This window comes from Sphaeramia orbicularis, chromosome 6, assembly GCF_902148855.1.
Source record: "Sphaeramia orbicularis chromosome 6, fSphaOr1.1, whole genome shotgun sequence".
NCBI classification, from domain to species: Eukaryota; Metazoa; Chordata; class Actinopteri; order Kurtiformes; family Apogonidae; genus Sphaeramia; species Sphaeramia orbicularis.
In genome coordinates, this window is record NC_043962.1 from 15,813,572 (window position 1) to 15,932,347 (window position 118,776).

Genomic DNA, 118,776 nt, shown 5'->3' on the forward strand with positions numbered 1-118,776 from the left:
GTCAGTGCAGTGTGAGAAACGAATATCAACATTTTTTTGACAGAATAAGGGTAGAAACACATTAAACTCAGTCAATTATGTGACAAATGCCACAAATTACATCCATCTCAGTCAGCGCTGTTCCTCTACAATCAGAACAGTGTTTCAAAAAAAACAGAAAGATCATAACGGCGCCAAGTGCTGGAATAGTCAAAGAAAGATGAAACAATGATGCTGCAAAACCGTGTCCCCATATTTGGAGTAGGGATGTAACGATATGAAAATTTCAAGTCACAGTTATTGTGACCAAAATTATCACGGTTATCATTATTATCGCGGTATTGTTGAAATTGTGCTCAAAATGTTCAAAAAGTACTTTTAAACACACTGAAATAATTTAACCAAATTGTATTTTGGAAAAAAAAACAACAACAACAAAAAAACAAATAAAATAATAGGCAGAATGCACTTTCTCTTGGCAGAAACATTCAAATATTAACCTTTAGGGGTCTGAGCCTATTTTGTCCGTTTTTCAGTCCTTTTGATTTTGCCTTTTTTTTCAGCACAGTTTTATTTGTATCATCCGCCTATTATTTTTTCACTTTAACCCTTTCATGCATGAATTATGAGAACCTTAATGGGTCAAAACACAGTGATGTCCCATCAGAGAGTGAACTTTGATTACCATTCCAACATTTATTTCAATATTCCTTGTTTTGGATAATCCCTTATGGTCCAACGAAAGCAAAAATGAATTTAAAAGTAAAAATGTGGGTCAAATTGTCTCTAAAATGTCCCATCAGAGAGATTTTGAATACCGTGTTTTGACCCTAATCAAGTTATTTTTCCTGAGTGTTTTTATTCCTCTTTAGGCATGAAAAAAAAATTCCATTGAAAATGTTTTTATGAACCTATTTTTCATGGACTTGCAAAAATATCCACTCAGCTATACACCGTGCATTTAATTTTTGAAGCAAAGAAACATGCATTTACTGATGTACTGAATGAAAACTATGAAATATATTTTTTAATGCTGCTAATCTGATGTTTTGTCACATTTTAACATATTTTAATAATAGCTATTATTCACTTTATGGGGATAATATGCAAAAAAAAAAACAAAACATTTTTTGTTTAAGAAAATGGTTAATTACAGTCTAATAACAATAACAAGCAATTGATTTACACTCAAATGTGTTACTGCAGCTCAGATTTATCAAGAACAGCAAAGTTACAGTAACGGTATGAGTTGCAATGTATGGGATAATGCATAGGCGTCCACTGTGTTGACTGATATGGAACTGAAACAATAAAATCCATGAATATACAAGCGAACAGCTGGAGAATAGATGTCTACTGTAGCGACCACTATGCATGAAAGGGTTAACCTACTATATCAACATAAAAGGTCAGAAAACTCAAAAAAAATATAAAATACGATTTGAAAAATGTATATACTTTATTGCATAAACAACACAAAGATGCTTAACGAACCTCATCAAAGACTTTAAAAGTGAATACTGGTTCCAAATATTAGGTATATAAAATTCAAATTGTAATAAATTAAAACTATACTCAAATATTTGACATAAAAGCAGATCTTTACATAGGCGTTTTCTCCGGAAAAGTGTGGTAATCAAACACGGTTATCATGATAATTAGAATTTAAACGGTAATATTAACTGACCGTTGGCAATTTCACCGCGGTTTATTATTATACCGGTAATCGTTACATCCCTAATTTGAAGACACTCATGCTGTCTCACCTTTCTTTGTCAGCCTGCTGGTATTTGATGATGACAGAAACGGATAAAATATTTTGTAAATCTTATCCAGATCCATCTACGACCAATGCTACTGTATTGCTATTAATGCAGAATACATAATTGTGCTTGGACAGTACTGCATACTATATGAAGGAAGCATGTCGGTACAAGTAAATATGGACGATAAAGGACACGTGTACCATGATTATTTCTATTTCTTTCTTTTTCTTTTTTTTTTGGCTATGTCAGTGTTGTACTACAAAAACTGAGGATGACTGTTTTTTGAGGGGAGGTTGTGACTGATGCAATGAAAGATTATACAGAGAAGACAATTTTTTCCGGTGACGGTAACTCAAAAACAGGCGCAACTTTGTGGATTTTTTTTCACAGGTAATGTTAAAAATAAGGAGGTCAGTTCACTTCATGGTCACGTAAACCTGTGCAAATCAAAAGGCAAAAACCCAGGCCAGCAACAGCCCTAGTCCTGATCTCAAACCTCTCATCTAGTCCTGTCTCTGAGTTAGGGCATCCCATTTTTGGGACTTCTTTTCCGATCAAGCTCTTAATTTGACCTGTTAATCTCTTATATATTAGTAATTCCCCCAAAAATTTTGGCCCAATCTGTAGAAAAGGGAAGGTTACCAGATGGGTAATCTAGGATCAGATGTTCTCCAGTGAAAGGCCTGAGTGCAGATCTTTGAAATAAGACTAGACAATAAAGAACTCAGCAAAAATGTGATTTTACCCATTTTTCAGTGTAAAATGACCTTAACTTTGTCTAAAATCATGTGACCTTGACCTGACCTTTACTTTTTTACACCAAAAAACACAAAGAGAAAATTGGTGTTGTCATTATTTATAGGTTATTGTGATAATATTTTACTGGTCTGACCCACTTGAAATCTAATTAGACTGTATGTGTCTGTATGTGGAACCTGAATTAAAATGATTTTAACACCATTGATTGTTAATATCTTCAGTGTAATTTTTGCACTTCACAGATTCACCCAGCGGGCCGGATTGGACCCCTTGGCGGGCCGGATTTGGCCCCCGGGCCGCATGTTTGACACCTGTGACCTAAAGAGTCACTTTTCAGTGAGATATAAGAACTTATTTTTAGACAATAGATCTTAAAAATCTTATTTCAAGAAATCTTATCAAGATCATTTTCACTTTTTTTGCTTGATTCAAGATTTTCAAGCAAAAAAATCTGCCAATGGAACGAGTGAAAATTATGTGATTTATGTGACCTTGACCTGAACATGATTTGAGACCTTCATAAACGACAGTAGCATCCCCCAAAACCTCTAATATGACATTTGCATGTGTAAATATGACATAACTAACCGACAAATCCATGATTTTCCATTGACAAATGGGTTTTCTGCACTCGGCTGACGGGCACCCTAAAGATTTTTGGGAGTTACTAATATATAAGAGATTAACTAGTCAAATTAAAAGCTTGATCGGAAAAGAAGTCCCAAAAATGAGACGCCCTACTCTGAGTAATGTGAGCTTTGTAACAGAAACAACCACATCCACCAGCTGTAAAAAAAAAAAAAAAAATAATAATAATAATAATAATAGAAGGTATAAAATAGTCTTAATGCACATGGTTTGCAAAAAAAGTATTAAAAAACACAAGCGTTTCAAGAAGGACTAGTGACGTTAGAAAGGTAGTTCAAACCCATCAATCACCACCACAAGAAACACCATTTTCTTGTCTTGAAATTTCTTATTTTCATTAGTTTGTTTGCAAGTCAAACCCAATGTAGTCCCAAGAAATCTATGTAAAAATGGCATGTACAGATTTTTTTTTTTTTTTTTATCATACTGACAAATTCTAACATTTTAAATGCTGTAGAGTATGGTTACACTGGAAAAAATCCAAATCTTACCAAGTGTATTTTTCTCATTTCTAGTCAAAATATCTCATCATAATTAAAATAAGACATAATCACCTGAAGCAGGGGTGTCAAACTCATTTTAGTTCAGGGGCCACATTCTACCCAATTTGATCTCAAGTGGGCCGAACCAGTAAGATGATAACAGTGAAAAAAGTAGAATTACATTATGATCAGGTTTACATCTACAAAGTTTCCTTAAAAATCTGAATAACATGAACAACTTGAATGGTCTTAAGAAAAACAAGTGCAATTTTAACAATATTATGCCTTGGTTTATCAGTTTATCATTTAAACATGTGCATTACAATCGCACAAAACATTTAGTAACAGGCAGAATGTTGGTAAAATTGCATTTACTTTTCTTAAGACATTTCTGTTTGTTCATATTTGTTCAGATTATTCACATTTTTTGTAAAAGTATAGTTTGGTAATGTAAACATTTTCATGAAATTTTACTTTAAAACAGAAAATTTGGAGTTGTCATTATTTATAGGTTATTATGATAATATTTTACTGGTCTGACCCACTTAAAATCTAATTGGACTGTATGTGTCTGTATGTGGAACTTGAATTAAAATCATTTTCAAACCATTGATTGTTAATATCTTCAGTGTAATTTTTGCACTTCACAAATTCATCCCGCAGGCCGGACTGGACCCTTTGACACCTATGACCTAAAGAGCAACTTTTCAGTGAGATATAAAACTTCTTTTTAGACTATAGATCTTGACAATCTTATTTCATGAAATCTTATCAAGATAATTTTCACTTTTTTGCTTGATTCAAGATTTTCAAGCAAAAAAAAATCTGCCAATGGAACAAGTGAAAATTATGTGATTTTCAAGATCTATTGTCTAAAAATAAGTTCTTATAATTCACTGAAAAGCCACTCTTTAGATCACAGGTGTCAAACATGGGGCCAGGGGCCAAATCCGGCCCGCCAAAGTGTTCATTCCGGCCCCTGGAATGAATTTGTGAAAAGCAAAAATCACACTGAAGATATTAACAATCAAGGATGTTAAAAGCATTTTAGGTCAATTCAATCTAAAAATGATCAAACCAGTAAAATACTATCATAATAACCTATAAATAATGAAAACTATAAATTTTTCTCTGTGTTTTAGTGTAAAAAAAAAAGTAAAATTACACAAATGTTTACATTTACAGACTAGCCTTTTATATAAAAAAAAATGTGAATAATCTGAAATCTCTTAAGAGAAGTATGTGGAATTTTAATAATATTCCTTCTGTTATTTAATGTTTTGTGTATTTTTAGATCCAGTTGTGATGCATATGGATAAATAATATACTAAGGTGTAATATTGTTAATATTGCACTTATTTTCCTTAAGAATTTTCAGGTAGATGTAAACATTTTCATCATGAAATTTTACTTTTTTCACTCAAAAGTTCTTACCCTATTATTTATATTATTTTACTGGTCCAGCCCACTTAAATTCATATTAGGCTGAATGTGGTCCCTGAACTAAAATGAGTTTGACACCCCTGCTTTAGGTGATTATGTCTTATTTTAAGTATGATGAGATATTTTGACTAGAAATGAGAAAAATACACTTGGTAAGCTTTAGATTTTTTTCCAGTTTAGGCAAGATTTAACTAGAGCAATAAGGAAGTTCAGCTTTACTCCAGTTTGTGTTGGTTTCTTTTTTTTTTTTTTAACAACAAAATTGTCCATGTACAATAGTGAAAGTTGTTTGTAATCAAGTCTTCACCACAGCAGTAAATCAATTCTTGATTTCCATCCTGAAAAAAAATGACCAACAAACACAGAAAAAAACATTCCGGTAATAAATATCTGAGAAATCTGTCACAAATCAATGCTCAAATAAATAATCAAGAGAGTAGATAAATTATAAATAATATTATTAGAAGTAAGGGAGGAATCCTTATGGCGTTTTCAGCCTCAGTTCAATCATCCATTTTCTGTTTTTAAGGACACGATGTCACTTTCAGAGAAGAAAACAGTGTCCGGCTCCTCTTCTGCGACCCACGTAACGAGGCACGGAGCGCTCGGAGGTCACGGAATCCACCAAGCCGGTCTGTTTAGGCTGGGAAGAGGGGGGGTGGGAGAGTCGGGTCGGGTTGGGTCAGGTCAGGGGAGGTTAAAGTGAAAGAACCCCAGCTTAGAGTGTTTGTGTCTCTGCACCTAAAAGACTGGACCCAGAGCGGTGAGGTGAGGTTAGGTACCGAAGGGCTGGGGGTGGTGGGCCAGGCAGTTACGAGGGTCACAGGGAGAGAGAGGACTACTGCTGCTGGATAAGACTGCCACTGCGACTGCTTGGTGGTCCTGGAGGTCTGCCGCAAATTTAGGACTGAAACGAGGAGAAGATTAGAAATAACAATGAGTGAAAAAAAGCCAGTATTTATGGGTGAAAGGAGTGAAGAAACTATGATCTATGATGTGAATAATGATGTGATAGAAGAGGGGAGAAAAAAGAAAGCCTGATTTGGTCTCATTAAACCACCAGAGAGACAAAGGAAGAATTATTCATGCTTCAGGACAAAGTATTCAGTGAGAACAACAACAGAAGAAAACAGGATTAGAGAGGAAGGCTAACCAGCACAACACTGGAACCAAACACTGACTCAGATCTGTCAGCAGCTTCGGTGGATGATGTCTCAGTCTTTTGGGGCTCGCTTCACGTATTCTACAACCACAACCCTGTGCATAGTGACTAAATGAAATAGAGTATTATGACACTGAAACCCAACAGAGTCATTTTCAGGAAGGATCAGATCTGGAACACATGGCAGCAGTCTTTATGAAGGTGTTGCAGCTGACATTTTAATATAAAACGTGTATAAGAAGATGCAGAAGTGGTTCAGATGTTTAACCCTTTCATGCATAGTGGTCACTCCAGTGGACAGCTATTCTACAGCTGTGCTCTTGTATATTCATGGATTTTTTTTTTTTTTTTACACATATCTTTATTAAAGTTTTAAGACACTACATATCTTTTCTGGCATGAATTGGTAACATTATGTAGATCTCTCCTGAGCATAAACGCCCACAATCACAAGCCCTCCACATTGTTTTCACACAATTTATCAGTAAATACATGTTTCTGTACGTCAAAAATTAAACGTGTGATGTCCAGCTGGGTGGACATTTTTGCAACTTCATGAAAAATACGCTCATAAGAATTTTTTTTCATTATTATTATTTTATTATTATTATTATTATTGTTATTTTTATTTTATTTATTTTATTTTTTAAATTTATTTTTCAGAGGAAAACTTTCAATCACATTGTTTTTTTTCATGCCTAAAGAAGAATAAAAACACTCAGGAAAAAAATTTGGTTAAGGTTCTCATAATTCGTGTTTTGTGTGTTTATAGATCCACTGTGATCTGTAAGTTGTAATGCACATGTGTAAATGATAAACTGAGGCATAAAATTGCACTTATTTTCTTAGTAAATTTCAATTTGTTCATGTTATTCGCATTTTATTTTCACATTTTATCTAATTTGTAGATGCAAACATTTTCATTTTGTAATTTTACTTTTTTCATTCTAAAACATAGAAAAAAGTTTGGAGTTGACATTATTTATATATTATTATGTTATTTTACTTTTTTTTTTAAACAACCTTTATTTAACTGAAGGAGATTTTGCAAAGCATTACAAAACCCCAAAAAACATACCTGTATATACTTAATAACCATATATTATTATTATTTTTTTTTTTTTTTTTTTTTTTTTTTTTTTTTTTTTAATTTATTTTTCAGCGGAAAATTTTCAATCACATTGTTTTTTTCATGCCTAAAGAGGAATAAAAACACTCAGGAAAAAAATTTGGTTAAGGTTCTCATAACTCGTGTTTTGTGTGTTTATAGATCCATTGTGATCTGTAAGTTGTAATGCACATGTGTAAATGATAAACTGAGGCATAAAATTACACTTATTTTCTTAGTAAATTTCAATTTGTTCATGTTATTCGCATATTATTTTCACATTTTATCTAATTTGTAGATGCAAACATTTTCATTTTGTAATTTTACTTTTTTCATTCTAAAACATAGAAAAAAGTTTGGAGTTGACATTATTTATATATTATTATGTTATTATTTTACTTTTTTTTTTTTTTAAACAACCTTTATTTAACTGAAGGAGATTTTGCAAAGCATTACAAAACCCCAAAAAACATACCCGTATATACTTAATAACCATATATTATTATTTTTTATTTATTTTTTTCTTATTTTTTTAAATTTATTTTATTAATTAAATTTATTTTTCAGAGGAAAATTTTCAATCACATTGTTTTTTTCATGCCTAAAGAGGAATAAAAACACTCAGGAAAAAAATTTGGTTAAGGTTCTCATAATTCGTGTTTTGTGTGTTTATAGATCCACTGTGATCTGTAAGTTGTAATGCACATGTGTAAATGATAAACTGAGGCATAAAATTGCACTTATTTTCTTAGTAAATTTCGATTTGTTCATATTATTCGCATTTTATTTTCACATTTTATCTAATTTGTAGATGCAAACATTTTCATTTTGTAATTTTACTTTTTTCATTCTAAAACGTAGAAAAAAGTTTGGAGTTGACATTATTTATATATTATTATGTTATTATTTTACTTTTTTTTTTAAACAACCTTTATTTAACTGAAGGAGATTTTGCAAAGCATTACAAAACCCCAAAAAACATACCTGTATATACTTAATAACCATATATTATTATTTTTTTTATTATTTTTTTTATTTATTTTATTTTTTAAATTTATTTTTCAGAGGAAAATTTTCAATCACATTGTTTTTTTCATGCCTAAAGAGGAATAAAAACACTCAGGAATAAAATTTGGTTAAGGTTCTCATAACTCGTGTTTTGTGTGTTTATAGATCCACTGTGATCTGTAAGTTGTAATGCACATGTGCAAAAAATTTGATTCAGGTTCTCACAATTCGTGCATGAAAGGGTTAAAATGCTCACCTTCAGCTGTAGGAAGCGCTCTTAATATTACCTACATCTCACCAATGCTATTTGTTGAAGCATAAAAACTGTTACATATCTATTAGAAGTGCTCAAATGCTATATTCTGATGTATGGAGGTAAAGTTGTCCTGTAAATACTCTAAGGCACAGGTGGGATAAATTTGTAAAATGCAAAAATTACACTAAAAATATCAACAATCATTTTAGTTCAGGTTCCACATACAGACCAAACTGATCTCAAGTGAGTCCGACCATTAAAATACGATCATAATTACCTATAAATAATGACAACTCCCAATTTTTCTGTTTTAGTGTAAAAAAATGTATTACATGAAAATGTTTTACATTTACAAACTATCCTTCCATAAAAAATGTGAACAGACATGAACAACCTGAAATGTCTTACGAGAACTTAGTGTAATTTTAATAATATTCTGCTTGTTATTAAATGTTTTGTGTGTCTGTAGATCCATTGTGATCTGTAAGTTGTACTGCACATGTGTAAATGATAAACTGAGGCATAAAATTGCATTTATTTTCTTAGTAAATTTCAATTTGTTCATGTTATTCACATTTTATTTTCACATTTTATCTAATTTGTAGATGCAAACATTTTCACTTTGTAATTTTACTTTTCATTCTAAAACATAGAAAAAAGTTTGGAGTTGACATTTTTTATATATTATGTTATTATTTTACTTTTTTTTTTTTTTTTTTTTTTTAAACAACCTTTATTTAATTGAAGGAGATTTTGCAAAGCATTACAAAACCCAAAAAACATACCCATATATACTTAATAACCATATATTATTATTTTCATTATTATTATTATTATTATTATTATTATTATTATTATTATTATTATTATTATTATTATTGTTGTTGTTGTGATTATTATTATTATTATTACTTTACTGGTCTGGCCCACTTCAGGTTATGTTGGGATGTATGTGGCCCCTGAACTAAAATGAGTTTGACACCTGTGCTCTAACGGAAGCACCAGCTGATGTATTCATTGGGGGAAAATGAAAGTGCACATTGAAAACTTAATTTTCTATTCATAAAATGTTTTATACTTTTTTTTTGTGTTTTTAAAATTCAAGGTGAAATTATGAAAGGACAGATTAGAATAAGAGAAACTACTCTACCATGCAAAACTGTACATGCAAAGTAGAAAAGAAAGCCTCATTATATCACTTTTTTTTTTTTTTTTTTTTTTTTTTTTACATTTTTAACTGAGCTGTTAGTAGTTATTGTGCAGCAAAGTGTACATACTACGTGCATGCAGGAACAAGTATTTGTACAGATACAGGTGTCATCTACTGTGTACTTTAATTAACTGACTGCAACTTAGTGATTAGATAGATAGATAGATAGATAGATAGATAGATAGATAGATAGATAGATAGATAGATAGATAGATAGATAGATAGATAGATAGATAGATAGATAGATAGATAGATAGATAGGCCTACTACTAGCAGGTTCTACATCTTGTTACCTGCGGGCTAGGGAGGCTCTCCCTCGCCTTAGTTGTGGGGAGAGTGACGGTACTGAGGCAGCAGGCTGCTGACAATCTACAAGAAACTGATAAATTAGACAGATATACAGAGTGGTGACATTCAGGGTTAGACATTAGGAGACAGAATACAAGGGAGGACACAACAGGGGAAGGCCTTGTGAGACAGATAGAGACCGACTGCTGGTTGCTAATGTGGTAACTGTGGTATTTATTAGATAGCACCAGTGTGACATCAATATCTAGTTCTTGTGGCTATTGAAGGTGAAATGAAGTGTGATGATTAGCCTGCATGGTTTTATTTTCATTTATCTTGCATACAATTATGAAATCTGTTGGTGTCTTGGAAATCCATAATGTCTAAATTAACCCTTTCATGCATAGTGGTCACTACAGTGGACAGTTATTCAAAGCAGTTCTCTTGTATATTCATGGATTTTGTTGTTTTAGTTCCATATCAGCCAACACAGTGGACGCTTATGCATCATCCCATAATACACTGCAATTCGTACCATTACTGTAACTTTGCTGTTCTAGATAAACCTGATCAGCAGTAACATGTTTGAGTGTAAATCAATTGCTTGTTATTGTTATTAGACTGTAAAAATAATAATGTAAATAGTGTAAAAATAATGTAAATAATGTAAAAGTTTTTTTTTTTTTTTTTTGCATATTATTTCCATGAAGTGAGTAATGACTAGTATTAGTTTATCTTAAAATGTGAGAAAACAGATGAGCAGCATTAAAAATGTTTTTATTTCACAGATTTCACACAGTATATCAGTAAATGCATGTTTCTTTGCTTCAGAAACTCAACGCATAGTGTCCAGCTGAATGGACATTTTTGCAACTCCATGAAAAATAGGTTCATTAAAAAAAAATTTCAATTGCCTTTTTTTTTTTTTTTTTCCTTGCCTAAAGAGGAATAAAAACAGTTGGGGGAAAAAAAATCTAGATTAAGGCTCTCATAATTCATGCATGAAAGGGTTAAATGAGCATCATGGAATACAATGAACAAAAAAAGAAATAATGAGCAGATGAAGTAGAAGAGAAACCTTAAATCCACACAAGGTATCTACCTGTATCTAAGATTTGTGTAAATGTAACTAACACTGGAAATCAGTCTCACTTATGTGCCTGCACAACTAGAAAAAAAAAACACTGAAATCTGAAAACACAAAGCACCCTGAGACAGACAGACACAGATACATTTACAGACACAAACTTGCAAATCCAATATTGTATTGATTCAAGTCATACAGAAAGGAGAAAGACAGACACAGCGGGATTAATGATAAACAATCCACTTCCTGTCAACTCCAGAACACCTGCCGCTCAAGGCCAGGACATTTCCAAACTTCCTTATATGACTAGCTGAGCTTAAAACTTTATTAAAGTGTTTTATTTAACACATTGTGTATTCATATGATTATCTGAGGTGGGATGATGAGAGAGACGTCAAAACAGCATTTGACAGGAAAGACTCAATAGAGTTTAAATACAATCAGACTCTGCCATCTAGTGGTGAAAGCTGGTAATACCCTGAGGGGTTAGCAAGGCATTAGTTTTGTAGTGTACACATAGATGGTTTTTAGTTTGTCTTTTTTTTTTTGCTTCTCAAAGGATAAAAGTGAAGAGAAGAGGAGGTGGAGGCACAGAGAGGAGGTCTGGCTGGTTTCCATACTACTACGCTTTATGCCTGTCAAATGCTTTTTGAGAGAAAAATTAAGCATGCACTTGTAAAATGGGGCTTATACAGTTGAGTTTTTATACATAGAGCACAGGTGTCAAACATGCGGCCCGGGGGTCAAAGGGTCCAGTCCGGCCCTTGGGATGAATTTGTGAAATGCAAAAATTACACTAAAATATGAACGATCCTTTTAGTTCAGGTTCCACATTCAGACCAATTCAATCTCCAGTGGGCAGGATTCAGTCCAAAACTATCATAATAATAACATAAATAATGACAACTCCAAATTTTTCTCTTTGTAAATGTAAATATTTTCATGTATTTACACTAAAACAAAGTATAATATTGCAAAAATATCTGAATAACCTGAACAAATATGAACAACCTGAAATGTCTTAAGACAGACCTGGGCAAAGTAAGGCCTGCGGGCCACATGAGGTCCGATAGCACTGGTCTACAAGGAAAATGCTTCCAGAATAAAAGTAATGAAATTTTACCACATGAGAGTCACTGATGAAGAAAAATCAAGTCAAAAATGCTGGTTGGCTGAACTTTCCAAGATACAGCCTTGGGTCAAAATGTGAAATTCAAGAATTAACGAGAGAATGGGTTTGACTCAAAAGGAATATTTGTCTCAGAGCTACAAGATCTACTTCAAAACACTGTCTGCACATTAGAATACATTCACTTTACAGGTTCTATTTAGTGGAAGATTTATAAAACTATTATATAAATGTACATAAACCAATATATATGTGTAATAACACTTAATCATATACCTTGAAAACATCAGCAAATCGGCACTTTTGTCATTTATTTTCCAATTAATCTTATTAAAATACGTAACATTTAGCACATTTAATCTCTGAAGCAAATCATTTCTAAAAAATTGTAGACCAGTGTAGCTAACCCTGACTGGCCCGCATGAGGTCACTGGCAAATTAAAAGTCAATGCAAATTTATATCATAGTAATAGATGCAACCAATGCAACGGCACAGCTTTTACTTAGTAGGATCTGCTAAATTAGTGCGTTTTCGCACATACTTTCCATTCTCAGCATAAAGCTTATGGTTATAATAAAGCTTATTGGTTTATTGGTCAGTTTCAGCCCATTAAGATGTCAGCTAATGCCAAAAAACAAGAAAGAAAGATTGATTAAGAATGCAGAGATTTTTAACAAGACATGGACTTCTAAGTATTTCTTCACTGAAGTCCGAAAAAGAACTGAGATATGCAAACAAACAAAGCAGCATTTATGGTTTTTCATGTAAAGTTAACATGGAGCTGGTGTTGCACATTTTTGAAAAGGTTTTTGTGAATATTCGTTAAATAGTTGTATTCTGTGCTCCACATTTTCATTGTATCATTGTACTGTTTCATTTACTGTTTTATACAGATATATATTGAGCAGTGCTGCAAGTGAATTGATCCGGCCCTTAATAACTGTCCAAGTTTCTCATGTGGCCCCATAGGAAAATTAATTGCCCACCCCTGTCTTAAGAGAAGTAAGTAGAATTTTAACAATATTCTGCCTGTTATTAAATGTTTTGTATATTTGTAGATCCACTGTGATCTGTCAGTTGTAATGTACATGTGGAAATGATAAACAGAGGCAGGATAGTGTTAAAATTACGCTTACAGGGTGGGGAAGCAACATTTACAATGAACATTTCGTTGTTTTTCTCAGCAGGCACTACGTCAATTGTTTTGAAACCAAACATATATTGATGTCATAATCATACCTAACACTATTATCCATACCTTTCCAGAAACTTTTGTCCATATGAGTAATCAGGAAAGCAAACATCAAAGAGTGTGTGATTTGCTGAATGCACTCGTCACACCAAAGGAGATTTCAAAAATAGTTGGAGTGTCCATAAAGACTGTTTATAATGGAAAGAAGAGAATGACTATGAGCAAAACTATTACGAGAAAGTCTGGAAGTGGAGGAAGCAACAAAAAAACGTACCAAAGCTTTTATTAAGCTCTCAAATCCAAAATCCTAAAGGATCCAACCAAATCCATGAGAAAAATGGCAATTGAACTTGAGGTAGACAACAAGACCGTTAGAAATGCAGTAAAATATGATTCGAAGATTTAAATTGTCATGACTTTCAATAAACTAATTGGTCATACACTGTCTTTCAATCCTTGCCTCAAAATATTGTAAATTTTGCTTCCCCACCCTGTGTTTTTTTTCAGTTTGTCCATGTTATTCACATCTTTTGAAAGGATAGTTTGCAGATGTAAACCTTTTCATAATGTAAATCTACTTTTTTCCACTCTAAAACATAGAGAAAAGTTTGGAGTTGACATTATTTCTATATTATTATCTTATTATTTTACTGGTTCGGCCCACTGCAGATCAAATTTAACTGAATGTGACCCCTGAACTTAAATGAGTTTGACACCCCTGATATAGAGCATACTAAAATACTGAAAAGAATATCCCATACTGTTAGACATGGATTGCATGCTGCATACAGAACAAATGGTCTGTTGTACATCACTGAGTCTGCCACAGGGAGCTGCTGTAAGTCTGTGAACGCTGCAGGAGATAGATGCTGCAGCCATTATTTGCTTGGTTTTCACTTTGCAAAACCAGTTCAGAGGCTGGAAGGTTCTTGTTTTTAAATTAATCTGTCTTTTCATTCTTACAAAATGATAGGCAGTCCAGCTTTCAGTCAACCTTAATAAAAGATAGTGAGCTGTTGAGTGTTTTAGGGTGGAGCAGGCCTCCTCCTTTCTGAGTGTTGCTGCATGTTCAAACCACAGACGCATGAAACCAGTTTTTCCTCCTCTCTGTATCCCACCTAATCCTGAGGTTTCTGGGTACTGTGTACGCAGTGCATATTGGTGCTGGGCAGGGGAAATACCCAGGAGGAAGCTCAGATCAATTGTCTTAAAGTGAATCATCATCGTCTCCTCCGAAGGTGAGGAGACACTGAGGCAGAGCTACTACTGGGGCTGCATTTTTTTTGCGTTGGAGACTGTTGACCTATATCCTGTCTTGAATAAATGAGTCGTCTGAACTCTAAGGTAAGCCAGTCTGGGTCCGCCATCATGGGCTGAGAGCCCAGACACAAGCTGGAGAGACCCGATTTGGGCAGAGCTGAGGCTGACGTCTGGATTGTTTCAGACAGTGGGTTTGAGGTCCAAGCAGACATGGACGGACAGGGGGTTAACTCAACAGAGGGGGGGCTACTGAGGGTCAGGGAGGTGTTCAGGGTGTGGGTGGTGATGATAGAGAGGCTGTGGAGCCTGGTGGGGCTGGATGGAGCTGTGCGGGCAGCTCTGCGACTTACTTTGGGAGGGCTGCTCTTTATCTTGGGCACTTTAGCGCCGCGGCCTCGGTGGGTCTGCTCGTGGTCAAACTCTAGATCTTCCAAGCGTTGGGTCAAGGCCAGTTTCTGCTGAATAGCCATACGAAGCAGAGAATTCAGAGTCTTCTTCTCATCTTCTGCTGCTGCCAGCTGCCTCTGCATCTCATCCAGCTGGGTGACGTACTCATCACATCTACAGAGAAAAACAGGACAGAGAAAAGAACATTTAGTAGGATGTTTGTGATATTTGTGTTTTTCTTGTTTCTTGATTACATTTAAACCCGGGGTGTCAAACTCATTTTAGTTCAGGGGCCACATTCAGTTAAATTTGATCTGCAGTGGACCGAACCAGTAAAATAATAACATAATATATAAATAATGTCAACTCCAAACTTTTCTCTATGTTTTAGAGCGAAAAAAGTAAATTTACATTATGAAAAGGTTTACATTTACAAACTATCCTTTCAAAAGATGTGAATAACAATTCAAACAATGCAAAAATAAACGCAGGAATAAAAATTAAAGAAGGAAAAATATAAGGACTAAATAAATGGTACAGAAAATGAAATGTTAAAGTAAATATAGGTCTTTTAATGTTTTTTGTACCATTTATTGCAGGGGTGTCAAACTCATTTTAGTTCAGGGGCCACATTCAGCTAAATTTGATCTGCAGTGGGCTGAACAAGTAAAATAATAACATAATATATAAATAATGTCAACTCCAAACTTTTCTCTATGTTTTAGAGCAAAAAAAGGTAAATTTACATTATGAACAGGTTTACATTTACAAACTATCCTTTCAAAAGATGTGAATAACAATTCAAAGGCATTTATTTACTTTAACATTTTATTTTCTGTGCCATTTTTAAAAAATTTTTGTCCTTATTTATATTTTTCCTTCTTTAATTTTTATCCCTGCATTTATTTTTGCATTGTTTTCTATTTACATTTTCTTTATCTCTTTTAGTATTTATTTCTGTATTTTATTTACATCTGGCATTTTTTTTTTTTTTTTTTAAATTCAGTCATGTTTACCGCCCCAGTGTTCCCCCTCTTGCATTTTTTTCCTCTTTTTATTTCTCCAAGCATATTTATTCCTGCGTCTCTATTTTACATTTCTGTGTGTAAAAATAAACGCAGGAATAAAAATTAAAGAAGGAAAAATATAAATAAGGACTAAATAAATAAATAAATGGTACAGAAAATGAAATGCTAAAGTAAATATTGGTCTTTTAATGTTTTTTTGTACCATTTACTGCAGGGGTGTCAAACTCATTTTAGTTCAGGGGCCACATTCAGTTAAATTTGATCTGCAGTGGACCGAACCAGTAAAATAATAACATAATAATATATAAATAATGTCAACTCCAAACTTTTCTCTATGTTTTAGAGCGAAAAAAGTAAATTTACATTATGAAAAGGCTTACATTTACAAACTATCCTTTCAAAAGATGTGAATAACATGAACAAACTGAAAAAAATAAGTGTAATTTTAACTATGTTCTGCCTCAGTTTATCATTTACACATTTACATTATAACTGACAGATCACAGTGGATCTATAAACACACAAAACATTTAATAACAGGCAGAATCTTGTTAAAATTCTACTTACTTCTCATAAGACATTTCAGGTTGTTCATATTTGTTCAGGTTATTCAGATATTTTTGCAATATTATACTTTGTTTTAGTGTAAATACATGAAAATATTTACATTTACAAAGAGAAAAATTTGGAGTTGTCATTATTTATGTTATTATGATAGTATTTTATTGAATCCTACCCAGTGGAGATTGAATTAGTCTGAATGTGGAACCTGAAATAAAAGGACTGTTCAATGTTTTAGTGTAATTTTTGCATTTCACAAATTCATCCCAAGGGCCGGACTGGACCCTTTGGCGGGCCAGATTTGGCCCCCCGGCCGCATGTTTGACACCTGTGATTTAAACAGTTTCGTATTAACAGGATCCTTCTGACCTTGTTGCAAACATCGCCCTGAGAGACGAGAAGGTGGCAGCGTCTTCTTTCAAAGCCTTTAGTTCGTTCCTTAGCTTCATCATGGTCTCAGTTACCATCGCCTTTTCATTCTCATATTTGCTTTTCAAATTCGCCAACGCAACCTCTGCAGTCTGCAATAAAGATAATGGTGTTTAGCATTTAATTACAAAATACAAACTTATTCCTCACTGGATTGCATTTCTCACACAAGAACTGATGATGTTTGAATGTATGTTTGCATAAGATGTTACACAATTTCCTCCGGTTTCCATGAAGATTAGGCAAGGCAAGACAGATTTATTTGTATGGCACAATTCATACACAGGGAAATTCAGTGCTTTACAAAAATGGGAAAAGAGACAGGTTAAAAACACACAATTACAATTAAAACATAATCAATAAAACATAAATACTAATCAATTAAGAGAAGAGTGCAGATAGAACCCTTTCAGTTGTTCTATGCACAGCTGAACAGCTGTTTTCAGCCTGGACTTAAACATAGTCACAGTAGAGGTCTGACTCACATCATCAGGAAGACTGTTCCAGAGTTTAGCTGCATAGAACTGAAACGCAGCTTCACCCTGTTTAGTCCTGACTCTGGGCACCAGCAGAAGGCCAGTCCCTGAGGTTCTCAGGGTCCCAGATGGTTCATATGGGACCAACGTGTCACAGATGTACTTTGGTGCTAGACCATGGACAGACTTATAAACGAGCAGAGCTGTTGTAAAGTCTATTCTCTGAGCCACAGGAAGCCAGTGCACAGATCTGAGCACAGGACTGATATGGTCGTACTTCCTGGTTCTAGTCAGGACTCGAGCAGCAGCGTTCTGGATGTACTGCAGCTGTCTTACAGCTTTAGAGAGTCCAGTGAGAAGGCTGTTAAAGTAGTCTAACCTGCTAGAGATAAATGCATGGATAAGTCTGGGTTAGACAGTACACCTTTGATTCTGATTACACTGATGAATTGAGAGCAAAGAAAAAAGTACTTTTCACCTGTTTATTGGCCTTGAGCACCAGCCTGAGCGTGGCTATCTGCTCTCTCTTGGTGCTCAGCAGAGACTTCAACTTGAGGATCTCCTCCATGCAGGACTCTTTGTCCTTGTCAAGCATCGGTGCCAGTTCCCTGGCTGCAGCCCTCTGCCTCGACAGCTGCAGAGAGCGATCCACAGCCCTCTGGAGGTGTTTGATCTGGTCTCTGATGATGGCGTTCAGGTTGTAGATGTTCATGGGCTCCTTTCGTAGGTCGCCACCTGCCTCTGAGGGCACCGGAGATGGGGAGGGAGAGATGCTGATGACTGGGGAGCCAGTGGGGTTGCGGGTGGGGCTGCCGTGACAACTAGGAGAGTCACCGCTGTTGGTTGTTGTCTCGCTGTGATTGGTGTCTTTGGATGGAGAGTCCATGGGGCTGCGTGGGGACTCGTTGGAGCACGCCGCAGAGGCTGCAGCGAGGCGTCGCGCCAGGCGAGGTGAGAGTAAAGCCCGGGGGTCGTCTGAGCCTTTTAGGCTCCCGCTTCGTGTGACACGGCTCTGCCGGTAGTAGTCTAGCATGACTCGATTTGGTGTCTCATTGTTGCACAGGCAGACGTGGTGGTAAAGCTGTGCCAGCTCCTCACTGAAGGTTACCAGCTCATCCTGCGCTGTGTTCAACATGCCCTGGCTCTCTGTGGCTGTGCTCGAGGATGCTCGGAGCTCTGCCTCCAAGCTTGCGATCCTCTCCCGGCCCTCACGACAGCTGCGGTCCAAATGAGTCACCTGTTTGGGAAAGTATGTTAGAGAATGTCCCTCAAAGCAACAGTAGCTACCACACAAAAATAAAAGCATAAAATCATGCATGTATTAAGAAGACTGTGTGATATGAAGATGAATCTGTGACAAGTGTATATTTCATGTTATGCTGTACTTCTCAGTGTTGTAGATACATTTTCATTTGTAAACAGGATATTTTTATTGCAATCTTTGAACATGAAACAGAAATGTATAATTCTGAACAGGAGAAAGATCAGAACCAAGAAGAAAAAAAAAAGCTACTTCTGGTTGTGGTGGTTTGGAAAGTCTGACATCTGACTGTAGATGCTTCAACCCAATCTCCACAACAGATCAAAATGAATGCTTAATCCAGTGTTTTTCAGCTCACATGGGGCCACCTGGAATTAAAATGGGGTCGCCTGAAATTTCTAGTAATTGATTAAAAAAAAATGAAAAACTTACTACTAAAAAATATGAGTTGCGAGAGACAATCCCAATCCATAAAAGACATGACAAACTGTGAAGATGAAACTGAAGCACTGTGGTTCTGTTTATCTGTCAAATGTTCATTGTGGTCAGTTTCAGATGCTGCAGCTCTTTCATAATTCATAGTTTGAGTTCTTGTTTGTTCAGTATTAATTGTCAGCCTTGTAAATCCAAGCTGGACTGACTGTACATATCCTGACCAAGCAAAATAAAATTCTCACTTTGTGCAATAATCTACACCTGGCTTTTCTGCCTCCGTCCAAAATAATATACATTATATAGACTAAATGTCACCTGAAATTAATGTTTATTTGCAACATAGTATAGCAAACTATTACATGATCAAAAACAAAATAATTTTAGCTAAAAAAAAACCCAAAATGTCTCCATTTTGAATGTCTGGGGACGCCACAAATTTGTGATGTTAAAATGGGGTCATGAGCCAAAAAAGGTTGGGAACCACTGGCTTAATCTGATAAAATGAGAAAGTTTCTAGATGTAGGTCAAAAAATAGTAACTGCTAATTTTTTTAGTGTAAATTCAAAACGCAAAAATTAATGTCTTTAAATGTAGCAACTTTGTGTAAACTATTTTCTATGTAAATGTATGTGCCATAATCTGAATATTAAGTATATTAATAAATGTTGGTGGTATCGTCCAACCCTGTGTAGAAATGACAGACCTGTTCACTGAGTGCTTGGAGCCTGTCGTCACTGTGGTTGTCTGCCTGTCCCTCCACTGTCTGGTTGTACTTCTCCTTCAGGGCCTTCAGCTCTGCTTTCAGGTCAATCACCTCGGTCACCGCCACTTTATATTTACACTCCAAGATCTCAAAACCATGGATATCAGGATCATGATGGCCATTGGCGGGCGGTGACATCAAACCACCATCAGGCTTCTCACTTTCTTGCGGGTCTTCGAGCTCTTTGTCTCCATTGAGATGCTTCATGGCGTTGACGTGCTCCGTGAGGCGATGGACGCGCTCACTCTGCTCGGTCAGCGCGCCCTGCGTGTGCTGCAGCTGGGTCTGTGACTCCTGAAGGTTCAACAGGAGGGACGCCTTCTCACGCTCCACCTGCAACATCGGAGGAAATAGGACTTTATGAGAATCAAGCAAGTCATAGTGGTTCATGGTTTACATCGGGGGTGTCGAACTCATTTTCTTCTAGAAGCCACATTCAGTCCAATTTGATCTCAACTGGGCCGTACCAGTAAAATAATAGCATAACCTGTAAACAAGTGGTGCCAGGCACAACAAACCCCGCCCCTCACAAGTATTGAGGCTTATTTGGCCTTTGGCATGACAAGTTGTAAATAACACTGTGTTAGTTCAAAAAAATCATGGGAAGGAATGCTTCTCGGACAAAAAAAGAGTTTGTTCGAGGTGCTCTTTGGAAAAAGGGATTCAAAAAGTAAATATCAACTGAAAGAAAAATCCAAGGCGCTCTCTTTAAACATTAAAATGCCTTTATTGACATGGCACGGTCATATCTAGACCCAAAAACACTTCAATGTGTTTCAGCTTCGACTTCCTGATGAAGGCTTGAAGTGAGTTGTGGGAAATTGTGGTGCTTTGTTTTTATGTTGTTAATGACCTCAGGAAGAGTAGCTGCTGTGGTGTGCAGCAGCTAATGGGGCTCAAACTAGCTAATAAACTAATAATAATAACAAATGTCACCATAGTGTTTAGTGTAGTTCTGTAATTTCTTTGTATTTCTGTAAATGCACCAAACCGTTGATTTATTCTTGACGTATTCCGTACAAACTAATCCTAAAGGGCATCTTAAACAGTCACCACTTTCAGGTAAAACATATTAGGATATCTTTTGGCTCCAGACGGCTTTGTTTGTCTATTTCTGTCCTAAAATGGCTCTTTAGATAGAAAAGTTTGCCGATCCGTGGACTAGAGTAAGCAGTGGCGGCTGCTTGTCTTTCAGACAGGGGAAGCTCATTGTCGGCTTACATAAAAAAATGGTCAAGTGATTTAAACATAAATTTGGCCCTCCGTTCCTTTTTAAGAAAATGGCCTTATCGTACCAACTAAACAAGAAAACATTGAAATTATGTTAAATTGAAACAAGGAAGTACAATGAGTGTGTTTTATTTACAGTGCAAGAAATGAACAAGTCATTTCGTAGTGGTTTCTCTTGATTTCACAGCAGAATGCGCGACAGTATTAAACTGAACTGTGTCAGTGAAGGAGTAGATCTCAAAATAGCTGTCAATCAAACGGGATTCAGCCTTTGGACCGATCCTCCAATCAGCACGTGGAATCCTGGCGTCCAGCCCAGCCGAGCTCCGCCCACAGCTCCATTCACCCTCAGAGACGCTGAGCGTCCGGGGGCGGGACAACATCGTGGCATTTATCCAATTACCATCCAGTTTTGAGGCAATGAAAAAAACTGTTCCACTCAGTCCCATTGAAGTGCATGGACGCTGAGCGTCTACGGGCAAATGCACTGAGCAGAGATCGAATGAGAAAACAGCGCAACAGGAATGTATGAGAAGTGAACAACATGGAGTCTGTTGATTTGTGATAAAGCTGATTCTGAACGAACTCATCTGTGAGATGAACGTGTTCTAACACATTTGTAGTCAATGAAATGTCAACACAACCGTACATATTTAACCATTTAATTTTCATAATTTTAGGGGAAGCCGAGCTTCCCTTGCAGTCTGTGAGAAATCGCCTCTGAAATTAAGCCTGTTGGTAAAAACAATAGCATAGAAATTCAATACTGTTTAACTGCTTCACCCCATTAAAGCAGTGAGTCGTGCAATCTGTGCTTCCTCAGCACTGGTTACTGATCCGGTTCTGACAGCCGCAGTGGGCGATTATTAAATAAGAAAAAAAAACATTCTCAAATGACTTACACCTAACTAATTACACCTAAAATTCCTTATATTCTCATATGCAAACCTGATTACTGTTAAATGTAACCAGTAGGAATGTGGTGCTGCTGGCGTTAACATCTTTCATAGAATAATCAACTCTAAAGAGAAAATTGATTAGTGAGTAATTGTATATAGAGTAAAGGACACAGCTAAATAGAGTGGCCACTAATCCAATTTACCATTTCCCAGTGGAGCTCAGCTAAGGCAAAAACCCACAGTAGTACCTTGATTAGATTTCTGCACAAATCTAATTTACCTATATTTTTGTAATATTCAACATACATGTATTTGTCATGTATCATTTGTCAGTTTGTGCATATGTGATGTAACTAAATGCTAAATAAAGATGGAGAGTAGTGGTCAGGCCCCTTCACTGTGTCTTATATAAGCTCCATACGTACAGTACACTCTGTTCAATGTTGTAAATATTCTATAATACTTTTGCCTCTGTGACATCTTTTCTCCTTGTTAGGACTTCTATTTTAATCTCATCTCTAAAGTAAATGCAGGAATAGACATTTTCTCTCTCCAGGGTTCCTATTGGTTTCTACAGGATAAATCTGAGACTTTTTAAGACCTTTTTAAGACTAAGGGCAAACACATGAGGGGCCACCATGGAAACTGTGGACAAACCCACATGGGACCCTTGTATGTAGCCCAATTGTAACCCTTCTAGGGCCCACATGGACATGCTGGCTGGGCCTTACCCCTACCCCTTGGGCCTTGCACTTGGCACTACCCCTTGAAACAGAATTGCAAAGGGGCAGCGGTTGAAATATTCTCCTATGAAATGACACAACCCTTCCAGACCTGTTACATCATCAGCAGTCATCGATGCCGCTATAAACAGATGAGACAACTTTGTTTCTGAAAGAATTCACCATGCCTTCAGCAGCTGTAACCATCTCTGTTCCATGGGCTTTTTTTGATTAAGTTAACGAAGAAAATACGCACATTTGTGTGTTTCTTTCGTCACACAGCTGCACTTTTTTGCTGTGTTTACCTCCATCTTGCCGATGATTCAAACAGAATTATGGGGGATTTTTCTACTCCATTTGTAGTGTGGTCCTGAAAAATCTCCATTTCAAGGGCCAAACAGCCCTCCCCCCTAGCCCTTCCTCTCTGACTCATTGAGAATCGGGACACCCCTACCCCTTCATGTGAACGTGCAAAATGAAGGGGGAGGGGTAAGGGTAAGGTTATAATAGGTTTTGATTTTTCATTATAGTTTAGTTTTATTTAGTTTTGACTTTTTTTTCTCTAATTCAGTTAGTTTTAACTAGTTTTTGGAGCAGGTTGACTAGTTTTCATTAGTTTTCGTTATTTTCTAAATGCTTAGTTTTAGTTTAGTTTTAGTTTTTTTTACATCTTTTATCTTCTTCGCCATCGTATTCACATAAATCCAGACAAGACTCTGCTGCTTTCTCCCAACTTTAGTCTCCATGTTTCCAGGTAGAGTGGGGATGAGTAGACGATTCTAAACGACAAGTGATGAGAAGTGACGGAACGTTAAATATCATATGGTGCCAGCAGCTAAAATTGCTTGAGGGAAATAAATTGATTTTATATCATTCCGATACTAACAAAGACGAAAACGAAGGGAATTTTATCCATAATTTTTATATGTTTTAGTTAGTTTTGTAAACACACAATACAGCTTCAGTTAGTTATCGTTTTTTTATTTTAATTATAATTTTTATTTATTTTAGTTAATGAAAATGTTTTTACAATTCTAGTTTTATTTTGTTAGTTTTTGTTAACGATAGTAACCTTGGTCAAGAGGTGAATTGGGATTGAGCCTATGTGTCTCAGTCTCACCTCTGCATCTGCTCTGTTTCTTTATGAAATGCAAATAGCCATGTCAGAGCTCCCTATAGTGCAAGTAAATATACTGCTTTATATTTATACCTTTAAAAAAGAGCCTTTTGTTTTGCTCTGATTTAGTTTCATTCTCCATCCTTAATGATGGCAAATCAACGTATAAATTCAGTAGCTACTGATTAAAATGATGACCATTATGGGTTTCAAATAATGCTGCACAAATGGAACAAGCGGATAAACACCCTACAAAGCCTGCTCTGTTTGGAAAATGTCATCGTCTTATCATTTCCCTGCAGTCGCCCTTGGCAAAACTCTAAACACTGCTTTCATCACAATACAATAATGTGAAAATGTGAAATTTACTTAGAGGAAGTGGTTGAATATAGCGGTTGACTTATGAGCTGAGCAGCAGGTTTCATCCTGTCAGCATCTTCAAAGAGAATTAAATCCTTTCTGACGGTGAATATAGGAGTAAAGCAGTAAGCATTCACATTAACCCATAAAGACCCAAACGTCAGCCAAAACCACCTACTGATCTAAACTCTTTAATACCTGTTGATCCTTTAATCCTATCAATACATGTAAATAATTCAGGTAAAACACATTTTTTCAGCTTTTCATGGTCATCAGATATGACCCATTTGGACGTTCAGAGGCTCCATAGTTACCATGGAAACACCGTCATCTTCTACAGCATTGATTTACCAGTAAAACCCATGGAGTTGGATCAATGACAGCGCATGGAGACACTTGTTTTATGCTCAGTTTATGCTATATTTTGCTGAAAAAGTCACTTTTTCTTCAGTTTTCTCTGTTTTTGATCAAATATAACCTTGGAATTTACTTTGAGATTTTATGAGTATCTACATGATTAGTAAATTAATCCATAAAGACCCAAACATCCACTGACAACCAAAACCATCTACTGATATAACCTGTTTAATACCTGTTGGTCCACTAACCCTATCAATACATGTAAATAATTGTTTCATGGTCATCAGATATGACCCATTTGGATGTTCAGAGGCTCTGTAGTTACCGTGGAAACACCTTCATCTTCTACAACATTAATTCACCAGTAAAACCTATGGAGTTTGATAAATGACAGTGGATGAAGACAGTTGTTTTCTGTTCAGTTAATGAGAGATTGGACTGGAAAAAACACTTTTTCTTCAGTTTTCTCTGTTTTTGATATAATAACCTTTGACTTTACTATGAGCTTTAATGAACATCTACACGATCAATCAATTAAACATAGGAAAATTTATGATTTTCATAGGAAAAATGCAAAATTTAGAGGATAATGTTATAATAAATGGTGATAAATCACTTAAGAAAGGTTAAATATAGAGAAAAAAATCCATTTGGGAACTGACACAAAAGTCACATGGGTCCTTATGGGTTAAATATAGGAAAATAAATGATTTACACTTAAAATATGCAAAATACAGAAGAAAATATTGTAATAAATGGTGATAAATCACTTAAAAAAGGTTAAATGGAGAGAAAAAAATCCATTTGGGAACTGACACAAAAGTAGCACTGGGTCTTTATGGGTTAATATGCATGATTTCAGTGACTGTCTCTGTAACTCACCTGTAGCAGCTGCTGTTTGAGCTTCTGCATCTCCGACAGGTTGAGTTCACTGAATAGATCCGGCACCGGGTGAAGCCCATCTCCTTTACGCCCCGGCCGGTAGTCTCCGTTCATCTTAGCCAGCCCCGTACCTCCGTGGAGGTGGCCGTTGCGTCGGTTGCTGTCCTCTGTGTTTCCATTGGCAGGTGGGATTGCGGTGCCGTTGGTGCCATTGGTTCCGTTGGCTTCGTCTGGGAACTTGAGGCCCTCGACACCAGTGACGGTGAGCGCCAGATGGGCCCCTGCTCCGTAGACACTGTCACTGAGGCTGAGGTGGTGGGCCAGCTCCTTCCTCAGATTGTTCTTCTGTTCACGTTCACTCTTCAGGGCATCCAGGGCCTCTTCCAGTTGACCCTCAGAGATTTCCTTCAAGCGTAAAGCGTCTTCCAGCTGGCTGTTTAGAAGGACTGTCTCCTCCTCCAGTACTTTAATTTCATGTTTCAGCCCCTCATACTCCACCTGTGCATGACAAGAAAGTAATAATTGCAAAAGAACAGGAGTAGATAAAATGAGAAGAAATGAACATCAGATTTTAGACTGTGCTTGATCGATAACTGTCGAAAAATCCATTTAAAATGTAATATTTTCCAAACAGCTGATCTGCCTTGGCGGAGGTCTGCGCTCTATGAGTGCTTTTCTAGAAAAGACAGCGCAGACCTCCGCCAAGGCAGATCAGTGCCCCCCCACCGCCCACCTCACCCCCGATCACCACCAAAATTTAATCATTTCAATCAATTTTAATCAATTCATCCAAATCCGGAGCACTGATCTGCCTTGGCGGAGGTCTGCGTTCTCCGAATGCTTGTAGTTTAGTTGTTTTTTTTTTGTTTTTTTTTTTACATACATGGAATATCCTACATACATATATACAGGGTGGGGAGTTAAAATTTACAATATTTTGAGACAGGGATTGAAAGACAGTGTATGACCAATTAGTTTATTGAAAGTCATGAGAATTTATTTGCCACAAGAAAATGTACATAATAGAAAATGTTTTTATTCTATGTGTCCTCCTTCTTTCTCAATAACTGCCTTCACACGCTTCCTGAAACTTGTGCAAGTGTTCCTCAAATATTCGGGTGACAACTTCTCCCATTCTACTTTAATAGTATCTTCCAGACTTTCTCGTAATAGTTTTGCTCATAGTCATTCTCTTCTTTCCATTATAAACAGTCTTTATGGACACTCCAACTATTTTTGAAATCTCCTTTGGTGTGACGAGTGCATTCAACAAATCACACACTCTTTGACGTTTGCTTTCCTGATTACTCATATGGGCAAGAGTTTCTGAAAAGGTATGGATAATAGTGTTAGGTATGATTATGACATCAATATATGTTTGGTTTCAAAACAACTGACGTAGTGCCTGCTGAGAAAAAACAACTAAATGTTCATTGTAAAGTTAGCTTCCCCACCCTGTAATACATTTGCATATGGGAGACTTTCACAATATTTTACTGAATTGGTAAAATTATAATTAAGGCATTTGTTTTTATTAACCCAAACTAAACCCAAACTAACCCAAACTTTAACAGGTTTAAATATTTAACTGTAAAACCATATTGTAAATAATGCTACACCACTTTTAGAAATTGTGATTCAGGATGATATATGTAATTATTTAGCCTTAATTTAGAGTGATTGCGTAATGAGTAATGACACTTCCTACAGGAATTAGAAAGTGCGATGAGCCACTGCTGAATAGATGACAGCAGTGTGTGATCCAACACTTGCAGAAACATAAATAAAACCACATCTGAGGCGGTGAAACACTGAGTGAGTCACTCATTTTCTAACAGAAGGGAGTGTTGATTTGTTGCCATTAACAGCAGTGACACATCTGTGGTGTAATTCAGCTTTTACTGAACGTGATGCATGAGCTGAACAAGGAGATGAGTAAGGGAGACTTTACAGTGAAAATGTGCCATTTATCTGTGTACTGACACAGTAAATGTCTTCACACTGACCTGGCTCTGCTTGAGCGTCGACACCAGTTTCTGCAGAGTGATGTTCTCCTCCTCTAGTTCGGTGTAATCCTGAAGCAGCCTGGTCTCTCTGAACTTGTACTCTTTGATTTCTTCCCTCATCCTGCTCCTCTGCAGCTCCAGCATCTCATTGCTCTGGATCCGAGAAAAGGTGGAAAAGAAGAAGAAGAGCAAAATTCAGTGCTTGTTCATGACTAAATTTAACCCTTTCATGCATACTGGTCACTACAGTGGACAGTTATTCTCCAGCTGTTCTCTTGTATATTCATGGATTTTGTTGTTTTACTTGCATATCAACCAACACAGTGGATACTTATGCACCATCCCATAATACACTGCTTACTGTAACATTCCTGTTCTTGATAAACCTGATCTGCAGTAACATATCTGAGTGTAAATCAATTGCTAATTGTTATTAGACTCTAATTAACAGTTGGGGTTTTTTTTTTTAAGTTGTTGTGTTTTGTTGTTTTTTGCATATTATTTGAGTGAGTAAAAACTGCTGTTATAGTATGTTAAAATGTTAGAAAACATGAGATTAGCAACATTAAAAAAACATTTATTTCATAGTTTTCACACAGTATGGCAGTAAATGCATGTTTCTTTGCTTCAAAAATTAAACGCATGGTGTCCAGCTGAGTGGAAATTTTTGTAACTCCATGAAAAATAGGTTCATAAAAAAAATAAAAAAAAAATCACATTGTTTTTTTCATGCCTAAAGAGGAATAAAAACACTCAGGAAAAAAATCTTGATTAAGGTTCTAATAACTCATGAATGAAAGGGTTAATTATAACACAATACTTTAGATCAGGGGTGTCAAATTCATTTCAATTCAGGAGCCACATACAGCCTAATATTTTATAAAGTGGGCCAGACCAGTAAAATAATATAAATAATAGGATAATTTATAAATAATGTCAACTCCAAAGTTTGTTCAATGTTTTTGAGAGAAAAAACAAGTCAAATTCCATAATGAAAATGTTTACATCTACAAAGTGTACTTGAACACAACATGAACAAATACGAACCTAAAAATTCTTTAAAAAAAAAAAAAAGCACAATTTTAACAATATCGTGCCTTAGTTTATAATTTATACATGTGTATTATAACTTACAGATCACAGTGGATCTACAAATGCACAAAACATTTAGCAACAGGCATAATATTAGTAAAATTCGAATACTGTTAAGACATTTCAGGTTATTCACATTTTTTGTAAAAGGCTAGTCTGTAAATGTAAACATTTTTGTGTAATTTTAACTTTTTTTAAAACTGAAATGAGGAGAAAAATTTGCTGTTTTCATTATTTGTAGGTTATTATGATTGTATTGACCCACTGTATTGACCCACTGACCCACTTTAGATTGAACTGACCTAAAATTATTTTAATATTTTTTGATTGTTAATATCTTCAGTGTAATTTTTGCATTTCACAAATTCATCCCACGGGCCAGATTTGGCCCCCGGGCCGCATGTTTGACACTTGTGCTTTAGATAAATAAGCACCATGATTTTTCAGACAGGAAAAAACAAACATCATAGTAACAAAAATGCTTTTCAAACACACAGAAACTACAAAGAAAACAATTAAAATTTCAGCTTCTGTAAATTATGGCTTTACTAATAACAATGGTCAAGAACAAATTTATTGTTTAAGTTTTTTGAGCTGATTTAGGATAATTTTGGTGTGCTGAATCCAAAAATAATATTAATTTTGCTCAATCAGGTCAACTTTCTGAACTATGCTACATATTGGCTTTTTAACATTTTTGCTTACATTTATGTGCATTTTCACATCATATGATACAAAATTCTTTCATATTTCTTGCGATAAACGAGTTCTGAAGATTTTACTTTTGCCAATTTATGATTAATGTTTTTTTTAATATTACAGGTGAATGAAATGGCTTCGACTAGAAGATCTTGCAAAAATAAGCCTGACGTATTCTGCTACATCTGCGGTGAATACACCATTGTACCTAACAGGAATCAAGTCACAAGTTTCATAAAGTGTGCTTACCAATCTTACTTTGGTATTAAACTTGGTGACCAAGATAAAGTTTGGGCGCAGATTGTGAGAAGATCAAATTTTTCAAAATCAAATTAGCAAAAAAACCTGACCTGATTGAGAAAAACAGATGTCATTTTTGGATTTAGCGGTGCAAAATGGTCCTAATTCAGTTCAAAAAACCTAGACAACTTGCAAAAAACATTTTTTTGTAACCCAGTGTAATATATGAAAAACACAATCTAACACTAAAACGAAATCAAAACTAGACAACAATGAGTAATTTCCTCAAAATAAAGCTACTTACTTTGAAAACTTTTACACTAACCCAAAGTCGACACATAAAAATCTACTACATGTCTTTTCTCTGATGACAAAAAGATGAGGAAAAACTTCGCAAGTTGCAAGTCAGCATCCTCCTGCTCCTCCAAAGATCATTTTTTCATGTCACCTGCTGTGAAAGCACAGAAACCTGTGCACATGCCGGAGCAGATAAACCGCCAGTGGGGGGAAAGGCACCGAACACTGAAGTCATTAATCCTCGCAGCTATTACTTGGCCGCAGCGGCAGCGCACTGAGATGTCAGCAAAATCATCTGTGCACACACAACTATTAATGTCTATGTTTTGGTTTAAAAATAGTAACATAGTGAAATTCACACTTTCCCGCTCTGCTGATTTGAGTTCCCATGAGCTTGTGGGTGTTTGCTGATAGACAGTTAATTAAATTACATCAACAAGCAAATAAATTAAAATGAAAGGCATGAAACAATTCCTTTACATCTGAAGTTTATTTCTAGTTTGTAAGTAAAAGGTACAGTCTTTCCAAATCTTACAGTGTTATTCTAAATCAGAGTTCTGCAACCTATGGCTCCTGGGCCAAATGTGGCTCTTTAGCCTCTCTCTAAGGCTCCCCTTGTCAAAAAGCATAAGGAGCATTTGAAATAAACTGCATGAACCATTACTTTTTTAACATTGTTATAGGCCTAAATCAATTCTAACACTGTCCATCTGCAAAAATGTGCAGGCTATACACAGAATCAAATAATTTTTTGACAGAATATAAACTGAAATGTATGTCACACTACATTATTTTCTTGCCAAATTTAATACAAGATACTCAATCTGCATTTGTTCATAGTTTGGCTGTTTAAAAGTCAGCCCACATACATGAAAGTTGACCTTTTTATCTATTACACAATGTAATTTTGTTTAGAAATAGTGTTTATCATTAAAAAATTGTACAAATCTTGAATGTTTTCTTTATTGCAGCTGTACAATTTCATAAATGCACCAAACATTGCATTATTGTAGTGGAAATACAAAGTTAGATTAACTAACAAACTAATGACAAATAGGTTACAGAAGAGCAGCCGCCTCATGGTAAAATGTAGATGAGTTTAAATATTTTCTTATGGCTCCGGTCAAATTTTTCCTTCTTTTTTCAGTCTTAAATGGCTCTTTAGATTGTTAAGCTCGCAGATCCCTGTTCTAAATGAAGTAAGAGGAATAGAAATGATTTTTCTGTTTTTATGTGACAGAATATGAGAACTATACCTTACACTAAACTAGGGCTGTCACAATTAACACGTTAACACACATTAATCCAACATTATGATTAATATGGCTAAAAATTTTAATGCAATTAACCCATCTGCAGCGGAGAATGACTCTGAACATCTTTGCCAACACATTTGGGTCAGTTTGTCCAAGTAGAGTTAGCGTCGCACATGTGCAAATGGGCAGTTGATCCAGTAGTGACAGGCAGCAGAACCAACCCATAAAGATGGAAGACGCTAAGCAGTATGTTGACCCTCTGGATGGAAATATGAGGACAAAAAAACCAAGACGAAACAGTTGACTGATATAAAGTATTATATACAATCTGCGGGAAGGAGTTTTCTTTTCACCAAAGCACTTCCATCTTAAAAATCACATAAACATGAAGCATATGTCATATATCAGGTCTGTGCATACTCATTGTGAGGTTTGTACAGTAGTGATGCGCGAGTCAGGTTTTTTTCAACTCCAAGGGCTTTTGTGGAATTATTTGGCCCGACCCAAACCGACTCGCAAATAAACTGACATTCTTTTGACCTGCCCCAACCCGACCCGTGAGTAACCCGCTGTTCCGTGCATCACTAACGTACAGCATGGAACCCACCCCCATATAATACCTAGACAGACCTGTCCTTAGACGTGCTACCACAGCGGCAAACATGCGACCCGCAGACCAAAACCAGCCTGCCAGAGGTTCTAATTTATCCCACAGTATGAATTTGGAAAGTCCAAAAATTACACTAAAGTCATTAAGAGTCAAAGGTGTCATAGTTGTTTTAGTTCAGGTCCCACATTCAGCCCAATTGTGATCTCAAGTAAAATAACTGCATAATAACCTATAAATAATGAAATCCGTGTATCATTTGTTCATTCAAAATCAAAAAAACAAAAAACGACTCTTTTTTTTGTTTTTTTGATTTTTGGTTTTAAATTGAAAAACGAATGAACGAATGATACACAGATTGAATGACTCCAAACTAAAATCAAAATTTCATTGTAAAAACTCAGTATCAGACCAGTATCAGATTGGTATCGGCAAAACTAATCCTAACAAAAATCGGATTGGATCAGAAACAAAAAAAAATCCAGATCGGGACATCACTATTAATTTGATTACAAATTTTAATTGTTTTACACCACTACACTGCAAAAATCTAAATCTTACTAAGTGTATTTTTCTCATTTCTAGTCAAAATATCTCATCACATTTAAAATAAGACATAATCACCTAAAGAGTAACTTTTCAGTGAGATATAAGAACTTATTTTTAGATAATAGATCTTGAAAATCTTATTTCAAGAAATCTTATCAAGATAATTTTTCTTGTTCCATTGGCCGATTTTTTTGCTTGAATTAAGCAAAAATAAATAAATAAATAAATCTTGAATTAAGCCAAAAAAAATCTTGAATAAAGCAAAAAAATCCTGAAAAAATTCTTGAATTAAACAAAAAAAATCTTGAATTAAAGAAAAAACAAATCTTGAATTAAGCCAAAAAAATCTTGAATTATGAAAAAAAAATCTGCCAATGGAACAAGTGAAAATTATCTTGCTAAGATTTCTTGAAATAAGATTTTCAAGATCTATTGTCTAAAAATAAGTTCTTATATCTCACTTACAAGTTACTCTTTAGGTGATTATGTTTTATTTTAAGTGTGATGAAATATTTTGACTAGAAATGAGAAAAACACACTTGGTAAGATTTAAATTTTTGCAGCGTACACTAAAAATGAAACACAAAAGAAATCCAGTTTACAGTGTGTGTGCGCATGTGTGCACTCGTTCCTCTGCAGAGCTGCCTGCAGCCTCCCTGCAGCTCTTCGTACATATGGCAGAAGTGCTGACCCAGAGACAGTGTCAGGAGTAGGTGGGTTTACACCCAGGAGGAACAAATCCACAGGCCAGAGACACATATGGTCTGCTCTGAAACTGAAACCTCCATAACCTCTATATTTCTGCGTGTGAGAGATTCAGAGGGATGACGCTGGTGCTTTTAAAACTGGCGAATGGGCTGAGACTAAAGACCGTTATGATACAGTGAATCTTTTGATTTGTACAGTGGCTGACAGTGGCTCCTATACTCTTGAAGCTAATGAAGCCTAAACTACAAAGTCCATAGAAGTAAAGCAAGACTTCTACTTCCTCACGAAAAATGGTTTTGTGTATTATCAAGAGAAAAGATACTAAAACAGACATTTTCACAACATACATTATGGCTCAAACAGTTCAATATTACATTTTTGGATGCAGTAGTAATGTTAGAAATACCGCATCCTGCTACATGTTATCCAAATACGTATTTATGACAACACAGGGAAGTAATTCAGAGCTGAGTATGAAATGCACAGGGTCAGAGGACAGGTATGAGTCAGTGATGCTCTGCAGAGGTATATGTGATCTGGAGGTAAAGTGGCTGGGGGGGGGGGGGGGGGGGGGGGGGGGGGGTCAGGGGTAGTGTGGGACACAACACTGGAACAGTCTGCCAGAGGGCGGAGTTGACCTGCAGATCACAGTGTAGATCCTCAATGTGACAGATTTAACAGATTCTAGTCATTGTTAGTACCAGAGTAGCTGTGATCAAAAAGACAAGAAGCTGCATTTATATCATGTATTACAAAATACAGCCACAGAAAAAATTATTAGACCATCAAAAGTCATCAAAAACAGTGGTTATGCAATCTAGTCCTAACTCCTGTGTGTATCATGTGACTAAAACAGACAGAAAAGAAAACATGGAATGCCTAAAAGCACTGTTTTTGTCAGTACAATGCCATAGATATTGATGTAAGAACTGAAGTGATTTTGGTTATTATCAAGAAAACATGGAAAATGTCTAGATATCAGCTCTGAAATTAAACTCTTATGAGCTATTTTTGTTGTTATTATTATATTTGTCAAAACAAATGTACCTTTAGTTGTGCCAGGCATTAAAACGAACAAGAAATTGAAGAAAACAAGGGTAGTCTAAACATTTTTTACGTGACTGCATATCGTTAGCCTCATGGCATAATTGCCGAAGTCATATTTTATTTAGGTCACAGCCAATGATGAAAAATTAATAAACAGTGTTAGAAGAGTAAAGATACACAGATATCACAATTTGGCCTGAAATATAACTAAGGTTATTATGTGATGAGGCTAATGAAATGCTTTTAACAGATCATTTAAGATGAGATGTTGATGATGTATTGATGGGAGAACTGGACCATCGTGTAAAGTGTTATCCAGCAGAAATGTGCTGATATTGATTATGACAAATAAAAAGGAGACGGTTTTGTAGTACTACATGCAAATAAACAGCATTACTCAATGAAAAACCACTGTTGAAAATGTACAGTAGCGGAAAAAATTATTAGACCATCAGAAGTCATCAAAAGCAATGGTTATGCAATCAAGTACTAACTCCTGTGTGTATCATGTGACTAAAACAGACAGAAAAGAAAACATGGAATGCCTAAAAGCACTGTTTTTGGCAGTACAATGCCATAGATATTGATGTGAGAACTGAAGTGATTTTGGTTATTATCAAGAAAACATGGAAAATGGATAGATATCAGCTCTGAAATTAAACTCTTATGAGCTATTTTTGTTATCATTATATTTGTCCAAACAAATGTACCTTCAGTTGTACCAGGCATTAAAATGAACAAGAAATTAAAGAAAAGGGGTGGTCTAATCATTTTTTCCTTGACTGTATAGTATATATAGTTACTGTTATTGCAATATGTCCTTATGCTGTAAAAAGGTGATATATGGTTGTGTTTTTTTAGTTTATTTTAAAAACACACACTCTCCTTTTGTTTTACTTTACACAGAAAAAACATACATGGGGCAAAAAGCTAATGAAGTCCTACTATGATTTTATCTCAAAAAGTCTGTGTTTCTTACAGTTTTTCCTTGATAATTCTAACTTAATTTGTGTTCAAACCTGCAAAAAACCTTTGGCTCCAGATGTTGGGTATGGTAAATGAACTCCTCAGAGTACTGCAGCTCTGACACCTGTTTCAACACATAAAAAGATGACTCCTGCTCATTAACAGGCATCGTGAATGCAAACGAGTATTTCAAAGAAAATCAAACGGAATGTGAAAAACGGACGACAAGTGTGCACGAAAACAATAAATCAGGAACACACACTGCTTACCGTGCTTATTAAGTTATTAGCTTTCCAATCGAAAGTATAGATTTTGCCACTTTATGTTGAATATCATGTCTAATGAACCTGTCTGACATTACCCCCTTTGTTGCCCCAAAGATGTGGAACCCTTAGATGTTAGACAGGCTCAGTCTCTGCCTATCTTTAAATCACATCTAAAAACATTCTTTTTCTCATTGGCTTTTAATCAATAAGTGACATGTTTCTTTTTTTATATTATTACCTCCACCAAGGAGGTTATGTTTTTGCCGGCGCTGGTTTGTCTGTCTGTCTGTCTGTCTGTACGTGGGCAAGATAACTCAAAAAGTTGTAGACGGATTTGAATGAAAATTTCAGGAAATGTTGATACTGGCACAAGGAACAAATGATTACATTGATCACTGGGCACTGATCTGCCTTGGTAGAGGTCTGTGCTCTCCGAGTGCTTTATTTTATTGTTCTTAGCCCGCTTTGCACCCTGTGTTATCACTGTTAAATTTGTTAAATTTCACTGTTAAAGTATGTGTTAAATTTGACGATCCTAGTGGTTTTTTTAATCCAGACATGTAGGTTTTTCATGAATCTCAGTCTCATTCCAGGTTTTGTGTGTAACCCATCGTGTCCACTTGTGTTACATGCAGAACCTGCCCAGTTAAACACAAATAAATCGTGAGTGATTTTGCAACAGCGGTCATTTTTGTGAAACACTCTGCCTTACATAATTAGTTCAATTCCCAAAATGTACCTGAGAGAGAATGAAAAGATATTCGAAAAAATAGTAGCACGTAATTTTCATGTCCTTTTTACAGTGTTACATGCAGATTTTTGTATAAAAATAATATAAAAATGTGTTTTATCTGAAAAATACTTTCTCTTTTATCTCAGTAAATATTTATTTTTAAATTAGACCCAGAGTGCTTCCAAACTTGCTCCATAACATTAGTTTACATCTGGTTTGAATTTTTAGCCCCTCGGTCCTGTTTTTAGGGACCAGTTTCATAGAAACATCAATTTGTAAATTCTGAATATAAGTGATTTTTGTCAGTTTATGACCTTATAACAGTTGTTACCTCCACCAAGGAGGTTATGTTTTTGCCGGCGTTGGTTTGTCTGTCTGTGTGCAAGATAACTCAAAAAGTTATGGATGGATTTGGATGAAAATTTCAGGAAATGTTGATACTGGCACAAGGAACAAATGATTAAATTTTGGTGGTGATCGGGGGGGGGGGGGGGGGGGGGGGGGGCACTGATCTGCCTTGGCGGAGATCTGCATTCTCCGAGTGTTTTTCTAGTTTATAATGCACTTCAAGAACTTTACAGCTGGCCAAAGTGCCGTACACGAAACATAAAACAAGGGATTACATAAGTAAACAAGTGTTCAGAGAACGCAAACCTCTGCCAAGCACCCCGAACAGTGTCCATGTGTGGATCGACTATTTCTTTTTAAATTAAACAGTTTCCAGGTTGTTCCATACAGCAGAAGAAGTTGAAGCTTGGCACCAGTCATGTGTATGTCCAATTATATTAAATTCCAATCAATATTTGTTGAGTTATAATGAAAAATGTGTGGTAAATGGGATTTTCAGTGTTAAATGTAAATGTACACAGAGTCCACATTCCACATTGGATGTGGACAATTTTGTGCCAGATACAAGATATTGTCATAAGCTACGGGTGGATCAAACTGGAGGCTAATCGGAGTTGTTTTGAATTTTTTATGAATTTTCGAAAATTGCACAATGATGAGAGATAGGAAAATTGTAGAATTTGTGACCTTGCTGTGACTTTGAACTTTGGCCTACTTGGCCCAAAATTTAATGGGTTGGTCCCAGGGCCTAGGCCTATCTGTGGGTACAATTTGGTAAAGATGGTTTGAATAGTTTTCCCATAAAGTTGCTAACTAACAAACAAACAAACACACAAAGCAAAGTGATCACAATAAATCCAGGCGGAGATAATAAATAAGTAAAAACAGTGATAACACAGGGTGCAAAGCAGGCTAAGGACCCCCCCCCCACCCCGATCACCACCAAAATTGAATCATTTGTTCCTTGTGCCAGTATCAACATTTCCTGAAATTTTCATCCAAATCCGTCCATAACTTTTTGAGTTATCTTGCACACGGACAGACAGACAAACAAACAAACAAACCAACACTGGCAAAAACATAACCTCTTTGGCAGAGGTAATAAAGTTGGTATGGTATGGTGTAGTATTACCGTGGATACAATGTTTCTTTGCTGTGATGTATGTTCTTTCTTGTACATTTATATATATATAGGTGTGTGTTTTCTGTAGAGTCATAATTCAGCCTGACAACACTCCCAGATGAAGATAGTGAATGAGTGTGTGTGTCCTGTCAGTGTAGCGCTGGCTGTGTGTGTGATGATAGCAGCCTGGCTCACTCTGTCCCTACACATGTGCCGAGCTCAGGGCATTTCACTGAGACCCCAGCTTAGCACCGGATTTGGCCCCCACAATGGGGTCGTGGCCGCAGCGTCTGACCCCGGCTCGAACTCCCGTGCCGCCCGCCACAGTGGCTGCGGACATGTATGCACGTATTACCGCACGCTTTCTGCACGTACACACATACATACTGTTTTCACTACCGGGGGGTTTTGACCTCTTTCTGCCCATCATTATTTTAACTTGATTTATTTATTTGATTTTATTGTTTCTTAATGTTTTTATTTTTTTTATTGTGCTTTTAGTCTTCTGTACAGCACTTTGGTTCACTGTGGTTGTTTTAAAGTGCTTTATAAATAAAATTGGTTAGACTGGAAAAGTTGTCATCATAGCAACTCACTGGCCTGTACGTTAATGCACTGTAAAGATAACTTGGTCGGTCTGTATGTATGTATGTATGTATGTAATGTATGTATGTATGTATGTATGTATGTATCTAAAAAAAAAAGAAAAAAGATAACTTTTCTGAAATGAGAGGCATTTACTTGAACCCATTTTGAAGGAATTTTTAAGTTTTCTAAACTTTTGTTGTAATTTTAATATTCATGGATGCTGGTATTTTACATCTTACCCAAGGACAGCAATTGAAAAATAGCTTTTTTGCTGATACTGGCACATTTACAGAAATGTTCATTAATGTGTGCTGTCCAAACTAAATAAACAAACAAACAAACAAACAAATAAATAAATAAATAAATAAATAAATAAATAAAATAAATAAATGGATGCAGAGATAAGATAAGATAAGATAAGATAAGATAAGATAAGATAAGATAAGATAAGGGAAATTTCACAGTTAACAGCTGCAACATACAACAAGCAAGGACAGGTAGAAAAACCACAAATGAGTGAAAAATGAAATATAAAGACAAAAATAAGAAAATTCGTGTTTACATAAATATTTATATGAATATAGTATTAGAATTAAAGTTAAATTATAAACATCAGATTCAACTTTATAATACTACAAAATCTTTAGAGACAAATTTGCAAGCTTAATAAACCACCAACAAAGTTCTGCTAATACCTGGCTAATCTTCTATGTAATGTTTAGAGATAAAAAAAAATATACTAAATAGTTTCAAATGTTAATGTAACTATTAACTAAAGTATCAGTTAAACTATCAATTTACTATTAATAATGATTACTATTGCTTTACAACTGAATATCTTATGTTCTAGCTAAAAATGTTCAATCTTCACCATACAAATGTTATTAACAGATATAAATCATCATGTTAGTTCTAGTAAAACCAGTGTTAACCACATCCATCACACCTACATATGTCAATACAGTGATAAGAATATTTTCTTTTTAACCTATAAAGACCCAAACACCTACTGGTGATGAAAATCATTTACTGATATAAAAAGTTAAATAACTGTTGATCCATTGATTAAATAAATGATTGTTGTCCATGAAGCACACACATGCAAAAAAAGGAGTAACATAAATAAAGTAAATGGACACTACTCCTACTACTACTACCACTACCACTACTACTACTACTACTACTACTACTAACAAGGTTGTATATATAGCCAACCACACTTCTAGGAGATAAGCCAAGGACAATTATATATAAATACATATATATGTATACCCACATAGTAATATTAACCCATCAAGGCCCAAAAATCCACCGGTGACCAAAACCATCTACTGATCTAAAATGTTTAAGAACTTCTGATCCACTAATCCTATCAATACATGTAAATAATTGGTGTAAAATACAGTTTATCTTCTTTTCATGGTCATCAGATATGACCCATTTGGATGTTCAGAGGCTCTGTAGTTACCGTGGAAACACTGTCATCTTCTACAACATTGATTCACCAGTAAAAACCCATGGAGTTGGATCAGTGACAGTGGATGGAGAAGCATTTTCACACATTCAGTTCATAATATATTTTACTGAAAAAGCAACTTTTATTTCCATTTTTTCTCTTTTTGATGTAATAACCCTCAACTTTCATTTGAGCTTTTATGAACATCAATCATGATCAGTAAAATGTAGGAAAATACCTAATTTTCCCTTAAGAATGCAAAATATTGACGATAATAGTATAATAAATGGTGATGTATCACTTAAGAAAAGTTAAAAATTGAGGAAAAACCATTCAGAAACTGCCACAAAACTAACACTGGGTCTTAAATCTCTTACCTCTCGTAACTCCTGTACCAGTCCACTGAGTCGTTCGCTCTCCGACTGGGAGTTGGAAGCCACCGACCGGCTTAGTGTCAGCTCCGTCTGCAGGTCCAGCAGGCGGCCCATGTAGTAGGCCTCCTTCGAAGCCGATTCCTGCAGCAGCGACTCCTCATTGGACTCCCCATCCTCTGCCACCTTACGCTGGTTAGTGTAAGCCTGGCCAAACGCCTGGGGACACAAAACAAGTGGGAAGATCAGACAGGGTTTTTCTTAGCTCTAAATATGCAGAGGTGGTAGCTTAAAGCGTAAGAGCCTCCGTTCTAAATCAGTGAATCAGCTTTTTCTTTTCCTCTTTGGCAGTTTTGGTAGCACATCTATTAGTGCACAGTGTTAAATATGACACAGCCCACGAGATTAGTACCGTAATTGCAGTTAGGAATGACAGAAATTGTGCTACACTTGTAATAAAATTGTGTTTTCCATGAAGACAGCCATCATATCTTTGTTAAGAGATCCACGTAGCACAGGGGTGTCAAACATTTTAGTTCAGGGGCCACATTGAGCCTAATATGATCTAAAGTGGGCCGGACCAGTAAAATAATATAAATAATAGGTTAAGAATTTATAAATAATGTCAACTCTAAAGTTTTTTCTATGTTTTTGAGTGAAAGTAAAATTCCGTAATGAAAATGTTTACATCTACGAACTGTACTTGAACATAACTTGAACAAATATGAACAACCTGAAAATTCTGAAGAAAAATCAGTGCAATTTTAACAATATTACGCCTTAGTTGATCATTTATACGTGTGCATCACAACTTACAGATCACAGTGGATTTACATATACACAAAATATTTGGTAACAGGCAGAATATTGGTAAAATTCTGCAAACGTCTCTTAAGTCATTTCATAATGTTCATATTTGTTAAGGTTATTCACATTTTTTTGTAAAAGGATAGTCTGTAAATATAAATATTTTTGTGTAATTTTCCTTTTTTTTTTTTTTTACACTAAAACAAAGACAAAAATTAGTGTTTTTCATTATTTACAGGTTGATATGATCGTATTTTACTGGTCTGACCCACTTCAGATTGAACTGACCTAAAATGATTTTCACATCCTTGATTGTTAATATCTTCATTATAATATTTGCATTTCACCAGTTCATCCCAGGGGCCAGATTGGACCCTTTGATGGGCCGGTTTTGGCCCCCGGGCTTCATGTTTGACACCTGTGACGTAGCAGGACAATGAAAGCAAAAGAAACCAATAAAACTGTCATAATTACATGACATTACTCTAAATCTAGTCATAAAACATTATTATCCGAATCCACGTGAGGAATTTCCACCCACTGGCACAACAAGACCACTAGGTGTTCTCCGACTATACTTTTACCCACCGACAGCAGACTTACAGAAGCTACCCCTCAAGGATACCTGCGTCCCGTTTATATGTAGGGTGAGGTTTCATTGTGATCGATAAAAACACTGTTCCCGTTTTCCTGACACAGGTTTTCACAGCACTTAAAGCTGACTTGTCCTGATAATGAAGCCAAGGCTTTGATTGAGAAAATCAACCAAACAGCACAACAGGCCTAGCATTACTGCACCAAGCAGACCAACCTAGTCCAACATAGAAACAACTGCACATGTTTAAGACGGTGCAAAAGCATTCTTACATTATTCATAAATTTGGATGAATGTCTCTGATTTGGGTATTCTTCTGTGTTTGCATATATGCTGATGATATCCAGCTCTGAGTGTAAGTTAATGCTACTGAGTGCTGCACATTTGCTTCTTTAGTGGAGCAGAAAACAGGCTTAGCAAGTCTCAGGAGCAGGCATGAGGATTTTTGTGGAAAAAACAATGCATGTCCTCTCTGTAGAAAAAACTAAGTACGTGACATAGTTATGGATGCTGGAAATAGAGAGGCACTGTCTTAGAAATGGCAAAGAGAGCCCCCCCCCTCCACTTTGCCCTATAGGATTTATACCACCATTTACACATATGATATTTAACAATTTATGACATTTTACTAGTTAAGAAAGTTGTGTTTTGTTGTTAAAAAAAAAATAGTGCAGTAATATCTAGTTTGGTGTGAAATGGCTCTGTGGACTGCATTTTGCCACCAACACCAAACCTGGTTAAAGCCTGTCGACAATAAACTGTCATAAAACTACACTTTAGTTAAAACTGTATCTGCAGTTGGACATGGGCATTAAATTTGTTTAAAGTGGCATAAAAAGGGCATTAAAAAGTATTTAATTAGATTTGCTGATACCTGTGGAGACCCTGTATTAAAAGAGATGAAAATCATTACATATCTAGCCACGTTGAAGCTGCAGAGACATCTTCAGAGCCTTTGGACAGGTTGTGTACAGATTAAAGTTAATATGACATAATTTCCACAACTTTCAGGTGTCTAGTCTCACTATTTGTATGTTTTCAGTCTGCTACCGTAACGCTTTTGCAAGATGGTGCTAATACCCAGACTTACCACAGTTGGAAAGTTACAAGAAAAGCACTCGGAGAGCACAGACCTCCACCAAGACAGATGCCCCCCCCCCCACCGATCACCACCAAAATTTAAACATTTGTTCCTTGTGCCAGTATCAACATTTCCTGAAAATTTCATGAAAATCCATCCATAACTTTTTGAGCTATCTTGCTAACAAACAAACAAACACACGAAGCAAAGTGATCACAATACCTCCTGGTGACGGTAACAAGGTTAAAGTATCTCTATCTAAGGGGTCATATTTTGCTAAACCCACTTTTATTAGTCTTTGGTTCATTTATTTGTGTATTTGGACCCTAATAGTTCATAAAGGTTGAATTTGAACCCTCCAGGTGCTGCAAAACTATCTTTATATTCATTTTGGCAAAAATCGAGTGGATTTCTACAACCTGTTTTAATTCCTGCTTAATTTGTTACATTTTATAACTAGTTACATCATGACATTTGCACATATAAGGTCAAGACTTCTGACGAACATTTCTCAGAGTACAACATAATTGTTTGTCAGCAGCAGCGGTTGTAGTAAAAACTGAAAATGTGTCCAAACTTCGAGCCAATTACCTAAAACGTTCAGTTGTTGGTTGTATTAACGAACTCAAGTGGCTGAACGAGACAGAACCTTGAGGGGGTGGGGTGTGAAGTGGCTCATTTGCATTTAAAGGGCCAGCGCTCAAAACCACCTTTCTGGTGTCATTACTCAGAAATAGGGTTGAAGATGGACCTGTGGAGTTGAATTAATGAAGAATTCAGACCCGAGCATAGCATTTACAGTATGTCAGTGTTTCTCAACCTTGTGGGGTCACCTGGAATTCAAATGGGTTTGCCTGAAATTTCTAGAAATTGATAAAAATAAAAAATAACTAATAAAAATATCTTTTAATGATAAATATACAACATTATTGTTTGTCAGCAGCAGTGGTTGTAGTCCATACTGAAAATATGTCCAACTTCGAGCCAATTACCTAAAATGTTCAGTTGTTGGTTGAACAGAACAAAGCAGCTGAAGGGGCTCATTTGCATTTAAAGGGCCAGCGCACAAAACAACCTTTCTGGTGTCATTACTCAGAAATAGGGTTGAAGATGGACCTGTGGAGTTGAATTAATGAAGAATTCAGACCCAAGCAGAGCATTTACAGTTTATGTAGACCACAGGGAAATGTTTTAAAATGCATAATTCCATTTTTTTAAAAAAGAAGCAAAATATCACTCCTTTATATTTGGGGTCCAACTCTATTTTTCTATGGACCAAAATTTTCTTCTTGAAAGTCCAGTTCCACTTCTGCTTTAGCGGATCGATACATACTATGAACAACCCTTCACTAGCTTTGCAGATCAGCAGGAAAAATGAGCATGGTGGTGCCCGCAGTGGCCTCTGCAGGAGACAGAGGATCAATACTGTCTTCTCTCCGGCATATTTTATGGTTTACAATAGCCATATGAAACTGTAAACAATACATTCATGCATAGACGGTATCGATGGCATCGTCTTCTAAACCAAATTGACCGTGCAGCTTAAATCATAAGAGAGCCATATATTTGGGACCAGAGAATGAATAATTCACCAGAGCCTTTCCATCTCAACATAATAAAAACATTCCCCCTATTTGAGATGAATCATTTATAAGCTACAAGCCTCCATTATTTGGACACATGAGCTCAATGTGCAGTTATTGTTGCTTTTCACCCAAAACATTTTTCATTTTTGTCTTTACTTCTGAATCATGAGCTAACAGGTTAAGTAAGGACTGTGCAGTACGCTGAAGTTCTATTATCAGACAGGAACGATTTGTTATAGTCAAAAATCTATTTTTGTACACATTCAATAGTACAAAGAGATCTGGCAGAGAGAGGAAGGTGAAATAAAATGTCTAAAGCAGGGATGTCAAACTCATTGTAGTTCAGGGGCCACATTCAGGCCAATTTAACCTCAAGTGGGCCGGACCAAAAAAAATAATAGCATAATAACTTATAAATAATGACAACTCCTGTTTTTTCTCTTTGTTTTAGTGTAAAAGAAACAAAACAAAAAAAAAATCAAAAGCATTAACCCTTTCATGCATGAATGATGAGAACATTAATCCAGATTTTTTTTTTTGCTTTATTCCTTTTTGAGCGTTAAAAAAAAACAGTGATTAATTTTTTTTTTTTTTTTTTTTTTTTTTTTTTTTATGAAGCTACTTTTCATGGAGTTACAAAAATATCCACTCAGCTGGACACCATGTGTTCGATTTTTGAAGCAAAGAAACATGTATTTACTGATATACTGAGTGAAAACTATGAAATAAAAACATTTAATGCTGCTACTTTGATGTTTTCTCACATTTTAACATACACTACAAACCTAAAGTTATGGATATTTTTAATTTTTGGGATTTTTTTTTTTTTTTTTTTTTTTCAGTTTGGATTCTTGCACAACACTTTTTACTTTTTTGTGTGTGACTTGAATTGAAACACTTTTTTTCTTTTTTTTAAATGACCAGACGTAGTTTTATTTACAAATGGCAAAAATGACCCAAAAAAAAAAGAAATTTCCTTAACTTTTTGTTTGTAGTGCACTCTAATACTAGTCATTACTCATTTCATGGACATAATATGCCAAAAAAAAAAGAAAAAAACTTTTGTTGTTAATTACAGTCTAATAACAACAACAAGGAACTGATTTACACTCGAACATGTTAGATCAGGTTTATCTAGAACAGCAAAGTTACAGTAATGTTTTCAATTGCAGTGTTTGGGATGAAGCATTAGTGTCCACTGTGTTGGCTGATATGGAATTAACACAATAAAACCCATGAATATACAAGAGAACAGCTGGAGAATAACTGTCCACTGTAGTGACCACTATGCATGAAAGGGTTAAATTATGAAAATATTTACATTTACAACCTATCCAACAAAAAAGATGTAAATTTCGTGAAAAAAATGAAATTTCTTAAGAAAATTAAGTGCAATTTTAACAATATTATGCCTTAACTTATACATGTGTATTATGGATCAGTTCTACAAAGGCACAAAACACTTAGTAACAGCTAGAATATTGTTAAAATTGCACTTAATTTTCTTGAGACATTTCAGGTTATTCTCATTTCATTGTTAAAGGATAATTTGTGCATGTAAATATTTTCATAATTTTTTTTAATGTTATTTATTATTATTATTTATTATTAAGGAAAACATTTTGAAGTTGTCATTATTCATTGGCATAAAATGATATTTTTTCCACATTAAACCAAGAAGAAAATTTGGAGTCATTATTTATAGGTTATTATGTTATTATTTTACTTGAGATCACAATGATCTGTATATGGAACCTGATCTAAAACTAGTTCAACACTTAGTTGATTATGTCTTCAGTGTAATTTTTACACTATCCAAGTTCATCCCATGGGCCGGATTGGACCCTTTAGCAGGCCGGATTTGGCCCACTCTTATTATTATAATGTTTAAAGCCCTTGACCATATGCTCCCCTACAGTCTACAGGAGATGTTTGAGCCCAGGCAAAGGAATTATAATTTAAGGGGAACTGAAATCTACAAGAAAATTAAGTGTAGAACAAACATAAAAAGCCAGTGTATCTGTGTAATAATCTGGAGCAAAACTTAAAAATGTCTTCTTCAGTTTGTGCATTTAAAAGGATGTACAAATCCACTATAATAACAAAATATAGAACATTATAGAAGTACGCATAAAATATTATAGTAGTTAATTAGTTACCATGATTAGAAGATACTATCACATTTATTGATCATTGTATTTGGAGTAAATATTTTAACTGCATATAAATACTATAGTCTATATTTAAAACGGTTGATTACGCAAATCTGATTGTGTGAGGTGACTAAAAAAGTGTCTATGAATGGTTTGTACAGATGTTCTGTGTTATTGTAAAAATATACAGAGGAAAATGTGTATTAACAAAGCAAAGGAAGCGGATCTAGTTTGATTATTAGTTTGTAAAAAGGGGGTGGGAGTCAATAAGTTATACTTCTTCCCACTCCTTTTCGAGTACAGAAATTATTTTGACCATGTCGTATGATTCTTTGTTATCTGATGATTCTATGTGCTCGAAATAAAACAACTACTACTACTACTACTACTACTACTAAAGTAGCTAATAATTTATGGATTTTGACTGTTTTTTGGCAGAATGTATGCGAGCAAAAGATCAGAACACATCTCACGTTAATTAACTTGAATTTATTAGCTCCCTTTGTCACATTTGAGTTGTTGTTTGCACCTTCATGACCAGCCAGAGAAACAATGTTAATAATGTCGACAATCAATCTGCACAGATCAGTGAAAAGGTCGATAGTAGCTTAGTGTTTATGTATAAGCAATCATTCGCAGCGGTGTTGATTCCCCTGTTGGACGTATTAATTCTAACTGAATAGGGCCCCTTTTGTTTTCCCACTGAATTACAAATGTTACTGTTAGCATATGAATCAGAGCCAACAGGAATCACTTCAGGAAAACATGCACAAATAGAACAAACACTGAGCCATTCAACTGTGAAAACTGTCCTAACACTGTATTATTATTCCATTTCATTTTCCCTGCAGTACTTTATTATCATTTCACTCTCTTTCATGCCCTGTTACTCGCTCGTCCTCCCTCCCTCTCTCTCTCTCTCTCTCTCTGTAGAGACACAGTGTGATGGTAGTGAATGATTAGGGGGTGGGGGTGGGGTGGGGGGCTCTGGAACAAAAACAGATGATTAATTGTAAGCACACAGCGGGACTGAATGAGCCCCCATTCTTGCTTTAGATGAGAGGCTGTCGGTGTCCGAGCCTCAAAACAACAGCTACAGCTGAGGCCTACAGGAGGATGAGGAAGGAGGATGAGGATGAGGAAGATGTGACCGCACTGTTGAACTTCTACCAACACAAAGCTGGAGAAATAAAAGATGTAGGTCAAGATCAAGTTTATTTATATAGCACATTTACAATAGAGCCCAACCGATTAATCATACTGATTATAGCGTATAACCAATTAATCAACATCGTTCAATATGTCACTTTTTTGCAATTTTGAGATCCTCGCTCTGCTCTTTTGTGTCTGTGCTGCCCAGAGACTTAGAAGAATAGTAATGTGTGTTCAGTTTCACTTTCACTTTGACAGTCACGAACCGCTATCCTCTCTGTCTTACGAACTATTTCAAAGTTGTGTAAATTATCTTTGTGGAATAAACAAAGATGCAACTGTTAGACAGAGGGGTGAGAGCTAATAAGCCATGCTTCTTCTCACTCCTTTTTGAATATGACTTTTTTTTTCTTTTGCGTGTATCATTATTTTATGCTTCCTTGAATTTTCATTTCTATATTATGTTGTGCAAAGAAGTCGGTTAGTAGCAATCAGGAAGCCTGTATCCTTTCCATATTCGAAATAAATCAATAAAAAAAATAAAAATAATAAAAAATTCACGTCCAGCATTTTCTAATATCCTCCTGAGACCCAGGAGAGTAAAAGTTTTGGGTCTTTTTCCCTTTTTTTTCTACATTAAATAAATGCCTTGATTGGAAATGGTATACTGCAACAGTTTTTCAGATGCATTTTTTTTTTTTTTTTTTTTAGAATATCCTTTGCAGTGCACAACTTTTTTTTTTCTAAGTAAAACTGTGAAACTCTTGTCCCCTATAGAGGACAAAAATGCACTGCCGGGTCTCAGGAGGATATAAGACTATTATATCCTGTGTATATCAATGTTCTTATTTCATATATTGGCAGATATATCGGTTATTTGCCAATATATAGGATATTTAGTTTAGTTTACTAGTTTATTGTAATGTGGACAATCCCAATTAACTATAGTAAAAACAGTAAAAAGGGCCACTTTAGCCAACATTAAAAAGAGAGAGTTAAGACAGCTAAGAGACAAGATAAACCAATAAAGGCCAATATATCAAACATCGGCTTTTTTTAGCCTCCAATATTGGTATCGGCGTCGGCCCCAAAAATCCCATATCAGTCAGGCTTTAATTTACAACAACATAAAGTTTCCAAAGTGCTGTACAAAGATATAGGTAAAAATACAAGATATGGTAAAACTAGTGAAATATATAGAAATATAAAATAAAAATAATAGGATAAATAGTATCTAAAAACACAACCAGACTATAAAACAAATAAAAGTCACACACTTGTATTAAAAGCCAAATAGGTGTGTCTTTAAAAGAGATTTAAAGTGGTGGATGGACTGTGCACATGTGATATGTTGGGGAAGAAAGTTCCAGAGCCTTGGACTTGTATACAGACAAAACAAAAGTGTGCCAACAGATAAAACTGGAGATAGATCGCAACGACTTTGACTTTCACCTTCACTGTTCACTGTGTCCTCTGACTTGAAGCAAAAAGGGCTGGTCATTGTTCTAACATTTGTCATGATTTGTCATTTTAGAGAAGACGAAAACACGACCCTGGCCACTGCATCTCCTCAACTACACTTCATGGACTCAAAATTGTCCTCTAATTCTGTGGATTTCATACTCATTTCTGAATTAATACCCTACATTGTCATAAAACGCCTGCATTCTCTTCTTTAAAAATGAATGTCTCTGATTCGGGTATTCTTCTGTGTTTGCATATATGCTGATGATATCTGAGTGTAACTTAATGCTACTGAGCGCTGCACACGTGCTTCTTTAGTGGAGCAGAAAACAGGCTTAGTGAATCTCAGGAGCATGCATGAGGATTTTTGTGGGTAAAAACGATGCATGTCCTCTCTGTAGAAAAAAAACTAAGTACATGACATAGTTATGGATGCTGGAAATAGAGAGGCCCTGTCTTAGAAATGGCAAAGAGAGGTCCCACTCCCTCTACGTTGCCCTATAGGAATTATACCACCATTTACACAGATGATATTTAACAATTTATAATACTTTATTAGTCAAGAAAGTTGTGCTTTGTTGTAAAGATAGTGCAGTAATATCTAGTTTGGTGTGAAATGGGTCAGTGAACTGCAGCTACAGCTTGTCACCAACACCAAAACAACTGTTACCTGTATATTTCACCTCCTTCTACAGGAGTGAAAAACTATTAAAAGAGATAAAAATCATCACAAGTCTGGCCATGTTGAAGCTGCAGAGACATCTTCAGAGACTTCAGACAGATTGTGGACTGATTAAAGTTAATAATTTCCACAATTAGTTTCACTATTTGTGTGTTTCCAGTCTGATACCTGAAAAGCTCTGTAAGAAAGCTCAACTTTCCTGACTTGAGAAATAATCTTTTAAACTGACATGCATTATATATGTAAACAAGTGGTACCAGGCACAGCAAACCCCACCCCTCGCACATATTTTGCCCATTATAAGTAAATGGTAAGATTTTAAAAATTCATTACAAATTTGAACTTTGATCTACTGTTCCCAAAATGTAATGAGCGCCATTCTGGGTCACTGGCAATCTATAAAGTCTATTTGGTCTGAACTTAGCCAATAGTTTTGCTGCTACAGACATTTGAAATTTTGCCCATTGTAAGTAAATGGTGGAGAAAAAAAAGATTTAAAAAATTCATAAAAATTTAAATTTTTACCTACTTTTCCCAAAATGTAATGACATCTACTCTGGGTCACATCTATTAATCCAATTTGGTATGAATTTGCCCCAAAATTTTTCTGCTACAGACTTTTGTAATTTCACCCATTATAAGTAAATGGGAAAAAAATATATTAAAAATTCATATAAAAAATTTAAGTTTGATCTATTTTTCCCAAAATGTAATAAAATCTATTATGGGTCACTGGCAATCTATAAACCAAATTAGGTATGAATTTACCCGAAGGTTTCGTTGCTACAGACATTTGAAATTTTGCCCATTATAAGTAAATGGGGGAAGAAAGATTTTAAAAATTCAGAATTTTTTTTTTTTTTTTTCTTTTTAACTAAACCCAATTTGGTATGAATTCAACCAATCATTTTTCTGCTAGAGTGTTAACAAACAAACAAACAAACTGAACCAAAAACAATACCCCTTGCTTCCCTGGGGTAATAATGGCAAAATTCAAAAGGGGCTAAAAAAAAACAATTTTTTTTCCATTGACTGCAATACAGTTTTTTTCACCCTAAGATAGGTCCCATGCGACACAACCAAATGTTTAACTCCCAGCACAAACCAGACCAATACAAACTTCATTAAAGCAAGAAAGTATGAATTTTACAAACTGAACCTTCAAGTAAATAAGCAATTTAAACAAAGCTGTAACGTAGAGAAGATTGAAAACGTGACCAAACCCTAGGTGCCAACATTCATTACTCATAAAACTAACTAAACTGCAGACACATTTCCATCGGCTCCAACAAAGTTCTGCGGCATCGTACCCCTCCCAACACACGACAAACAGAAGGATCTGCAGGAACAGAACCAAACCGGCAGCTTCTGTCCCATTTGCGGGCTGTGATTCAGGAACAGCTCATAGACTGGGAAACAGTGGGTCTTGGGAGCGTAACGAGAGGCAGATGGTTTCATAACATCCCTCCTCCGTGTTCCTCAACGTGCGTTTTCTCCATCTGCCTCCTGCTCCGTTAAAAAGAAATAAGGGGAAGTGACACTGATGACTGTGGTTTAGTGTGTACAAATAAAGGAGCACATGACGGCGTGGCCCTCCTGTTGCTGCTTCATCGTGGTGGGCTTCTGGTGGGCTAAAAATAACACGGTGTTGGCTGTGTATTTTCTGTTCTAATTGCATAAACAGCATCGACTGTGCTGCACGCTGTATCATTATGGTGATAAATCTACAGCGGGGCATACATAATACAGTTATTTAAGCTGATTAACACATGAAAAACAGAGTGGGAGATTAAAGTTTAATACTATTTCCTAAGGAATAAGATAATTTGGAGACACTGATTGGCAATCCTTTTGGTTTTGTGTACTCGAAAGTCCATAATGCATTCAGCCTTGAGGCTCTGAGGCCTTCTGTGCAGCAGTGGATAAAGTCCAGACAATGGAGTCCCCTCTATAGATATTCATCCCTGGGGCCAAGGAAAGAGGAGCCGACAGAGGGAACAAACCAACCGCTGCACCAGTGGAAGGGGAGGAGCTGGTGGAACGCTGAAGTCCTTCCCTTCTGTTGCAGTCTCTAATGAGGAGTCAGGGGAGGGTCTGTGGGTTTGTGATCTCGTATACAGCACGGATCTATTTTTTTTCACCCGGGAGGCAGAAGTGTGAACTACTTCTACCACAGCAATTAATCACAACCAAATTTTCATGATTAAGGGTGTCTACCAGGTCTAACCCACATCATACTCTGTAAAAAGAGGCTTATTTTAGGATTGCGGAGCTGGCAAGAGCTGGAGAATTGATTAAATTGTCAATGTCAGAGCAGAGGTTAGAGCTAAACACGTACATGCTACAGGCAAAGAGCATGGTTGAGATATAAAAACAGACAAGAACACCATGGATCTGCCAGGCTTTATTCACGTGTCTCTGGGAATTTCAGTTCTATAATTAACTTATTCAAATAAACTGATGAAATGACTCAGAATATGATTAATTAATTGTGTGTACAGTGTGAAATTATTAATCGGCTAAAATTTACTTAGGGGGTCAAATGAGTGGCCATTTTTGTCCCAAAAGAAAAAGTTGTAAAAAATGCATAGAACTGTGTTGAAATAATGCTAATCCATTTGTGCACAGACTACTGATATTATTTGACAGTGGAAGCTCTATTTTCAGAAATATTGGATTTTGAATAGCACGTGTATGTGAAAACTTTTGCTGGTGGACAGACGTGACATTACCCATGATGCTCTGGTCAGTACCAGTACTTTATTAGGAATAAACTTATATACTTACTATTGCTAATTCTCCTCTTATTCATAAATGTTAGTATTGTGGATCTAAAACAATAACAGCTGACACAAAAACACTAAATGTGGCAGTGGACGGATGTGACATGGTTGTTACGGATCCCATCATACTGATGCTCGGCAGCCATGTCACCGTTTCCACAAATGATCCCTGTGCAAAAACTAGTATCAGAATTATTTATTGTATAGTTTATTATCATACTAAAGAGTAAATAACAATACAGAATTGTTATTTCTTTAGAAAAATGCTTATTATTAGAAAACTGTTGATTTAAAAAGTGACGTGTGACATTCTTAATGTATGTATTGGCGTAACATAAGCAGGATGGATCAGCACCATACTCCATATTGAACCTGTAAAAATAAAACATGTGATATGTAGGATAGAATCTTGTATGAAAAACTGGGGAATCTAAAAGAATAGAATATTTGTTTTTCAGGTAAATTCAGTTCAAATATAACTTGGCCATTTGTGACATGAAAATATAGCATTAATTGTGATGAACTTGGACATTTTTGAGCTGAAAACATAGTTCATATGATCATCAACATGTTGCAACAGAACTGAAATCCTGTACATTTGCATAACTTACATTTACCAACACAAAGTTCCTCTGGGGATTCACTTCTATTGATTTCTTATGCACAAAGACATAAGACCTCTAAGCAAATTTAGTTTTAATATATTTAAATCTCCCTGATACAGAGGTTAAAATCAATTCCCTTCTCCAAACCAATTATGTTTTATGGATGTACAACATAAAAAAATCAAGGGGTGGCATTAAATTTGAATCACGAGACAGACTTAAATGTCAACCAAAATGACAGATTGACACAGTCTAATCTCTGGCAGTGCGATGATTTGATAAGTTACTGTACGTGAAAGCATGAAATCAGGGTATTAGTCAACTCGTGACAAGATAAATTCTTATAATTCACACACATACACACACACACGTACAGTCCTATCCAGATGGTTGGCCCAGTGGACCACATCAAGGATTTCAGTACCATGGAGAGAGACAAGCTGGACTGCTGCGGAGAATCTGTACAGCTGTCTGCATCATGACAGGACCACAGTGTGTGTGAATGTGTGTGTAAAAGTCACATCTGAAGATAAAAAGGCAGAAAAGAGAAATGTAGAGTATACTTCCTGAATAATAAATTGATAGATGTGTGTCTGATTCATTCATTCTCATGTTTGAGACTGAGCCAAATAATCCAAAAAAAGGCTTTGAGTCTCTTCCAGCAGCATTAAAAAAACACACAAATAATCACAAAAGAACAGCAGAAAAAAAAACTAAATAAATAGGACAGACATAAATCAGAGGGCGGTGAATAAAATGTGTCATCCTCCAATCTCAACAAGAAAACAAGCAGTGCATAAAAAGTGAATAAAACTAAAACTGAGTCAGTGGATGAATACATGTTTGGCTGTAGCACAGATAAAGGTGAACAGAACAATGACAAACAGACAAACACAAAGTTCACTGCATATGCATGGACTTCATTTGATTATACACCACTGCCCATGAAGTTGGACTGAAATATTTTTACCTCTAATGATGAAATGATTGTAACAGTAGTCGCTTTTCCATTGGACATATGCACAAAACTTTACCGATATTTACTAAATGTTGAAAAAACAGAAGTGTGTAATGTTGGTTTTTCCATTAAATCACAAATGCGATGATTTCTTTATTATCGCGAGATGACACGAGAAGTCATTCCATAAACATGGTGTGAATGTACAAAAGCAGTAATAAAAGCAAAATGTGGCTATTTTGAAGAATCTAAAATATGAAACACGCTTTGAGTTATGTCACACTTTTTTAACTACATAATTCCATATGTATTCATTCATAGTTCTGATGCCTTCAGTGAAAATCTACAATGTAAATAGACATGAAAATAAAGAAAAAATAAGTCCAAACTTTTGACAGGTAGTGTAATCGTTATTATTATATATTACCCCTCTATCTCGTACTAAATTAAAAAATGATAAGGTTTCCTGGTGTGTCCACACATACCGCAACATGTTTCTTCTTCTACTTTGCTTGTTGTAACGTCCATCAATGTCTGTTTTTTTTAACTCACCTGACTAGTTGCGAAAAAAGGTCTTTCCATGGCAGTTTTGTGCGATATACCATTTGCGCTACGTCTGAAAAACCACCTCTTGCCAGCGCAAAAACTTTTAATCAAAAAATGAGACTTTTGGTGAAATTGTCGCTTTTCCATTAGGTAAATTTTTATGCGCAAGTTATATTTGCGCAATTTGAGGGTCAATGGAAAAGCGACTAGTGTGATTTATTAAAGAATTTGAATAGGAATAAAAATTGGAATGCGTCGGAAAACAAAATATATTCCAACTTCATGGATGATGGTGTACTTTAAAGGAGTGATATTTTGCTTTTTTAGATGGAAATATGCATTTTAAAACATTTCCCTGTGCTCTACATAAACTGTAAATGCTATACTCAGATCTGAATTCTTCATTAATTCAACTCCACAGGTCCATCTTCAACCCTATTTCTGAGTAATGACACCAGAAAGGTGGTTTTGAGCGCTGGCCCTTTAAATGCACATGACCCCGCCCTCTCCAGGTTGTTGGCTGTGATGTTCTGTCCCGTTCAGGCAACAACACTTAATTTTTGCTGGAATGACTATAAATACTTATATTTATATTCTGACTAGAAAAATAGACTTGGCAAGATTTTGATTTTTTCCGGTGTGTACTCGAAGAAATGTTCGTCGTTCGAAGTTTTGACCTTATTTGTGCAAATGTTGTGATGCAACTAGTTATAGACGTAACAAATTAAGAAGGAATTGAAATGGGTTGTAGAAGTCCACTCGATATTTGCCAAAATGAATATAAAGATAGCTTTGCAGCACCTGGAGGGTTCAAATTCAAACATTTTTGAACTATTAGGGTCCAAATACTCAAATAAATGTACCAAAGACTAATAAAAGTGAGTTTAGCAAAATATGAGCCCTTTAAAACAATTGTTTTATTCATTTTCCATGACTCTGCATTTCTATTTCTATATTCTGCAAATGAGCAATTTCCAAAATGACTGCACAATAGTGAGCTTGCAAAAATATTATATTGTTACAGCAGCATGCACAACTTTGTAATGTATTCCAGACAACTGTCAAGTTCATATTCAAGGTAAATGCAGCGCGCTAAATACATGCTAAATAAATTCAGACATATACAGTATAAAGGCTATAAATACTATGAGCCGTGTTAAAAGGTTTAGGGGAAACAATGGCCTGGCATATTTCGTCCTTCTGCAAGGACACAAAAGTGTCCTCATGTGCTTCGCAGCTGCAGGGAAAAGTGCCAAGTCAAGAGATCTGTCATCTACAAAAAAAAACCACACAAGCACATTTTAACAAGCGAGGGGAAGCTGGGTAATCACAGCCCAGCAAGAACAGAGGTCAGACGTACAAACAAAATTAACACATTTGTTTATTGATTTTGAATACTGCAATAAAATCAAACAACAAAAGAATTATATAAAAAGAAAGTAAACCATTCGAAAAGGAGTGGGATGAAGTTTAATTTATAATATCAATCCTTCACCTATCCTAAATTCCTATGTCAGATTCCCTAAGTAACTCAAAAATCCTCACATATCAGACTAAATTCTGACTATGCATAAAACACAAAATTGCTGTACATATCAAGGATAGACTGTCCATTTTGCAGCAGCATTTCACATCAAAATAAACTCTGTCCTTTCCATAACAATAATGTCGCACGTATCAAAACACAAATAAACTCTGTCCATTTCATAAGAAAAATACACATATTAAAAAACTAAACTAAACTCTGTCCATTTCATAACAAAAATACACATATCATAAAACTAAAATAAACTCTGTCCTTTCCATTACGGTAATGGTGCACATATCAAAACAAAAATAAATTCAGTCCTTTTCATTACAATAACACACATATCAAAAACAAAAGTACACTATCCTTTTCATAACAATAATGCACAAAAATTAATTCAAAAAGTCATTTCTTAGTGATAATGTACTTATCGAAAAATAAACTATATCCAATTCTTAACCATACCCGTATAAAAAACAAAAAATGTACTCTGTCCATTTTGTGTCATTAATAACCCATGTAAAAAAAATACTCTGTCCATTTCATGTCAATAGTACCCACATAAAAAACAAAAAATAAACTATGTCCATTTCATCTCAATAATACCCATATAAAAAACAAACAAACAAACAAAAAATACTCTGTCCATTTCATGTCAATAATACCCATATAAAAAATAAAAAACTCTGTCCATTTCATATCAAGAATACACATATTAAAAAACAAAATAAACGCTGTCCATTTCATGTCAATAATACCCATATAAAAAAAAAACTCTGTCCATTGCATAAGAATAATACCCATATAAAAAACAAAAAATATACTATGCCCATAATACCCATATAAAAAAAATTTAAAAATCTGTCCATTTCATGTCAATAATACCCATATAAAAAGTAAAAAATAATCTCTGTCCATTGCATAACAATAACACCTCTATAAGAAAACACAAATAAACATTAAAACATGTTAAATATAATTACACTCCTAAATACTGAAAAGCAAATCAGCAAAGACATATTGACATGTTACAACAACTGTTTCCTTGCTGACGCCTAAAGCCACGACAGGAATGTTTGTAGTTTATTATTTTAACGCTGAGGACTCAGGCATGCTCTACTGCACCATGTAAATCCCCAGGCTTAATTTCCTCTATTGGTAGACATCACTTTCATTCATGAATTACTGTCTACATAAACACTGAGCTCGTGCATTATGAATGTTTTATAGATAGCATGGAGAAGAAATGAATTACCCTGCTTCCTGGTCCTCCAAATGCTATTTAGTACAGGAGGCCTATTATTCCTCTGATAACAATACACTATTATGCTGACACTCAAGGAAAAAAAAAATCTATAATACAGGATAACAGCAGGAAAAACCTGTTAATATGCTTCATAGAGGGAAATCCATGCCAGTTACAGCGACTCCACAATAGCGTCACATCTGCCACTTTGTCAACAACACAATGTGGGCGATACACTCAAAGGTCTGCCGAAGGACAGGCTGCGCTTAGTTACAAAGACGCTTCTTGTTAGAGCGATTCAATTTGGCTCAAGTCTGCTCATGATAAGAAAGATGTCTGGATTATTTCCCAGAAGGTCTGTCAACTTATAGGCGCTCTGACTGGGACCGAATGGACGCTGAATTCATAAAGAGACAGCTGGGAGGAAGATATGCTCGTTACATCCCAAATGTCTTTATTTCATCTTTTTCTTTTCAGATATGATTCGTCCTTGCATCGTCCTCTAGTCTTGGTCTCTGTAAATTCTGTAAATGTTGCTTGTTTTATTCCCTAATATGAGTTTAGCAGATCAGCTTCTGCCTTTATGGATGCAAGTTAACCCTGTAAACCCGGAACCATTAAATCTTTGACAGAAAATTCCAGTTCTTTGAAACTGGAGCCTTTATTGGTCCTTCTGAACAACTACAATACTTTTTTCGAATATCAATTTCCATGTATGAGTTTCAATTTTGTATCATATTTGATACATCGGGTGTCAATGCTCAAATGTTATTTTTGAACAAACAAAAACATAATATAACATAAACATGCCTGACAAATTGGTAATTCCTTTTCAAAATTGGCAAAGTTCTGCCTCCTTCCTCATTAAAGGTGCGGGAGACTTTCGTGACCAATTTTTCATCAAATCTGTCAAACTTCAGTCATAGCCTAAGTATCGTGAATTTGTAAGTCTTCTGTGATTACTCACCTGAATCTCTTGCATTACGGTGAACAATTTTGAAGTGTCATCCACCATAAACAAAGCATGTGTTTACAAACAGAGCCGGGAGGTAACTCGGGCATCTTCGGAATTTTGTTGCAACGTGCATTGTGGGAAAGGGAGGTTCACGCAGCCGCCTGCAGCGGAAACAGCTGGAGGAATATGCATAGAGGAAAGGGAGCTCCTGCCGTTTCTGCGTCGTGTCTGTTCCAGTGGCTACGCGATTCTCCGTTTCCCACAATGCATGTTGTGACAAAATTCCGAAGATAACCAAGTTACCTCCCGGCTCTGACACATGGTTTGTTTCTGGTGGATGGCACTAAGAAACAGTTCACCGTAATGCAAGAGATTCAGGTGAGTAATCACAGAAAGACTTACAGATTTGTGATACTTAGGCTATGACTGACGTTTTACAGATTTGATGAAAAATTGGTCACAAAAGTTTCTCGCATGTTTAATGTCAATCTTGTAGCATCACTGGAAAAGCCTCTGGTGAATGAATTCCTCCCCCTGGTGGATTATCTGTGTATTACATGTATCTAATTGTATACATCAGGTTTTTCAAGAAAAAAAATATCACACTGATCATGTAGAGGGCTTCAAAACTTATGTATCAAATATGATACATTCGGTGTTATAGGATTAAATAGGTTTTCAAATAATACAACAAAAAAAGAAGAGTTGAAGTTTATGTCCAGACAGCAGGAAAAAAAGGCCCAAATCTGATCTTTTTTCAATCAGATCTTTAACAACATGATCTCAAATCGTATGTCTTATCCACACTAAAGAGGATATTTAGCAAAAAGTGGCATTTTCTCTATATTTTGGCTTCTTGTCTACATTGAAAATGCTTTTCCAAGTGAAGATTCTTTTTTACTTTGTATGTATCCCTGTGGGAAAATGAAAAGATTTGAAAATGATGGCATCACACCCTATTTTATGCTATTTATGAATGTTTTGTGTAAAAAAGCTGCAACTGAAACATCAAATCCAGGTATATAAATCAGTGTATGACCTACAGGTGATCAAGTACAGGGTGGACACCTTGTGTAAATGGACTGGACTGGACTGGACTTATCTATTAGCCTGGCCAGCCATCTGTCTTTCTCAATGAGACAAATACACTGGTCTGATTTACTTGAGATCATATTGTTCTGTATGTGGAACCTGAACTAAAATGATTTTGACATCCTTAATTGTAAATATCTTCAGTGTAATTTTAGTATTTCTCAAATTCATCCTGCGACTCGGATTGGACCCTTTGGTACGGTGACCGACAAGGGCCAAACACATTGCAACGGCCCAATGCGTCTCAGTTAAAGAAAAAACAGCTGCAAGTACAGAAACAATGCAAATTCACAAACTCAAACACAAGCCTAATAAGAGGAACGTGGTACAAATGAATATGGGCAAACAAATGTGGGGTCACCATGGAAACTGTGAACAAACCCAAATGGGACCCTTATATGCAGCCCGCATGCAACCCTTCTGGGGTCCACATGGACATGCTGGCTGGGTTGGTGGGCCAGTTTTGTCCCACCGGCCATATGTTTGACACCAGTGCTCTAGATTAAAATACATAAAAATTTAATTAATACTGTAAAAAAAGTAGCCAAAATTAGCTCAACCATAAAAAAATACCCAAACACATCAAAAATGTATGGAAAAAAGCCACACAAAAAAGTCAAATATAAACAACACATTGGAACTGAACACTTATTGTTAGCAGTGTGAACATGGTGCAAATGTGCAGGATTTAGTACTTTTTCTGCGATCAGAGTGAGAAAACTGAAAGAAAACCCATTAGAGCACTACCAAACTGCAGGGACTAGACCAGCTGTAAGTGTGTCACAGTGGCCTTCTCTGTGCTTAGTAATGTGCCTAACAGGACATCATGAGCCAGTCAACCACAGAAACACATGGCCTACCCTTCAGGTTTATCCAGCGCACAAAAGCCGATTTAAAAATACACATGGCTACGGGCACGCTCTTAACATGTACTGCACTGGTATTCAGCGCTGACTCCTGCCATTCAGGCTGAGATGGAAAGGAAAGAGGCTCTAAGTAAGATATAAAATGCCTTCTGAGAGTCCTGAGACACACTTATAGAATGGAAGAGAAGAAAAAACTATTTGTTTCATGGCTTTGGAGATGGTTGAAGAGCTGTAATGCAGTATAGTCTGTTTAACAATGTATTAAAATAGTTTACCTGTTTTTTGGGTTTTTTTTTTTTTCATTTTCATTTCATTTTATTCATTCATTCCAATCTAAATGATTGGAAAGGAGCAGGATGAAGAAAACTTATAATACCTGCCCCTTTCTTGAAACATCTGCTTATATCAGATACGTTGCCATTTCAGTTATTACAGTCAACAGTTTACATGATAGTCAGTGCAAATAAAATAAATCTAACATCCATAAGTTGAATTATGTCATTACATGCTTTTATAAAGCTTCTCTATTCTTTCCTTATACAAACTCTTAAACTGAAAAATATTTGTACAGCTCTTCTCTTCCACTGCCAAATAATTCCACATCCTGACACCCACAACAGAAATACACATTTTCTTCACGTTAGTCCGCACCCTTTGCTGTTTAAAATTAAACCTCCTTCTATGTTCTTCATCCTGTGATACTAAAACAAATAATCTCTGCAAGTTTGCAGGCAAAAGTCCATTTCTTGCTCTAAACACAATCAGCAGTGTCCTTAATTCAACCAACTCTTTAAACTTAAACAATCCTGATTTAATAAACAAGTCATTTGTATATTCCCTGAAATTAACATTATAAATGATTCTCAACTATAACTATATAACTATAATGATTCTCTCTATAACTCAAATACAGCAGAATAAGTGAACAATATAAATTCTCATTGCTTTATAATGCAACACATATTTTGCTTTACTCAATACAGAAATATTTTTAGACACCTTTTTTTTTTTAACATAAGCAATATGTGACCTCCATGCTAATTTATTATCCACTATTACACCCAAAAAACGAATTTCTGAAACCTTCTCAATCGTAACCCCATTAATAGACAATGCAACATGTTCTTCCTTTTTTCTATTTGTGAACACCATAAACTTAGTTTTATTCCATTTCACAGATAATTTGTTTATATCAAACCATTTTTTGAGTTGAACCATCTCATTCTCTATTTTCTGTACTAACGTTTTTTAAATCATCTCCTGAACAAAGAAAGCTTGTATCATCCGCGAACAAAATAAACTGCATTATCTTTGATACATCACATATGTCATTAATATATAAAATAAACAATTTTGGCCCCAGAACAGAGCCTTGTGGAACTCCACATTCAATTTTTAAACAATTAGACACTTTCCCAGTAAACTGTACATACTGTTGTCTATTGTGTAAATAACTTATTAACCAATCTAAAACAACTCCTCTTATACCATATGAAAATAATTTTGAAATTAAAATGTTGTGATCTAATGTATCAAATGCTTTCTTTAAATCAATAAATACTCCTGTTGTATATTTCTTATTATCTATTGCATTTGTGATTTCTTCTATTACGTTCATTAATGCTAGAGCTGTGGAACGACTACCTTGAAAGCCATATTGACTATCATTTAACAAATTATTTTTCTCAATAAAAGAATCTAATTTTTTCACAAATAATTTTTCGAGTATTTTTTTGTCATATTATTATAATCATTGACCCATAAAGACCCAGTGCTACTTTTGTGTCAGTTCCCAAATTAATTTTTCTCTCTATTTAACCTTTCTTAAGTGATTTATCACCATTTATCATAATATTATCCTTAGTAAAAATCAAGTATTTTCCTATATTTCATTTACTGATCATGTGCGTTAATCAACATGCTGAGATTACATTTGAGGTTTATTATATCCTTGGTCAGGACATGTACAGCCAGTCCAGCTTGGATTTACAAGGCTGACAATTAATACTGAAATAAACAAGAACTCAAACTATGAATTATGAAAGAGCTGCAGCATCTGAAACTGACCACAATGAACATTTGAAAGATAAACAGAACCACAGTGCTTCGGTTTCAGCTTCACAGTTTGTCATGTCTTTTATGTATTGGGATTGTCTCTCTCAATTGTCAACACTATATATTTTTTTTATTAGTAAGCTTTTTTTTTTTTTAATTTTTATCACGTACTAGAAATTCCAGGCGACCCCATGTGGGATCCCGATCCTAAGGCTGAAAAACACAGGCTTAGGGGTTCACACAAACTGAAGTAGCAGAACAAGATTAATTGTAAGAACGTTCTTGGTAAGTAATTGTATAAATGACCACTTTCACTATTATCATTTAATTGCGTTTTTAACCAATGTTCATGCTTTACTAATTCTTTCTTTGTGCTTTTAATTGCTTGCAGGAGAAATAATTTGAAGAATTTAATCTATTAAGTGGTTCCTTTCTCTGTCACTGTGTTAAATGACAACAATAAATCAGAATGATCCCTAAGTACTGAGCCTCCTGAGTCATTTGAGTGATCAGGAATTTGCCTGGGGTGAAGAAGAACTGGAGCGCTAATGTAGGGAGTGTGGACATCGACCCATTCTGTCTTCTCCTTCCAACACACTACCCCCACCCCCCTTTTTTTCTTCCTTTGACCTCTCTTCCATTTGTGGTAGAAATATTCAGCAGGGTGAGGATTAAAGAGGAGGTGAAGTGAGATCCAGAGGGTGGCCTGAATGTAATGAGAGGAACTTTTAGAAATGCAGCTTATCAGAACCCAGCCGGGTCTAGTGTCAGTGCCAGCAGACACACCCACACAGCCATCGGAGACAGACAGATCAGGAGGCAGATTAAAAGTATAATGTGGCCTCCTCCCTCTGCAGTGGGTCTCTGCAAGAGCCTGACCAATATAACAATGAGAAGGTCAAATATATGGATGCAAATGAGTATTTTGGCTATAATCCAACACATTTACATCGAATGTTATTCAATACAAATGTTCATTAATCCATTAAGACCCAGTCAGTTCCCAAATAATTTTTTCTCTCTATTTAACCTTTCTTAAGTGATTTATCATCTAATATCATCACATCACATAATATTATCCTCAGTAAAAATCAGGTATTTTCCTGTATTTAATTTACTGATCATGTGCTTTAATCAAAATGCTGAGATTACATTTGAGGGTTATTATAACAAAAGAGAGAAAACTGAAGAAAAAGTGGCTTTTTTTTTTTTTTAGTAAAATCTATCATTAACGGAACATAAACCCAGTGTGTCATTGATCCAACTCCATGGGTTTTACTGGTGAATCAAAGTTGTAGAAGATGACAGTGTTTCCACGTTCACTGTGGAGCCTCTGAACGTCCAAATGGGTCATATCTGATGACCATGAAAAGATGACAAACTGTATTTTACACAAATTATTTACATGTATTGATAGAATTAGTAAATCAGAAGTTATTAAACATTTTAGATCAGTAGGTGGTTTTGGTAACCAGTGCATTTTTGGGTTAATATTATTATGTGGGTATATATATATATATATATATATATATATATATATTACTCCTTATTTTGCATGTGTGTGCTTCATGGACACGTCCTTAATCATTTATACATGTAGATAAACGTGTGTGCATGAAAGTAAATGTAAAATGACAAATAATTACTATTGCAACAACACATCATCAGTACGATAAAACTAACCTGTCTCACGACAAATGTCATTTTACACCAATTATTTACATGTATTAATAGGATTAGTGGATCAAGCGATATTAAACATTTACATCAGTATATGCTTTTGGTCTATGGTGTATATTTGGGTCTTTATGGGTTAATGTGCATTGTCCCTACCAAAACTAACCTTTAACTAAACTAATAAATAAATAATTAAATAAATACGAGAGTTATTGATGTATGACATTTACAGAAAGAGATGTTGCTTAATGACTGAAATTTACTGTTCTATGCATTAATATCACACTCATTTTGGATATTAAAGTTCTTTGTCTAACTATAAAACAACCTTTCTCCAGTGTTGTACGACTCAGTAAAGTAAAGCTCTGGTCTCTAGTGCTGATGAAGAGGACTCACACAATGAGCCTGTACACCGTGAAGCTCTTAGTATTGACACACAAAGCCTGTGGGTGACTCAGTTCTTTTGTGCAGCCACAGGACAGCCTCCATGCCAAACCTGCAGGCTTCTGGGAATGTTAGCCCACCACTGCTGTTGAGGCTGCTAACAAGATGCCTGCTGTCACACCTCAGGTTTAGACGTGTTCTCTCAAGACCTGCTCAAGACTACATTCTCATCTATATCTGCATACTTTATAGGAGCGATATTTTGCTTTTTTAAAAATGTAATTATGCATTTTCAAACATGTCCCTGTGGTCTACATAAACTGAAATGCTCTGCTTGGGTCTGAATTGTTCATTAACTCAACTCCACAGGTCCATCTTCAACCTTATTTCTGAGTAATGACATCAGAAAGGTGGTTTTGAGCGCTGGCCCTTTAAATACAAATGAGCCACTTCACACCTCACCCCCTCCAGGTTGTTGACTGTGCTGCTCTGTCCCGTTCAACCACTTGTGTTAATTAATACAACCAACAACAAATTCAAACTTTTTGAACTCTTAGGGTCCAAATACACAAATAAATGGACCAAAGACTAATAAAAGTGGGTTTAGGAAAATATGACCCCTTTAAGTTGCCCCTTGTCCTGCTCTTTAAACTAGTCGTATAAATTAATTTTTGTATTAGCTAATTAACTGACCGATATCACCCCTGAAAGAAACTCCAATATTGTCAGAAATTAACAATCTTTATTAGAAACAGGATAATTGTTTAAATTTACCACCAATTTACCTGAGCAAAGAATTTTGAGGTATTAGTACCCTCTGAGGCGCCGCTAGCAATTGTAGGCCCCATGATAGCTAAACGCTGTGGACTCTTCATAAAATTCACTATCTTGTGGCTTCGTCGGAGCGGGCGGGGGGGTATGTACGTTGGGTAGGGACAGCGGTTATATATGTTGGGGTGCGGTGAAAGTGAAACCTAACATGCTTTCAACGTCTGACTCCGCACACCTCACACAAAATTTTCACAACTTCTAACCGGTATCCACTGGACCCCCTCCACTGCTCTATGGGCCCCCTAGAAATGCTGGGCCCCATGAGTTTGTCACAAAGGAATGCGACAATTACCGGTATAATGATAAACCGTGGTAAAATTCCTGATGGTTAGTATTACCATTTGAATTATAATTGTCATGATAACCGTGTTTGACTACCGCACTTTGATCTATCTATCTATCTATCTATCTATCTATCTATCTATCTATCTATCTATCTATCTATCTATCTATCTATCTATCTATCTATCTATCTATCTATCTATCTATCTATCTATCTATCTATCTATCTATAAAAAAGAAACTAAAACAACTCAAACTTGATATGAAAATTGGTCAAACAATAGCCATAAGGTTCCATCTTTAATGCACATTTGTATGTTTGATGTTTACATGTTAATATTTGAATGTTTCTACAACAGAAAAAAAACATTGTGCTATTTATTTATTTATTCATTTTTCCCCAAAATACAACTTGGTTAAATTATGTCAGTGTGTGTATAAGTACTTTTTGAACATTTTGAGCACAATTTCAACAATACCGTGATAATAATGATAACCGTGATAATTTTGGTCACAATAACCTTGATATGAAATTTTCATATTGTTACATCCCTATTGTCACATGTACCCCCCCCCCATGGCGCCCCAGATTACCCTAAATTTAGTTATTACCGTTTTGTTTTTTCCATGATTGAAGCCAACTTTGATGCTAGATATTAAGCCAAACCTTCTGATCTATAAAGGCCTTGACATTATAGTCATTTGCTGGTGTAAAGTATAGGGGTAGATCCTCAAACGTCATATTAGCATAAGAAAAAAATCTTTGTTATTGAACCTTTAAGTGTGTTTACAGTCAAAGCGGTTATCTTGGTTATCTATAGGCCCATGCTCTGCTGAATTATTGGTTCCAGGTTTTCCTGTGTTGACCTCTGACCCTTGCAACAGGCTGACGGATGCAGCTGAGCATATAGATAAGGACCTGTCTGCCCTTGTGTTTGGCCTGTGGTTGATGTTGATATGTGTGTGTAGGTGTGTGTGTGTGTGTTTTGTCAAGAGCTGAAGGTAAGGTCATTTGTCTTTGTTTAGTCACACATCAGTAGTGTTTTCCTGCATGTGTGTGTTTTTTTTTTTTTTTTTCCACCCTGCTTTTTCTTTCTCTGCAGTGTCTTTGTGTGTGTAACATGAGTGGTCATTTCATGGGGGTGGGGTGAGGGAAGGGGGGGTGGGGGGGTGCGGATGTTGTGATTGAGACCAGGGAGAGAGAGAGGCGGTGGTGAGTGACTGTAAGCCATCAATCGGGGGCTCTTTGTTGTTTCAGGTTTTTATGGTTGTGTTGACCTAATGGAGAAGAGGGGTAGAGAAGAAAAAGCAGGGACGGTATATATCAGGGGTCTCAAACATGCGGCCCGAGGGCCAAATGCGGCCCCCCAAAGGTTCCAATCCGGCCCATGGGATGAATTTGCAAAGTGCAAAAATTCCACAGTCAAGGCTGTTGAACTCATTTTAGTTCAGGTCCCACATACAGACCAATATGATCTATAGTAAAATAATAACAGCATAATAACCTACAAAAAATTATGACTCCATATTTTCTTCTCGGTTTGATGTGAAAAAAAAAAAAAAATTTACACTATGCCTGTAAATAATGACAACTTCAAATTTTTGTCTTTGTTTTAGTGCAAAAAACCCCCCATTAAATTATGAAAATATTTACATTTACAAACTATCCTGTAACAAAAAATGTGAATACCCTGAACAAATATGAACAACCTGAAATGTCTGAAGAAAATTAAGCACAATTTTAACTATTTTCTGCCTGTTACAAAGTGTTTAGTGTCTTTGTAGATCAGATCCATAATGCACATGCAGAAATGATAAGTTGAGGCACAATATTGTTAAAATTGCACTTATTTTTCTTAAGAAATGTTAGTTTTTTTTTCAGGTTATTCACATCTTTTTTGTTTGGATAGTTTATAAAAGTAAGTATTTTCATAATTAATGTTTTTTTTTGCTCTAAAACAAGACAAAAATTTGGAGTTGTCATTATTTTTAAGTTATTATGCTATTATTTTACCGGTCTGGCCCACTGGAGATCAAATCGGGTTAAATGTGGCCCCTGAAAGAAAATGAGTTTGAGACCCCCGGCCCTGGTGTATATGATGAGAGTAGTGATGGGTTAGCCAAAGAGAATCCAACAAAGGCTAATGCTTTTCCTGTCACCAGCAGTGCTACAGGGAATCCAACTCAATGTAGCTGCTCACTGCACTCCAGAGAAGCAGAATCAGCAAAATCGCATTTAAGCATTTTTATCTTTTTTTTGTTTTTAATTCCAGTTTGACCCATTCTTTTGTTTTGTTCTCTGAAGTCTCATGATTCCCCACATGAATGAGAAACCTCCTTAATGAAACTCTTCTCTTTGCAGATACCCTCCAGGCCTGTTCTGCATAGATTATGTTTTTTCCCAAAAGCTCAGTTTTGCTGCAGTGAAATACAGTAGTTGGTAAGAAGGAAGAGGGAACAGGACTCCCCTGCCTGCGGCCTGCTTTATTGATTAGTCGTCTACTTTAGCTGTGTGTGCTGCAAACTCTGAAAGCATTGCAAAATGGGAAAAAAAAAAAAAGCAGCTTGTCATCGAAGAAGAAAAGTTCTGTATTTGCAGCTGAATGGCATTCCTTGTATGACATGAGATAAACGCACGAGCCATCCGCCATCTGTCAGACTGATCTTGTGAAATCGCGTTTTATGTCAAGGCCAGTTCTTACAGTATTTGGCGTGCTATACGTACGCATTTTCATCCTTTCGCGTGTTATTCAGCACCATTTGATCACGTGTCAATGCACCACAAGATCTCTGGTTTACACATCTGTAACCGCTAACCCTAAACCTAACCCTAACCCACACCAAAAACCTAACCGCTAACCCTAAACTTAACCCTAACCCTAAACCTGCCCGCTAACCGCTAACCCTAAACTTAACCCTAACCCCTAATGCTAACTGCTAACCCTGACCCTAAACTTAACCCTAACCCTAAACCTACCTGCTAACCGCTAACCCTAAACTTAACCCTAACCCCTAACCCTAACTGCTAGCTGCTAACCCTGACCCTAAACTTAACCCTAACCCTAAACCTACCTGCTAACCGCTAAGCCTAAACTTAACCCTTAACCTAACCCTAAACCTACCCGCTAACCGCCAACCCTTAACCTAGCCCTAACCCTAAACCTACCCGCTAACCCTAAACTTAATCCTAACCCCTAACCCTAACTGCTAACCGCTAACCCTAACCCTAAACCTACCCACTAACCGCTAACCCTAGACTTAACCCTAACCCCTAACCCTAACCGCTATATCTAAACTTAACCCTAACCCTACCCACTAACCCTAAAGTTAACCCTAACCCTAAACCTACCAGCTAACCGCTAACTGCCAACCTCTAACCTCTAACCTCTAACCTAACCCTAAACCTACCTGCTAACCCTAAACTTAACCCTAAATCTACCCACTAACCGCTAACCCTAAACTTAACCCTAACCCTAAACCTACCTGCTAACCACTAACCCTAAACCTAACCTTAGCCCTATACCTAACCCTAACCCCTAATCCTAACCCTAACCACTAATCATGTGGTATTTGACGCTGCATGAACATATACGTGGAAAGCTTATAATGTGCACAGATAACACGCCAATTAAAAGTGGCGTGTTATCTGTGCACAGTTCATGATATCACGTTGGATCTGTACTCATTGTCAGCCATCAGTCACATGAATTCAATTTTTTTTTTTCCAATTTAGAGTCTTTGGTTGTGTTTAGATGGAGCAATTGAGTTGCTTCTTTAATGCCTATAATCTCTGCATGTAAGGGAAAGACAAGCGTCCTATCTAGATCACCAGAGGCAGTCATATCCAGCTACAACAGCCAGCATTCATTCCTCTGATTGAGCTCGATCCTCTGAAGTTCTTGCCCATCCTCCCTCCCTCTCGGTGTACATACACAATGGCATGCATGAGCACACACACACCCAAACATGCACTTCTAATATGTGTGTGATGCAAAATAGGGTCAGATGATCTGTCTTTGTCACTTCGGCCTTGTTAGAGGTTGTATAGGGTTAGGCAGGTTGTAAATCAGGCCCTTGTTAACCCATTTTATTAGTCCTATCCAAAATAATGAGTGCTGAAGTGGAGTTAGGTCAGGTAACATAGGAGGTATCTAATGTAGAGTAAGATTTATCCCTAAAAGAAAGCTTCAGATCAGCTGAAACACTCATTAAAGACCCAGACTCAGCTGCATTTGAATAGAGTTTTTATTCATCAGTTCAGATCTGCACTGTTTCTTTCAAGGTTAAAGTTTTTGTCTGTTATCTATTTATGTTTTTTTGTTTTGTTTGTTTTTCTTTTCGCATGCCTATACTTTTCATTGCCTCCCTACTGTAATGCTTTTAATGTTTTTCGTAAAGCACTTTGAATTATCTTGTACATGACGTGCTGTATAAATAAACCTGCCTTGTCTTGCCTAAATACCCACTGATGTGTTTTATAAAGATTTGAAGGGCTCATATTTTGCTAAACCCACTTGTATTAGTCTTTGGTTCATTTATTTGTGTATTTGGACCCTAATAGTTCCGAAAGTTTGAATTTGAACCCTCCAGGTGCTGCAAAGCTATCTTTATATTCATTCTGGCAAAAATCGAGTGGAATTCTACAACCTGTTTTAATTCCTGCTTAATTTGTTACGTCTATAACTAGCTACATCACAACATTTGCACATATAAAGTCAAGACTTCGGACGAATATTTCTCTGAGTACGACATAATTGTTTATCAGCAACAGCGGTTGTAGTAAAAACTGAAAATATGTCCAAACTTTGAGCTGATTGCCAAAAATGTTCAGTTGTTGGTTGAACGGGACAAAGCAGCATGGTCAACAACCTGGAGGAGGTGGGGCATGAAGTGGCTCATATGCATTTAAAGGGCCAGCGCTCAAAACAACCTTTCTGGTGTCATTACTCAGAAATAGGGTTGAAGATGGACCTGTGGAGTTGAACTAATGAAGAATTCAGACCCAAGCAGAGCATTTACAGTTTATGTAGACCACAGGGAAATGTTTGAAAATGCATAATTCCATTTAAAAAAAAAAAAAAAAAAAAAAAAAAGCAAAACATCACTCCTTCAATGCGGTTCCAACATTCCAGCTAATGTCCATTAATACAAAAACTTCAGCAAACCCACTTGGCTCAGCAGCCCAACACTGTCTGCTTTTACAATGCCAGAAATGAAACAAATTACTTAGAGTTGACAGACTGTAAAAAAAGAGCTACCTGATTTTGGGTGGTGAGGAAATATACTTGTGGAAAAAATTATTAGACCACCCTTGTTTTCTTCAATTTCTTGTTCATTTTAATGCCTGGTAACAACTAAAGGTACATTTGTTTGGACAAATATAATGAGAACAACAAAAATATCTCAATAGTTTAATTTCAGAGCTGATATCTATCCATTTTCCATGTTTTCTTGATGATAACCAAAATCACTTCAGTTCTTACATCAATATCTATGGCATTGTACTGAAAAAAACAGTGCTTTTAGACATTCCATATTTTCTTTTCTGTCTGTTTTAGTCACATGACACACACAGGAGTTAGTTCTTGATTGCATAGCCATTGTTTTTGATGACTTTTGATGGTCTAATAATTTTTTCCATGATTGTACCTGTATCTGTAAGAACCTCTATTTTGCTCCTCTACAGCAGCAACAGTGTGCAATGCTAGCTATCGTTAGCTTCTAAATGGAGTCAGCTACCGTCAAAAAAATCTAACTCTACGTACAAAAGCCTCCACATGAGCAAACAAACCACAATGAATTATTAATCTTAGATATTTAACCTTTAAAGGTCAGTTTGTTTTTATATAATGATAACAACAAAAATATCTCATAAGAGTTTAATTCCAGAGCTGATATCTAGCCATTTTCCATGTTTTCTTGATAATAACCAACATCACTTCAGTTCTTACATCAATATCTATGGCATTGTACTGACAAAAACAATGCTGTTAGGCATTCCATGTTTTCTTTTCTGTCTTTTTTCGTCACACGATACACACAGGAGTTAGTACTTGATTGCATAACCATTGTTTTTGATGACTTTTGATGGTCTATTAATTTTTTCCGCGACTGTACATTTTCAACAGTGGTTTTTCATTGAGTAATGCTGTTTATTTGCATGTAGTACGACAAAACTGTCTCCTTTTTATTTTTTCAGCGACTGTATCTGTAAGCGTCTCTCTTCTGCTCCTCTACAGCAGCAACAGTGTGCAAAGCTAGCTAGCATTAGCTTACAAATGGAGTCAGCTATCGTCAAAAAAATCTAACTCCCAGTACAAAAGCCTCCACATGAGCAAACAAACAACAATGAATTATTAATCTTAGGTATTTAACCTTTAACAGCCAGTTAAATCACTTGCAGTATGGGGTAGAATTTAGCTTTATCGCTACATTGAGTGATGTCCACAGTGTCCATCATAGTGTGTCAAAACACATTCGACTTCATTTCTCCTAAAAGCTTCGTTAATGACCGGTTGTCGACTCGTTGTGGGTGGCCGACATTAAAATTACATGGAATCTGTCAAATGTGTTTTACCTACAAGCACTGATTTTCACAAAGCACTTTACACTACACACTAGAGTGGAGCTTGGCTCATGTAGACGCTTCCACCACAGCAGAAATCAATGCATAATTCCCACTTCACTCCAGGAGGGGAACAAGGGGGCAAGGGAAACAGAGAAACACAAATGAGAAAGGGGGCGGGGGGGGGGGGGGGGGGGGGGGGGGGCGTGTAGAGAACGGGCCGAAAGCAGGGAACAACACCATCCCTTGAGGTATTGATTCATCCCCTCCGTCCATGTTTGCTGCCCTCCCTGGCCCCCCTGCTGATGCAAAAAAAAAAAAAAAATGGAGAAAAGAGATGAAGACGGAGAGAGAGAGGAGAAAAACCTGTAATGAATCCTCAGTAAAGGCAGATAGATTTACAACCACAGCTGCTCTCTCTAAAAATAAAAACAAAAAAAACAAAGCCTTGTCAAATGCACCAGGATGCTCTTAGTCTATAAAAGTTAATAAATGTTAATACGTATTCAGGTCTTGCTAATCCTTTCATTCACTTCTTTCTGTAGATTTACCATCTCAAAAGAACAACTGCCTTCTGTTACCTCACATATAAACCCAGAGGAATGCAGAGGTTGGACAAACACTCTGACTTTGCGTATGTCCTTCACCGCATTCTATAATAATTAATTCTGACGGAGGTGAAGTCAGGCCACGACATCACACCGTCATCACTAATCCCCGAAGACTTCGCAGTTGCGTGATATCATCTTGGCTTGACCAGATAATTACTGCTGATAAAATTCAAGGAGGAACAAAGTGACAGCTCATCAATCAATCATGTATGGAAAAAAATATGTTGACGTTTTATTGCTATTTGTAAATTTGACAGAGACCCACTTAAAGGAGTGATATTTTGCTTTTTTTTTTTTTTTTTTTTTTTTTTTTTTAAATAGAACTATGCATTTTAAAACATTTCCCTGTGGTCTACATCACAGTTGTCAAACATGCAAATGTCATGACGTAACTAACAAATTAAGCAGGAATTAAAACAGGTTGTAGAATTCCACTGGATTTTTGCCAGAATGAATATAAAGATAGCTTTGCAGCACCTGGAGGGTTCAAATTCAAACTTTTGGAACTATTAGGGTCCAAATACACAAATAAATGAACCAAAGACTAATAAAAGTGGATTTAGCAAAATATGAGCCATTTAAGAATAGTAGCTGCAGCTAACATTATTGTTGCCTAAGTGATTTATGCTGATTTTTTTTTTTTTTTTTTTTCTTGATGAGTAATTTCTTGCTCAACTGATGAATTAGGACTTTTAGATCCATAAAAGTACATGTGATTTTGATGCAGATCTCTTTTGACTTTCATCACCTTAACACAAAACTACTGACCTGTGATCTGCCTGCTCTCAACCTTTTCACAAATGTCATGTCAGTTTTTCTGCATCATGACAGCAATTTCAATCACTTTCAGAAAACTCTTTCAGGTCTGTGTACGGCAGTGGTTCCCAACCTTTTTTGGCTCATGACCCCATTTTAATATCACAAATTTCTGGTGACCCCAGACATTCAAAACAGAGATTTTTTTTTTATTTTTTTTTTACTGAAATTAATTTGTTTTTGATCATGTAATAGTTTGCTATACTATGTTGCAAATAAACGCTAATTTTAGGCAACATTTACTCTATATAAGATATATTATTATGGACGGAGGCAGAAAAGCCGGGTGTAGATTACTGCACAAAGTGAGAATTTGATTTTCCTTGGTCAGGATATGTACAGTCAGTCCAGCTTGGATTTACAAGGCTGACAATTAATACTGAACAAACAAGAACTCAAACTATGAATTATGAAAGAGCTGCAGCATCTGAAACTGACCACAATGAACATTTGAAAGATAAACAGAACCACAGTGCTTCAGTTTCAGACTCAGAGTTTGTTGTGTCTTTGATGTATTGTGATTGTCTCTGTCAACTCACCATATATATTTTTTTTTTCGTAAGTTTTTTTATTTTTATCAATTAATAGAAATTTCAGGCAATCCCATTTTAATTCCAGGTGACCCCATGTGGGGTTCAAGGTTATTATTGTTAACGAAAACTAATGAAATGGCGAAAACTAGAATTGTAAAAAAATTTTTGTTAACTTAAATAAATATAAACTAGAATTAAAAGAAAAAAAGATAACTAACTGAAACTGTATTGTGTGCTTAAAAAAGTAACTAAAACGAATAAAAATTATGGATAAAATTCCCTTCATTTTCGTCTTTGTCAATGCGGGATTGATACAAAATCAATTTCGCTCTAGCAATTTTAGCTGCTGGCACCATATGATATTTAACGGTCCGTCACTTCTTGTCATTTAGTCATCCTCTCGTCCCAGCTCTACCTGGAAACATGGAGACTAAAGTTGGGAGAAAGCAGCAGAGTCCTGACTGGGATTTATTTGAATTCGATGGCGAAGAAGATAAAAGATATAGAAAAAAAACCCTAAAACTAAACTAAAACTAAGCATTTAGAAAATACAAAAAACTAATAAAAACTAGCAAACCTGCTCTAAAAACTAATTAAAACTAACTGAATTAGAGAAAAAAAGTCAAAACTAAATAAAACTAAACTATAATGAAAAATCCAAAACTACTATAACCTTGGTGGGGTCCCAAACCCCGAGGCTGAAAAACACTGTTATACTGTGTGAAACCACAGCAGAAAAATACAAATCAAATACTAAATGGTTTAAATAAGCAGAGGGAATCAGCTGAACACTAAATGTCTCTTCATGACTACAAGGCAGTTCTGGCAGTGCTCTTAACATACAGATGATTTCAAGCTTTGCTGACAGTCTGATCATCTCTGTGGGCCATATGAAAACGCTGCCCATCCTACTCTGCAGTGGTGGAATCCTCCTCCTATTGCCTCGTACTGTGCTCTATTGGAGCTTTATCTGCCCAGAGACAGCACTAACAAGCCAAGACCACGGGGTAATAGTGTTTCCAGCACTGCTTAGGCAGCTATCCAGAGACATACAGTACGTACAAACAGCGATACAAGGAACAGGAGAGGGCGATTGGGCCAGAGGCTGGAAAAAAAAAAAAAAGACGGGGAGGGAGGCTGCGAGAATGAGCTGTGTGAGGGGGAAAAATGTCGAGGAGAGGAGGAGTACAGTAAGAAAACACTTTCTGCTCTCAACACCAAAACTCACTCTCAGCATCCTATTTCTGCACATGCCCTGCAGACAACAACAAAATGAATAGAAGTATATTTATTTAACCCTTTCATGCATACTGGTCACTACAGTGGACAGGTATTCTACAGCTGTTCTCTTGTATATTCATGGGTTTGGTTGTTTTAGTTATATCAGGATTTTTTTCTGATAAAAATTCTAATAAAAACTAAGTTAAAAAAAAACCTGGTCCACTAATTCTTCATAGACTTTGCTAAACTGTGCGTCCTGCTAAAGCCTGTGTGTACATGTAGTGTCACATATGCTCCTGCAGCTGGGACCTGAAGTGATGCCAAGGAACCAGAGCATGTCACATATGTAAATACAGCAGGTACAAACATGGGTGTGAATGTGAATTTGGCCGTTTTTCACATATGCAGATGCACACACAGCAGGAAGTACTCAGCAGCAATTTGTTACCTCTTATGAGCTTAACAACGGAGCAGACAAAACAGACAAAAAGAAAACTATGTTATTGTGGAAAAATCTATACACTGTAGGGCAGTGTTTTTCAATGTTGGACCCCACATGGGGACGCCTGGAATTCAAATTGGGTCGCCTGAAATTTCTAGTAATTGCTAAAAATACATATATACATATTTCCTACAATAACTACCACCTGAGGTCCAGCGATTTCATGACTCTATCTCTTCCAAAAGCCTGCACTCTTCGGCCAGAATTACTTTCGTTTTGCTGCCGCAAATGATTGGATCTCCCTTCAAAACTCCTTTAAACTTTCAGCTCTCCCATCACACCCTACGTTTAAACCGATACTACAACATTCCATAGTTGACTGTTGCACGTATTGACTTTCCCCTTTCCCCTTACACTCTAATGTTTTTAACTTCATAGGTTGCAAGTCTTAGACTCATCTGTACTGTTTCCTTTTATCCATTTTTCTTTTGTTCTCTTCTGTTTTGTTTTGTCACTGTTTTTAGCTTACTGGCCGATAGGCTGTGAGCTATTGTCATCATGCGGCCTCCAGTGTCGTCGTCATCGTCTGTTGTCATCACCTGTCATCGTCGTCTGTCGTCGTCTGTCATCTGTCGTCCGTTACAAAACTTTCAATCGTCTTCTTCTCCGACAATACAATTCCGATTGACTTCAAACTTGGTATACAGTTTCTTTATGATGACGTCAACAAAAGTTAGTGAATTATTTGGATCTGGCTCTGATTCTGGATTTGGTGCGACTTTGAAAAATTTCCCCATTATAAGAGACTGGAAGTGCTGGTAAGCTGCAGGGCCTTTGGTCCTATTTTTATCTGTTGGGGTCTCTTGCCAGGTCATCATTGTAAATGAGAAGCTGTTCTCAACTGATTTTACCTGGTAAAATAAAGAACTAATAATAATATATAAAAAACGTACTAATAAAAAATATATGGTGAGACAATCCCAAACCATAAAAGACATGACAAACTGTGAAGCTGAAACTGAAGCACTGTGGTTCTGTTTATCTGTCAAATGTTCATTGTGGTCAGTTTCAGATGCTGCAGCTCTTTCATAATTCATAGTTTGAGTTCTTGTTTGTTCAGTATTAATTGTCAGCCTTGTAAATCCAAGCTGGGCTGACTGTACATATCCTGACCAAGGAAAATAAAATTCTGACTTTGTGCAGTAATCTACACCTGGCTTTTCTGCCTCCATCCATAATAATACACATTATATAAGCTAAATATCAACTAAAATTAACATTTATTTGCAACACAGAATAGAAAACTATTACATGATCAAAAACAAATTAATTGAATGTCTGGGGTCGCCAGAAGTTTGAGATGTTAAAATGGGGCGACAAGCTTTAGGGTGAGTGTATAAATGTATCCTCCTGTCTTTGATACAGAACTCAGCAGATTTAAAATACATAGGCCACTCAGTCCCAGAAGCTATTCCAATTTCCATTTGCAGATTCTCCTCCCCCCTGCCCCATAATGCACCTCTCCTGAGCAGAGAGGAGGGTAGATGTGATGTTATTATAGTGGCAGGAGTGCACTCTGCCATTCTGACTCATATTCATAAGTGCCACAGACAGAGGAACCAGGAGGTGTTTTCTCTGTGGAAGTAATATCACCTCTGGAAAATGTTCAGTCTGGCGAGAAACTGACTGGCAGACAGACAGACGGGCAGGTGGAGAGGCAGATAACACAAAGGATGCACATATGGACAGATGACATTTTACAACAAACACAACTTCACTGCTGTCACATATAGAAGAGTTTTACCTGACACTGCTTAACTCAGTGGTTCTCAACCTTTTTTGGCTCGTGACCCCATTTTAACATCATAAATTTCTGGCGATCCCAGACATTTAAAACAGAGACTTTTTTAAAAAAATAAAACTACTTTGTTTTTGATCATGTGATAGTTTGCTGTACTATGTTGCAAATAAACGTTAACTTTAGATGACATTTAGTCTATATAATGTATATTATTATGGACGGAGGCAGAAAAGCCGGGTGTAGATTACTGCACAAAGTCAGAATTTTATTTTTCTTGCTCAGGATATGTACAGTCAGTCCAGCTTGGATTTACAAGGCTGACAATTAATACTGAACAAACAAGAACTGAAACTTTGAATTATGAAAGAGCTGCAGCATCTGAAACTGACCACAATGAACATTTGACAGATAAACAGTACCACAGTGCTTCAGTTTCAGAGTTTGTCATGTCTTTTATGTATTGGGGTTGTCTTTCTCAACTCACTTTATATTTTTTTATTAGCAAGTTTTTTTTCGTTTTTTTGTTTTTTTTTTTATCAATTACTAGAAATTTCAGGCAACCCCATTTGAACATTGACTTAACCCATAAAGACCCAGTGCTAGTTTTGTGGCAGTTCCCAAATGAATTTTTCTCTCTATTTCACCTTTTTAAGTGAATTATCACCATTTAATACAATATTATCCTTTTTATTTTGCATTTTTTCAGTGTAAATCATTTATTTTCTAATATTTAATTTACATGTTCATAAAACCTCAGAGGTAATTCAAAAGTGATCATATCATAAATAGAAAACTGAAGAAAAAATGACGTTTTCAACAAAAACATCATCAAGTGAGGAGAAGGTGGAGTAAATGGACTGACATTTTTAAGGACAGTTAGTGTGGGATTTGACATACAGAGAGGACTACTGCTCAAACTTTTAATGAATGGCTTAGATGATGCTGCATGCCGCTACCAATTGTTAACTGCTAATTTTGTTTTTTGAACGTTGACTACTTGCCGATTGTTGTTTGTTTTGTTTCTGTTTCATCTCAGTTATATGAGAAAAAATATCTCTGTTATATTTTTGCTATTTCTGTCATTGCTCCTATATATGAGTATGTTTTTGTTTTTTGTTTGTTTTTCTTTACATATACTGAAGTTACACGATGTGAAATAATAATAAGATAATGCTGCTGGAAAATAATAAAAAGATAATTACAAAAAATATCATTAAGTGAGTGTGTCCATCTACTGTCATTGATTCACCTCCATGGGTTTTATTGATGAATCAATGTTGTAGAAGATGACGGTGTTTCCACGGTAACTACAGAGCCTCTGAACGTCCAAATGGGTCATATTTGATGACCATGAAAAGATGACAAACTGCATTTTACACCAATTATTGACACGGATCAATGGGTATTGAATGGTTTAGATCAGTAGATGATATTGGACGTCAGTGGATGTTTGGAGCAAAAACGTTAAAGTTTGACTAAGCAGAGTTTACTTCAAAACAAGCAAACGTCAAAGGAACATTAACAAAAAGGCAATCAGCCAGTACTTTATCTCAGTTTTTTCCTCCTTTCTTGTATAACTTTCTATAATCTCCCCTGTCATGGTGTCGTACATCATCTAATAATCCATTAAGTGTGAGAAATCATCCAGACAGTGTTCTGCTGCCAGTTATATGACAGCGCCTCTTTATTTCATCTTGCTACTTCAAGATGTGAAAAGATCATTCAGATTCCGCGTGCGAGTCAAAACAAGTGTTCATCTAGTCGAGCAGTCAACTCAAAGAGCAGGGTGAAGAAAGTGGGGGATGTAAATATAAAACCATGCATAATACAATGTGCTGAGTGCTGCCTGCCATGTACAGTACGCTGAGCATGTGATTTTATCATGATTTTTTCATTGGGCTTATACGGTGCAGGCTGAGCAAAAAATGCACATGGAGTCTAACAGTGCATTTCTATCCATGGCTTAAAACTGGGATTAATCATATGCATGCAAATAGTTTAGCTTTTGTTGCAGATTCATTTTAAATACACTAGGAGAATGTATATTTCCCTGTGGTTTATTTTTTATAATAACTACAGATAAGTCAATATACAGTCGCGGAAAAAATTATTAGACCACCCATGTTTTCTTCCATTTCTTGTTCATTTCAGTGCCTGGTACAACTAAAAGTACATTTATTTGGACAAATATAATGATAACAACAAAAATAGCTCAAAAGAGTTTAATCTCAGAGCTGATATCGATCCATTTTCCATGGTTTTATTGATAATAACCAAAATCACTTCAGTTCTTACACCAATAACTATAGCGTTGTAGTGATTTTTGTCAATCTTATGGACAGTTTATGATTTTAGTCAGCTGTTATTAAGATACATGAACTGTACAAAAAAAAAACATAATTCAAAATATTTTTTCTTTACTAAAACTATATGCTGTATATGACTGGAGAAACACACCTGGAATGAATATATTTCAAGATGCAAACAGGTTGTATGAATTCTTTTTGAGCAGCAAAGGTCTCCAGAAGAATAATATTGATTTTTTTTTTAGACGTTTTTAGAAAGCAAAATTTCTTTATTCATCGATTGATTCATTAAATTGAGGAGCTGTTGTCAAATAATATACAGTCACGGAAAAAATTATTAGACCACTTTTGTTTTCTTCAATTTCTTGTCCATTTTAATGCCTGGTAACAACGAAAGGTACATTTGTTTGGACAAATATAATGATAACAACAAAACTAGCTCATAGAAGTTTAATTTCAGAGCTGATATCTATCTATTTTTCATGGTTTTCTTGATAATAACCAAAATCACTTCAGTTCTTACATCAATATCTATGGCATTGTACTGACAAAAACAGTGCTTTTAGGCATTCCATGTTTTCTTTTCTGTCTGTTTTAGTCACATGATGCACACAGGAGTTAGTACTTAATTGCATAAGCATTGTTTTTGATAACTTTTAATGGTCTAATAATTTTTTCTGCGACTCAACATTTTCTCTTTGTTTTAGTGCAAAAAAAACCCATTAAATTAATGAAAATATTCACATTTACAAACTATCCTTTGACAATAAAATGTGAAGTACTTGAACAAATATGAACAACCTCAAATGTCAAAAGAAAATGGTATAATGCAGTTTCTCATATATACTTGTATACTCTGTAACAATATTAATAACACTACATGTCCATATCTTGTGTTTAGGATGTAATTGTGAATAAGCAGATTTGTCTATTATCAGGCTATTGTTTTTCTTTTCTTTGCTGCTATTATTTTCTTTTCTTTTCTTGGCTTATTCTAGTCTTTTTTTTTTTTTTACCTGTTTTGATTTATGAGTACTTTGCTATTTTTTATTATTATCATTAAGTATGTTATGTAGGACCAGGAGTGGGAGGGTGAGGGGGTGGGAAGAATGGGACATGCTTAATGCCTCTGAAATTGAATATTCAAATGTTCAATGTAACTTAAATCTGCACCAAAAAATTATAAATAAATATGTTTTTAAAAGAAATGCAGTTTCTCAACTTTTCTGCAACAGAAATAGTCTTGGATGTTCACAGGCTTTGTAGTGAATATGGAAACACGTTCATGTTCTGCACCATTGATTCACCAGTAAAACCCATGTAGTTGAACAACTAGTGGTTGCAGATGCTTGTTTTTATGTTCAGTTAATAATATGTTTTGCTGCAAGGGTCACTTTTTCTTTGGTTTTCTCTGCTCTGATATAATAACCTTTGAATTTACTCTGAGCTTAAACATCTTCATGGTCCGTAAATTAACCCATAAAGACTCAAACATCCACTGGTGTAAACTGTTTAATACCTGCTGATCCACTAATCTTATCAATCTATGTAAATAACTGGTGTAAAATGGAGTTTGTCATCTTTTCATGGTCATCAGATATGACCCATTTGGACATTCAAAGGCTCTGTAACGAACATGGAAACACCGTCATCTTCTACAACATCGATTCACCAGTAAAACCCCTGGAGTTGGATCAATGACAGTGGTTGGAAAAACTTGGTTTATGTTTAGTTATTGATAGATTTTGCCAAAAAAAGTAACTTTTTCTAAAATTCTTCTCTGTTTTTGATATAATAACCCTCAAATGTATTATCAGCTTGATGATTAAAGTACATGATCAGTAAATTAAATATAGGTAAACACTTGACTGTCACTGAAAAAATACAGAGAATAAATGGTGATAAATCACTTAATAAAAGGTTAAATAGAAAGAAAACTTCATTTGGAAACAGTCACAAAAGTAGCACTGGGTCTTTATGGGTTAAATGTGGGAAAATAGCTGATTTTCACTGAAAAATACAAAACACAGAGAATAATACTATAGTAAACGATGATAAATCATTTAGTCAAGGTTAAATTGATTGATGTATTTATTTCAAATACGAATGTCAAAACAGAAGAAAATAAATAAACAAAACACTTAACGTAAGACATATAATACATATTTGAAAAGGAGTGAGAAGTATAACTTATAAACTCCCACCCCTTCTCCTTAAATAATTAATTACAGTAATAATCTTCCTAGTAAATATAGAAAAAAACTGACCAAGTCACCTCAGAAATACTTTTTATGGATTAAAAAGACTTTGTACAAACCATTATGTGACCCCAAAATATAACATAGTAAGTAAACAATATTACATACAGTATACTAGCGGCATTGTACCCGTGGTGCCATTGTACGATAGCATGAGAGGCTAAAATCACCCAGCATACCTCTCAACATTTGAATACCGACATAAAATTGTGCCTAGTAGATAGTCAGGTAATGTTTGTATTCATTTGGTGAGTTTGGTGGCGATCGGGCCTGTGAAGGCATTATATAGTAGGATAACAATAAAGCATAACTGCATTTAATTAACAGAAGAAAAAATAACATCGATTAGACTTTTACCACTTGGAATCCCCACCGTAGCTTCATAATTTAAGTATTTTCTTTCTACCTCAGAGACTTTTCTACACCCTGGCTGGTGTACTAGGGATTAGAGATGGCACCGTATAAATAATGATGAGGTTTTCTAAGTTGGCAACAAAGAGCTAATATCCCCTTGTGCCTTCTGTTCATAAAAGTGCATCCTTCAGCTCTTCCCTGTTTGGTTGGACTACGTCCATATGCGACCTTGAGCTGTGAGCCCTGTCAGCACCCACCCCTTTGTCTCTATACTGTATGCATGTATGCATTAACCACTCAATGTATTCATTATTCAGGTCAGATCCAAATAACACTTCTGAATAAGCTCCTAATTGTGGTCCTTTTAGAGCTGTAAAACCCCAAGAGCATGTGTTTGTATGTGTGTGTGTGTGTGTGTGTGTGTGTGTGTGTGTGTGTGTGTGTGATATCAGAACTCCAGTCTTCGCAGTCAGTCTTGGTGTATCTGTGCACACCCTTATCTTGACATTTGGATCAATAGGCCACGGAACCACCAGACACACTGTAGTGGGACACTGTGAAGATCCAATTACCCAGAGATTTATGGGAAAAAATACATCTTGGCAAAGCACCAGGCTACAGGTCCACATAGAGCTGCATGAAAGGAAAGACTATCGCTATGCAGTAGAGGTGAAAGAAAATATCGGTTTTGCAATATAAAAAAGTTTTGCAATATTAAAAAGTACTGTATCGATATTTTTAGGTGTTTATTCCAATGTAGATATTGTGGAGGTTCATGTTTGTTTTTTTGTTTTTTGTTTTTGTTTTTTGTTTATATTTTATTTATTATTATTTAACACTCTTTAAAAAAAAAAAAAGTTAGTTCCTTTGTTGGGATTGCACAAAAATAATGGTATGATGTTAGAAAATATCGCTTTTGCAATATATTGCGATATTTCATTTCAATATTAAAAAGTACTTTATCTATATTTTTAGGTATTTATTCAAATGCAGATATTGTGGAGGTTCATTTTTGTTTTTCTTTTTTCTTTATATTTTCTTTATTATTAATTAACACTATTTAAAAAAAATAATAATGTTAGTTCCTTTGTTGGGATTGCACAAAAATAATGTTATGATGTTAGTTATAAATAGGGGTGTTAGAAAATATCGGTTCTGCAATATATCGCGATATTTTATTTCACAACACTGTATCGATATTAAAAAGTACTGTAGGTTCATTTTTGTTTTTTTTGTTTTTCTTTATTGTTTAGATCATATTTTGTTATTATTTAACACAGTTTTATTAAATAATGGTTATTTGAAGCATTTGAACCAATTTAAGGTGATCATCCAAGATGGCTGCTGCTGCATTTCCCCTGAGCAGAGTCCCTCTGCAATCCTTTGAAATCCTATAGAAAATACAGTTTTTTTTGCCAAATCCATAGTAATATTGGTGGTATGGTGCCATCTCACTTTCATTTCTTTGGATATTTTTTTGAATATTTGGTGGTTTTTTGGGAACCAAGGAGATTGCTGAAGACCTGGGACCACATGGGTTTTGTTTGGACACAGAGCATCTTGTCAGTCTACCCAGAAGAACTTTCTTTGTTTCTGTCTTTTTCTTTTGTGACTTTCTTTGAAATAGATGGCGATGACAATTAAAAAACTAGGAGAGGAACTAGAAGAGATCAAAAAATCTCTCAATTTTATGACTGAGGAGATCAGCAAAGTGGTGAAACAGCAAGTCAACCTCATGGGCCTAATGGAAGAGGTTCATGAGCTGAGGACTACAATCAAGTTAAGAGATGAGAAGATTGACAGGCTGGAACAAAGAATTGATGCATCTTTTTTTTTTTTTTTTTTTTAAAGAAACAAACAAAAAATTGCCTTTTTAACAGTATCATGATATATCGCAATATATCATATTGTGATCCTAGTATTGTGATTTGTATTGTGTCACCGGATTCTTGCCAATACACACCCCTAGTTATGAACTAATCGAACATTTGAACAGGATCTTAAACTTGTAATGTCTGTAAAACATAATTTAAGTTTTAACTGAGGAAAATTTTGTAATATAGTATTAGACCCTGTTCTGATCAAATAAAATGTGTTTAGTATTTGTGCATATTTCTGGTGTAATTCCATTCTTCAAGGAAATAATAATTTTAAAAAAAGAAACAAACAAAAAATTGCCTTTTTAACCCTCCAGTGTCTGGGTGCGCCTTTCAGGCACACTTTGCACTTTGTGTTTAAAAACTTCGTATTATTTTCATAATTTAAATAAGGTTAGAATTCAAAAGTTGTTCATTTGTGCATGATCTTTAAAATTGTGGCCACCATCTAAAATTTTGCACATTGTAAACAAAAGAAAATTACAAGACTAGCATCTGTCTCCCAAGAGTGCCAAAAACGCACTATTTCTTCCATTTGATATGTAAGATTACGGCTGATGTTGATTTACAAAAACAAAATCAAATTAGAGCAGAAAAATAAATCAATATATAATATTTAATAGTTTGATTTATAGGTGTGTCTTTTTAGCACACTTGGTGACAGATGGTAGTATTTTTGAACATTTGACCTAGCGACAAAAATAATAATGCAAATTAACCAATGTTTCTGTTAATCATTGACATATGCCAGGCTGCAAAAATCAAATAATATGTGATCCACTTTTTATATAGTATACTGGGAAAAAAAAAAAAAGTGTGTTTTTTGCATCCCAAAAAAAAAAAAGGTTTGTTTACATTACAAACACGGCATTTAAAGTCTTAAAAAATGTGACAGTTATTGAGTATTTAGTATTTTTATTTACGGCTCAAGTTGATGAAATAGAAAAAAAAGTTTAAAAGAATTAAAAACAAACTGTATGAAAATTTTTTCCACATTATTCCACAAGTGTGCAAAAAAGGCACATTTGGTGCTTAGTAAGGGCCTTGCTGGAAGGGATACTGGAGGGTTAACAGTATCGTGATATATCATATTGATATCCTAGTATTGTGATTTGTATCTTACGGCCAGATTCTTGCCAATACACACCCCTACTATGCAGAGAGTGGAAAAAATAACCTATCCTGGTGTGGGTGGTGGTGGTGGTGGGGTGTTATGGTCCATACTTCACTGTGCAAACATCTATTCACTTTTGAAGGGATGGATAGTGATGACATAAGGACCCACAGTGTGTGTGTGTGTGTGTGTGTGTGTGTGTGTGTGGGGGGGGGGGGGGGGGGGGGCGCCTCACATGTCAACACTGCACACACACACATTAATAAATAAATAAACAAACATCACTCATCTTTTTATATTGCGTCGCTGCAGCTGATCCACATCCATCTGACTGCAGTGCGTAACAGACACACCACCACAAACACACACATAATAACAGTAAAAAAAAACAAAAAAAAAACCCACAGATCCGACTCTCTCCTCCTACCTCCTGTAACTGCTCCAACTCCTTCCTCAGAGTCTCCTGCTCGCTCTCCAGCTCGGCATACTTGTGCTTCAGAGCCTGGTTCTCCTCCAGGACCACCAGCCCGCACTCCGCAGCCCTGATCTTCTCCCGGTTGGCCTCTGCCAGTTCCTGGGTCAGCCTCTCCACCTCGGCTCGGTACTGATCCACCGTGTCCCCGGCGCATCCTCCATCCGCGGCCATCGCCCCTGCTCTCTCTTTTTCTGTCGGTCTGCGGTTCCCCCCCACCCCCTATGCTGCCTCTTCACCACTTTGGACAGAGACACACAGGGGCGGGCGGAGGCTGGGAGATGCTCAGTATCCGCCCCCCCCCCCTCCCCTCCCCACCTCCTCCTCCTCCCTCCTCCTCCCCCTGCTGCCAATCAGTGCACAAACACAAGTCAGAATAAAACACACAGTGTGTCCATTCACCTCTAAACCACTGTCAACACCTCTTAATAATGCACAGAAACCACCAGAACTGCTGATAAATAAGCCTTTAGTCTAAATGAGGTCAGATCTGTCTTATGCATGACTCTGTGCAAAAACATACAGCTTCATCTCTGCTTATTCATGTGCGCAAAGTCGCCACCTGCCGTCCGTTTTCAGTAATGCAGCGCACATTCATTTTGCACAGTTTATTTCTGGATGATGTGTCAAACTCATGTTAGTACAGGAACATACAGTGCATATCACATATCCTCCTGAGACCCAGGAAAGTACAAATATTGGCTTTTTTTTCCTCCTCTCTTTTTATTTTAGTTTAAACATTAAATAAATACCTTGAAATGTACGATGGCCCAGAGGTGCAACAGCCCAAAAAATTAGCCACTAGCCCAAAAAATGATCCACTCTAAGAAAAAAAAGAGAACAGTCCAAAAAACTATCCACTGTAAGAAAAAAAGAGAACAGCCCAAAAAATTAGCCACTATAAGAAAAAAAAAAGAGAACGGCCCAAAAAATTATCCACTATAAGAAAAAAAGAGGACAGCCTAAAAAATTAGCCACTTTAAGAAAAAAAGAGAACAGACCAAAAAATTAGCCACTTTAAGAAACAAAAGAGAACAGCCCAAAAAATTAGCCACTATAAGAAACAAAAGAGAACAGTCCAAAAAATGATCCACTATAAGAAAAAAAAAGAGAACAAGCCCAAAAAATTATCCACTATAAGAAACAAAAGAGAACAGTCCAAAAAATGATCCACTATAAGAAAAAAAAAGAGAACAAGCCCAAAAAATTATCCACTATAAGAAAAGAAAGAGAACAGCCCAAAAAATTATCAACTATACAAAAAAAGAGAACAGCCCAAAAAATTATCCACTATAAGAAAAGAAAGAGAACAGCCCAAAAATTATCAACTATACGAAAAAAATAAGAGAACAGCCCAAAAAAGTAGCCACTATCAGAAAAAAGAGAACAGCCCAAAAAATTTGCCACTATAAGAAAAAAAGAGAACAGCCCAAAAAATTTGCCACTATAAGAAAAAAAGAGAACAGCCCAAAAAAATTAGCCACTATAAGAAAAAAAAGAGAACAGCCCAAAAAAAGTATCCTCTATAAGAAAAAAAAAGAGAACAAGCCCAAAAAATTATCCACTTTAAGAAAAAAAGAGAACAGCCCAAAAATTATCCACTTCAAGGAAAAAAAAAAGAACAGCCCAAAAAATTATCCACTATAAGAAAAAAAAGAGAACAGCCCAAAAATTATCCACTATAAGAAAAAAAGAGAACAGCCCAAAAAATTATCCATATAAGAAAAAAAGAGAACAGCCCAAAAATTATCCACTATAAGAAAAAAAGAGAACAGGCCAAAAAATTATCCATATAAGAAAAAAAGAGAACAGCCCAAAAATTATTCACTATAAGAAAAAAAAGAGAACAGCCCAAAAAATTATCCACTAGCCCAGGGGTGTCAAACTCATTTTAGTTCAGGGGCCACATACTGCCTAATATAATCTAAAGTGGGCTGGACCAGTACATATAATATAAATAATAGGATAAGAACTGATAAATAATGTCAACTCTAAAGTTTTTTTTCTCTGTTTTTGAGTGAAAGAAGTAAAATTCTGTAATATAAATGTTTACATCTATGAACCGTACTCGAACATAACATGAACAAAGATGAACAACCTGAAAATTCTTAAGAAAAATCAGTGCAATTTTAACAATATTACGCCTCAGTTTATCATTTATACATATGCATCACAACTTACAGATCACAGTGGATCTACAAATACACACAACATTTAGTAACAGGCAGAATATTGGTACAATTCCACATACTTCTCTTAAGACATTTCAGGTTATGCACATTTTTTGCAAAAGGCTAGTCTCTAAATGTAAACATTTTTGTGTAATTTTACTTTTTTTTACACTGCAACAAAGAGAAAAAATTATTAGTTTTCATTATTTATAGGTTATTATGATAGTATTTTACTGGTCTGACCCACTTGAGATTGAATTGACCTAAAATGATTTTAACATCCTTGACTGTTAATGTCTTCAGTATAATTTTTGCATTTCAGAAATTCATCCCAGAGGCCAAATTGGACCCTTTGGTGGGCCAGATTTGGCCCCTGGGCCGCATGTTTGACACCTGTGCACTAGCCAAAAAATTATCCACTATAAGAAAAAAAAAAAAAAAGAGAGAACAGTCCAAAAAATTATCCACTTGCCCAAAAAATTATCCACTACGAGAAAAAAGAAAAGAGAACATCCTAAAAAATTATCCATATAAGAAAAAAGAGTACAGCCCAAAAAATTATCCACTATAAGAAAAAAAGAGGACAGCCCTAAAACATTATCCACTATAAGAAAAAAAGAGGACAGCCCAAAAAATAATCCACTATAAGAAAAAAAGAGAACAGCCCAAAAAATTATCCACTATAAGAAAAAAAAGAGAACAGCCCAAAAAATTATCCACTATAAGAAAAAAAGAGGACAGCCCAAAAAATTTTCCACTATAAGAAATTATTCTTATAGTGGATCATTTTTTGGGTTGTTCTGTTTTTGTTTTTGTTTTTTTTCTTACAGTGGATAATTTTTTGGGCTATTGCACCTCTGTGCATTTCCAATCAAGGCATTTATTTAATGCAAAAAAAAAAAAAAAGGAAGAGAAGAGAAGAGAAGAGAAGAGAAGAGAAGAGAAGAGAAGAGAAGAGAAGAGAAGAGAAGAGAAGAGAAGAGAAAAGAAGAGAAGAGAAGAAAAGAGAAGAGAAGAGAAAAAGCCAAAACTTTTACTTTTACTTTTACTTTGGAAGTCTCTAACATCTATGTTTAACTCCCTGAATTAAAAAAAAAAAATAATAAAAATACTCTTTATAGGTTGTGCATTAATGAAATCACATTTTTGGCTATAAATTTTTTCTCAGAAAAATCAACACAAAATTGGTGTCATTAAATGGACCAAATAAAGTTGTGGTTCTCCTGAGTCAGATGGTGTTTTGATGCTGATATGATGGATATACTTTATGCAAAAACAAAACAAAAAAAAAACACAGCGTGTCATTAATAACTAGAAATAGAAAGGAAAATAAACTTTAACACCACAGCGTAACATAATAATTACATAAATGATTTGTTTTATAATGTCATGATATCAGTATGTAATAAAAACGCTGTTTATTACAAACTTTTTAATATATGAATAGTCATATGCACTGGTCACAACAGTGGACAGAATTCTCCAGCTGTTCTCTTGTATATTCATGGGTTTTGTAGTTTTAGTTCCATATCAGATAACACAGTGGACACTTGTGCATCATCCCATACACTGCAATTCACACCATTACTGTAACTTTGCTGTTCTTGGTAAACCTGTTCTGGAGTAATATGTTTTAGTTTAGTTTAGTTAGCTTACTTATAACTAGCATTAGAATATGTTAAAATGTGAGAAAACATCAGATTAGCAGCATTAAAATGTTTTTATTTCATTGTTTTCATATCACTTTCTGATATTGGGTTTTAAACACGTTTCTTTACTTCAAAAATTAAATGCACGAACATTTTCATAATTCCATGAGGAAAAAAAAACTCAATCGCAACTTTTTTTTGTCATGCCTAAGGAGGAATAAAAACACTCAATAAAAAAAAAAATCTTGACTAAGGTTCTTATAATTTATGCATGAAAGGGTTAAATAAAGCTGTAAAACTCTTATCCCCTACAGAGGATACAAATGCATTGCTGGGTCTCAGGAGGTTGAAGGCATTTCAGGTCAGGGTTAGAAAACATTGTCATTTGTCCTGGGACAAATAGATTTATGACTGATAGGCTGAGCATGTGCAGCATGGTGGCACATTTAACCCATGAAGACCCAGTGCTACTTTTATTGTAGTTTTCAAATGAATGTTTCTCTCTGTTTAACCTTTCTGAAGTAATTTATCATCAATTATTAAAATACTGTCCTCTCCATTTTGCATTTTTTTTCAGTGTAAATCATGAATTGTGCAATATACAGGGTGGGGAAGCAAAATTTACAATGAACATTGAGTTGTTTTTTCTCAGCAGGCACTACATCAATTGTTTTGAAACCAAACATATATTGATGTCATAATCATACCTAACACTATTATCCATACCTTTTCACAAACTTTTGCCCGTATGAGTAATCAGGAAAGCAAACGTCAAAGAGTGTGTGATTTGCTGAATGCACTCGTCACACCAAAGGAGATTTCAAAAATAGTTGGAGTGTCCATAAAGACTGTTTATAATGGAAAGAAGAGAATGACTATGAGCAAAACTATTACCAGAAAGTCTGGAAGATACTATTAAAGAAGAATGGGAGAAGTTGTCACCCGAATATTTGAGGAACACTTGCGCAAGTTTCAGGAAGCGTGTGAAGGCAGTTATTGAGAAAGAAGGAGGACACATAGAATAAAAACATTTTCTATTATGACTTTCAATAAAATAATTGGTCATACACTGTCTTTCAATCCCTGCCTCAAAATATTGTAAATTTTGCTTCCCCACCCTGTATAATTCACTGATCATATAGATGTTCATAAAGGCTCCGATTAAAGTTGAGGATTATTATTTCAGAAACAGAGAACACTGAAGAAAAAGGGACTTTTTCAGCAAATCCATCATTAACTGAACCTAAACCCAGTGTCTCCATCCACTGTCACTGAACCAACTCCACAAGTTTTACTGGTGAATCAATGTTGTAGAAGATGACGGTGTTTCCACGTTCACTATGGAGCCTCTGAACGTCCAAATGGGTCATATCTGATGACCATGAAAAGATGACAAACTGCATTTTACACCAATTATTTACATGTATTAAAACTTAATGGATCAACAGGAATTAAACATTTTAGATCAGTAGATGCTTTTGGTCCCCAGTGGATGTTTGGGTCTTTATGGGTTAGGTATACTTTATTCAACTTTTATCACTTTTATCTTGTATTTATGACCTATTAAATAAATAAATGCCAGGCACAACAAACCCCGCCCCTCGCACATATTTCGCTCATAATCAGTAAATGGGAAGGTTTTAAAAATTCATTTAAAAAATTGAACTTTGACCTACTTTTCCCAAAACGGAATGAAACCTTTTCTGGGTCACTGGCAATCTATAAAGTCAATCTGGTATGAATTCAACCAACAGTTTTGCTGCTACAGACATTTGAAATTTTGCCCATTATAAGTAAATGAAGAAGAAAAAAGATTTTTAAAAAATTCATAAAAAATGGAAACTTGGACTTACTTTTCCCAAAATGTAATGAGATGTATTCTGGGTCACTGGCAATCTATAAACCAAATTTGGTATGAATTCACCGAATAGTTTTGCTGCTAGAGTGTTAACAAACAAACAAATAAACTGAACCAAAAACAATACCCCTTGCCTTCCCTTTGGGGGGGTGCTGTAATTAAGAAATCTGTTCGGTTTTATACTCAACTTAATGTAGCCCACTGGTTATTTAAAGGACTTTAACATTAGTTGGTTACATGTTTAACCCTATAACGCCAAACATATCATATTTGATACATGAGTTTTGAAGCCCTCTACATGATCAGTGTGATATTTTTATTCTTGAAAAACCTAATGTATACAATTAGATACATGCAATACACAGATAATCCACCAGGGGGGAGGAATTCATTCACCAGAGGCCTTTCCAGTGACACTACAAGATTATCATTAATGAGGAAGGAGGAAGAACTTTGCCAATTTTGAAAAGGAATTATCAATTTATGAGACATGTTTGTCTTATATTATGTTTTTGTTTGTTCAAAAATAATATTTGAATATTGAGACCCGATGTATCAAATATGGTACAAATTGAAACTCTTACATGGAAATTGATATTTGAAAAAACATTTTTTGGTTGTTTAGAAGGACCAATAAAGGCTCCAGTTTCAAAGAACTGTCAATTATTTAATGGTTCAGGCTTTACAGGGTTAACACTAAACTCATGGAAGTGGATTTTAAACTCTTGTAGCTCTTTGTTCTGGTTTGTCTGCGTGGAAGAAATAAAATCTAGTCCATTTCATATTGATCTAAATGACCATTACAAACCTCAAATAAAACACATTTGCATTCTGTCTTTTTTTTCTTTTAGTGAAAAACATTTCAGTTACTACCTATTGTGACTCAGACTTGGAAAAACATAAAACCACATCATCCCAGTAGATGCAGTGAAAGCTTTAACAGCTCAATTTGTGCTGGATTCATCTGACTTACTGTAGAAATCCATTAGTGCTGGCAATGACAATAACACTGTGGTTGCACAAGTGTGGTTAAAGTTTTTGAGACTTTCCACGGGCTTTTTTGTTCTGTCCTGCCTTGCCTTTGCAGCTGCTTTGGAGCACAGTTTATCTTGGAGCAAACACAAGCAATAAAATAATAAAAGGGGTGAAAAGTTTAACTGCACCCAGTGCTTCTTTAAATTTAATCATTTATGATACTGCAAAGTCAGTTATGGTGTTGATAGCAAAGATGATGTGTTATCGGACTTATAATTAGCAATAAATGTAACACTTCTAAGAAAATAGATGGAAAGGAGTTATGTTACAGGAGTTTTTTTCATGGAGTGTCATGTTTCAAGGTGAACAAAAGCAGCACAGTTGGTGGGCAAATGACTATTTTTGGTCATTTAAACATATTACAAGACAGTGACGGTAACAGTTCCAGTGAGGACAATGAGTCAACAATCTCAGGTCCATTGTGGTCTACAGGATCTGTAAGGTCCAATGTGGTCTCCAGGGTCTGTAAGGTCCACCTCTGCATGAACAGTGAGTGTACCTGCTTTGTTAGGTACATGAAGTAATGGTACTAATGTAAGGAATGATGTTCAAAGGGATAATGTGGATGTGGACAGGGGTCTGGATCAGCACTTATGTTGGCCTAATGTTCTAAAAGTGATGTTCTAATGTTCTAAAATACATGTTCCTTTCACCTATATGTGTTGTTCTTGTCAAAGAAAGTGACAAAGTGTTAAAAGCACTGGTTTTGTCACCACAAGACACTGGAGTATAATGCTGAAATGGAAGCGTTTCTTCGACAAATGGCAGCTTTTCTTTAGTTTGATTATGAGGCTTATGAAAGTATGAAAGTATTATTTGATGTTACTATTGTTTGTTAACCTCCTAAGACCCAGGAAATGTCAGCAAAGTACAAGTTTTTTTTTTTTTTTTTTTTTTTATTAAATAAATGCGTATATTGGAAACATCATGATGCAACAGTTTTTTCAGATGCAGTTTTAAAATTTTTATGGAATGTCCTTTGTGGTGGACAGTTTTCTTTTCTTTTTTTTGTAGAAAGCTGTGAAACTGTTGTCCATAAATGTGGACAGAAAACCCATAACTCGGTCTTGGGAGGTTAACCCTTCACTGGGCAAGTGACTATTTTTGGTCATTTTCATATACATTATAAGACAGTGACAGCAACAGTCAGCAACAGATGTTCTAAAATATATGTTCCTTTCACCTGACATCTGTTTTTCTTGTATTTTTTAAATATATTTCTGCAATTTTTTTTTTTTTTTTTGCTACTCACGGGCAAGGAACCAAATATGGTAACTTCACTGACCTTGATTTTCTTATTTCACTTCTTGATTCACTTATGATGTTCTAATGTTCTAAAAAATATTGTTCTCATGTTCTAAAACACATGTTCCTTTCACTTTATATGTGTTTTTCTTGTAATATATATATATATATATATATATATATATATATATATATATATATATATATATAGCCACTCATGGGCAAGGAACCAAATACTGTAACTTCACTGACCTTGATTTTCTTATTTCACTTCTTGATTCACTTATGATGTTCTAATGTTCTAAACATGTTGTTCTCATGTTCTAAAATACATGTTCCTTTCACCTTACATGTGTTTTTCTTATATTTTTTATAGTTACGTACTTCTTGTAATTTTTTTTGTCATTTCTGGGCAAGGAACCAAATACAGTAATTTCATCGACCTTGATTTTCTACATAACTAAAAAAATTTGAAAAATATCACAAAAGTAATAAAGTCTTGTTATTTCCTCCAATAACACACTTGAAATGTTGAATTTCATTGTATTTCTGAGTGTCCTTTAAAGGGTTAAAGTACATGTAGTTGCAGGGACATTTGTGAGATACAGTTAAAGTAGCATGACGTAAAATTCACAAATACATTAGGGCATTAGTTTGTAGAGGATCATTCTTAATTTCTTTTAAGTCAACATATAAATAAAACCAGCAAATCCTGACATCAACTTCACGTTTGTATAATTTCTGCAGGTAATTCCCCTTTGATCACATTTGACAACCTCTCCAGATCCTGCAGCTGACCCGCCAGTCACCTCAGTTTACAAGCCCAAATTAAGATAAGGACAAGTTATCAAACAGTCTTACAGATAAACTGTTTATGGTATGCACAGTATCTACCTCTGACAAGGAAGTGTAGTGTCACGAAAAAAAAAAAGGTCTTTAGTGGAACAACACAGCAGAACAAAGCCCTCAGCAGGACAAAGTGATCTCAAACCTTGCTCTGTACAAATGCATTAGTGCAGACTGATAACAAACTCCTCCTGTGGATTTCAGTCATTTACGCACAAGCAAACTGTCAATCAGCTTTACTGGTGAATGAAAAAACTATGCACATGAAAACTGTGTCATTTTATTGAAGCCTTGGAGCTGAAAATAAATCAATAAAACAATACTTTACAGAATATAGAGTTAAACAACAGTGTTGAATATCACAAGATATTCATCACTTCACCTTTGACCACATGACATGTATAGAGCTTTAACATTATGTCAATATTTGTAAGAATGTGCACTATCTGTCTGTTCCCAGACGGTCAAAATGCAGAGTCCTGTGATCTGGACAGTTAGTGCAGGTCAGCGTAGTGGGAGCCCACGTCGCTCTGAGGAACAATCTAGACTGAAGGGGTTTAGGTAAGCAGCAGGGCAGCCAGCACACTGCATGCACCTGGGGTTTCTGGGAGAGCAGGGAGACGGCAGTTAGATCAGTTACAGCTTCACCTGTCAGATATCTGCATTTACAACAGAATCACATTGTCTCTTCAATAGGATGTGAATTTTGAGTGTCAGAACTATATGTAGTGATTTTAACACCAACATGTTCCATTACCTCATAATAAAACAGCTGATGATGACCTGAAGTAATATGATGTTGAGCCATAAGTTCTATATCCTTCAGTGTTTCGGTCTTTCTCCATTTGGCTCTGCGGTTCTGAAACCAAATCTGACAGACAACAGCAAAAAAGGAAACAAATGAAAAAGCAGAATAAATACATAAACCTAGTCAGGAGGCAGAATCAAGAAAGATTCAGACTAACATCTACAGTAGAGTATATATACTCTACTCTACTCTACTCTACTCTACTCTACTCTACTCTACTCTACTATATGCTTTGCTATGTTATACTATACTACTATACAACACTATGCTATACTTAGTATAGTATAGTATAGTATAGTATAGTATAGTATAGTATAGTATAGTATGCTTAGTATAGTATAGTGTAGTACAGTATAGTATATTATAATAGTATAGTACGGTACGGTATACTATACTATACTAAACTCTACTATACTATACTTAGTATAGTGTAGTGTAGTACGGTATACTATATTATAATAGTACAGTATGGTATGCTATACTATACTATACTATACTATACTAAACTCTACTATACTATACTATATTTAGTATAGTATAGTGTAGTGTAGTGTAGTATAGTATAGTATAGTATAGTGCAGTATAATATGCTGTAGTATAATATAGTATAGTGTAGTATAGTATAGTATAGTATGCTATACTATACTACTATGCAATACTATATTATACTTAATATAGTATAGTATAGCATTGTATTACTATAATGTAGTATACTATACTTTACTATGTTATTCTATTCTATTCAATACTATACTATACTATACCATAGTATTCTACTCTATTCTACATTATATTACACTATACTATGCTATGCTATGCTACAGAATTCTATTCTATTCAATTCTATACTATACTATACTATACTATACTATACTATACTATACTATACTATACTATACTATACTGAAAAACTATAATATTCAACGCAATCCCAAAAAAAATCCACAAGGAAAACATGCTTCTAAAGATACATTTATGATATACAGTATAAGTGGTATATAATACATAACTGAGTGCCAAAGTATGATACAAACCAATTTATGATTCTAGGAAAAATAAGTAATTGATCAATGATTGACCAATCAGTTAAATCCTGCATTGTTTCATTCATCATTTGTAATGCCCTTCATAAGAAGACGTCCAAAGATCAAGGCTGAATGTGTGACTCCTGGAACAGTTAGACTCAACATTTAACTTCCAGACCTAAATACCTACATGAAGACACTGAGAAGCTGCTGTGTGTTGACTTGAGCAGAACTAGTTATACAGGAATAAAGTAATTATTTGAATATGCTGATAGACTTTATTGCGTGACTTTATTTGATTATTGCCACATTTTTTATTGGAATATTCTCAACACTTGTATGGATATTGTATATTGTTGCAAAAAGTAACGCCATCTGTGAATTGGCTTAAGGGTCTGGTTTAAACCAGCCCTAAATGTAAAGTGTCATGAGATACCTTGTGTTATGATGTGATGTTATATCCCCCTGAGACCCAGGAAAGTGAAAGTTTTAGCTTTTTTACATTAAACAATTGTCTTGATTGGAAACTGCATAATACAACAATTTTTACAGATACAATTACTACAATATTTTTATTTATTTATTTATTTATTTTTAATAGAATGTACTACACAATGGCAATAAAGATTTTCTATTCTATTCTATTCTATTCTATTCTATTCTATTCTATTCTATTCTATTCTATTCTATTCTAGTAAAAACCTAAAATACACAGCAGACATTATATAGTAGTCATACTAAATCAGCCTCATACAGTCGTGCAAAAAATTATTAGACCATCAAAAGTCATCAAAAACAATGGTTATGCAATCAAGTCCTAACTCCTGTGTGTATCATGTGACTAAAACAGACAAAAGAAAACATGGAATGCCTAACAGCGCTGTTTTTGTCAGTACAATGCCATAGATATTGATGTAAGAACTGAAGTGATTTTGGTTATTATCAAGAAAACCATGGAAAATGGATAGATATCAGCTCTGAAATTAAACTCCTATGAGCTATTTTTATTTTTATCATTATATTAGTCCAAACAAATGTACCTTTAGTTGTACCAGGCATTAAAATGAACAAGAAATTGAAGAAAACAAGGGTGGTCTAGTAATTTTTTCCCCGACTGTATGTAAGACAGTAGCTTACCTGTATTCTGCTCTCAGTGAGGTGCAGCCGAGAAGCTAACTGGTCTCTGCTGTTTACGTCTGGGTAGTGCATCTGCTGGAAAACCTTCTCCATCTCCTCCACCTGGAACGGCGTAAAAGTCACCCTCGTTTGCCTCTTCTTCCTCTGGCCTGTAACCCAGGGAGCGTCAGGGTGTCACTTTTCATTACACTTTTCATTTTCTTTTTTTTTTGTGTTTAGCGGCTGTTTTATCAGTGATATAGATATTTTAAACAGGTTATTAGCGACAGTTTGCTATCTTTTTTTAAAAAATTTATTTATGTATTTATTTATTTATGTATTTATTTATTTTTTAAACACTTTTCATTATCAAGCACACACACTGTACATCTAAAATATACAGATCTCATTATTATTATTACTATTATTATTATTATTATTATTATTATTTCAATACTCACTTCTGTCTCCTGTTAGACTTTTTTTTTTAAATGATCACTAATTCTGTTATTCTTATTCTTATTCTTATTATTTCAATACTAATTTCTGTCCTCATTTAGCCTCAGTTAAGTTTTCATAGACACATATTCCAGTTAGACTTTCTTTTATTACTAATTCTATTCTTATTCTTATTCTTATTATTTCAATACTCACTTCTGTTATTTGGAGACTCCTCATTTAGCCTCAGTTGTGAAGTTTCAATAGACAAATATTCCAGTTAGACTTTTTTTTTATTACTAATTCTATTATTATTATTATTATTATTATTATTATTATTATTATTATTGTTTTTGTTTTGTTTTTTATTTCAATACTCACTTCTGTCATTTGGAGACTCCTCATGTAGCCTCAGTTGTGAAGTTTTTATAGACACATATTCCAGGTAGACTTATTTGATATTACTAATTCTATTATTATTATTATTATTATTATTATTATTATTATTATTATTATTATTATTATTATTATTGTTTTGTTTTTTATTTCAATACTCACTTCTGTCATTTGGAGACTCCTCATCTAGCCTCAGTTGTGAACTTTCTATAGACACATATTCCAGTTACTTTTTTTTTTTTTTTTTTTTTTACAGTGTTTCAGACTCATATCTTCATGTCATTCCAACACCATTACCTGCACATGAAAGCTGCTCAGATATTGGGTTGTTCTCCTTGATCACGCTCCAGTCACAATCGACTCTTCTCTCCTCTCTGACACATGTGGGTCTCCTCAGAATTTCCTCAATGGAATGGGATAATTTTTTACACGGTTGAGGTTCTCTGTCTTGACCTATGCAAGGCTCCTTCTCTGAATCTCCTCTTGTCCACATGTCCAAAAGCTTGTCCCCTGCCATCATCAGAAGTCCCTCAGCAGAAGACAGAAAATAGAAATAGAAGGTTGGATATTTCCCAGCCTCCCTTCGGAAACACCTACCAGGTAATAAAACTGGTGCCTTCTGACTTGGCTCTGGTGTGTGTTTGCTCTGTTCCCTCTGTTTGACCTGCATCACATGGAGATTACAGAGGAGGAGCAACTGTCAACGTTTAACAGCGTTCTTCTAAGAAAACTCAGAAGTGTCATAAATGTTTACATGTGCGTTACGGAACTGCTCATGGAAGACGTTGACATTCTAAGTCAGGGGTGTCAAACTCATTTTAGTTCAGGGGCCACAGTCCGTGCGTTTACATGACAGCTTTTATTCCTGGTTTAAACTGATTAAAGGTTAGATCCTATTTCAGATGCCCAGGTAAACAACTTATTCCAGTTGAAAAAGAAAAGTTGGGATTAAATTTAAACCTGATTAAAGTCACTGGTTTAACCTGTTCAACCCTGACCATATTTTCAGGGGAAAAACGCCTAAAAAGACATACCCAAAGTAAATGAAGAATTACTTCACAATAATAAGGTTCATATGGATGTTCTTGGTGTCTATGGACATTTAGAGACCTCACAGAATCTATTCCCATTGTCTAAAATATTGTATCTATTACTAAGCCTGAGTAAACTGTAACAAACTAAAAGAGAAATTGAATTTTTTTTTTCCTCGCCTGTTTTGTTTTTTGGCTGGATTGACGATGATATGCATAAATTAATAGTTTGTGTCGGAGATTTTTAATAGCGTATATTTCACCCCACAAAGATTAAAAATCATGTTTGAACATTAAAGTTTGCACTAAAATACACTTTTGATGTACTTTTATTAACATTAGGGTCTAAACTTTGAGCAATAGTTGAAAAAAACAGTCATTGTCCTGATTTATTATATTTTTATAGTAGATGAATATTAATATAATTTTTTCGGCCCATGGGCAGGCCGATCGGGCTTTTGAATTGGTCTAAATTATTCCTCGGACATGTAAACCCTTTATTCCATTTGGACTTTATTCCTTCCATTCTGCACATGCTCGTTGTCGTGTCCTGTCGCGATGACGCACACATTCTGCGCTGGCGGAAGAATATGCGATGCAGTCTAGTCAACCCAGACCGTTCCAGTGGGCTATTCTGATGGGATCTACCAGCCTGGAAAACCCTGAAAGAAGAGTTCATCACCTGTTTTTTATTCATTCATTTGTCATGCACTAATGAGTTCCATAAGTGGGTAAAACAGTTTGTACTGCAGTGCACCGATTGGCTTGTTCTCGCAGCCCTTCCGTTAGCTTAGCTTAGCCTAGCTTAGCATAATCGCTTCATTCCTGTGGTCAGACGTAGCCAGGCTTTTATAGGTGATTTGTAGTATTTTATGAGTGATTTTGTGAAATTCAGTTCTCCCTAATCATTACTTTAGTCCGGTGGGGTCAATATGATCACAAATTGAGGCTCAAATCATGGCGATGTGACTTACTGCAGTAAGAAAATCTTGGGAAATAAAAACTAATGCAAAGCTAAAACGGTAAAGCAAAGCTAATTTAGCGCATGCATCCCTTCCAACAAAAAGATTTTCCAACTTCCATTAACACAACAGTCCCAAGATTGTATGAGTGCAGTAAGTCGTGGATCTAAAGAAATAATTAGGGAGAATCGGATTTCACAAAATCACTTACAAAAGACAACAAATCACCTTTAAAAAACTGGCTACGTGTGACCATGGAAATGCAGTGACTATGCTAAGCTAAGCTAACAGAAGGGCTGCGAGAACCGAATAAACGTTTCTCATGTAAACCTTTATTCAGGTTTCACATTTCCATGTAAACTGAAGAGAAAGTACTTTACTTCCGCATTAATTTCTTCTGGAAAAACAAATCGGATTTAAAAATCATCATGTAACAGTACCCATTCACCCCAGTATGATCTCAAGTGGGCCAGAACCAGTAAAATAACACCAGTGAAAACATAAAATTACATTATGATAATGTTTACATCTACAATGTTTCCTTAAAATCTGAATAACATGAACAACTTGAAATGTCTTAAGAAAAACAAGTGCAATTTTAACAATATTTTGCTTTAGTTTATCAGTTTATCATTTACACAAATGTGCATTACAACTTATATCACAGTTACAAATACATAAAACATTTAGTATCAGGCAGAATATTGGTAAAATTGCGTATACTTCTCTTAAGACATTTCAGGTTGTTCATATTTGTTCAGGTTATTCACATTTTTTGCAAAAGGATAGTTGATTTACCCTTTCATGCATGAATTATGAGAACATTAATCAAGATTTTTTTCTTTATTTCTCTTTGGGAATTAAACAAACAATGCAATTATCAATATTATTTTTTTTATGAAGTTATTTTTCATGGAGTTGCAAAAATGTCCACCAAGCTGGACACCATGTGTTTAATTTTTGAAGCAAAAAAACATGTATTTACTGATATACTGTGTGAAAACTGTCAAATAAAAATATTAAATGCTGCTAATTTGATGCTTTCTCACATTTTAACATACACTACAAACAAAAAGTTATGGATATTTTAAATTTTTGGCCTATTTTTTTTTTCAGTCGGGATTCTTGCACAATGCTTTTTACTTTTTTGTGTGTGAACTGAATTGAAACACTTTTTTTTTTTTTTTATGACCAGACATAGTATTATTTACAAATGGCAAAAATGACCAAAAAAATGACAAAAAAAAAAAAAAAAAGAAATATCCTTAACTTTTTGTTTGTAGTGTACTCTAATACTACCCAGATAGCAATTACCTTTGGGCCGGATCCGCATGAAAGCCTTTACATCCGTTTCTAGCTCACATCCGTTTTCTGACTTTGGACCAAATCTGCATTGGATCCGTCTTCCAGCTCTCTCTAGCAGTTCTGGAGTTGTGCTGGCTTACGGATTCGGCCCAGAACAGTCTCCCATCACACAACCAAGACTGATTTTCAAAGTAGTAATACTGATCTGGACCAGAATCGTAATACGAATCTGGACCAGAGTCGTAATACAAATCTGGGCCAGCATGATTCTCGTGTATATTCTAGATGTGATTGAACGGAACTGGGCCAGAGCCGGACCATTAGAAGATCCGTTTGGCGGAGCAGTATCTGTTTTGGCCCGATGTGCATTTGGACACCAGGCCAGATCCACCAAACGGTTTCGGGCGATTCTGTTCCAGATCCGTCCCAGTATCTCTTTGCCATCTGGGGAATCACAGTAAAACTTTAAAGCCCATGTTAGTTCAATATGTAAAGTGTTCAGATGCACATCTGTGGCCACTGCGCCTCATTTGACTTTTACACATAATTTTTAAAGGCTCTGCTGACTACTCAAATGAAATATTCTATTAAGATGAAAAGCACAAAGGCTATAGAAAAGTATTGTATTTTCCTTTGTCGGACTGGGGTGGGGTTGGTCAGCGAACGGACGGGGGCGGGGGGGGGGACCAGTCAGCTGTCACCCCTCCATCATCATCATCATTAGCTGGATCTGATGTATCTGTTTGAGCCGCTCCAACCCGACCCCAAATAAAGTGACATTTTCTTAACCCACCCCAGCCCCACCCACGGGTCCCACAGGTTACCCCCATCAATGATCTGGGATCTGTGATCAGTGATGATCTATAATGACAACCCTTGGAAGTAACTCAATGGAAATGTGACATTCCTGCCAGTCCACTGAAATGCCGTTTGACGGAACTCAGCCGAAAGCGCCGAAACTGTGTGAGAGCGGGATTTGGTTCCGTCTCAGGACAGGTACACGGACCTGGCCCACATCAGTGTTACAGGTTTACGCCAGAAGCGCCGGAATTTAATGGAATGGAACAAATAAAAAAAAAATCACGGGGGTGTATGTCCTCTGATATGTCTGAACCTTTTGGAATTAACAATAGTAAATAAATACATTTAAATATAAAAAGTGTCATAATTGAATAATTAATTATAAGTAATCATATTTTTGAATAAAGGGAAAAGAAAAAAAAAAAAAAATCTATTAGTTGTTTCATTAAGTCTAACCCCATTCAGTGAAGTTGACTGGTCCAGTTTGTCCAGCTCCACTGTCATCCGGATGCAGATGTATGGACACACTCCACATTACAGGTGAGTACTCTGATTTTTTGTTCTGATTTGCAGTATTTGGTTCAAAGTATGTCAAACTAGTATGATGATTGGTGTAACAGTTTTTCCAAACATAACTCTGTTCACCTCAGTCAGTTGTATGTCTGTTTTAATAGAATAGTCGGTTGTTACAGTCTGGAAAGGGGAAAGCTGCCGTGACTGTGTCTGATGAAAAATAATGATTAAATAATGTAAATAAATTGAATAATGATTGAAAATAAAAATCATAGTAATGTTGTGTAGTGAGTTTTGAGGCGCATATGGATGCCAAATGCTAGTTAAGAGGTGAACGTCAGTCACACATTACACGGTAATGTAGTGACCAAACTATTAGCATCCGTTATATTAGCTAACATGCTATGCTAAGCTATATGATGGTCATATAACAGGGCTGCAGACGAACAGTCTAAAACTGTGAAAGTAAAAAAAAAAAAAAAAAAAAAAGCTTAAGATGGATTAATGTCTGAAAACTATGATCAATCGTCACCAAATTTTGTGTGAACATATCTAATCATGTCAACTCTCACCTCTCCTAAAATCAAAACAAAAACCCTAATATTATGGATGTTGTCCCGTTAACCTTTATCAGGTGCACATTAGAGAAAAAGCTTAAAGTAGTTTCATGTCAGAAAACAGCAGCGGATCAACAGATTAGAGGTGGACTTGTTCTTATTCTATTCTATTTTTAAAGGTTACTTATCATTACCATTTATTAGATGGATTTTTCATTTTTCATATTTTAGAGACACGCACACACACACACACACAGACACAGACAAACAGACAGACAATTTATTAAATAAATTTGTTGATGATTGATCGCAGTTTTTGGACATTAAGGGCCAGATCTACGAAGATCATAATTTGCATTTAGTAATTTGCTTGCACAGTTTTGTGTGTGGGGCTGGACCGCGGTTTGAGGGTGATTTACAAAGATTGTGCAAATAACAACAGGTGCAAAGTCTTGCAGACCACCCTATTTAAATGAGGGTTTTGTGTACGCTACTGGAGACAATACGCTGTAGAAACTGCTGTGGGATACACCAGCACTAATGGTAACAGTGCGCTGAATGATCCAGATGCATGGAAATGTAACGTTGGAGGAGTCTAGTCATAGAAGGTATTGCATGACTCATTCATTCACTCATTTTTCATTTTAAAGGTGTGTGTGTGTAGGGGAGGGTAAGGGGTTTGGATTGAATATACTGTATTTACATTTTCTCCTCCCAGCACATGCACAATTGCGTGTCAACGCCCCATATTACATATTCATTCAATCTATTCTGTCATTTATGCACTCTTCCCACTGTCACATACTCACAGGCGGCTATGGGCTTACCTAAAAAATTATTTGAAAAAATATTCACTCTGTTTGTGTCTATTTTACATTATAGGTACTGTGAGAAAATGCGGCTCCACCAGATCCGCCACCAGTGGAGTCAGCAGCTGCAAGATGGTTTGGATGGAGCGGGCATCAGGAGAGGGAGAGAGGCGTCAACGCTGAGCCAGGCATTAAGTTTTTGTTTTCGGGCTTTTCCAGTCAGTTTGACAGTCAGTTCAGTTTTTGTCGTAATTTACTGTGTTCTATCAGTTGTTTAAATTTTTTCATACATGTTTGTTAATATGGCCTAGCGTTAAATAAAACTGTTTCATCTATATGCATTGGTTCTTGATTGAAGATCTAGTTGTACAGACAAACACGACTCAGACTAAAAAGTAAGCCATGTTAAACAGATACATAGACTACATCCTTGATTCAGCTTCAAACATTCATTTGCGTGTAGATATTTTTGGTCTTAATTTTTCCACAGTCAGGTATTAGCCCCTGCAAATTCATGACCTGTCTAGACTGGTCTGATCTTGGTATTTTACATATAGCCTAAACAAGGACTACAGCATTAGGCCAGTTAATGATGATAGTTATAGTAATAATAACAACAACAAAAGCAATAATAATGCCATACATAATTCAGAGAGCAAAGAGATGCTGGTGTAAGCAATGTTTCTGTGCTGCCGATTTATAGAATGATTTATTCATGAGGACTGACAGGATGTAATACAGAGTGCTTTTATTGTGAAGGCAGGAAGTGTGCTTTGTGTGTAAAAACGTAGGTTGTTCATGCTGGTGTTGAAGACAGTGTTGTGAAGAAATAAAGTGCCTCCAAAGTTAAAACTGTCATCCTTTTTACACATCATGCCGTCAGGGCTCATCTTCCACACGCTCGGTTACGCTGGGATGGATCTAGAACAGAATCGCACCCCGACACGGCCTGAAACCGTTTGGCGGATCTGGCCCAGTGTCCAAACGCACATCTGGACAAAACAGGTACTGTTCCGCAAAACAGATCTTCTACAGGGCTAACGGGTCTGGCACCGATCTGGCAAACGGGTCTGAAACGCATCTGGAATGCGGGAGACTCCGGCACAACGGAGCTGGGCCAGAACCGGGCAGGTTCTGTACAAGATCTGTTTCGCGGAGCAGTACCAGTTTTGGCCCGATGTGCGTTTGGACACTGGGCCAGATCCGCCAAACGGCTTCGGGCCGTGTCGGGGTGCGATTCTGTTCCAGGTCCGGCCCAGTATCTCTTTTTGCTATTTGGGACGGAGCTGGGCCAGAGTCGGGCCGCTTCTGTACAAGATCCGTTTCGCGGAGCCGTACCAATTTTGGCCCGTTGTGCGTTTGGACACTGGGCCAGATCCGCCAAACGGTTCCGGGCCGACTCGGTCAGCGATTCAGTTCCAGATCCGGCCCAGTGTCTCTTTGCTATCTGGGTAGTCATTACTCACTTCATGGACATACGAGGGCTGTTCAATAAGTTCATGGTCTCACCCAGAAATACTGGTTGTTATAATACAGGATGTTACATTCTTTCATGATGGGATAGTGATGCTTGAACATCAATGGACCAAGTACATTGCTGTAAATGGAGATTATGTTGAAAAATAAAATATAAATTATCAGTCTGTGTTGTTCTGTTCTGGGTGAGGCCATGAACTTATTGAACGGCCCTCGTAATATGCCAAAAAAAAAACAAAACAACTTTTTGTTGTCTATTACAGTCTAATAACAATAACAAAGAATTGATTTACACTCAAACATGTTAGATTAAGTTTATCAAGAACAGCGAAGTTACAGTAACGTTTTCAATGTCAGTGTATAGGATGATGCATGAGCGTCCAATGGTTGTCTTATATGGAACTAAAACAACAAATCCATGAATATACAAGAGAGCAGCTGTAGAATAACTGTCCACTGTAGTGACCACTATGCATGAAAGGGTTAATGTAAATGTTTTCATGTAATTTTACTTTTTTTCCACTAAAACAAAGATAAAATCTGCAGTTTTCATTATTTATAGGTTATTGCGATGATAATATTATACTGGTTTGACCCAAGTGAGATTTAATTGTTCTGTATGTGGAACCTGAATTAAAGTGATTTTTACACCATTGATTGTCAATATCATCAGTGGAATTCATCCCACAGGCCAGACTGGACCCTTTGGCGGCCAGATTTGGCCCCTGGGCCGCATGGTTGATGTCTGTGTTCTAAGTCCTGTAAGAACACCGAGCATAAAACCTTATCACTCTTTCACACTCATTGTTTAATAAAACTTCTGCATCTTCTTCCAGATTTTATAGATTTAACATATTATTATTATATAATAGATGTAAATCCAGGCCTCAGTGACTCATCTGTGGTTGTGTAGTTTGACTGAAACCTGGTTGACAGTATTCAACTATAAAACGTTTTAATTGTTACTTCTCTTTCTTATCATCGGATTTATTGCTGAGGCTGTTCTTTATCAGTTTGGCCTCAGTATGACCCCTCACACTGGTTCACCTTAAAACACTGGGTGTACTGGTTAACGGTGACAAGAGAAAAGGCTTTTTGTGATGTTGTAAATATGTCTCCATCTAGTGGTTTTGGCTGCTCAGTGAATTTAGGTTTCCTGTAATCATAGAAGAAATGTGATCACTAGTGGAGGTCAAGGTTAGATAAAGATACAGATTTAGTCCCCAAATGGAAATTCATAAAATAACCAAATAAATAACCAATAAAATTCACCAAACTAAGATGTTGTAAAGGTTTTTGTTTTTATGTGTGAAAGTTTGTGTCTGTTACTATTTCATGTACTGCTGCCCGTCTTGGCCAGGAAAAAGAGATTTTTAATCTCAATGAGGTTTTCCTGGTTAAATAAAGGTAAATGCATACATACATACATACATACATACATACATAAATACATAAATAAATAAATAAATAAGACCACTAAGTATAGCTCAATAAAAATAACAAAAAAATTGATGCATATTCAAAATCACAAACAAACAAACAATGACTTAAAATTCTGACTATTTCCACATTATATTAATAATTTTTTCTGTTCTAATCAGTTCAGTTTTAATTGATAAATGTTGTAATAAATGTAATAAATGTTTAATTCAATGTAATAATGCAATTTTTCTGCTGATAATTTGCAGGCATTTCCTTTTGTCTGTGTTTGTATAGGTTTTTTTTTTATTAATTATATATGTCTGAAATAAAAGCCTCATTCACTAATCCATTTATTCATTCATTCAAAAAACTTGGGATGTTGTATGTAATGTAAATAAAAACAGAATGCAAATGTGTTGCAAAACCTATAAATCCATATTTCATTCACAACTTTTAAAAAAAAGTTGTTTGTTTATTTATTTATTTATTTATTTATTTATTTATTTATTTAATTCTTTTTAATTTTTTTTATTTAACAAATTCAATGTTTAAATTGAAAAAAATGCACTATACCATTTTGGGTGCTCTCAAAATGGTTTATTATTTTTATTTATTTTATTTTTATTTTATTTTATTTACTTTTTATTTTCTTTTAAAATGGTTTATAATTTTTAATTTCAAATTTAACAACACTTTTACAAAAGCATGGTACAGGCTCATGTTTACCACGGTGTAGCATCACCTCTTCTTTTACCAACAGTCCATAAACATCTGGGAGCTGCTGGATGGACATTTTTTCATTTTACTGTGATATAAAACTCCTGCTGTTCTGCTTCAGTCCTGGGTCATCTTAGTCATGTAGTCACATATTGTTCCCTTCAGTTGTTTCCCTTCTCCTCACAGAACGTTCTTCTGCTTCATTAAATGTTCCGTACCTGTGTGACCTTATCCTCTATGACCCAAACCTTGGTACAGATCTAGTGTGGATCCATCCCATATCTCATATCTCACTCATACAGATATAATGTCATTGATCCTCTAGTGCAGGGGTGTCAAACTCATTTTAGTTCAGTTCCACATACAGCCTAATACGATCTAAAGTGGGCCGGACCAGTAAAATAATATAAATAATAGGATAAGAACTTATAAATAATGTCAACTCCAAAGTTTTTTTCTCTGTTTTTGAGTGAAAAAAAGTCAAATTCCGTAATGAAAATGTTTACATCTGCGAACTGTACTTGAACATAACATGAACAACATTTGAAGAAAAATAAGTGCAATTTTAACAATATTACGCCTTAGTTTATCATTTATACATGTGCATCACAACTTACAGATCACAGTGGATCTACAAATACACGAAACATTTAGTAAGAGGCAGAATATTGTTAAAATTCCACATCTCTTAAGAAATTTCAGGTTATTCACATTTTTCGCGAAGGCTAGTCTATAATGTAAACATTTTTGTGTAATTTCACTTTTTTTTACACTTCAACAAAGAGAAAAATTTGTAGTTTTCATTATTTATAGGTATATGATTATATGATAGTATTTTACTGGTCTGACCCACTTGAGACTGAATTGGCCTAAAATGATTCGTAAAAGTAAAAACAAGGTTATACAATATACAAAAACAAACAGTTAATAAATGAGTACTTTACAACAATAACAGTGAGACATGTGAGAGACAAATGTGTTCATAAGAATTATTCATAAGTAGGAATGAAAGGGATCTTGTTGATTAGAAGTTCAACAAACTAAACCACAAAATAGGAAGAAAAATAAGGATTAGTTCTTGGACATGGCATTGATGTAAGAGATTTTTTTTTTTTTTTTTGTGAGGATCAATTTGATTTTGGAGCCTTCATAAATCATACATACAACATTCAATGCATATAAATGGACAAATGAATATGAACTAATAAATGAAGCTGTTTGTGCCTTAGATGAGACCAATAAATCACTGACCATCATGTGTCACCTGAGGCTCACTGTGGAGACCCGAGCCTGCACATGTAACATAAGTCAGTCAGTCTAGAGGAATGAAGAAAAAACAAAACCAGAGTGTGAACCTACTCTAATTCTGAACGCACCCAAGGCTGTGTTTTGTGTAAAGTTCACTGAGTCACAGGATCACTTCCCAACAAGCTGCTTCATTTAGGACAACACAGTCATAGTTGTTTTTTTTTTTGTTTGTTTGTTTTTTTTTTAATCTACCTGATCTTTTGCTTTAAATTTTTTCCCTCCATGTATGTCTTACAGGGGCATAGAATTGGGTAGGGACCCTAGGGACACGTCCCTACCAATATCCATCCACTACTGTGTAGTCACTATCAATCCAACCGCTGTCCGTTGTGTTTAGTCAATGATTATGGCACACAAAGGGTTAACAGTCGTCTCTGCTAGAAGTCCCGCCTCTAATGTAGATATCACTCTCCAAATGGCTCTTTGGTTTTGCTAACGTACATGTGATTGGCCGTCCCCGCTGTCACTCCATCTACTTGTAAAAGGAACCCGCTAGTTGGACCGCTAACATAAGTTTTCAGTGTGTTTGGCTTTTGTTCAGCCTGGGTCACATCAGCTAGATGGATTTGAATATCAGTGGTGTCAGTTACATGTACATTTGTACATGTGTGTGTTTGCGTGTGCGTGCGCCTATATGTGTGTGCTTCAGTGGCGGCTGCTCGTCTTTCAGACAGGGGAAGCTCATTGTCGGCTTACATCAAAAAAAATTAACAAGTTATTTAAACATACATTCGGTCCTCTGTTCCTTTTTAAGAAAATGGTCAGTGACCTTATCGCACCAAGTAGGCGTCTTTTCCAGGGACTGGACCAGTGTCCTGTCAATGCCCAGCAGAGCTAGGCTGCTTAGACGGCCTTGGCCCATTGTGTTGTGGGTGTAAGACTTCAGCCTTTTTAAACAAGAGAAGCTCCTTTCACTCAGACCTAGCCGACAGTATGAGTGATTTAACTATCTACAAAACGATATTAAACTCGAACAAGAAATGATTAAATTATGTAACTGAAACAAGAAAATGCTGAAATTATGTTAAATTGAAATAAGGAAGTACAATGAGTGTGTTTTATTTACAGTGCAAGAAATGAACAAGTAATTTCGTAGTGGTTTCTCTCTTCATTTCACAACAGAATGTGCGACGGTATTAAACTGAACTGTGTCAGTGAAGGAGTAGATCTCAAAATAGCTGTCAATCAAACAGGATTCAGCCTTTCGACTGATCATCCGTGCTCATTGCACGTGGGATTCTGGCGTCCTGCCCGGCCGAGCTCCGCCCACAGCTCCATTCACCCCCAGAGACGCCCGGCGTCCGGGGGCGGGACAACATCGTGGCATTTACCCAATTACTGTCCAGTTTTGAGGCAATGAAAAAAACTGTTCCACTCAGTCCCATTGAAGCCCATAGACGCCCGGTGTCTACGAGCAAATGCACTGAGCAGAGATTGAATGAGAAAACAGCGCAACAGGAATGTACAGGGTGGGGAAGCAAAATTTACAATATTTTGAGGCAGGGATTGAAAGACAGTGTATGACCAATTAGTTTATTGAAAGTCATGAGAATTTATTTGCCACAAGAAAATTGACATAATAGAAAATGTTTTTATTCTATGTGTCCTCCTTCTTTCTCAATAACTGCCTTCACACGCTTCCTGAAACTTGCACAAGTGTTCCTCAAATATTCGGGTGACAACTTCTCCCATTCTTCTTTAATAGTATCTTCCAGACTTTCTCGTAATAGTTTTGCTCATAGTCATTCTCTTCTTTCCATTATAAACAGTCTTTATGGACACTCCAACTATTTTTGAAATCTCCTTTGGTGTGACGAGTGCATTCAGCAAATCACACACTCTTTGACGTTTGCTTTCCTGATTACTCATATGGGCAAAAGTTTCTGAAAAGGTATGAATAATAGTGTTAGGTATGATTATGACATCAATATATGTTTGGTTTCAAAACAACTGACGTAGTGCCTGCTGAGAAAAAACAACTAAATGTTCATTGTAAATTTTGCCTCCCCACCCTGTATGAGAAGTGAACAACGTCGAGTCTGTTGGTTTGTGATAAAGCTGATTCTGAACGAACTCGTCTGTGAGATGAACGTGTTCTAACACATTTGTAGTCAATGAAATGCCAACACAACCGAACAGATTTAACCATTTAATTTTCATAATTTTAGGGGAAGCCGGGCTTCCCTTGCAGTCTATGAGAAATCACCACTGGTGTGCTCGGTAATTAGGATGTAAAGGACGTCAAAGAAAAGAAAATTGGTCATAAGACACTTCTATAGGAGTCAAAGTGTAAGTTAGTTCAAAGGTATAGAACTGTAGAGGCTCAACACCGATATTGAATGAAAGACACTATTTAATACCAAACAGAAACACTTTTAAAAGTTACTTTACTTATTATTTTAATGCATTTCTATGGAAGAGCAACTGTATAAAAACACACATAAAGAAAATTTGTGGGGAAAATACAATAAAACCTCAGATTCTAGATGTGATTTTATCCATATTTTTGGGAATAAATCACATTTAATAATAGAAACTAAAAGCCTTTTTGCTCAGGCAATAACTGTACCATCAAACTGTATGATCACTGTATCCAGAATCTGTTCGTATGTCATGCATCAGCATATTTATGTCAGGCAACACACAGTAGAGAGGAGGGAGGAGGTAGAGGAGGAGGGGCTGAAAATTCACAGGTGAGGTTAAAAAATGATGGATAGGTTAGTCATGAGAATAAAATTGCAGAATGCATTAAATTCTTGTATTCGCTTTAGATATTCAGATATGCATTATAAACATTATAAATTACAGAACTTTTTTCTGACTATGATTGTTTGCTTGTTTGATCAGCTCTGCATGACATGAAATCATGATTGCAAATGCAAAAAAAAATCAACTTTCAGGAGTGCTGCTTTGGAGCACTTTAGTGTCCACACCAGTGTCAGAGTCAAACCTACTCCTTTGATGTCTTATGTGTAGTTGAAAACAGATAAGTATAGTCCAGTTACGTTGTGGAAATGTCATTGTTTGCCGGTGAAGAACAGAAATGAGACTTCTGTTGAGTATTGTATGTTAGGTTGGTTTATTTGCTGCAGCCAGGAACAGTTCAAACAGAGGAGTGGTCTGCCCAAGTCTTCAAGGAGGAAGTGTGTCTGGGTGGTTTTTGTACGGTTTGGAGTGTTGAGTGGTGCAAGTGGGACAGCTAAGTTTATGTGTATGTAACCTGTGTGCTTATTTTTCGTCCGCATTGTGCAGTTTCTCTGTTGTGTCCCACAGGTTGGAAGAAGGAGGGGGCGCAGGTCTCACTTAAGGTGGATTTATTGTGAACATACAGAAATACAGTATTGTAGTTGGTCAGTCACGGCTAGTAGCGCTGCTCGGTCTCCGCTATAAAGAGTTAGCATAATTAGCTTTAGCTTAGCACATTACAAATGTCGCTGAAACGTATAATCCAGAAATATCAACTTCAACAAAATTACTGCAAAGCGATCACTATGCTGAAATAACTCTACTACAATTACAATTGGAATTACTTATTGATAACTTTTGTTTATGCGGAGGACCGAGCATGTACACCAGGGGTCTCAAACTCATTTCCTTTCAGGGGCCACATTCAGCCCGATTTGATCTCTAGTGGGCCAGACCAGTAAAATAATAGCATAATAACCTATAAATAATGACAACTTCAAATTTTTGTCTTTGTTTTAATGCAAAAAAAACTCAAAAAACATTAAATTATGAAAATACTTACTCTTGTAAACAATCCAAACAAAAAAGATGTGAATAACCTGAAAAAAATGAAATTTCTTCAGAAAAATAAGTGCAATTTTAATATTATTCTGCCTCATCTTATCATTTCTACATGTGCATTATGATTCAGATCTACAAAGACACTAAACACTCAGTAACAGGCAGAAAATAGTTAAAATTATGCTTAATTTTCTTTAGACATTTCAGGTTGTACATATTTGTTCAGGTTATTCACATTTAATTGCTACAGGATAGTTTGTAAATGTAAATATTTTCATAATTTAACGTTATTTTTTGCCTTAATGACAAAATTTGAAGTTGTCATTATTTATGGGCATAATGTAATATTGTTTTTTTTTTTCACATCAACGACCTTCCATTCAAAAGTTATTCATATTAGTACACATTGCCAGGAGTAACCCTAACCCTAACCCAAACTCTAAACCTAACCAGTTGTGGTGAAATACAGACGGTAAAGGAAGAGAAACGGAGAGAGAGGGAGAGAGAGAGAGAGAGAGAGAGAGAGAGAGAGACAGAGACAGATGCTTTATTACATCACAGGTTTTCCCTACATCATCTTTGGACCTGCTGTGGTTAGGGCTAGGGTTAGGGTTAGGGTTAGCCCTAACCCTTAACCCTAACCCTAACCCTAGCCCTAGCCCTAGCCCTAACCCTAGCCAAAACCTTACCCCCTAACGCTACCCAAAACCCTAACCCTAGCCAAAACCCCTAACCTTAACCAAAACCCTAACCCTAGCCAAAACCCTACCCCCTAACGCTACCCAAAACCCTAACCCTAGCCAAAACCCTAACCCTAACCTTAACCAAAACCCTAACCCTAGCCAAAACCCTACTCCCAACCCTACCCAAAACCCTAATCCTAGCAAAAACCCTAACCCTACCCAAAACCCTAACCCTAGCCAAAACCCTAACCCTAGCCAAAACCCTAACCCTGACCCTAACCCTAGCCAAAACCCTAACCCTGACCCTAACCCTAGCCAAAACCCTAACCCTAGCCAAAACCCTAACCCTGGCCCTAACCCTTACCCTAACCCTAGCCCTAACCGTAACCCTAGCCCCAACCCTAACCCTAGCCAAAACCCTAACCCTAGCCAAAACCCTAACCCCAACCCTAACCCTAGCCAAAACCCTAACCCTGATCCTAACCCTAGCCAAAACCCTAACCCCAACCCTAACCCTAGCCAAAACCCTAACCCTAACCCTAAACCTAGCCAAAACCCAAACCCCAACCCTAGCCAAGATCCTAACCCTGACCCTAACCCTAGCCAAAACCCTACCCCCTAACCCTAGCCAAAACCCTAACCCTGGCCCTAACCCTTACCCTAGCCCTAACCGTAACCCTAGCCCCAACCCTAACCCTAGCCAAAACCCTAACCCCAACCCTAACCCTAGCCAAAACCCTAACCCTGATCCTAACCCTAGCCAAAACCCTAACCCCAACCCTAACCCTAGCCAAAACCCTAACCCTGACCCTAAACCTAGCCAAAACCCTAACCCCAACCCTAACCCTAGCCAAGATCCTAACCCTGACCCTAACCCTCGCCAAAACCCTACCCCCTAACCCTAGCCAAAACCCTAACCCTAGCCAAAACCCTAACCCTGGCCCTAACCCTTACCCTAACCCTAGCCCTAACCGTAACCCTAGCCCTAGCCCTAACCCTAACCCTAGCCAAAACCCTAACCCCAACCCTAACCCTAGCCAAAACCCTAACCCTGATCCTAACCCTAGCCAAAACCCTAACCTTAACCAAAACCCTAACCCTAGCCAAAACCCTACCCCCTAACGCTACCCAAAACCCTAACCCTAGCCAAAACCCTAACCCTAACCTTAACCAAAACCCTAACCCTAGCCAAAACCCTACTCCCAACCCTACCCAAAACCCTAATCCTAGCAAAAACCCTAACCCTACCCAAAACCCTAACCCTAGCCAAAACCCTAACCCTAGCCAAAACCCTAACCCTGACCCTAACCCTAGCCAAAACCCTAACCCTGACCCTAACCCTAGCCAAAACCCTAACCCTAGCCAAAACCCTAACCCTGACCCTAACCCTTACCCTAACCCTAGCCCTAACCGTAACCCTAGCCCCAACCCTAACCCTAGCCAAAACCCTAACCCTAGCCAAAACCCTAACCCCAACCCTAACCCTAGCCAAAACCCTAACCCTGATCCTAACCCTAGCCAAAACCCTAACCCCAACCCTAACCCTAGCCAAAACCCTAACCCTAACCCTAAACCTAGCCAAAACCCAAACCCCAACCCTAGCCAAGATCCTAACCCTGACCCTAACCCTAGCCAAAACCCTACCCCCTAACCCTAGCCAAAACCCTAACCCTGGCCCTAACCCTTACCCTAGCCCTAACCGTAACCCTAGCCCCAACCCTAACCCTAGCCAAAACCCTAACCCCAACCCTAACCCTAGCCAAAACCCTAACCCTGATCCTAACCCTAGCCAAAACCCTAACCCCAACCCTAACCCTAGCCAAAACCCTAACCCTGACCCTAAACCTAGCCAAAACCCTAACCCCAACCCTAACCCTAGCCAAGATCCTAACCCTGACCCTAACCCTCGCCAAAACCCTACCCCCTAACCCTAGCCAAAACCCTAACCCTAGCCAAAACCCTAACCCTGGCCCTAACCCTTACCCTAACCCTAGCCCTAACCGTAACCCTAGCCCTAGCCCTAACCCTAACCCTAGCCAAAACCCTAACCCCAACCCTAACCCTAGCCAAAACCCTAACCCTGATCCTAACCCTAGCCAAAACCCTAACCCTAACCTTAACCAAAACCCTAACCCTAGCCAAAACCCTAACCCTACCCAAAACCCTAATCCTACCCAAAACCCTAACCCTACCCAAAACCCTAACCCTAGCCAAAACCCTAACCCTGACCCTAACCCTAGCCAAAACCCTAACCCTGGCCAAAACCCTAACCCTGGCCCTAACCCTTACCCTAACCGTAACCCTAGCCCCAACCCTAACCCTAGCCAAAACCCTAACCCCAACCCTAACCCTAGCCAAAACCCTAACCCTGATCCTAACCCTAGCCAAAACCCTAACCCCAACCCTAACCCTAGCCAAAGCCCTAACCCTGACCCTAAATCTAGCCAAAACCCAAACCCCAACCCTAACCCTAGCCAAGATCCTAACCCTGACCCTAACCCTAGCCAAAACCCTACCCCCTAACCCTAGTCAAAACCCTAACCCTAGCCAAAACCCTAACCCCAACCCTAGCCAAAACCCTAACCCTGATCCTAACCCTAGCCAAAACCCTAACCCCGACCCTAACCCTAGCCAAAACCCTAACCCTGACCCTAAACCTAGCCAAAACCCTAACCCCAACCCTAACCCTAGCCAAGATCCTAACCCTGACCCTAACCCTCGCCAAAACCCTAACCCTGGCCCTAACCCTTACCCTAACCCTAGCCCTAACCGTAACCCTAGCCCCAACCCTAACCCTAGCCAAAACCCTAACCCTAGCCAAAACCCTAACCCTGATCCTAACCCTAGCCAAAACCCTAACCCTAACCTTAACCAAAACCCTAACCCTAGCCAAAACCCTAACCCTAGCCAAAACCCTACCCCCAACCCTAACCCTAGCCAAAACCCTAACCCTGATCCTAACACTAGCCAAAACCCTAACCCCAACCCTAACCCTAGCCAAAACCCTAACCCTGACCCTAAACCTAGCCAAAACCCAAACCCCAACCCTAACCCTAGCCAAGATCCTAACCCTGACCCTAACCAAAACCCTACCCCCTAACCCTAGCCAAAACCCTAACCCTACCCAAAACCCTAATCCTAGCAAAAACCCTAACCCTACCCAAAACCCTAACCCTGACCCTAACCCTAGCCAAAACCCTAACCCTGACCCTAACCCTAGCCAAAACCCTAACCCTAGCCAAAACCCTAACCCTGGCCCTAACCCTAACCGTAACCCTAGCCCCAACCCTAGCCAAAACCCTAACCCCAACCCTAACCCTAGCCAAAACCCTAACCCTGATCCTAACACTAGCCAAAACCCTAACCCCAACCCTAACCCTAGCCAAAACCCTAACCCTGACCCTAAACCTAGCCAAAACCCAAACCCCAACCCTAACCCTAGCCAAGATCCTAACCCTGACCCTAACCAAAACCCTACCCCCTAACCCTAGCCAAAACCCTAACCCTAGCCAAAACCCTAACCCCAACCCTAACCCTAGCCAAAACCCTAACCCTGACCCTAAACCTAGCCAAAACCCCAACCCTAACCAAGATCCTAACCCTGACCCTAACCCTAGCCAAAACCCTACCCCCTAACCCTAGCCAAAACCCTAACCCTAGCCAAAACCCTAACCCCAACCCTAACCCTAGCCAAAACCCTAACCCTGATCCTAACCCTAGCCAAAACCCTAACCCCAACTCTAACCCTAGCCAAAACCCTAACCCTGACCCTAAACCTAGCCAAAACCCTAACCCCAACCCTAACCCTAGCCAAGATCCTAACCCTGACCCTAACCCTCGCCAAAACCCTACCCCCTAACCCTAGCCAAAACCCTAACCCTGGCCCTAACCCTTACCCTAACCCTAGCCCTAACCGTAACCCTAGCCCCAACCAAAACCCTAACCCTAGCCAAAACCCTAACCCTAGCCAAAACCCTAACCCTGATCCTAACCCTAGCCAAAACCCTAACCTTAACCAAAACCCTAACCCTAGCCAAAACCCTAACCCTAGCCAAAACCCTACCACCAACCCTACCCAAAACCCTAATCCTAGCAAAAACCCTAACCCTACCCAAAACCCTAACCCTAGCCAAAACCCTAACCCTGACCCTAACCCTAGCCAAAACCCTAACCCTGGCCCTAACCCTTACCCTAGCCCTAACCGTAACCCTAGCCAAAACCCTAACCCCAACCCTAACCCTAGCCAAAACCCTAACCCTGATCCTAACCCTAGCCAAAACCCTAACCCCAACCCTAACCCTAGCCAAAACCCTAACCCTGACCCTAAACCTAGCCAAAACCCAAACCCCAACCCTAGCCAAGATCCTAACCCTGACCCTAACCCTAGCCAAAACCCTACCCCCTAACCCTAGCCAAAACCCTAACCCTAGCCAAAACCCTAACCCTGGCCCTAACCCTTACCCTAACCCTAGCCCTAACCATAACTCTAGCCCCAACCCTAACCCCAACCCTAACCCTACCCAAAACCCTAACCCTGATCCTAACCCTAGCCAAAACCCTAACCCTAGCCAAAACCCTAACCCTGACCCTAAACCTAGCCAAAACCCTAACCCCAACCCTAACCCTAGCCAAGATCCTAACCCTAGCCAAAACCCTACCCCCTAACCCTAGCCAAAACCCTAACCCTAGCCAAAACCCTAACCCTGGCCCTAACCCTTACCCTAACCCTAGCCCTAACCGTAACCCTAGCCCCAACCCTAACCCTAGCCAAAACCCTAACCCTAGCCAAAACCCTAACCCCAACCCTAACCCTAGCCAAAACCCTAACCCTGATCCTAACCCTAGCCAAAACCCTAACCCCAACCCTAGCCAAAACCCTAACCCTCACCCTAAACCTAGCCAAAACCCTAACCCCAACCCTAACCCTAGCCAAGATCCTAACCCTGACCCTAACCCTAGCCAAAACCCTACCCCCTAACCCTAGCCAAAACCCTACCCCCACCCCTAACCCTAGCCAAGACCCTAACCCTAGCCCTAACCGTAACCCTAGCCCCAACCCTAACCCTAGCCAAAACCCTAACCCTCACCCTAAACCTAGCCAAAACCCTAACCCCAACCCT

General features: G+C 36.4%; 2 protein-coding genes across 4 annotated transcripts; both read right to left on the reverse strand.

Moving 5' to 3' along the window:
- Positions 1-5,738: 5,738 nt before the first annotated feature.
- bicd1a (bicaudal D homolog 1a) lies at positions 5,739-85,970 on the reverse strand. 3 transcript variants are annotated; one of them, XM_030136629.1, is made up of 10 exons: positions 85,694-85,970; positions 40,047-40,259; positions 27,695-27,847; positions 25,689-26,186; positions 20,059-20,451; positions 18,138-18,896; positions 17,124-17,275; positions 15,129-15,339; positions 10,115-10,200; positions 5,739-5,984 (listed from the first exon to the last, which is right to left on the reverse strand). In XM_030136629.1, exons 1-10 carry the CDS (start codon positions 85,910-85,912, stop codon positions 5,852-5,854), a joined length of 2,817 nt encoding a protein of 938 aa, XP_029992489.1. In that variant the 5' UTR covers positions 85,913-85,970; the 3' UTR covers positions 5,739-5,851. The 3 variants fall into 3 exon arrangements, with proteins under 3 accessions (XP_029992489.1, XP_029992491.1, XP_029992490.1); XM_030136630.1 differs by having other exon boundaries at positions 5,867-5,984; positions 10,115-10,190; XM_030136631.1 differs by lacking the exon at positions 10,115-10,200 and having other exon boundaries at positions 5,864-5,984; positions 85,694-85,969.
- An 8,862-nt stretch (positions 85,971-94,832) lies between these two features.
- On the reverse strand, positions 94,833-102,928 carry LOC115421010 (homeobox protein MSX-1-like). Its single transcript, XM_030136660.1, has 6 exons — positions 102,881-102,928; positions 98,623-98,989; positions 98,488-98,532; positions 97,513-97,661; positions 95,300-95,413; positions 94,833-95,146 (listed from the first exon to the last, which is right to left on the reverse strand). The coding sequence occupies exons 1-6, from the start codon at positions 102,926-102,928 to the stop codon at positions 94,985-94,987; spliced, it is 885 nt and encodes a 294-aa protein (XP_029992520.1). The 3' UTR covers positions 94,833-94,984.
- Between the last annotated feature and the right edge of the window lie 15,848 nt (positions 102,929-118,776).

Excerpts from the sequence above, each read along its gene's own strand:
- bicd1a (XM_030136629.1), bottom strand. The coding sequence starts at position 85,912 with ATGGCCGCGGATGGAGGATGCGCCGGGGACACGGTGGATCAGTACCGA. Across the intron at positions 26,187-27,694 it reads CGACGCTCAAGCAGAGCCAG|GTGGAGTATGAGGGGCTGAA; the intron begins GTCAGTGTGAAG and ends TGTCATGCACAG. Across the intron at positions 20,452-25,688 it reads TCAAACAGCAGCTGCTACAG|GTGGAGCGTGAGAAGGCGTC; the intron begins GTGAGTTACAGA and ends CCGATGTTGCAG.
- LOC115421010 (XM_030136660.1), bottom strand. The coding sequence starts at position 102,928 with ATGACAGTGGAGCTGGACAAACTGGACCAGTCAACTTCACTGAATGGG. Across the intron at positions 98,533-98,622 it reads TGAGCAGCTTTCATGTGCAG|AAAGTTCACAACTGAGGCTA; the intron begins GTAATGGTGTTG and ends ATGTGTCTATAG. Across the intron at positions 95,147-95,299 it reads ATCAGCTGTTTTATTATGAG|AAACCCCAGGTGCATGCAGT; the intron begins GTAATGGAACAT and ends CTGCTCTCCCAG.